This window comes from Canis lupus, chromosome 6 (genome assembly GCF_003254725.2).
Source record: "Canis lupus dingo isolate Sandy chromosome 6, ASM325472v2, whole genome shotgun sequence".
Lineage (NCBI taxonomy): Eukaryota > Metazoa > Chordata > Mammalia > Carnivora > Canidae > Canis > Canis lupus.
In genome coordinates, this window is record NC_064248.1 from 67,892,897 (window position 1) to 68,037,075 (window position 144,179).

The following is a 144,179-nucleotide window of genomic DNA, read 5'->3' on the forward strand; positions in this document are numbered from 1 at the left end:
ATTCTCTTCAAAGCGTAGCTTTCCTATTTTTTTTTTTTTTTTTTTTTTTTGTGAATGGCCCCAACCTTCCTCTACTCATACAACTTGAAAACCTTTACACTCCTTGTCTCAAACATAGCTCTCAACCTGAGCAAGTCAATCAGACATCAATTTGTCTTTAATCCTTTCTTGGACTCTGTCCCCCCTTTTCTTTTTCATCCAAGTACCCCTACCTTTGTTCAAACATGTGTAGTCTATTTCCTGAACTATTCTGGCTTCCCTGCCTTTGATGTCTCCTTAATATCCTTCATTCAGACTGCTGCCAGAGGTTTTTTCACTGAATCACTGTCTAGATTTTTTTTTAAGTAATCTTTAAAAGAAAACGAATTAACAACAGAATGAAATCCCAAACTTATTTTTCATGGCATTTAGGGTATTTAAATCCCCTTTAGGACTCCCTGAAGAGGAATAGCTGGGTAACTGGTGAGTCTTCACTTTTGACACCCTTCTGAGCATAGCATGGCTGAGAGCACTGGCTGGGGCAAAACAGATGGGTTTGAGCTCCGTGTTCTATCACTGGGACTTGGGTCCTTGGGACCAGACTCTCGGTCATTGCCCCACTGAGGGCCATGGCTTGCTGGTCTTCTCGAGTGCAGCCTCTCTGCAAAGCAGATTCTCAGTAGGTGTTTGCTGAATTAAACAGGATGCCCACGAAACAGAAAAAAAAGGTGTGCCCAGCTGTTTACAGGGGAAAGAACTTGTCTTGATGGCACAGACATCAGTCATTCCTCTTCTTTAAGTCAACTTTACTGACTTTATTCACACGCCATAAAATGCACCAATTCGATGAGTGTGGACAAAGGCGTGCTCTTCTGAAACTTGGCTTTCTTGTTAGCTTTGTTTCTCACTCGGTCCGGTGGAGCACAGACCGGCCCGCACCCCGCCCCCCCCACACCCAGGTGCGCTCCCAAAGCCCGAGGTCCCGCAAGGTGAGGCCCCGCCCTCTGCTGGGAGCCGGGGCGCAGCGCCTCGGGCCCCCGGGGTCCCCTGAAATGCGTCGGCAAGTAAAGGAGCGCCGAGTGCTGGAGTCGGGGCCCCAGGACGCCCCAGGACGCCCCAGGACGCGCAGGTGTGGGGGCCCCGGGGGCCTGCGGAGCGCGCCCGCCGCCAGGTCGAGGCTTCCCTCCCCCCGGGGTCCGCGACGGCCGGGGCGGGCGTGACCCGACGGCCCTGGCCCGCGCCCCGCGGCGGAGGCCGGAAGGGTCCGGAGGAAGCGGCGTCACCGGGACGAGCGGGGCCGGGCCGCCTGCCCGTCGGGCCCAGGCCGCCGCCGCCGCCGCCGCACTCGCGCCACCGCAGCCCCGCGGCCCCGCCAATGACACTCCTCCCGCTCCTAGGTGAGTCCCCGCGGGCCGCGCTCTTCGGGGCGGGGGCGGGGGCGGGGGGCAGGTGGGCTCCAGGTGGGCTCCAGGTGGGCTCCAGGACCTGGTGCTCCCGGGACTGCGGCGCTGCAGCTCGGCATTCAGGGCCAGGGACTGGAGTCCCGGAGTCCCGGAGTCCCGGAGTCCCCAAAGTATCCGGAGTCCCCAGAGTCCGCAGAGTCCCCAAAGTCCCCGGAGTCCCCGGAGTCCCCAAAGTATCCGGAGTCCCCAGAGTCCCGGAGTCCCCGGAGTCCCCGGAGTCCCCAGAGTCCCCAAAGTCCCCAGAGTCCCCAAAGTCCCCGGAGTCCCCAGAGTCCCCAGAGTCCCGGAGTCCCCAGAGTCCCGGAGTCCCCAGAGTCCCCAGAGTCCCGGAGTCCCCGGAGTCCCCAGAGTCCCAGAGTCCCCGGAGTCCCCAGAGTCCCCAAAGTCCCCGGAGTCCCCAGAGTCCCCAGAGTCCCGGAGTCCCCAGAGTCCCCAGAGTCCCGGAGTCCCCGGAGTCCCAAGAGTCCCCAAAGTCCCCGGAGTCCCCAGAGTCCCCAGAGTCCCGGAGTCCCCGGAGTCCCCAGAGTCCCCAAAGTCCCCGGAGTCCCCAGAGTCCCCAGAGTCCCGGAGTCCCCGGAGTCCCCAGAGTCCCGGAGTCCCCGGAGTCCCCAGAGTCCCCAAAGTCCCCGGAGTCCCCAGAGTCCCCAGAGTCCCGGAGTCCCCAGAGTCCCCAGAGTCCCGGAGTCCCCGGAGTCCCCAGAGTCCCCAAAGTCCCCGGAGTCCCCAGAGTCCCCAGAGTCCCGGAGTCCCCGGAGTCCCCAGAGTCCCCAAAGTCCCCGGAGTCCCCGGAGTCCCCAGAGTCCCCAGAGTCCCGGAGTCCCCAGAGTCCCCGGAGTCCCCGGAGTCCCCAGAGTCCCCAGAGTCCCGGAGTCCCCAGAGTCCCCAGAGTCCCGGAGTCCCCGGAGTCCCCAGAGTCTCCAGAGTCCCCAAAGTCCCCAGAGTCCCCGGAGTCCCCAGAGCCCCCGGAGTCCCCAGAATCCCCAAAGTCAGCAACGTCCCCAGAGTCCCCAAAGTCCCCAAAGTCCCCAGAGTCCCCAATGTCCCCAGAGCCCCCAGAGCCCCCAGAGTCCCCAAAGTCTGCAACGTCCCCAGAGTCCCCAAAGTCCCCGGAGTCCCCAAAGTCCCCAGAGTCCCCGGAGTCCCCAAAGTCCCCGGAGTCCCCAAAGTCCCCAGAGTCCCCAGAGCCCCCGGAGTCCCCAGAATCCCCAAAGTCAGCAACGTCCCCAGAGTCCCCAAAGTCCCCAAAGTCCCCAGAGTCCCCAATGTCCCCAGAGTCCCCAGAGTCCCGGAGTCCCCGGAGTCCCCAGAGTCCCGGAGTCCCCGGAGTCCCCATAGTCCCCAAAGTCCCCGGAGTCCCCAGAGTCCCCAGAGTCCCGGAGTCCCCAGAGTCCCCAGAGTCCCGGAGTCCCCGGAGTCCCCAGAGTCCCCAAAGTCCCCGGAGTCCCCAGAGTCCCCAGAGTCCCGGAGTCCCCGGAGTCCCCAGAGTCCCGGAGTCCCCGGAGTCCCCATAGTCCCCAAAGTCCCCGGAGTCCCCAGAGTCCCCAGAGTCCCGGAGTCCCCAGAGTCCCCAGAGTCCCGGAGTCCCCGGAGTCCCCAGAGTCCCCAAAGTCCCCGGAGTCCCCAGAGTCCCCAGAGTCCCGGAGTCCCCGGAGTCCCCAGAGTCCCCAAAGTCCCCGGAGTCCCCGGAGTCCCCAAAGTATCCGGAGTCCCCAGAGTCCCGGAGTCCCCAGAGTCCCCAGAGTCCCCGGAGTCCCCGGAGTCCCCAGAGTCCCCAGAGTCCCGGAGTCCCCAGAGTCCCCGGAGTCCCCGGAGTCCCCAGAGTCCCCAGAGTCCCGGAGTCCCCAGAGTCCCCAGAGTCCCGGAGTCCCCGGAGTCCCCAGAGTCCCCAGAGTCCCGGAGTCCCCGGAGTCCCCAGAGTCCCGGAGTCCCCGGAGTCCCCAGAGTCCCCAAAGTCCCCGGAGTCCCCAGAGTCCCCAGAGTCCCGGAGTCCCCAGAGTCCCCAGAGTCCCGGAGTCCCCGGAGTCCCCAGAGTCCCCAAAGTCCCCGGAGTCCCCGGAGTCCCCAGAGTCCCCAGAGTCCCGGAGTCCCCGGAGTCCCCAGAGTCCCCAAAGTCCCCGGAGTCCCCAGAGTCCCCAGAGTCCCGGAGTCCCCGGAGTCCCCAGAGTCCCCAAAGTCCCCGGAGTCCCCGGAGTCCCCAAAGTATCCGGAGTCCCCAGAGTCCCGGAGTCCCCAGAGTCCCCAGAGTCCCCGGAGTCCCCGGAGTCCCCAGAGTCCCCAGAGTCCCGGAGTCCCCAGAGTCCCCGGAGTCCCCGGAGTCCCCAGAGTCCCCAGAGTCCCGGAGTCCCCAGAGTCCCCAGAGTCCCGGAGTCCCCGGAGTCCCCAGAGTCCCCAGAGTCCCGGAGTCCCCGGAGTCCCCAGAGTCCCGGAGTCCCCGGAGTCCCCAGAGTCCCCAAAGTCCCCGGAGTCCCCAGAGTCCCCAGAGTCCCGGAGTCCCCAGAGTCCCCAGAGTCCCGGAGTCCCCGGAGTCCCCAGAGTCCCCAAAGTCCCCGGAGTCCCCAGAGTCCCCAGAGTCCCGGAGTCCCCGGAGTCCCCAGAGTCCCCAAAGTCCCCGGAGTCCCCGGAGTCCCCAGAGTCCCCAGAGTCCCGGAGTCCCCAGAGTCCCCGGAGTCCCCGGAGTCCCCAGAGTCCCCAGAGTCCCGGAGTCCCCAGAGTCCCCAGAGTCCCGGAGTCCCCGGAGTCCCCAGAGTCTCCAGAGTCCCCAAAGTCCCCAGAGTCCCCGGAGTCCCCAGAGCCCCCGGAGTCCCCAGAATCCCCAAAGTCAGCAACGTCCCCAGAGTCCCCAAAGTCCCCAAAGTCCCCAGAGTCCCCAATGTCCCCAGAGCCCCCAGAGCCCCCAGAGTCCCCAAAGTCTGCAACGTCCCCAGAGTCCCCAAAGTCCCCGGAGTCCCCAAAGTCCCCAGAGTCCCCGGAGTCCCCAAAGTCCCCGGAGTCCCCAAAGTCCCCAGAGTCCCCAGAGCCCCCGGAGTCCCCAGAATCCCCAAAGTCAGCAACGTCCCCAGAGTCCCCAAAGTCCCCAAAGTCCCCAGAGTCCCCAATGTCCCCAGAGTCCCCAGAGTCCCGGAGTCCCCGGAGTCCCCAGAGTCCCGGAGTCCCCGGAGTCCCCATAGTCCCCAAAGTCCCCGGAGTCCCCAGAGTCCCCAGAGTCCCGGAGTCCCCAGAGTCCCCAGAGTCCCGGAGTCCCCGGAGTCCCCAGAGTCCCCAAAGTCCCCGGAGTCCCCAGAGTCCCCAGAGTCCCGGAGTCCCCGGAGTCCCCAGAGTCCCGGAGTCCCCGGAGTCCCCATAGTCCCCAAAGTCCCCGGAGTCCCCAGAGTCCCCAGAGTCCCGGAGTCCCCAGAGTCCCCAGAGTCCCGGAGTCCCCGGAGTCCCCAGAGTCCCCAAAGTCCCCGGAGTCCCCAGAGTCCCCAGAGTCCCGGAGTCCCCGGAGTCCCCAGAGTCCCCAAAGTCCCCGGAGTCCCCGGAGTCCCCAAAGTATCCGGAGTCCCCAGAGTCCCGGAGTCCCCAGAGTCCCCAGAGTCCCCGGAGTCCCCGGAGTCCCCAGAGTCCCCAGAGTCCCGGAGTCCCCAGAGTCCCCGGAGTCCCCGGAGTCCCCAGAGTCCCCAGAGTCCCGGAGTCCCCAGAGTCCCCAGAGTCCCGGAGTCCCCGGAGTCCCCAGAGTCTCCAGAGTCCCCAAAGTCCCCAGAGTCCCCGGAGTCCCCAGAGCCCCCGGAGTCCCCAGAATCCCCAAAGTCAGCAACGTCCCCAGAGTCCCCAAAGTCCCCAAAGTCCCCAGAGTCCCCAATGTCCCCAGAGTCCCCAGAGCCCCCAGAGCCCCCAGAGTCCCCAAAGTCTGCAACGTCCCCAGAGTCCCCAAAGTCCCCGGAGTCCCCAAAGTCCCCAGAGTCCCCGGAGTCCCCAAAGTCTGCAACGTCCCCACAGTCCCCAAAGTCCCCAGAGTCCCCAATGTCCCCAGAGTCCCCAGAGCCCCCAGAGTCCCCAAAGTCTGCAACGTCCCCAGAGTCCCCAGAGTCCCCGGAGTCCCCAACATCCCCAGAGTCCCGGAGTCCCCGGAATCCCCAGAGTCCCCAAAGTCCCTGGAGTCCCCAGAGTCCCCAGAGTCCTCAGAGTCCCCAATGTCCCCAGAGTCCCCAAAGTCCTCAGAGTCCCCAATGTCTCCAGAGTCCCCAGAGTCCTCAGAGTCCCCAATGTCCCCAGAGTCCCCAGAGTCCTCAGAGTCCCCAATATCCCCAGAGTCCCCAAAGTCTGCAATGTCCCCAGAGTCCCCAAAGTCCCCAAAGTCCCCAGAGTCCCCAAAGTCCCCCGAGTCCCCAGAGTCCCAAAGTCCCCAAAGTCCCCGGAGTCCCCAACATCCCCGGAGTCCCCAAAGTCCCCAGAGTCCCGAAGTCCCCAAAATCCCCAGAGTCCCCAAAGTCCCCCGAGTCCCCAGAGTCCCAAAGTCCCCAAAGTCCCCAGAGTCCCCAAAATCCTCAGAGTCCCCAATGTCTCCAGAGTCCCCAGAGTTCCCAGAGTCCCCAATGTCCCCAGAGTCCCCAGAGTCCTGAAAGGCCCAGGAGTCCCCAAAGTCCCCGGAGTCCCCAGAGTCCCCAAAGCCCCCAAAGTCCCCAAAATCTCAGACGTGGACTTTTTGTTTGTTTGTTTGTTTTCTGATCTCCCTTCAAGAAATCTGGGAAACCCAAACCAGTGACACTTGCGGGAGGTTTCCTGGCATTCTAAGGGGACCGCCAGCCCAGACGGGGTGCCTTTCGGGTACCTTTTTGATGATGCTGTGCAGAAGGATAAATCCCTTCTGTGAAGCTGAATTAATTCTGGTTTCGACAGTCTACGCAGTCCTGTGTGACTCCGGGATCCCCAATGGAAGGGGTAGCAATGTCTGGTGACCAGATGAGGACAGTTTATGTGTCTTGAGTGTTCTGCGAACCATTAACTTGCAGGATTCCCGGCTGTCCTTCCTCGAGAAGACCCAAGACCAGGGACAACAGTAAAAAAGGATCGACCCACGCTTTTCCTTCTTTTCCTAACAGTCCAGCTTCGTTTCCAATGACTCTGAAACTCAGTGGGGTTCTCCCTTCTGCTTCATTGTGTTGGTCGCATCTGTGTGGGTGTTCATTTCCCAAAGATGGGTCTTTGACCAACACACTGAGTTTACCTTGAATTCCCCTAGTGAAAGAAAATGTAGCTTACATTTTATGATGGGAAATGCAGGATTTAAAAAGAACATTGGAATACAGAAAAAAATAATAGTAATGATTGCATTTTGTCCTCCTGGATGTGATGGTATGTTGCTCCTCATCTTAAAATTACACAGATTTGAATTTGAAAAGAGCCCACCAATCAATTCATCTTGATTTCTTCGCAGAATCATTCCCAGAGGAGGAAAATTGCCATATAACCATGCAGTTCCCTCTAAATATATCTCACCTCAGAGTGAAGAGGCCAGTGATCTAGGAATGCTGTTTTTCTAGAGCGCGGTTGTTTACTACATTATAGCTTTGTTGAGATTTATTTGATAAACACAGATTGAAGAAAATGCTAATCCTTTTGCCTACTTGCTCTGGTGCTGTTATTTAGCTAAATACTCCCTTGGGAAATTCTCATAATCCATTTATCTAGAAAGAAAGAAGGGTTCTTGTGTTATGTAGTCTAGCTCAACAATGGGAAGGGGAACTTTTTCTTTCTTTTTCCTTTTTCCTTTTTTTTTTTTTTTTTTTGAAAAGATATATTTCTCTGTTTTCCTTAGTGGGCTTTTCCATTTTGCTAAATTGTTCCTACGCTCAAAATTGCACCAAGACACCTTGCCTTCCGAATGCAAAATGTGAAGTACGGAATGGAGTTGAAGCCTGTTACTGTAACATGGGATTTTCAGGAAATGGTGTCACGATTTGTGAAGGTAAACACTCTTTATTGTTTTCCTCTTTTGGATTGTTTTGTAAGATTAAATTCTGATGTGATTGCTTTTTCCTTGTCCAGAAATTGTTTTGCATTAAACTATCTGATTTCAGGGTTTTGATTTAAAACAAATAGCTTAATTAACTCAACAATAAGCTTGAACTTCCCACTTGAACATTTATATTCTATGACTGATTTTTGAGGAGTCTGTGTATATCTTATTTTTGTGTAACTATTAAAGAATGTCCTTGAACTGAAGCTGGAAAACGGAGCTGCAGAGAGCAGAGTCAGTACCTTCTGGAACAAAAGAACAGAGAATTCATCAAGTCTAGGCTATACTGCTATGTTGCCTTCAGGGACCTTCTTTAGTACGACTTCCTAAATCTGAGGACAGTATTAAGAGATTCAAGGGTTTTGCCTATAGACCTGCATGATACCTTGGGGGGGGGGATTTTTAAAATATATTCTTTTCCAAAAAAGTAGATCTCATTTACAGAACTTGAGGCTACAGTCCAGAGCAAGAACAGTAGAAAAGGTCCTGGCAGGGTTCAGTTTAGCTCACTGATTTGATAAACAGAACGCTATCTGACAATCACGTCTCCGTGATTTCTTATCTGTGGTTTCCACTGCCACTCTTCCTCTTCCCTCAAGCCTCACTCTGTCCTTATTCTCTTTCATTTTTAGTAGAATCTCAGTTTTAACTGGGTCAATGGAAAAACATTCTGTGTAGCAGAGAGAGAAAGAAGGAAAAAAAAGAAAAAGAAAGAAAATAGTTCCAAGTCATATAAATTAGTTTTAAAATATAATTAAATGACAAGTTCAAATTAGAACTGTGTGGTTTTATACTCCTAAATGTATTTAAGATAACATGGACTTTTTCTAATTAAGCCAGGATATTGTACATTGTTAATATTGCATGTGTTTGCTTATAGCGTAAACAAGTTGTATCTCGTGATTCAATTTGATAGGCTCTTAAAAAAGATTAAATATGCAGTACATAGTAAGACTAAACCTCATCATAATTAGTTTAATGTTTAAAAAATGTAGAGCACAGCTACAGTTGCTTAATGGTGCATTAGATCAGGCGTTTCTGCTTGTACATACAGCTGGGATTTGTAATATACTATTCTACAAGCACTACAAAATTCTTTCTATAAATAATCTTAGATTTTTATTGTGTATTTAATTTAATGGCATTATGGCAAGTTGATCGTCGAGTGACCTTCAAAATATTGCATCAAACATATTAGTGTGCTTTTCCGCTAATCATTACAAATTGTACCATAATGCTCAAAAATGGTGTTGCCTTTTTGTTATTTAGATACTTTTCAACTGTCATGATTACCGTCATTAACATCAATAATTTTTCACAATTTGGACCTTCAGCAGCTAAATAGATTATAATCATCTTTTTAATGATTTTTTTAAACACATCTCCCATTATCCAGGGCACTTTTTTTTGTTTTGTTTTGTTTTTGTTTCCCCTGCTGTCTAAGTCAATAGTCAGCTGAAGGGCAGAAAATACTTTCTGTTGAAAAAAAAAAAAAAATACTTCAAGATCTTTTGGCCTGTGATTTCTTCTCACACAGAACACAATTTGTAACAGCATTTTTTTTTCTTTTCAAGTTCTTTTTAAGTCCCTTATTTAAAGAATGCTATAATTCACACTATATGATGTTTATAATGTCCCCTTTATTTTTTATTTTTCTTATAATGTCCCCTTTAAAACTGTTCAAACAGTGGTTCTCACCTTTGTCACCTTTCCTGAATCCACTGATAGATTTTTGACATTTTTTTCCATAAGCATATTTCATATGCTTTTTAGAATTAAAATATTGTGTTCTCAACTGCTGAATAGTCTAGGTTATGCATTTGGTGTAAAGAGTCTTGGCTTTCTTCATCTTTTCGTACCGTTCTTTAAAATTGGTATTAGGTCAATAATAACCAGACTGCACTTTTGTTACCCAGGATGCCTACTTCTTTTTTTTTTTTTTTTAAGATTTTATTTATCAATGAGAGACACAGAGAGAGAGAGAGAGAGAGAGAGAGGCAGAGACACAGGCAGAGGGAGAAGCAGGATCCATGCAGGGAGCCTGATGTGGGACTCGATCCCAGGACTCTAGGATCAAGCCCTGGACCAAAGGCAGACGCTAAACTGCTGAGCCACCCAGAGATCCCCAGGATGCCTACTTCTTGAGAAATAAAAGTTAGTTTCTTTTTGGTATCATTACCATCATCTTCCCCACCTCCATCAAATTTGGCTCCCTCAGAGACCTGCCAAGTAAATGCTATAGTAATAACCAGACCTCACTAAATGTACTCTGTTCCAAGAGCTAGTTTTGAATAAGTCATTTAGAATTTCAATAACCTGGTCCCAGAGAAACAAGTTTTAGTAATAGTGACTTTATTTCATTTAATTATCTTTTTATTGAACAAATATTTATTATTTTCATCATCATCATCATCATCATCATCATGACCATCACATCAAGGTAGCTAATATCCACCATGCACTAAGTCTAAGATATTAATTAGCACAGCTCCTTCATCTATTATTATTCTCACTTTATGTATAAAAAAATAAGAGTCTTAGAAAGGCAAAGTGAATATCACAAGTGATGCAACAGGTAAGTGGTAGAGCTAAGTTTTGAGCCTAAGTCTGTCTCCAGACCCTGTACTCTTCCTCACTATGCTTGACCATAAGGCCTCTGCCTAGCAGATACTACTATGTCTTTGGATTAAAATAATAAATAAGAAATCAGCCGTGTTTTCCAGGACATCTGGGGACAGTTACAGAACTACATGAAAGGCTTGATGCAATTGCATAAAATGTATAAATACAGGTAAATTTGACATGTGTAACCAACTGAAGGGGGACCTTTCCAAGTGGGGGTGATATTTAGGCTGAGAACTGAAGAATAAAAAGGATTGATTAAGATCGACAAAGTAACAAAGTCAGGCAAAAGGAATCAATAGTAACAAGGCCTAGGAGTTTAAAGTGTGCAGTGTGTTTGAAGGAGCCCCAACTATTGCATGCTGGATATATTTCACAGGGTATATTGGCTGAGGGGACAGTAGGAATTGAGTTGGGATGTCAAGATACAGACTTTATTCTCTTAACAAAGAAGAGCCATTGGCAAGTATCACATAGCTGACTTACATGACAAATTGGACATATGAGAAGATGACCCCACGAGGTAGCATAAGAATAAATTAACAAGGGTCAATCTAACTTATACAAACAGTAGTACTTTGTACAATTCACTATAGTTTATGTCACTTCTACCCAATATATTTTAATTTTCTTAAGCTTTTGGGATAAAAAGTACAGATACTGTCTTTTATTTACAAACACCATTTAGACTGGTTATCACTAGTTCTATTGAGCTCCACATCATAGCTTTTTGATGTGAGAGAAGCAGGACTCTGAAAGCTTGAGTTTCCCAGTGTCCCAAGACTATTGTGACAAAGCTAGGATTCAAACCCTAGGGATCTCAACCTTCTCTAGATTACCAAAAATGCCACCTGACGTAATTAGTGTATTATAGGCTTTTAAACCAAATTGGTAAAACAGTATCATTTTCACAGAAATGTAGTTATTATTTTCAACAACTTTACTGAGGTGTTAAGAGGAATTTATTTACACACTTATACAAGGCTATTTTAAGACACAAGACGGAGAAGTATTTGTGTAGAAATTTAGGGGTACGTTTAAAGGCTTTTGAAATTGTTGACAAGATTTTCCCCAAATTGAAGTTATTTTAGTCTTCCAAGCATATATTATTGTTGCTCTATCTTATGCTTCTCAGCACGGTGTTGGTGTTACTCTCTGGGGGACAGTTATAAATCTGAAAAGTGAGACATCCCATCTCCCCTGGGTAATTAGGAAAGTTTTATAAAGGGAAGGAAGGTTGGAAGAGTTGAAAGAATCTTTCTATACACACGAAACATAACATTGCCTGAGCTGAAGTAATCTGAGCTGGAAGTGGTGAGAAGCGAGAACTAGGGGGAGGGTGCGGTAGGATGCGGGTGTGGGTGTGTAGGGGGGAAGATAGACTCTCTACTCTACTCTCATACAAACTTATTAAGTGGTGCTGTGTTTTGGGAAGTTGGGTGGAGTTCAAGTGGGGAGGAGGAAAGCAGTTGACCCAGGCGAGGATAGGAAAGGTCAGGAAGGCTGTAACTGACAGCTTGTACGCATGCATACAAATCTTTCATAGTTTGGGACATGCCTAATACGAGCAACATCACAAGCTCTTTATAAGAAATAATGAAATCTCAGTGCCTGCACTCAGGGAGACATACTCTATGCTTAAAAAACAGTTTTTCATCATTATCTAATAACCATATATATGCTTGTAAAATTCAACTGGAAGGATATTGTAATAAACTAGAGAGCATTGTGACACTGGTAAATGTAGAGGGAACAGTGACCCGGTAGCTATCTAAGAGGTACCAAGAAGAAATGGTCTATGGGTTCAGAATATGGAAGAAATACTAATTAAAACAATCCTGCTCTCATGGTTCTGTCCAGGCTGCAGGATAAGCACTGAGGACATGTGATTCTTTCCACAGCAGTTTGTATTTAGTAATAGAGGACGCTCGTGAAAATGGGCAAACCGAACGTCATCAGAACAGATGCAAAGCACACAAAACGTGTGCATGTGTGTCATGTGTCATCAGTTAACACAGTCGGATGTACTATCTAAACTATGTCCTACAAAAAGCAACTGCAGTTTTAAAATTTTAACAAAATGACCATTAGTAATTTCTGTAATAGAAATGTGACCAGCAACACTTAAATGATTCAAGTCCTTTCTTCCTTCTCCTTTTAAAAATAGAATATTAGGGCATCTGGGTTTCTTAGTCAGTTAGGCTGTTGAGTGTCTGCCTTTGGCTCAGGTCATGGTCTCAGGGTCCTGGGATCAAGTCCCCCTTAGGGCTCCCTCCTGCTTCTCCCTCTCCCTCTGCTGCTCCCCTGCTTGTGCTCTTTCTCTCTCTGTCAAGAATATAAATAAAATCTTTAAAAAAATAAAAAATAAAAATAGAATATTAGCTTAAAGGAAGTTTTTATAAGTTTTTTATAATGGTTTCTTCTTTTATTTATCTCTTCCTATATGTTAAAGGAATTTGTCATCTTATGGAATGCATATTTTTGAGGAAATCCCACATAATTATTGTGGTAGAGTTTGTTCTCTCTATTGTGTAACCCCTCTTGTCAACAGACACAAGAGGTCACACTTCTAGTACAAGGAAAACGATTTCTGGAATTGGCAAAGGTATTTTATTTATTTAGAGGAAGTTCATGGAAATCATGCATCCTGGAATGTAAGCCTTGGGTTAATTTAGACTGTCACTTCTTAGATTGGTTACATTTTCCATTCAGTACAAGAAATCCCAAGGAAATACGTACCTCAGTTTAAACAAATCTGCTACTTGACTATCTAGAAGCACTTCAGAGTTTATCCTTTTTCAAGTTTGTATCAGTATTCATTTACCTAAAAAGATGATTTGGAGTGTGTAAGAATGCATTTGTTTTACAAAAAAAAAAAAAAAATTCCTCAAGAAATTTTTTAGTGTATCACATCTGAAGGAAGAATGAATCTGTAATGTTATGTACCTTTCTTCCAACTAGCACCTGCAGTTGTTCAAATATTCTTTAAATATTACTTAAAAATTACCTGAAAAGGAGGAGCCACCTCCTTCTGAGGATTGCAATAAGAAAGAGAAAGAGGGTGTGGAAGGGAAATGAAGGATGGTACAAATAAAAAGGAAAGTGCTGGTCCCACCTGCTACTTACGTCATTTGAGTTTTGCTGATGAGCTACACAGTTGTTTTGTTGTGGTTGTTGTTTTTAAGATTTTATTTATTCACATAGAGAGAGAAAGCAAAGCAGGCATGCAAGCAGGGGTTGGTGTGGTGGGCAGAGGGAGAGAGAGAAGCTCAAGCAGACTCCCCACTCAGTGCAGAGCCAGATGCGGGGCTTGACCTCCCAATCCTGAGATCAGGACCAGAGCAGAAACCAAGAGCCCAATTTCAATCGACTGAGCCACCCAGGTGCCCGAATCAACTGCACAGTCTTATAAGTAAACATTTACCTGATCTGACTTGACAATGTCATTTTTTGCAGACTGTTTCAGAAATCACTTTTTAAAATCCACCTGTCTCATATTTATCGCACAGGATAATTAGAATTAATGAGATAATAAAGTAAGAAATAGTCTGAAATCTTAAAGGACCATTCAATATGAACATAGATTTTGGGTTTTCCCAAGTAATGTGTAATGAAATATCATAAAAAGTTTTCTTCCTGTGAAAGTCTCATTTATTTTTAAGCATTTTTAGATCGGCATTATCTAGGTGGATTCATTGCATATTTAGAATCAGCATAGGGAATTAAAATAAATACATTGCCTCTGAGTTCTAATTTCAACAATCAAAAAGAATTGTTCAAAATTCTGTATTAAATCAATTCTAAATAAGATTTGCCATCTGATTTGACATTATATTACAGTGCTGATTTTTTTTTTTCAAAGTGAAGACTATCATTTTTGTTTTTTACCTCAGGTTAAAGATCAGTTCATAATGTGTGTGTGTGTACGTGTGTGTGTATAAATATGTTGTGTGTGTCTGTGTATATATATATATATATATACACACACCATATAATGTGTGCTGATGATAAGGCATTAATAAAAAATGGGTATTGTTTTTCTAGAATTAGTTTCCATTTTGCATGCAAAGTGAACATGGCAGCTGTGCCATCTTATACTTTCTGTTAGCCATATCTTTAGGAGATGCTAGGAAATTAAAATTAAATGGAAATTTTGCTCTAAATGTAGAATTTTCATACATTTTAATCCTCTCTCACTTTTCAAGAAAAATACTGGTAGAAATAAGAGCAAAGGGACGATAGACTTAGCACCTTCAATACCACAAAGTAAATCACCAAGTCCCAATTTTCTGCTTTGTTTACTCTAGCTCCGATCTTTCATCAATATTTTAAGTTTGGAAACTATGTGGCAAAATTGATGATATTTCCTTTGTCCTGGGATAGCTCCAGTTTTATAGGACATCAACATACTTCACAGCCAACCCCTGCTTATTTCTGAAGCAAAATGATCCAGTCTTCTCATTATCCATTTTTCTATTATTTCTCTTTTTCCTAATTTAAATAACTTTCATATTTATAGCTTATTTACCAAAAAGACTCATAATGTTGATGTTGACTTTAGTGCTTTCTGTAAGCTACACACTTTACATGATTTTTATAAATTTATGAATTTAATCCTCATAACAGCTCTCTGAAATAAGGGCTAGTATTATCCTCAATTTGTAGATTAAATCATTTTCCCATGAAAACACATTCCAACTATCGCTTTTTGCAGGTCTCAAACTTCTCTGTGAAGTAAGTCTGCAAACAAGGAAACTGAACCTCGCTGAGACAAAAATGAATTGTTTTCGTTCTAGCTCCCTACCTCGAATCTGCTTTTTTTCCCCACTACCCTCTCAAAACAATTGATAAAAAAGACAAAAAGCTTGAGGTGTGTATTTACCATTTAAAATACAGTAGGAATAAATGCAGGAAGTGAAAACAATTTTTAAGTTTCATTATCTTGATGAAACTCATAGATCAGATACAATTGTTGAACTCATGTACCTCCACCTCCTTAAAGCCCAGTGGACTGATAATAAAACCAGTGAAATGGAGGCCAGGAAGTTGGGCATGAGAAGTCTATAAATTAAGAGTGAACTTCTCCAAGCAGAATCCAGGGGCACGAAGCAGGCAGTCCAGTGTACACAGAGAAGGCTTCCATGAAAATGGCTCCATTTCCTTGTGGTGATAATCCTATCCTCTTCCTGGAAAGGGAGTGGCAATCTCGGTGACTGGTTTAGACATTATTTTCCAGAGGTTGAGCTGATTTGGCTTCTTATTCCCCATTGGTGTTTAATCCCAAGTAAAGCCAAGGAAAAAATACTCTCAAAGGAAACGTGGGCATCTGCCTGGAAGGAATGCATGAGAGTAAAAATTGATGTCTTACTTCCCAATCTATGCTACCTGGAAGAATGTTTGGAAATTGTTCTCTCCCCCTCATCCCCCCACCCCCCTATGGGGAATTCTGAACTCTCTTGCACTAAAGGGGTCGGAATGGCCGGCAGACAGAACTTGAGCCAAGCTACCTGTGATAATCAACATTGTTCTTTAATTAAAAACATGAAGGTCACGTAAGGATAAGCAGTCATTGGAGAAAAGCCAAAAATACGAACACAAAGATGAATAAATAGAACAATTGGCCTGGAAAAGGATACTTTTAGGAAGAAAAAAGTGGTTGAAGAGAAAAGTCTAGCTTAAATCTTCCAAGTGATTCTGGAAAGATTTGCATCCAACAAACAAAACAACTAAAATAGGCTTCTGTGTATGAAGGAACTATCATACCACAAAATACTTTCTTCTTCCATATATCTTAAAACCTTTTTGCTGCTCAATTCCTCGTACCCTTTTCCTCCTCTGTGCTTCTCATTTTGCAGCAAGGGGCACCAAGACAATAAGCCGGTAAGGTTGGCAGTAATGCAAACCAATGCTTACAAATCACCAGAAGATTGAGACTAAAGTCTTCATTCCTGGGTTTCCTCTCCTACCAGGATGATCACACATAGAACAGGAAAAGCTACAAATATAAAATGTATTAACCCATCAGTGCAAGATACGTCAGGACTCCATAAGTCAAGATATTCTGAGCTGATCAGCTCAGCACAATCACCCTTTTTTATAACACAATTTCCCCCTTGTGTGATCTTTTCCTTCATCAGTGCCAAGACCTCTCCCAAATTCTTTCCATGCTTTATCTCAAAAGTGAAACAGGGTAGCCCGTGTGACTTCCGATCCTAATTGTGTGATTTATCTGTGGTTTTCACATCATAATGTCATTAATATGCAGCCCATATACAGTCTCCCCATGTTGTCTGTTTTCCCAAGTGATTTCCTGAATTCACCGGCTAATACTTTTTGATGATTCCTGCCAGACACACCTAATGTATTTTTCTCCTCCAATAAAATGTTATTTATCATTTGATCAATATTATTCCCAAATCGAGTTGATAATATATAGCAGAAGGGCTGAGAAGTAATATCCAATGTATTGCAGAACTAAAAAGCTCAGATGAAAAATATGAGAACAAAACTAGGAAACAGGACCAGACACGCTGCGAACCTGATATCCATTTAATAGAAGTCTTATTGAAGAAAGGATCAGACAAGATTTAGCAGAGGAAATAATAAAAGATCTGACAATTTCACAGAGCTCAAGAAAGACATGAATCTTCAATTAAAAGAGCTTTCTAATTCCCTCCTATCTTCTACTAAATATGTTTGTGCCTTCACTTCTCAGCTTATGCTTGAGGAATGCCTATTGATTGATAACACTGCTATAAAAGAGGAGTATAGTTTACTTCATAACCTGTCACTTTTATTTATACATTCAAGTTGTTTATTAGCTTTATGCCCTTAAATAATAATGGAATATACTGACTGACTTATCAGCGGGCTGCTCAGTTCCTGGAGCCCAGGGTGAAAACCTGTGCAAATCATAGGGACGGAATGCGAGAAAGGACATTGGGGTGGCTGTTGCCATCAGGAGAGTGCGTGATGCCTAAAAACATAGATGCCCACTATAGGAAACATTTTTAGCAAAACTTTGAGCCTTATTTTTGCACTTATCCACTTTCATTTAACCTCTGCTTCATTTAATTCCTTTCTGAGACTAAGGAAGGGAAGGGGAGTGTATTTCAGAAATCCTGTGGTATTAATCATTATCTTAAAAATAAAGTAATTTTTAAACCAAAGTCTAAAAAAAATAGTAATAAACCAAAGTCTTTATTTTCAAGTTCCCATTAGTAGATCCATCCCTTATGCCCTTATATTCCAGTAGGTAAGACCAAGCCCTATAAATTGGAGTCTTCCTAGTATGTCATGCCCTAGTTACTAGATTCTCTGACATAAATATTGCTGTTCTAAGGTCTCCAAACTTGTTATAAATATTCTAGTCCTGTTCGACTGGAATTCTCATGATAAGTCACACAGTGCGTCTGAGCCTGTTTCTCTGTGAAATGAGCAGATTTCACTAGGACACTATCCTCTTCCAGTTTTAAATCTATTTGATTCTATTATTGGGAGGCATGTATTTGAACTGTAGTTAATTTTCACTTCAGTCAATTTTAGGGTAACTAGCCTGGATTTGGAGCTTTATTTGAAACCTCAAAGTGAAAGAGGTATAGATTTTACTCTCTCGCCTCTATACTCCGTATACTTTTCATTGCATGACTCTGCTTTTTAAAATTCTGATCTCTGGAACTGGCATGACCAATGCAAGCAATGCTTTCATCTACTCCTTCTGCTCCCTTCCTTCTTCCAACTCATGCTCATCACATCCTGATACTCTTTCCTCCTGAGCCAGAATGGGACCTCAAAGTTCTTCTCTAGGCAGGTGCTACGAATGAATAGAGACTGGCACATAGATGACACTTATTTTTTTTGTTTTCTCTAATGGCTTCCACCATTGGAAGAAATTCTGGACAAATCTTCAGTGAGCCCTCCTTTATGGCAGTGCTGAAGAGTTAGCTATTAAATATAATGTAATCAGCAAGATCAGTACTGTATTAGAGTCATTTGAACCATTAAAAACAAACAAGGCTATCAAATCTTGATTTCTATATTTGCTCTCCTTTTGGAGAGGTTTAGTTTCTGTCTTACACGATTGAGTGTACCCCCTTTGAGTAAGATGGTGTGCATATCCATTTTGTGGGGAAGTGGGTTGTGATTCATGGGCTTTTATGATCGCCATTTAACAAACATCTGGAACAAAATGCTACAAATGGAACTTGTCCTTGTGTTGCAATTCCGAAAGAACGCTGATAATCGTGTGTTTACGAATATGTGATGAGCCAGGGATGGTGAGAAGGGCATTGACCAGAGGTCCAGGTCTCTCCGCTGGAAACCTGGAGCCAAATCTCTCCCCTCTGAGGGTTACCTGTATTTACAGGCATCAATGTGGCTTTGTGTCAGGCTCAATAAATGGGACAGGATAATCAATTACGTGGTGTTCAGGGGAGAAACTGGGCACTTTCCATGTTATTGGTTATTATAAACCAAGACTCATTATGTAAGACACATGTTGTTGTCTTTGCAAGGTTTTGTCATTTCTATCTATTAAGAATAATTGTTTCTTTTTTTTCATGTTCTCTTTATAATTTCTTTTTATCTTTACATTTATACATAATGTTGGAGTAAGTTTGGATGGGGTCTACCTGCTTTTCTGTAGTCCCCGGAGGTATCTCAATAATGACGGCTGTTTGGGGACAGGAACTGGTTCTTATTCTTGATTGTATCCTTGGAAACTACCAAAATTTCTTGGATCAAATCTATAAAATATTATGGATTGTTTTTCAGTGGCTATTCTGACAGGTTGATACACACTATTTTTATTGTTCCTTGCCTGTGCCAAATGTATTAAGACATCACAGATAATATTTCCATTGATTGAATCCGCACTCAGATTTGGCTGAATTTTATACATTGTGAAAGGCTATCTTGGTCTTAGGATCATACATAAGATAATCTCACAAATATTTTGCTGTAAATAATGAGACTGTTATATCCAGATGGAAAATTTGCAGGGATGATCAGCGAGTATCTTCATATACTTTTTTCCGTACTATCTTTGTTTCCTACTTCATTTTGAGTGATCTTCTATACAAGAATGGATACTCATTAACTTACTTATTGCTCTTTTGTGCACTTTCACGAATTAGGAAGTAGCGTGTATTAAGGCAGGGCTTTTAAAAACACTAATTCTGGGATCCCTGGGTGGCGCAGCGGTTTGGCGCCTGCCTTTGGCCCAGGGCGCGATCCTGGAGACCCAGGATCGAATCCCACATCGGGCTCCCGGTGCATGGAGCCTGCTTCTCCCTCTGCCTGTGTCTCTGCCTCTCTCTCTCTCTCTGTGACTATCATAAATAAATAAAAATTTAAAAAAAAAAAAATAAAGACACTAATTCTTTGTGATGGTCCCCTAGTTTTGAGGCTCCCTGATCTTCATCTGTAGAGTCCCAGGAGTTATGTTGACTATGGTATTTCCTTTAGTGTCTTATGTATCAAAAATGGCTCTTTCACAAAAATCCTAGGAAGTGTGAAATTATTGGCACTTAAAAATGATATTTGTACTCTCAATCATACTAGTACTTTGATAGTTCTTTCTTTAATTGCAAAAAAGAATTTTAATCTCTGTGTTATTAAAAACTCCTGTCTCATATTTATTGCTTCTTCCAATGAGCTGACCTTTTAAAGTACAACTTTACATGAAATCATGTTTATTTTTTAGTTAAATATTTAATATGAAGTTTTACCTTCTTTGCATTAATGTGTACAAAGTGAAGGATTGTTGTTTCATTTTGCTTTTTTATCAAGCTCTAAATTTGATTAAAATAGAATAAATGATCACATGAAATGGGAAGAAATAAAATATTCTTATTTTCTATAACTCTAAATAATCTCATTAGACTTTTGATACTTCCGAAATATAAAGATTATAAAGAAAATGTTGTCTCCATCTACAAAAATGTTTTGATAAGAATAATTTATTTTAACCTTCCCAAGAGTTACTCACTTTCTTGCTCTAGAAAAGATTCTTTTCATTCCATTTAGCAGTGCTGAAATCACATAAAAAGATTACATGTTTAGGAGGCTGTGGGGAAAATGATTTGAACAACTCTAAATGTATTATCTCAGATAATTTTCTATTTCCTGTCTGCTTCAGATACAGTTTCATATGCTGTATGTTATCAATCATCAAACATCATCTTGGTCCCAAGGATCTGAATTTACAGTAGATTTGTATAATTTGTTAGTCAGCTGTAAGAGAAAATGCCACTGTGTAGTGGATACAGCCCTTATATAAATATCTCAGACATTCGCAGTATTAAAAAACCTAGAACACAGCATTCTCATCTGGCATGAAAATTGCAATTTTCTGAATATTAAAATATTGGGGCAAGACTATTGAAATGGTTCCTGTAACTATTTTGGTCTATTGCCACTGAATATAGATAAAAGGCACTAACACTTAAATTACTATAGTCTTATATGTAGTTGTGAGTAAGGTGAGAATGAGAATATTAGGAGAAAAAAAGATTCAGTTTAAGAAATTGGAATATAGAGAAAGAACTTCAACCCCTGAATTTAACAGATGTGGTGTTTTATATTCAAGTCAAAGCGTTTTCATTAAAAATGTGATTATCTTGAGTGTCATTGGTCAGACAAGCTCAATTCCTACAAAGTGCCTTTATGTGGATTAACTGCAAAGTACTGCTGTTTTCTATATTAACATGATTTTCCCCACAACTTTGTGTTTAGATCATTAATTTCTATTACCAAGAAGTCTGGTTAGTTTCAGAGATTCTCTTTATAATTGTTTAAAAACTCCCAGATAAATTGCCGGAATATAGAATGTGAGAACTGTTCAAACCTAGTACTTACTTGAAGGAGGAAATTAACACTGTGGTCCTTTATTTGCCATGGAAAGAGATAATGACGTTCTGTAGGAAGATTAGAATCTAACCAAACATTGTAGGCTATATATAGCATACAAAGCCTTGTGCCATTTGTGAAAATGCTATCAGGGAGAAAACCCAATGACTGAGTTTCTGTACTGTATTTTTTGGGTACACAGATTTAATTTAGAGATTATGGTTTGAAAATAAAATTTACTGTATGAGTGTTTTTGGCTGATAAGAAATTGATTTTGTGACCTTGCTACACATTAATTGAAATATCTGGCAATGTGTCTTGACTAGATTTAAGAAACCATACGTACGTGGAACCTATATTACTCTTTCGCATTGAACTGGCAAGTTAATCACTTTGTTACTCATATAAGGAAGAAACTACTTTTTTCTAGTTGGCTTACGATACTGAAGGTGGAGCGCTTTAAGTTATTTAAGAGTGATCTTATTTACGAATTAAATCCAATAATTTATACTTCCTAATATTTTAAAGTCTATATTTATAAAACCGAAAATAAGAAAGCATATGCGCATAAATAAAGGTTGTTATTGATATTATTCACAAATTTTAGAATGTAGTTTTTAAGATATTAAAATAGAATGAAGGTAGTTACATTATCAGTGCCTTTTATATGACTTAAATATCAGCTTACTTAACAAGTATTGACTCAGGTTGTGCTCGCACAGAAGAAATGCATTGCAGACAATACTTAAATTGTGCAATTTGGAAAATCTTCCCAAAAGAGTGCCCAGATATATAATCCCCATGAGATTCTTTAAACTAAACTAAGCAGATCACTTATCTATACAGAATTATCAGCAAAGGGGACATCTCTACTTTATTTCTCTTTTGTGGATATAACGTAAGAATCAAAATTTGGATCATGTTTATGGAGTATCTTCACACCGTTGGCCCTCTGCTTAACAAGAATACAACTTAAGTCTTAAATAATTTACTATTAAAAATATAATTGTGTTTTATATTTAGAATTTGAGGGAAGAAATGTGCTGGTCTTTGTGCATTTTTTGAGAATCGGAGTTAACATATACAGACAACTAAATCAATTTTGATGAGATTAAACAGAGGTGGAGGTGGTTCTAACACTTGTTTGACAGTTTTGTATTTAGGGCAATTTTGTGATATTTTGAAATAAAAGAATTGTATATCCTTTGTGTCAGAAAGGTTCTTATGCCACATTTCCTGGTGCCATATGGAGGATAAGTTCTGAAGATAATTCCTGGACCTGTATAAACACAGAAACCTATTGAGAATACTGAAAAAAAAAACTACAACAAATCTCTGCTGTATATGCAATGCAGGAAGGCAAGCAGATGCTTGATTATAGTGTTATGTTTGTTCAACTAATGTTATGTTCATTGCTGCAGTTTCATAATGGAATACCATGTGGAGAAGAATGGTTTTTTAAATGTGTTTTGGACTTTGAATTTCAGTTTATTAGTAGACAAATATGTCAGAAAATTTTCAGTAGAGGCATTAATTGTTGTTTTATAGTCAATGATCTCTTTATATTTATCCTTTGGAAAAAAAATCAGGTAGTCGCTTTAGGAATAAATAAGTATAGAGTTAATCTGACTTAATTTCATTGTTATGATAAGAAAACTTCAATCTTGTTCATTATTGGTGATACAGTTTTAATAAAAGATTATAGCGATTCATACATTGTGATCCAAGGACATGCTACTACTAATGCCTTAATATTTGTAGTTTTATTACTCTATTTATGGAAAATAAATTATCTTTATAACAACACTTAAAAGAAAATGAATGTTTGATACATTTAAAGAGTAGAATTTAGAATAAAATTTTGACATATGGTAAGTATTCAAAACTAGGATATCAAGTACAGATAATAAATATAGAAGAGAAAAGGAATGGCTATAATTTATTTTGAAGTTGGTTTCAGAAGATGAAACGTTATAATGGAGACCCACTTTCAAAATATGGGCCTCGACTTTTTAGATTCAGACACTGTTCACAATTTCAACCAAGATGGCTCAAAAGTAGAATTATAGCTTATGGAAAGCAGGGCCATGAAAGAAGCAGAGTCCTCTGAGGAAGCCATCCATTGGCTTAAATCCTGATTCTGTCATTTATCCACAATCAGATTTGGACCAGTTTCTACATCTTCACCATATAAATAGTTTTGTCAACATCAAAATATTTTTTGAGGATTATAGGAGGTGATACCAAAACAGCACTTAGTTATGGCACTGGCTGGGTGGAAAGACCCCCGTAAATGATAACTGTTATTAATCTAAAGCCATCCATCACTTTCTGCCAAACTGGTTTTGGTAGGTTCATTCTCTTTCTACTTTCCCAAACCATTCAGAAAGCCAGATTAAATCATCTAGGCAGCTAGGTTCTGTGCGGACACTACACGTATATAGCAAAACGCTCTTCTGCTTTTCTCCAACCCCATCAACAGCAACACATATGTGCACTTCAGCACGTATCTGCAATCAGGGCATGTTACTACCACTTGTTAACAGCTTATTAATCCTTAATTTATATTTTAGACTTGCTTTGTCTGAGGAAAAACTTACACACACACACACACACACACACACACACACACACACCAACAAGGTCTCTGCCTCTCTCATGAGTAAATAAAATCTTTTAAAAAAATTAAAAATAAAAATAAATGTTCAGCTTTGGAGACACAGAACCTAATAAAATATAGAAAGAAACATTTAAAAAGTATAAATTCTCAGTAAAGTTTATCTTGTATTCTATGACGGTTTATTGTTATTGATTAACAAATATGTTAATATTCCTCAGCCTTTTTATTGCTTGAAATAGGGCTTACATAAAAATGTGAACAAATCCTTTATCAAATTCTTTTTTTTAATTTATTTTTTATTGGTGTTCAATTTACTAACATACAGAATAACCCCCAGTGCCCGTCACCCATTCACTCCCACCCCCCGCCCTCCTCCCCTTCTATCACCCCTAGTTCATTTCCCAGAGTTAGCAGTCTTTACGTTCTGTCTCCCTTTCTGATATTTCCCACACATTTCTTCTCCCTTCCCTTCTATTCCCTTTCACTATTATTTATATTCCCCAAATGAATGAGAACATATAATGTTTGTCCTTCTCCGACTGACTTACTTCACTCAGCTTTATCAAATTCTACATATTTTTGTTTCATTTAACAAATCTCTAACTAAAATTAGCTATTTTTTTAAGGATTTTATTTATTTATTCATGAGAGACACAGAGAGAGGCAGAGACACAGGCAAAGGGAGAAGCAGGCTCCATGCAGGGACCCCTATATGGGACTTGATCCCGGGTCTCCAGGATCACACCCTGGGCTGAAGGCAGGCGCTAAACCACTGAGTCACCCAGGCTGCCCTAAAATTAGCTATTTTGAAGTATACAAAGATAAATAGACACAGAAAAATAGGTATTTCTATATATGTAGTTTTTTTTAAATAGTATTATGCAATTTTTAAAAAGACTTGCAGGATACTTTGTCATCAAGTTTAATAGAATAGAGAAGTATATATATAACATATATGTTTGCATACATATAAGATCACTATATATGTAATAAGGTTATTAAATATAATAAGATTTATTTTTCATTGAGTTAGATCATTCTGAGAAAAATATGAGGGAAAGTAATATTGCAGAGTAGAAGGATTCAATGTTTTGTACAATATTGTTTCAAAGATAAGAATTTGATGTCTTACTTTTTAATATAATCTCCAAGTAGATTCTTAAATTCTGAGGGAAATCACGGAACCATAGAGTAACCTCACAGGACAGTACTTACCAGGAATTTCAGTGCCTGGGGAAAGTGATGTGTGCTCACTGACAGAAACTGGTTGAGAGTAATGATTGGAATTCCTCTCTCATGATTCTGCTCTTCCATGGTTGTCCAAGCATTCATCAGTGTAATATATCTCATCCCGAATAAGGATAGATTTGAATGGAAATATGTCAAGACACCTTTATTTAGTTCAACAACATTTCTGATTACAGCTTAACTGTGTCAACCCAAGATGACCAAATACTTATTCATTGTATTTGAACTCTGTAATTTCTTGGAAAATTCTCCAATAAATGAAAAAGTAAGAAGACCAAATACAAATTCAATTGATTAAGAATGAAAAGGTATCCTTTTGAAACTAAATATCAACTAATTTTTTTTTTAATGTCAAAACAGACTTCTTAGCACTTGATCCATTAGGATCTCCTAAGACTGAATATACTCCTCTCATTTTTTTTAAACCTGTCATTTCAGAATTATTAACAAAGAGCTGAGGACCAATATAACTTTTTTAAAATGTCCTAAAATAGAGTGTTTAAACCCTTGATATGATTGCATTTGTTTGTTTTCCATTTTATAATTTGGCAAAAAAAAAAAAAAGGACTAGGTTATATCTTAAATTTCTTCACTTTTAAATTTGTTATTTTTAATTCTAATATATTTTGCAACTTTCATTCTAATTTGTCAATATTTCTGAATTATAGACATAAAAAAAAATACAGTTGCTGGGGCACTTGGGTGGCTCAGTGATTGAGCATCAGCTTTTGGCTCAGGGCGTGATCTTGGAGTCCCAGGATCGAGTCCCACATTGAGCTCCCTGCATGGAGCCTGCTTCTCCCTCTTCCTCTGTCTGTGTCTCTGCCTCTCTCTGTATGTCTCTCATGAATAAATAAATAAAAATCTTTAAAAAAAAAAAAAAGAATTGATTAGAGAAAAAAAATAGATGAAGGAAAAAAAGTAGAAGAGTAGGTTCAATTAAGACACAAACGGATGGAATCAAGCTCAGGAAAGGGACCCCAGGCTAAGTGCAGGGTACAGAGCAGAGGAAGATTCTGCGTTACATGTAGGCACAGACACAGGTTTGGCATCTAGAGCGTTCTAGCATGCTATTTCGAATTCTTCCGTGGTGGGGAAAAAATGTGGTTTGTCTAGGAAAATGAAAGGAGTCTTGCAGTATTGAAAAAGATAGCAACAAAGAAATTATCCCCATAAAATAACCAAGCAGTATTTGCCAGTGCCTAGAGCAACGTGCCAGATGATGGTTCCAGCTACGCCATGTTCCTTATGTTCTCCTGTAGATAATTATCATCATTTCTGTCTTAATCAGTCCAAACTGCTCTAACAAATATCATAGAGTGGATGGACTATAAACAACAAACATCTCTGTCACACAGCTCTAAGGAATGGGAAGTCCAAGATCAAGGTACCTGCAAACTAGGTGCCTGATGAGAACACTTGGCAGATGGCCATTTTCTCTCTGTACCTTCATAGGGCAGAGAGGGAATACTCTAGCCCCTTCATCATCTCAAAAGGACACCAATCTCATTCATTAGGTTTCTACCCTTATGACCCAATTACCCCTCAAAAGTTCTACCTTCAAATACCATCACAATGGGGAGTAGGGCTTTAACATATGCATTTTGTGGGGACACAATTATTTAATCCATAGTAGTACCCTAAACCAGCACTGATTGAACATTCCCTTAGAATTGTCTCAGAACAGTGTATTGTGCAATAACTACCAAATAATTAGAACTGCCAGGCAATCAATCCCATTTAGGTCAATGAGGGTGTTATTTTGGGGGGATCCTGCATTTATGCCATAAATTAGAATTTTGCAGACTGCACATCCAGTATATGTACATTTACTAATTATATTTACACTATATTATGAAAGATCCCAAAATGGAATCGTAAAAAGGAAAAGATATAAATAAATGAAGAAATATTAATATTTTTTCCTGTATTCCAGTGGATCATTTTGTACACACTTCGGGTTGCATTTCCCCCATGGTAATTTGGAAACGGCTGGTAGTGATGAGGTCTTCTTTGACAAGTGATGGCCAGCCTGTCACATGTCTACTGTCTAGCTGTCTCAAATCATACATGCAAAATATAATTATTGTGCTTTCTGTTTAGATATTGAGATGGACAGCTACTTTTAAGTTATGTTCTTGGTGATGAAAAAAAATAATCTGAAATTGAAAATTTACTATTGAAAATAGAACTGACAGCTCCTTCCAAAATATCATTTTTAAATGATACCATTGTGCCATAATTTATCTAATTTTGTTCCATGACACATGGATTGAGATTAAAGTGCCTTCAAAGCATCTTATTGCTACAGAACACCTCCCTTATGGTCATATTCATTTTTAGACTCTTGATCCAGTCTCTTTGCCAAGATATATTTTTTTTCTATTCTCGATAATCTTTTGAGGTGTTAACTTAGATTGTTTGCAGTCGTTTTGAATAGGACACCAGCTGCTTTTAGTTATGATGAGTCAACAACTTGGAAAATATTTGAATTTGAGTAGAAACAGTTTGCATTTGGATCTCAATCTTATTTTATTAGTTGCAACATATTATTTTATCTGTCAGCTTTTGAAAGTTTCAATGAGAGGAAAAAATAACATGTACTGCTTTTTAAAAAATTAACATTTTTGTTGTAGATTTCATTGCCAGAAAACAAAGTGATCATTAGTCTGCTGCATAAAAACTTAAATGTGAATCATATTTTTCATATATTGTTTAAATTTTGCCATTCATATCTTCCACAGTCTAAGAGGATGTTCGTCTTGTGTAATTTTTATCTTTTGTCTTCATTTAGTTGTGAAACGAGAGATTATATAATAGCTACCAATAAATTTGAAATTACCATTGCAGGAAGCATATTATGTTAGTTGTGCAAAACAATTAAAAGGTAAAAATTAAGGTACTGCCATTAAATTTATCAAATAAGGAATAAACTCTGTAGTTTGTTGTTTACAGTTGTTTAAAAAGATTATTTTAGAATAACATCTTTGCTTTTATGTGTGATATGTACTCACAATAAGAATTCTGAGCCATTTAAAAAGCGTGAAGGACAAAGCAAAATATCACTCAAATCTCTCTACCCTAGCTTTTATGTATTCAACGAACAGTATTCTGTGGATCTTTTATGGGTGCCTATAAAAGGATATTATAGATAAGGGAAATGATAGATAGATGATGATGATAGATAGATAGATAGATAGATAGATAGATAGATAGATAAATAGATTATTTTAGCAGTAAGATTATTATTTTACTAAAAGATGCCCACTCTCATTTTCCTGGAAGTTAACAGAAGAAAAAGAAACTGAAATGAAACTGAAAGAATTGCTGATTGCAGATTTCTATTTTTAGCCACAAGAGAAATAAACTTTAAAGGAACTTTAAATGTAAGGAAAAAAATGTAAAAATAGAATCAGAGTGCTGAGATCATTTTTTTAACCATTCATTTTAATTTCAGACAGTACTGATTTGCTCGTTGCTATAAAAGATGAATCTGTATCATAGTAACACTTCCTTCTCCCTTCCCTTTTCACCTGTTTTGGTTTTTTGTTTTGTTTTGTTTTTTGATTATACTATTTTTACTTTGTCAAAGCTTATGCTATTGATATTCTGTTCCACCGCAACTCCCCTGGAAGTTCTGTCTTGATTTTATGTTTAAAAGGTTTTAGTGCCTCCCTTGAGTAATTTTCACTATCGATTCTCCATTTCTGGAATTTAAAAATATCTCTAATTAGCTGAGTTTTATCATTGAAGATGTTTTTTCAAGAAGAGTTTCTGGCTACTGCATTTCCAGTGTTCCTGTACATTTGAAAATGTCCAACAGCTTCTTATATACTTGAAAATTTTGCATGAATATACTGTCTTGAAGTCAGACTGTCTTTTCATTAGACCTCTGTGCACCCCTTTCTGTGTCTCCTGGTGTTGGCTGTAGCACGCCAAAGATTCAGGCTGGCCTAACTTTTACCTCTCATAGAGGACACGCCTTTCCTGCCTAGATGGCTGCATTCAAAATTTATTCAGATGGTCCTAGCAGACATTTTCCTTTTCTGTGTCTTTTCTTTTAGTAGTGCCCTTAATTTTTAGCTTGTGTAATTAACTAAACAAGCCAAAGATACTTAGCATCTCTATGCCCCTCTCAAAAAATAAGAACTTAAATATTTCAACACCAATCAGCCATCTCTTGTCTGAATTGTTTTTATAGTCCAGTATTTTAGTTTGCTATTATTTTTGTTCCTTGTATTAGTCATTGTTATTTTTTAATAAAAGTGGTGATACTAAAAATAATAGGAGTTATTATAACATGCTTATATCCGTGCCCGGATCTGTTTTAGGGTCTTGGCTTATACTAACTCATGTAATCCTCATAACACCTGTCTTTCAGATGTGGAAGCTGATATATTATCAGCCAACTGACTAATGACTGAATGGAATTTAAGGCAGGGGCAGGCCAGCTCCATAAAACATGATCTAAACCACTAGTCTACTATCTTTTTGAGTGTACTATTTATGTAGTAATATTGTTTTAGATTTATCTGGTTATTTATCCATCTCCTTTTTAACCATTCCTTCCTGTCTACCATTCTTGACTTCTGGGGTCGATATTCTTTGCCCTAAGGTTTACTCTTGGTGGCAAATTTTATGTATATATTTAGCTGCAGATCTTTTTTCTTGTTCTCTAATTTATATAACATTCGGAGTTAGCAGATAATTTTCCCTAAGATCTTTGAAGGTATATGATATATTACTTTCTAGTAATCACTGTTTAAAGTCTGTTGTCATCCATCTTTGTAGGTTATCTATCTTTTCTGAATAGTAATCTATCTTTTCTGTATTAGTTCACTTGGGCTGTCAGAATAAAATACCATAGACCGGGTGGCTTAAACACAAGAATTTATTTTCTCATAGTGTTGGAGACTAAAAGTCTGAGGTCAGGGTGTCAGCAAGGTCAGGTTCTTGTGAAAACTGTTTTCCTGACTTGAAGACACTCACCTTGCTTTGCCCTTATATGGCAGAAAAAGGGAGAGAGAGGCAGCAAGCTCTATGATGTCTCTTCTTAGAGGCACTGATCCCATGAGACCAGAGTCCCACCCTCATGATCTCATCTAACTCTTAATAACTCCCAAGAGCCCCATCCCCAGTTTAGATTTAACTCTAAATCATCCCATTTAGAGATTAGGACTTCAACATATGAAATTTTGTGGATGCAAACATTTAGTCCATAACACTGTTCATAAGATCATCAGTTTGTAAGATTGTCTCTATAATTTCACTGTGATGTGTCCAGGCTTAAATTTTCTTTCATTTTTCTTGCTTGGAATTGTATTTGCCAAATTGAAACATTCTTGTCTTCGATTCTGTAAAATTTTTACCTACACCTCTCAAAATGATGACTCTCCCTCATTAATGCTCTGTGGAATTCCAGTGGAATATTCTAGCTCTGTCTTTCATGGATCAAACTCTGTTTCAATTTTCCATCTCTTTGTTTACATATGATCCACTTAGGTGATTTCTTCAGACATATCTTGTATATCAACATTTTCTTTACAAATATATCTATCTACACTGCTGTGTAACAGTCCACTGAGTTATTAAATTCAACTATTTTTTTATTTTAAAATTTCTATTTTGTTCTTCAAACTCTCTTAAATACTTCTTAATAGAGCCTTTTTTGTTGCTATCACATGTTTTGAATTCCATCTCTTTAATGTTTTAAACATAGTTATTTTATATTTTGCACCCAAGAATTCCATTTGTGAAATATCTTAAATTTGCTTCTTGCTGTTTTCTGCTGGTCCTCACTAATGGTGGGGGTTGTGTGTGTGTGTGTGTGTGTGTGTGTGTGTTCAGTATTAGTTGTATAATTTGTTTTCACCAGTCTCTATGTGTGGGAATCCTGCAGTGCCTGTGTCAAGGGTCTTTCTGTGAAGGAATAATATTCATTTGCTTTCTCCAGCTGCCATGCCCTCCTTAATACCACCTCAGAATCACTTTCAACTCATTTTTCAGCCGGTGGTTTCTGTAGCTACAGACATGTAGTCATGAATCCTGAAATGACCTTCTTCCTTCCACGTCGTATAAGCCAGGACATGCAGTTTTTTGTGTTACCTCTTTTTTTCTGGTGAAGACCTTTTTAAAGTCTATCCTATTGCTGAATTTGTGACCCTGAGAGTAAGCAATTATTTCAGTCCCGGCTCCATCTTGCACAGGTTCACTTCTATCTCCTCTGCCAGAGAAGCCGTTAAGGATCATCACTCCTAAAAAGTAGTTTGAGACTTGGTTTTACACCCTAGTTTGTGTCTTTCTCTTTATTTTTGTCCCCAGAGGATTTCTCTTACTTTGTAGTATGCTCAGTTGTAGCTTTAGCAGTAGGTTTGTTTTCGTTATCATATTGTATCTGACATTTCTAGGTATCTTCTTGGACAACGATATTGAAATTATCTAGTCTTACATAATTAGGATAAAAAAATCAAAATTTATTGTAAGTCATCTTAATGACCGTGAAGAAAGCTAGTGCAAGGAAAAAGCATCAATTTTGTGGATGACAGAGCAGAAGGAGGAAAGAACCTTGATGACATGGTTGTGCTACTAGATTAATCAACCCTGTAGTCACTCAACTGCAGCACTTTTTCTTTTTTGAGATAATTAATTGCCATATGGTTTAAGTCACTTGGAAATGGGTTTTCTGTTACTCAAAGCTAAAGCACCTACCATGATCTATAATCGGTTTGTTTGCTTTGATTTCTCAACTGTTCCCACCTGTGCCTTGACTGTAAGGCCAGGTTGGTGTGATTTGTTGCCCAGCCTTTCAAAGGAGAACATTAAAGCAAGGGATTATCTGGCTCTAACAAAAATGACAAATATTTTGGACTGGTGTTTACAAATATAGGGAAATATACATGAGATTTTCAATGGAAAATCTTAAGATTGTGAAATGAAGCAGAAAAAATTTCAAAAAAATAACAATTAATATATATGAAAACAAAAAATATGTAAAACTCAAAGAAAATTATAGCATCACATTTCTTAGGAGATCCTAAAGTTTGAACCCAAGGGGAAGTAAAATAGACAGGTGAGGCAGATTGCAAAAAAGACTGAAAAAGAAGTAAAAAGTGAAAGTGGAGAATTAATTAGAATATCTATGGAACATAAAGAAAAAATAGTAAGATGTTCCATAATCACATTGAGGAAAATGAAAGAACGATTATTTACAAATTTAAATGATTTCAGCTTGTATTTATTAAGTTTCGTTCTTTATCAGTATTATTTAAACTTAATTCATCCCACAGAAATAGATATTTTCATGATTCTTAGAAGCCATTTGTATAAAACCAAGGAAAACCAGGGTACCATATAGACTTATTTGTTTCTGTTAAGACCATATTTCTAGTCATTTCAGAGCTTCCTGAGAATTGCAATTATATAATATGACTCATATGTTTGAAAAGAGTAAGAGATCATCACTCCTCTGCAAACGCTACTACTTACAACAACTAACATTTACCAAGCACATCCTCGATGCAGTGACTTTTAATTCACTCATATTGTTATCAATCCTATTGATGGATAAGTGTTCTTATTGTAACCATTTTTTGGTTAAACATAGTTTCAATTTAATATCTATACCTAAATCAGCCGTGGGGTAAATTAACACAAAATAATTGGAAACATCATGAAGGGAATGGGAATACTAGAATCATGGCTTCATTACAAGCACTTTGTCTATATTAGTCACTCCATATTAATTAATCTATTTTACTTTCAACAGATGTTTTTTTATTCCATCCTCCTCGAAGTTTGCACGCTAATGTGACTGCTTTTGGAGGAAAGGCTTGTTGAGGGACAGGAGTGAAAATTAGAAGGCCGTTGTGGAGAGTCTGGTGCCTTCGGCAAGAATTGTGAGAGTTGTAGCAAAGATTAATACGATTTTGGAAAATGACTATTCAACCTGAGATAAAGGAAGTACTCAAGGGCTCCAGTAATGGAAGATACTGTTCAAGCTGCTGCTCACATGGTGGAGATTAACCTGCTATTCTCAGGCCTGAACAGCGATGGTACAAGAGGAAATAGGTTTAAACCCTAGGAATAGAAATTACATTACATTTTGGGAGAGATTTTTAAGGTGAAAGGTGTTAAATACTGGAATGAGTACAGAGAGAAGTTGTCATATCTACTTTTACAAATAGTATAGCTTTTTATTTCCCTGGGATGATTTAAACATGAGAGATGAACTCAGTGACCTTTCTGGTTGACTCCTCGCCTTGTAATTCTGTGAAGAAATAAAATATTTCTTCAGAACTGCTCATAAATTTCATTAGGCTGCAGTTAGTATTCTCAGTGGTAAACTAGTTACTAAAGATTTCTTCTAAGTTTTCTGACCTTACTATATAAATAAAGCTTTGACTCCTCAGTGGCTATAAAATTTTCGGTTTTAAGAATATTAAGTAAAATTCTTTTAGTTGTAGAAGTCAGCACAGTTTTTCAATGAAACACTCAAATGGACTTGGTTTATAGGTCTCTACTGAAAGCAGTGCTATATTGTAAGAAGCAGCGTTTTGTTTTTTTAAAGACTTTTTATTTATTCATTCGAGAGAGATACAGAGAGAGCACAAACAGGAGGAGAGGCAGAGGGAGAGGGAGAAGCAGACTCCCCACTGAGCTAGGAGTCTGATGTGGGGCTGGATCCCTGGATGCCGGGGTCATGACCTGATCCCAAGGCAGACGCTTAATAGGCTGAGCCACCCAGGTGCCCCTGTTTTGTTTTTTAACTGAATACTTATTGTGTCTGTTCTCAGCAGGAAAAGTATTAAGTGCTGGAAAGAAACAAAGATGTCTTTACTCTTCAGAAGAAAGATCAAATGAAAAAATCATACAGCAAATAAAAAAGATTCGAACTCAGGGTGAAGCACAGCAAGAAGACAGGTTGCGTATCAGAGAAGGGGGTGCCTTCCAGCCGAGTGCATGCACAGATGAGAAAGTAGGAAGCGTGCCCAAAAAGGATGAAATCTGAGCAATGTCCTAAAATATTAGTCTTTATTAAAATGAGGTTAAGAAGGAATACTATGTCAGAAGCAATATGGTTCTGAAAATGAGCATGAGTTCTTTGGAAATCTTCAAGTACTTCATAGATCTGAAATATTGGCCACATGGTGGGGTGAGAAGGGAGATACAGCCAAGCACTGGCTCCTGGAGGAACTTCAGCACCAAACTATGGGAAGTGAGCTTAAATAGCAAAGGATAAGATTTGAAGTTAATTTTGAAAACAAAGATTTTTTTTTTTTTTTTTACGTTGGGACAGGAAACGATATGTTTTGGGTCTGTATCTGTCATGACTGTGAACAGTGTTTATTATTTTTGAGGGGCAGGTGAACCATTTACCATTCCAAAATTATCAGGAAAGTTTGTTTTCACTTTCTTAGAAAAGCTATCCCCATTAGAGAGATCCTTATGCCGGGGCTAGAGAAGGCTGCGATGTTTTCTTGATTTAAGGCAGGCACATTTGCAGATGTGTTTTCATTAAACTTAACTCATAACTAGTTCTAAATATTCCTGCTTCTAGTAGTAAATGGTAGGTATTAAGAGTCCAAAAAGATTAAAATGTAGAACATCACGTTAGTTATCAATCTAATATCGATGCTATGCCAAACTAAACTATACTATAATAATACTATACTATGATAGAGATGCTAGGATAGAGAAGAAAAGGAGGATAAGATCTTGGGCATTAGATGAACTTGTATTTTAGTCCTGACTCTAAGCTTTCCAACTTAGTAAACATCGAAAAATCAACCTCTTTGACTCTAATTTTCTAACTGGTGAAATAGAACTAATAAAATCCAACCCACAGGAATTTTTGCAAGGATCAATTGAAACAACACATGTAAAGCACTTACAGATTTCAGCACTTGGAAAGTACTTGATAAATGTTAGTCTGGTCTTCTGCATATTTGTAAGATACAGTAAGGTTGCTGAGGAAGTCCTTCTCAAAGGCAAGTATATATCATAGATGTTGAAGAGTAGAGTTATGAGAAAAAAAATGATAATGAAAACAGAAATATCTGGCAACAATGGCCCAAAGAATGACATGAGAGGGGAATATAAACATTGGTTATTCCGGAAATTTTCTACTTAGAAAGTTGTAGCTTTTCATCTTCCATGTTCGTGTGGGCAAAAATAATACTGCCTCTCACTTTTGAGTGTCAGCTATAAGGCAGGCAGTATATTTTTAATACCCAAATAGTTGTATGGATAAAAGGATAAGTTATGCCAACACATGGTCTATCTAGATCCTCTGTCAAGAGCAAGAAAACCCACCAAGGGTCCCCAAGCTCCAGAAGTCTGGGACCTGACAATAGGCACAGAAATTAGAGCCAGAAATGTAGATTACAATGGGTACTCTTAAACTGAAAGAAAACCGGAATGCTGATGATTTGACACATGACTTCAGATTCAGGAGCCAAGTAGAAGTCCTGTTATTTTTGGATGCCAAAGAAGCTGAAGCCCAGACCTTTTACTACACGGCCAACGTACATGAAAAGACAGAGCAGAAAGTGGAGTGGTTATGAAAATTTACATGATTGCAAAATTTGGTGGGGAGAATACTTTTAAGTAAATTTTAAAATTTAATTATTTGCTGAATTTTAGTTTATTTAATGAATTGCTTTTCTGGCCTAGTGGCCTATACTTCTTTGCTAATATTTTCCACCACTAATACATAATGGGTTAGTCTTTGTTAATTAGTCCCAGGTGAAGTTCACACCTGCATAGACACTGTATTCATTAGCATAAATAGTCTATAGCTAGGTTCTAGTAGTGCCAGATAGAAAAAATAGGACTTATTCTCCAAACTACTCACCAATATACACACATACTAATACTACTATCATTACTACTGCTTCTACACACACACACAGATTTGCACATGGATCTGTTTCTGAGTTCTGTGTTCTATTTCACTGGTCCCTTTGTCTATCCTTGCGTCAGCACCACGTGGTCTTAAATACTGTCACTTTATATTGTCTTTACTGGTAGACTCATCCCACCTTATTTTCTTCTCTTCCAGAGTATCTTAAGAATATTCAACTATTAAAAAAAAAAAGAATATTCAACTATTTACATTTTTAATCAACCTTATTGTGGTATAATTTGCGTACAATGATATTCATCCATTTTAAATGTATCTGATGAGTTTTGATAAATTTATAAAGCCATGTAACCAATGTCACAGTCAATATATAGAACATTTCCACCACTCCAAATAATCCATCATAGTCAGTCGTGTCCCTAGCCCCAAGCCAGGTCTGAGGCAACTCCTGATCAAATTTCTGTCATCATAGACTATATTTATCTCAAATACATGCCATCTTTATTTTTTTTTATTTTATTTATTCATGAGAGACACAGAGACAGAGAGAGAGGCAGAGACACAGGCAGAGGGAGAAGCAGGCTCCATGCAGGGAGCCTGACATGGGACTCGATCTCCAGGATCAGGCCCTGGACTGAAGGCAGCGCTAAACCGCTGAGCCGCCCGGGCTGCCCACAGGCCATCTTTAGATATATACTTTTTGAATATGACTTCTTTTTCTCAGCATAATGATTTTGAGATTCAACCATGTTGTGAAATGCATCAGTAGTTTATTCCTTTTCTTCTGAGCAATATTCACAATTTACTGATTTTTTTTTACTGTTGATGGATATTTGGGTTGTTTATTGTTTGGGGCTGTTATGAACAAAACTGCTATGAAAATTCATATCCAAGTCTTAGTGTGGATAATTTCTCTTGAGTAAATGCATATAAATAGAATTGCTAGTTCATTTGGTAAGTGTGTGTTTAACTAAGAAACTGACAAAATATTTGGCAAAATGGTTGAACCACTTTGCTTTCCTATAGATAATGAATGAGAGACCTGGTTGCTCTAGGTCCTCATCATCATTTGGGCCATCAATTTAATTTTAGTTTTTCTATTAGATGTTTAATGGTATCTCATTGTGGCTTTAATTTCATTTCCCAAATTACTGATGATGTTGAGCATCTTTTCAAGTGCTTCTTTGCATTCCCTATCTTTGTTGCAGTGTCTGTTCAAATCTTTTGCCCAATATTATTGAGGTGTTTTCTTTCTAGTGAATTGTTAGTGTTTTTAAAAATATATTATGGATATGTCTTTAATGAGATACATGCTTTGCAAATATTTTCTCCCAGTCTGTGACTTTATATTTTTAAATTTTGATATAGTTTATCAATTTGATCTCTGCTTTTTGTGCTTTATCTAAGAAATATTTTTATAACATAAGTCACAGATTCATCCTATGTTTGGTTTTACATTGTGGTCTTTGAGTCATTTGAGTTAATATTTATACATTGTGTAAGATATGATTAAAGTATTTTTTAACATATGGCTATCCAAATATTTTATAATCATTGGCTAAAAAGAATATTCTTTCCAAATAGATGATTGTTGTCATCTGCCAATAAAGACAGCTTCAATTCTTTCTTTCCAGTACCTATGTTTTGGGTCCAGTACCTCTTATTCATTTGTCCTGCCTTATTTTGTGCTAAAACCTCCAGCACAATGTTGAACAGAAGTAATGACAGCAGATAACCTCATTTTGTTATTCATCCTAAAAAAAATCTTTCAGTCTTTGCCATTCAATATAATTTTAGATGATATTTTTGTTTCTTATGAGACTGAGAAAGTTTCCTTCCATTTCCAGTTTGCAGAAAGTTGTTTTATCAGAAATAGAAAAAATAAAAAAATTAAAAAAATAAAGAAATAGATGTTGCATTTTGTCAAAATACTTTTTCTGCATTGTTAGAGATAATCAGATTTGTTTTCTTTTTTAGTTGTTAATTATTTATATTGATTGATTTTTAGAAGTTAAAATTTGCTCACACTCCAGGGATAATCCCAAGTTGGCCATGGGTATACTCTACCTTGTATGTATAGTTGCAAGTAAATTTGTCTCAGTTGTGTTTAGAATTTTTCCATCTGTTCACAAAGGGATATTGGTCTGCAGTTTTCCTGTAATATTTTGTCTGATTTTGTTATCAGGGTAATGGTAGCCTAATAAAATGAATTGGAAAGGACGCCCTTCTCTTGGATTTCCTGGGAAAGTTTGTGTAAAATTGGTTTGGAAGAATTCACATTGAAGCCATTTGGGCCTGGAAGTTTTGTTTGTTTGTTTGTTTTCTGGAAACTTTTTAATTAAAAAGTTGACTACTTCAGTAGATATAGGGTTGTTTAGATGGTCTGTTTCTTCAGGTAATTTCAATAGTTTGTGTTTTACAAGGAATTTTTCTATTTCATCCAAGTCAAGGATTGGCAAATTTTGCCATAAAGACCCAGAAGGTAAATACAAACCATCCTTAGCTCACAGGCCATAAAAACAAAACTGAAATTAAAACAAAAACAGACATGGTGGATATTTTTCACATCAGACATTGAAGATTTTATCTCTGGATTTTTTTTTTTAATACTCCATGTCTATATGTAGTTTTTGAACATATGGGAGAAACTGCTGAAACTTGACCCTATTAAAACATTCTACCTAATGTCCTCTTTTCCATCTGGTCTGTGGGAACAGAAACTATTGCTGTGAGCAGGGGTACTGTGCTCTTAGACTTTTGGACGGTTTTTTCTTCACATGCAGCACTAGTCAGTTCTTAGCTGAATCCTCAAGGTGAACCTTTGCAGTCCTCTAGAACTTTGTCTTTCTGCAACTTCCCTACTTCCTACATTTCTTCCTTCCTTCCCTCCTTCCTTCCCTTTCTTTCCTTTCCTTTTCCTTTTCCTTTTCCTTTTCCTTTTCCTTTTCCTTTTTTTTCCTTTTCCTTTTCCTTTTCCTTTTCCTTTTCCTTTTCCTTTTCCTTCCTTCCTTCCTTCCTTCCTTCCTTCCTTCCTTCCTTCCTTCCTTCCTTTCTTACCTTCGTTCCTTCTTTTTTTCCTTCCTTCTCTCTTTCTTTCCTTTTTCCTGTCCTGTGAACCCAGATACCCTGGTCTTCTGACTATAAGCGCCATCTGCCCAACTCAGAGAATTCATTAGGCTCCATCTGGGTCACAGGCAAGAAATTCTCTCAAGACAGTAAGCTTACCTCTTTTTTTTTTTTTTTTTAAACTCATCTCACAGGGATTTCTGTCTTTTGATATCTGTTGCCCAATGTCTTTAAAATAACCATTGTTTCATATGTTTTTCTTGTTTTGTTGTCATTAATGTTGATTATTTCTGGTAAAAGAGTAAATCTGATATCTTTTATTCACTTTCATCCCTTTGTACTTTTATCTAAATTGAAAAAGATAGCATGAATTCTCCATAAAAGCTTGGTTCTTTTGGTTAGAATTTTGTTGCTAAATGCAAGGATTCTATCTATCAGTTTAAAATGGATATCTGGGGCAGCCCCAGTGGCTCAGCGGTTTAGCACCGCCTTCGGCCCAGGGCCTGCTCCTGGGGACCCGGAATCGAGTCCCACGTCAGGCTTCCTGCATGGAGCCTGCTTCTCCCTCTGCCTGTGTCTCTGCCTCTCTCTCTCTCTCTATGTCTCTCATGGAATAAATAAATAAAATCTTTAAAAAAATAAAATAAAATAAAATAAAATAAAATAAAATAAAATAAAATATAAAATAAAATAAATAAATAAAATAAAATAAAATAAAATAAAATAAAATAAAATAAAATAGATATCTGTTTAGTAAGGAAGTAACCAATCTGTGAACGTGGTATATGCCTGCTTTACAATAATTCAACATTTCTCACTTGATCTAAGCCAAAAGGCCGAGAAGCGATAACATTTCTCAATAGTACTTAATCATCTTTGTAGACAGCTTGCACAGTTTTTAAGTTATTTGTAGAAATCTGTGATTTTTTTTGGTATTTTAATTGATATTTTAATTTTATTGCTTCTTTTGTTAAAAAAGCTTATTGCTTTTATTGCTGATTGAAAGGAATGCAATTGATCTTTTTTCTTATTTTGACTATGTATCTAATGAGCTTGCTACATTTATTAGTATTTCTGATAATTTATCAAATCATCTACAATTTTATTTTTCTTTCCTTTTAATACTATCCCTCTTATTTCTTTTTGTTACTTCAGTGGACCTCTAGTACAATGATGAATAGAGGTAGTAAAACCAGACATTCTTATCTAATTTCTAATCTCAAAAAACCCACTTTGTTGTATCATTAAATATTGTTTGTTGTATTATCTCTTTTATTCCTAACTTTCAGAAATTTTCATCAGGGATAGCTGTTAAGTTTTATAAAGTCTTTGTTCTTTATCTATTAAGATGATGCCGTTTTTCTTATTCATACTAGTAGTGTGGTAAATTTAACTGATTTTCAATTGTTAAACAATCTTTATATTGCTGAAATAAATCAATGTATATACAAACATGTATTACCCATGTTTGTATTTTATTGGATTAGATTTGCTGCTATTTGCTTATATATTTTGCACCACTTTATGAATAAAGTTGAACTGTAATTTTTATTTTTCATAATGTTCTTGTCAGGCTTTTAAATTTTTAGATTTTTCTGGCTTCTTATAATTTGTTAGATAGAATTCCATCGTTTCTATTCTTTGAAAGAATTTTTGAAATGGCCTGTTTTTCTTTATATCATCCAGATGGTATACCATACAAGTCCTGGTGTTTTGTTTATGTGGAAATATTTAATTACAGATTCAATTTCTTTAATAGTTAATTTAATATTTCTATCCCATGCTTATTTTTATTTACAATAAGAGAAGGACTGCAAGCACTGGAGAAAGAATGGTCTTTTCAGCAAATGGTGATAAAATAATTACATACCCATGTAAAAAAGTGAAAAGTATGCCCCCTACTTACAACATATATAATAGCCTCAGTTGAATTGTACATCTTTATATGAAATTAAAATCAGAACAGCTTGTAAAAGAGTAGGAGGAGGTTAGGAAATGATTTCTTATACAGGAAAGAATAGTAGTAACCATAAAAGTAAATATAAATGAAACTAGATTAAATTTTTTTTATCATCAAATGACATCATTAATGAAAAGGCAAGCCATATAGTGGGAGAACATAAAGGCAACACATGTAATCTATCAATGACTTTTATATAGAATAGATAAAAAAAGAACTTCTGCAAAATAATAATAAGGTAAAGAGCCCAGTAGAAAATGGGCAACAGACTTGAGTAAGCATTCCATGAAAGAAGATATCCAAATGCCCAGAAAACATAAGAAAAAGTGCTCACACTTAATAATCACAGAGATTAAAAGTAAACTGCAGTGAATCAATACTGCATATTTACCTGGATAGGTAAAATTTTAAAAGATTGTCAACATCAAATGTCAATGAAATTTGGAGACAAATGGGTACTGCTAGTATGAGTATAGGTTGATATTACCACCTTGGAAACTAGTTTGGCATTATCTAGTATATTTGAAGATTAAGCATATCCTATAATCCATCAATTCTACTACATAGACTTCAAAAGACATAAAAATAGTTGTAGCAGGAATATTTCTAATATTCAAAAACGTAAACAGCTCAATTGACCATCATCAGGAGAATGTATAAATCAATTGGAGTCTAATCACATAATGGAATAATTATTAAATAGAACCATAAAAGTAAATAGGGCGAAGCTACACATAAAACCATATAAGAGAATCTCACAAATACAATTTTGACTAAAAATAGACAAACAAAAAAATCAGACCTTATAGGATGTATAGTGCATTATAAACTTCAGGACCTGGCAAATGCGTATAGTGTTTAGGAAACCACACTTGTGCAATGAAATTATAAAGACAAACAGTGATGTAATTTCATAAAGTCAAGATAGTTGCTACCTCTAGGAGTGAATTGGCATAATGATTAAGAGAAGGTACAGGGAGAGTCTTATGAGATGCTGCTAATGTTCTGGTTTTTGGCCTGATTGTTTATTACATAAAGATTTCCACTGACCTCTGCATCTTTATTTTGTCCACCTTTCTATATGTGTGCACAATAAAAGAATTTTTGCACCAAAAAAGTTTTAAAACCTTATATTTCTATAAACATATTCTTTTTTTTGCACTCAAACATCAGGTCGCTCTGACTCATTATCTACATCTAGGCTTCTCTCACTATCCATCTGGGTGACATAAGGCATATCAGATTTTTTATTTATAAAACGAGAATGTGTTATTAGTATAGGACTATCTTCTTCCTGTTCTGAAATTCGACAACTTTATTTGCTCACTGTTTCGTTCTTTTAACTATAGTTTCACCATCATTGTTTCTGTGTTACAATTGTCATATCGTTACTTTATCATGAGATATTTATTCTAAGCAATAATTAACATTCCCTCCAACAGAGTTACAACTGAGAAACCATTTCAGTTCTACCCCTCAGAGTCATATCCAGAAACAAATGGTGATCAAGACTGAGGATTGCTTGATAATGACATAAATTCTCAATTTTAATCTTGTGCTAGAAAAAAAATGAAATGGTTAATTAATGTATTTTTTCTCTTCGTGATTGTAATAGGATTTGAAAAACAAATGTTATCACCTTCCCACTGCAGTCTGTTTGCTAGTTTTGTTAGTGTTTCTTCACCATATGAAATAGGCGCTAGGCATAATAATGGCCCCCAAGGACACCAATGACCTAATTCTCAGAATCTGTGAATATGTCATTTTACATGACAAGAAGAAACGAAGTTTGTGACCTTAAAATAGGGCAGTTACCCTAGATTGTCTGAGTGGGTCCATGGTAATTTCTCAAGTTACATGAAAGGAAGGAAGAAGGAGGCAGAAATATTAGTTTTCCAGTGAAGAGATATGAAAAAAACTCAACTAGCCATTTCTGGCTTTGACAATGGAAGTGGGGCATAAGCCAAGGAATACTGGCTGTTTCTAGAAGCCAGAACGGCAAGAAAATACATTTTCCCCCAGAGCTTCATGGAGAAAACCCAATCCCACTGACACATTTTAACCCACATTTAGCCACATTTTAGGCCACTGAACCCATTTCAGTCTCCAAGCTCTAAAACCATAAAATAATAAATTTGTGTTGTTTATAGCCACCAAGTTTGTGGTAATTTGTTATAGCAGCAAAAGAATATTTATACAATAATACTGTTTCCTTGGGTATAATATTGTGAAAAGTGAAAGCATCATAGATGTATTTCCATTCTTATTATCATTATCATTATTATTATTATTGTTGTTGTTGTTGTTATTGTTATTGTTATCATTTTTACCTCCTAAAATCTTGGAGTCATATTTTTAAAAGAGACACCATAAAAAAATTTTAAAGCCAAATGGCATAACTGGGTTGCCAATAAATACCTGAGAAAGTAGAAGAAAATAGATCATGGTGCTAAAATTCACCCATATCCACAAGAAGAGGTTACACAGGGTTGTGATTTTTCCCCCAATTTTGTAGGTAATTGTTAAATAATAATTTAAAATCAGGGCAGCCCAGGTGGCTCAGCAGTTTAGCACCTGCCTCCAGCCTAGGGCATGATCCTGGAGACCCGGGATTGAGTCCCACGTCAGGCTGCCTGCATGGGGCCTGCTTCTCCCTTTGTCTGTGTCTCTGCCTCTCTCTTTCTCTCTCTCTCTCTCTCTGTGTCTCTCCTGAATAAATAAATAAAATATTTAAAATAAATAAATAAATAAATAAAATCAGAGTAGTCACTCCAAAGGTAGAAATCAAGTAGAAGACTTTTTAGGAAAGATGAACTGATATATAATAAAGATACCTGTGTGCATGTATATATTTGAGAGAATACTACGAAAAGTAGTCACAGGGAGCGGAGGTCTGTGGTTGTGCATGCTGGTAAGGGGTGCTTGAAAGAGAGGTGTGTGTGTGCAATATACCGATCAAAGATAAGAGAGTATATTTTTCTTTAAAGATTATTATCAATACAGTCTCAATAACTGAATAATGAAGTCAAAGTTAAAACTCATGAATACCCAAAGATTTTTGTCAGTTGCCCTAACCTTAATTTGTTTGTTAAATTAGTCAAAACTCTTCTTAGAGTTATTAAAAAGGAAAATTGTAGAGTACGAACATATGTGATAAAGCAACATGAAACAAAAACCCTTTTTTGCAGTAATGGAGATTATAAGCACAGTTTACAAGTGAAGGAGGAAAACAACCAGATTAATTTATCACAAAGATTTTAGGTGGCAAAACTCAGTGAAAAATGTGTTTTATATGTTTCAGTTAACATTGTATAACTAGACTTCCTTCTTATTTCTGTTGACTCTTAAGTGTTTTCATGTATGCCATATCCCCCATCACTTAGGAGAAATTGCTTTGTATTACATTTCATTCAAATTGTATCTTTTAAATATATTGTACTTGCTCATGAAATATCCCTTATTTGAAACTGTAAGTATAGCTGTATGAGTAACTTTTAAAATCATATATGTTTATGTGAAGGGTTTTTAAATAATATTTTTAATTATAAGCTGAACAGGAACTCAGAATCCTTCATTTCCTTATAAATGAAGGTATTCTCTACCTACAGCTTTTGTATAATGCTTATGCTAATATGAAAAGGAGTTCCTGGATATTTACTCCATTACATGGAGTCCAAATAAACTCATTTTAAAAAGATATAAGTCAGATGCTAAAAGGAGTTCTTGGTTTAACTCTTAAAATCTGAACTGAAACTAAGAACTTGTTTTTCACAAAGCTTTGGAACTAGCTTTCAAAGGGGGGTGGGGGGGTGGGGAGGTGGGGGGGTGGGGGGGTGGGGGGTGCGGTAGAGGAGACTAAATCTGGAGTAGAGTGAAGGAAACTTGATCTTTGAGAGAAAATGCAAATGCTAACAACCTAAGGGTGCCACCTGTCTGGCTTCCTTGAAAACCACAGAAATATGTGCTTTTGCAACTGAACTCAGGCTGATGTTCAGAGCTGCGAAGCCCCCCACACCTGTGAGAGCGGGGTCCACCAGCAAGCTTATTTCTCAACCAGACTTCCCACACTTTTGGTGCCGAATGGGCAAGACGGCAACAACAGATGGAATATTACTGCGGCACAAAAAAACATTTGAGGGAAAACATGTGCAGATGTATTTTGGCCATGAAACTATGTGAAAGGTCTTACAATTTGAGAAATTAATTAGAAAACAGAACTGTTGTGTAGAATTTGAGAAAGTTTTTGGCAGTAAGCAATTAACATTTATAAAACCAAATAGCCAACGCTTTTCTCCTCATCTTTCAAATAATACATTTTATTTCCAACATTTTCCCTTCCTAATTTAACAAACTCACAAACCCATATCAATGTACCAGTGGTGAATGGATACAGCCCTTAACTGATAAAGCTTTGCTATGGGAATGGAACTTTTTTTTTTTTTAATGTAAATTCCTCACATTTTGGATTTTATTCTTTTTGACATATTTCTGATTTCCATTTGTTCTAAATTTGCAAGGTGAGAAAACTTTTAGGTCAACCAGATTTATAGTGAAATCTATTCATTCTATTTGTAGAATTAGGCAGTAATCAATAAGTTTTTATTTACTGTCTCAATGAAGATTTGGCCCAGAGTATTAGACTTAAACATTCATACTGATAGAAAATTCAGACTTCTTCAGCATAAAAATGCAGTGTGGTGATAAATACATGCTTTACATAACAGAGGTAAGATTCTATAACCTAAGAGAGGGTTAAAATAATTGTATACCTTCCTACATATTTATTCAAAAGTTAGTATGCTTTATTATTCATATTTGTATAACATCTCCAGTGTGCCAAAAACTACCTGAGGATATTTAATGCTTTTTTCCCTTTGTTTTTATTTTTTAAAGCAATATTAGGTTTACACAGAATTGTCCATACACCCCCTAAGCCCACATTTATTACAATTGCTGAAACTATGTGGACACATTATCACCCAGAGTCCACAGTTTACATTAGGGTTGCTCTTGGTGGACATTCTACAGGTTTGGAAAAAAACTGCAAAATGAAATATATATACCATTATAGTATCCTACAGACCATTTTTACTGCCCTACAAATCCCCTTTTCTCTGTCCTCCTCGAAGGATTTTTAACCTTCACAATAACCCTACAGTGGACATCCTTAATTCCATTTTGCTGATGGGGCAATTAAAATCTGGACATGTCATATAAGATTCGAACTTTGTTCTATATGACTCTCCAGTCTGTGTTTTTCCCAATTTCACAGTGGCTGTTTTCAACCAGGATTCCAAATGACCACCTTTTGTTTTGTTTTATATTGTTTTATTTATTTTTGGTTTGTTTTGTCTTGTGCTGTCATCACTGTCAAACTGAAATAAACTTTCCGGCCTCATTGGAGAATAGTTCTTCTGGCACCACGTTCATTGGAGATAATAGAAGTCTTGCTTAATATTTTACAGTATCAGCTCAGCTGTCAGATTTAAAACCCAGTTCTGACACTCTGATGCTTCTCCTGCTGTGTGCTGCCTCATGCTCTATGCCTTCAGAGTTTTCATCCATAAAACAGGGGCAATATTATTTCAAATATTTAATATTTAAATGATTCAGTAAGGTAACTGCCTCACACATAATAAATGCTCAATCAATGTTAGCAATTACTTTCTTATTTTAAGAAAGAGATGGAAATGGGTTCAGTAGTTTTAATACTTATAATCTCTTGTTCTTTCCATCTGTTGGAGTAGGTTATTTAAAAGAGGATTCTAGTTACACTTGCTCTTGGTAAATCATTTTATTGTTTGTTACAAAATTGTTGGGATGTGAGACTAGGAAATGCTGTGTTTTTTCCTTTAAATTAACACTTTATTGTTTGGGTATCTCGGGGGGTACTATAAAAACTGTAATGTTGGCGTGTTGTTCTACATTATTTATATTTTTATGTTAGCCTGCAAGGTTTGCCTGCTATAAACAAGCAAGTAGAAGGAGTAAGTGCTCCAAAGGAGATATTCCTTTCCTAGCACAGTTAAAATTGAATCCGCAGTTAATTTTTCACTTTCATTTTATTCTTAGAACAAAGTATTATACAGATTATGGTTTTTTGAGTCATATTTAAGAATGATGATTATAAAGATTTTTAAAAATACAAAATTTTAGCTTTTATGTTAAAAATGGAATCTCCCCCAAAAAATGGAATCTCTCAAAATGTATACTTAGATTTTATCAGAACTCTGGACCAAGTAATCATAAGCATCAATTATATTTTTATATTATGACTTAGGTGAATTCCTATTTTTAAAGATTAAAATACGTAGGATTAAAATAGCTTCACAGTTTTACGTATTTAAGTCCATCTACATTCACTATCTCTTTTATTGCCAAAAACACTTCCCCAGAAATTTAGAAAATATAGTATTAACATCACCACTTTGTAGGTGAGAAAACAGAGATACAAAATAGAACTGAGTGACTTGTCTGAAATAACACAACCGGTTGTAAATAAATCCAGGACTGGGGCTTATCTCCCCTATTTAAAGTCTTTGTAAAATTTCTTAACACACCAATAAGCGGAATTCTATTCTGATTCCACGTCCTTCTGCTCCCAAAATATCTAGTATGAGTCGTGTAGCCCGGAACCAAGATGTTCCCATTTTCTAAATGTCTGCACAACCAAGTCATTAGGCATAACTAACTGCTATCACAGCCATCTGTAAATGAGCTTCAAAAGAAACAACTTTGATAGTGTAACAGAAAACATCACAGAGGCAGAGAACAGTATTTTATTTGATGAGTTTAACAATATCTCAACTAATAAATTGGCTGTCATCCCTGCCCAGTGTAGAGATAAGGGGATGAGGACATGTAGATGCCCTTTTTGGCTTGCCAATTTGTAATTATTCTATGACAAAACACAGTGTTACTATGATTGATGAAACATTTTAGGAAAAAAAAAAAAGGTGAGGGGAGACTTAAATGGAAAGATTTTATTAGGTTTTAAAATGACACTGCTAACAATAGTACTGGGGAAAAATAAACACAAAAACATTTTAAGTAGATAGCAAGAACGCAACCTAATCCAAACTGCCTAGAATGTCCTTGCTGTTCTCACTTACTTTTGCATCATATATGGGGATGCAAACAACTTAATTCTAAGGTTATTGTTGCAACCTTTTCTGCTTTGTACTTTGATCAGAAATAGTGTCTGAAATAAAAATGAGGTACCTCTAAGACTTCAGTGGCTTGTCATAAAAGGATGTTATTAAACATAAAAAAAAAAAATCCAGTAACTGCATACCCTGAGCTAGAAAAGCACTAGAGTGATAAGGAAATGTACATTATACAGTAATATTAAGATCACTCTGATCTTGAGCATTCATTTTTAAGTTGGACAAAGTTTTTGAATCAATCTCCCTTGCTCTTAAGTATTCGTATCTCAAGTTATATAATCAGTTTTACCGTCCCATATTGGGTCAGATCACTGGTCCAGAAAATAAGGCATCAGGTCTTTTCCCAGAGTCTGTGCTATTAGCTAAATCATCTTCACACTGCTCAGTGTACCTAACCAGTGGTATAAGGCTACAAAACTGATGGAGGAAAGCAATTTCTAACTGACCCTTAAGGCAATTATTTTAGAGCTGGAAGCGTGATATTTGATTACACCTAGTATCATTTTCAATTTAAATAGCTATAAATTACTCACATCTTTTTTTTGAATGGCAACAAGTTTTAAATCAGTGAACTCTTCTGAGAATTGAAGAAATGTCCATATGTTTATTATATGCCCCATAAAACAGGATTTCTTTACATGCTTTAATTATTTCTTGGGGCCATGATTTTATTATGTGTAAATTTATTTTTATTTTTATTATTTTTTTTTACTAAGAAATCCTACAAAATAGTCAAGTGACTAATGATTTGAGACCAGCCATACATAAATGATAAAATAATAGTTTTGTGACATGCTTCATGATAAAAACAGGTTTGTCTTAAAATATAAACAAACGTCATGTCTAATCCTGCTGGGATGAAAACTAAGAGTACAAGATTTATTTTTCACAGTCCCAAAGTAGATCTCAAATATCTAAATTCAATTAGAGGCCTTTGTCCTCTTAAAGAGGCTTTGGAAGGCAGAGGGAGTTAATCTTGGCAGCACTCTGGAAATGAACAAACCCCAAATAGCCTGGGTCAGAGGAGTTTGGGATCAGCACACAGGCAAGCAAAGGAGCAAAGTGGGGTCAGGGAAATACGGAGTATGAATTACCTACTGAATACCACAACCTCCATTGCAGTTTGAACACTAGTATGACTTAGACCTCTTACAAACCATATACCAAGTAATAAACAGTTTGTTGATAAAAGGTGTATGACATACTCATATCTGGGTGCAAACAAAAAGACTCAGTATTGTGATCACCTCATTGGACAACCATTTATTGTGCATGTACTATGTAGCATATATATATAAATGTCTGAAAATACAAATATCAATTATTTATGGTCTTTTTCCTTGATAACCTCACAGTTTAAAATCGAGGACATATTTATAGTGAGTTCATCAAGTTATAAAATATGGAAAACTTGTTTTAATAATAATGAAATATGAAAATATAAGCTTTTATATATATCATAGTTTGGCACATCAAGTCTACTTAAGAAAAAGTAAGCTTCCATGGCCATTTTTTCTCAAGCAGATTGGTGCCATGTTTTTTATTCATCAAAAGTTATTTGAGTAGCTTAGCCACAGATTTTTAAATGTGTTCTTACAATTATTGTACTTTATTTTGTACATGTTAAGACATCTGTCAGATTTGAAAGGATATGTCACCAAAAAGATCAAAAAATTATTGAAATTAAATTTCTGTATTTTTTCTTTCAATGATTAAAAACTATGTATACTTATACAGACATATATACATGTATATATATAATTATAAATACATAAATGACAGTCAAAATACATAAATGACATTTCACGATAATTTTTGATGAATGTCTGATATGACTTATGGCAAATATCTAAAGAAAAAGAGGTCATCCTGACATTGTCAAGATAAAGTTTATGTTTGGATGGAGAAGATGGAGAGAAAAGAATCAAAGGTGTCTTCAACACAGATCTGCACAAGGACTCATGAAATAATGATGTGGATAAAAAGAACTTGAGGCAAAATGGCTGTCATCTTTGAGGAGGAAGGTAATAAATTAAAAGTTCCCATAGTTAATTTAGGGAATTGTTGGAAGAGGTAAGTAGGAATATCTAGTAACTATTGAATTAAAATGCAGAGAGAGATCAAGGATGTAGAAAAACAAAACAAAACAAAAAATAAGCCTGTCCCCAATGGTAATAGTTGACTACAGAGAGTGACTGTGATCTCCAAGAAGGAGAAGGACAAAGGGCTGCTAATAGAGGCATATTAGGGATGCATTAAATGTTGATTGCAGATAGCCTGAAATGCTGCCCATGCTTTGCTTTCTGGGCCCTGCACTATAATTAAAGGATCTGAAAAAATGAGTGTTAGGCTTTTGCCCTACCAAAAATTAAAATTTAACATAGATTTGACCATTAAACAAATACTATTTTTTGATATTTAATGTTGATCAGTCTGATATCAAGATGCACCTATTGACTGATGGAGAAGTAAGTCGTGATTTTTGCCATTTCCTTCTCCGAAATTAACATAGTCTTGTCTCTAGGAATGGATCATAAAATGTGCAAGACTTAGGCTGGTACCATCAATGTAGGCATCAGGAAAGAATATCACTAGACATCAGACAAGCAAAATCCTAGTTTAACTAAAAGAAAAAAAAAAACAGACAAAACTTATAGTTTTTGCATTTCAATACCATCTCTCACACCTAGATGCAGTGAATATAGAGGTCAAAGTTATAATCGCAAATTATAGAAGGCAGCATATCATCATTATACTATGTACAGTTGGACCTCATGTAATATTAGAATGGAATGTCAAAGGATTAGAGTCAACTTCATGATACAGTTAAAAGAGTACTAGGTAGCTGTATGGATAAATGTTTAAACTTTTAGTAAGTATAGATTAGATACAGGGTTTTTTTCTAAAACATTTTATTACATTAATCAAGTGTCGTAAAATTTATGGCATCTTAAAATCAAGGAAACAAGTTCTTATTGATAGTTAAATCAGGCTGCGAGTGATGTAGGTATATACTTCGATAGTGTGTCATCTCCATTTTCGTGGTTCATGGATTTACTTTTAAATTTGCTTTAAACTTTACGTGCATTTATTATTAGCAAAATATAACTGAATTTCATCTGTAATCTGATCTAATAAAATGTGTCTTATAATGGGAAATATAGGTCTTTTGCATGTAGTGTAACAGTTGATAGATTTGATAGATATTTTTATTCTAGCAAAATTATTTCATGTTAGGTATTTTATTTTACCTATAGTTTCATTTTTTTCCCCTCTTAATTTTAACTTCGCAATTTACTATTCCTCCCTCTTTGTTTTTGTTTTTGTTTTTGTTTTTTGAAAATTCAGTTGTGAATTTTCAGTCCATTTCCTATCTAGGGGCCAAAGGCAGGACCCCCTAAGATGGGGCCACTTTAGCATGAAGGTTCTTTTCAGTTACAGAGGTTAGAAAAGAGACCTGCTCCAGGAAGAAAGCTATCACCAAAGATGACTATGTTATACTGCAAACCAGGTATGGTAGACACAGAAAAATCTAGCAAGGCCTGTTTGATCAAAGTCCTCTGTGACCCACTGATTCTGAGTGGTCCAACAAACATTTGTTTATCAAACTTGAAATCTAAAAATTAATTAATTAATTAACTCTTTTCAGCATCCTGTGAATTGCATTCCTTTGAAGTCCTGGACCCTAACCTCTTTCTCCTTAGTTCAGAATGACATAAATACTACATTTTTGCCTGACTGTCTTTGGCATTTCCACGTCTGAGTGGCTTCTCCCATCCATACACTATTAAATTTGATTTTCTTCTGTTCATCTGTCTCATGTCAATCCGATTCTTAATCCAGCTAGAAAGACCTTAAATGGGACAAGAAATTCTTGTTCCCCGACACCTATTCCTGGTGCTCATAATCAAATCCATATTTTTATCCTTTGCTAATAGTAAGTAACAACACCTCCTTTCTGCAGTGTGCTCTGCTTGCCCACTGTACCCTAAAGTAATATCAACTTGACCAAAGTAATATCAACTCTATGAACCTTACTATGTCCCTACTATTAGTTTTTCCTTTCAGAAAATATCAGAATCTTAAGCATCTCTTATTTTACACGTCCGTAATCCTACAGTCATTATCCATTTGAATTCATATATTGTAGAGTTGATCATCCACCATTAGTACACCTCAATCTAACCTTCCTCTGTGTTGAGCCCTGTCTACTAAATCCCATCCTTATTTGATTAAAACACTATCTTGAATGTTTATTTCACACAGAGCACATGGGTGGGTGATCTACTCTGAATCCATGCGTTTCTAAAAATGTTTATCACCCTACTGAGTGAAAGGTTTCTTTAGCTGGTTAGAGAACTATAGGATCAGTTATTTTATCCCAGTGACTTGCACATGCTAGCCCACTGCCACTCAGTTATGTTAGTGAGAATTTGATGCTATTCTAATCATTTTTCCTTTGTTAACCGGCAACTTTCTTTGGTGACTGAGAGCTTATAAGATTTTTCTCCCTATCACGGATTTTATTTTCTCCTTGAATATGTATTACTTTAATGATTAGAAACAAAAATCAATAAAACTAGTTTCTCAAAAACTATTTCATAACCATCACTTAAGTATCAGAAAGACTATAAGAGTGTTATTCATCTTTACTATTAAAGTTAATAGATACAACAGAATGAGAAAAAAATTAGAATCATTGATTCATAAATTGAAATAAATGTATGAGGATTTTTATCCTACCCTCTGCAGCCAATGAGCAAGAGAAGTGGCTTCCAGTGTCTAGAGAAATAAGATGGCTTGTTTTCTTTCTTTGCGTATTCTACTTATACTTGGTTTTGCTCATTTGCTCTAAAAGGTGTGTTTTAATAGTTCTGACAAAGAGAGGAGCAAAAAATGATCATAGCATAGAACGGGAACATTTTCTTAAGTGCTACATTTCCTTCAGAAAATAAATAAATGCAAAAACAGCAACAGAGACCATTCTATCCATGAAGGGGTGTTGTGGGGGGGGGGTATATCCTTGACAAAATCTGAACCATAATCAAAGGCACACTTTTCCTTTCAAAAAACTTGAGATAATATCTGTTGCTTCAGTTTAAAAAACACATTTTCATTGAAGAAATTCTTTAAAATAATGAATACCCAGTGGGAAAACTTGATTCTTATGTAATCTTATTTTCTTTACCATGATAATTCTAACATTTTGCATTTGATATATATGACTTTTCTTTACTAAATTGGATTTACTAAATCAATGGTCATAGAAACATGAGTTTATACCAAGTGTTCTATAATCAACAATGGAAAAGTGAGAAGTGTATCTTCAGTGCTGGATTTATTTATTTTTTATCTGTCTTCCTAATAATTCTGCAATGTGAGTCTGTGTATATGGAGGGTGGGTCATGTGTGTATCATATTCTGGCCTGCACTTAAAGATTGGGGTGCAGAAGAAATTCCTAGAGGGGAAGAAGAATATAACTCTGTCTTTCTTTCCCTTGTCTTATATAGAGGATGTAATGACATCATTTCGGTGTGGAAACAATAACTCCAGTTCTTTTCTTGGCTGGCTGAACCCATTCTAATTCCATTGTAGTTCTTTTATCTTTCCCTTCTCCTGACCTTTTCTTCCCTTTACCTGTATGTTTACTTTAATATTCCCAAGAAAAGTACAAACCGCAGAAAGTCCATAATTGAGGAGGCTAATAATGATGATTTTTCTAAGTTCATTAGAGCATTGGGGATGAGAAGAGAATTGCCAGTGCTACTGGAAACAAATGAGCCCAGCAGGCTGCCTTGGGGAGAAAAAGAAAAGGAAAAAAATAAAGCTTTGGCATTGCTCCACCTTTGACATAGAGGGCCTGTTTCGCAAGGAATCACATAATAGTTATAGTCATTTTAGTGTTCAAATTTACGGAGCAATACTGGCGATCATGTCCAGAGGGAAAATGTGTGTAAGAGCTATGCTGCTGTTAAGGTTCCGTGGCTTTCAAGTTGTTATAATCCATTTGAGCCCCACCAATATCTCAAGTGCTTGGAAAAGGGAGAATAATATTTTCTCTTTTTTAATTATTTTTCCCTGACTGAGGTCAATAGATTAACCAAAATGGAATACCAACTCAAATTGTGTTCAGCTTCTGGAATGCCAGTGTTTTATAAAACCACAAAAAATCCACAAAATTTTACTTTATTATACAGAAAGTAATATAGTATGATTTGTTGCCCAAAATGTGTCATTACTTGGATAGTCAATATCACCCTTAAATTTAGAGATTTAGATGCCCACTAATTGAACCTTAAGAGACAACTTTATGACAAAGTACACCTTACTCCATAATACAGAGATAGAAGGTAGAACCAGCTAGTCTTAGGTATAAAAAGCACATACAACAGATTTTTCTCTCTAAAATGCATGATTTATCCCATCGGAGATTTAGTTTTGTCATAAGTAAAAGAGAGATAATACTAATCATTGCATTGTTGTAACAATTAAATAAAATGAACCATCTAGCAGAATGCCTGAGAAATGTTTTCTATCTTCTTTCAGCTTATTAGGTATAAATCATACTGATCTAGTTTTTTATGTAAGCCCACAATAACAAATTGAGTAGCTAACCACCAACCGCAGGAACAAGTTGCCCAAAAATTTGTTGAGAGAGAATGTTTCTAGCATGTGCATCTGATTATTATTTACACCCCTGCGTGGTTTTCTGGTAAGCTGAACTGAACCACGTGGAACCCCAAAGATTTTTTCTGGCCAACACTGGTATCAAAAATAAGCTAATGGGCTTTCTTGGTCCTTGTTCTCGTCTCTCATATCCTAACCTCCAGACTGTTGGTAGGAAGAGCCAAACCCAAGTGAAAACATACTCAGTTGGTAGGAAGAGCCAAAATATACTCAGTTGGTAGGAAGAAAAATATACTCAGTTGGTAGGAAGAGCCAAACCCAAGTGAAAACATACAAAGAACAAGAACAAAAGGAAAAAAACAAAGAATGTAGTAATGCCACAGCAACGTCCATTAAACTACGGAGATCAAAGCAGATGGTGTCAGGAGAGAAGGTCCACCGAGAGATAAATGCAAAGAAAGACAGCAAGCTGGCTTGCTCCTTGCACTAGAGCTGAATGCCAGGCTCCTGATTCTGACACATCCTCTGGAAGAGGAGGGAGCCTTGAGTGTTACCTCATAATTAAATCGTGTATGGCTCTATGATTGACTATTCGATTGTTAATACTCCTGTCTTAATGTCCTAAATGCACCTCAATCTTTCCTTGTCCGAAAGCAAACTCCCTCCTTAGCCCCAAAGGGAAGCTCCTCTTCTGCTTTTCCCTGTCCTGGTAAGTGGATCAAGGTATCAGCCAAATTCTTCTAAGCGGGAACCTGGGAGTCATCCCTGCCTTCTCCCTCTCCAACTAACTCATATCCAGTTAGTCCCTGATCCCCACTAATATTTTTAAAATTCTTTTCCTCTGAAAAATCCAAACACACAAAATTAAAAAAAAATAATAATAATATAAAGATCCGCAGGTAGCCATTATCCAGCTAATACAATTATCAATTCACGCCGAATCTAGTTTAATCCTAACCACCTTCCTTTCTCTTCTCACATCATTGATTTTTAAGCCCTAAGTGTTTCTGAAATACAGCTCATCCCACTTTTTTCCCTGATTGTGCTTTGGTTAGTTCTTCATGTCTTGCAGCATTCTACTAGGTCTCCCTCTCTCTCTGGCAAATAAATAAATCTTAGCTAATTTTCCTTATATTTCAAAACTATTTTGAAATTCAAATCTAATCAGATTTCTCCACTACTGAAATCTGATAATGGCCTTTCTTTTTTACCCACTGAATATAGTCCCAAATCCTTAGCAAGTGTTTTCTGAGTTTAGACCATGCCCACTTGCACAGATTCTTGCCTCATGCCCAACAATACAGCTCTCCTGTAAATTATGCCGCTCGTTCAGGCCTCCAAGCAGTGGAGGTGAGCTCTCGCCTTTGAAAGGATTATTGGGAACCCCTTTAGTTTGTCTACATTCTTATACTTCAGTGCCTCGCTCCAGCATCCCCTCTTCTTCTTAGCCTTCCCTGCAAATAACCTTCACCCTTCTAGCGGAAAACTTGCCCAGGAAGCCATTCTCCTCTCTGAGTTACCTCTCTACTGCTAAATACCCCTTGTGTTCATTACACACACTGCATTCTAATAACTTGGGCTTTTATCCATCTTCTCCAGGAGTCTGGATCCTCTTCTATTACATGCCTTTGTTCTCACAGCGCTCAACTCATGATGTTAGACATGAACCATTAAAAACTTTTGCTGGAGTGTTTTAATGATTTTTGATAAATTAAAAAAAAATTTTGTCTCCAACTTAATGGTGTAGCAATGAATTTTTCGGGTGAGATTCTAATCTAAATATTTATTTTATAATCCCACAAGAAGGTTTAAATGGAAGGTTTAAATATAGCATTACAGAGAGCAGGAAACATAACTGGTAAATTGATGTGAACAATGAAAATGAGAGCACAAAAGGAGCAGGCTTCTATTTTCCTATATTATAGCCATCCAAAGAAACTTTCTCCTTGAAAATTAATTACTGTGAAGCTGGACACTGGAAAGTTTAAAGTTATTTAAATACTTCAAATTTATATATTGCTTCATGAAGATAATTTCTTGCCTATCTCCACTATCTTGGGGGAAGAGAGGAGGTTACTTTCAGATAAGTGCTATTTTATGAAACAAGATTTGACTCGGACCATTAGGGAGTTAGTCCTTATTGTATATCGAGTCCAGAAGATTGGGAGAGAGATAACAAAATACTTTTATTTCCCAATTCTTGATAAGAGAGCTAAGAGGTCAAGTGCTCAAAACCACACGGTAGAGAAAGACACAAAAATCATTGTTAATCTCTTCCTTCTGCCTATTAATAGTGTTACCCAAGACTTTTAAAAAATATGTTGGAGTCCAATAACTTATTGCCATATTAATTTATTTTTAAAAACGTAATCAGTTGATAATAAAGTGTCTCATTTTCTTGGACTCTGACCAATACCTCAAACCTAGTGAGTCCTTTTTCTCTGTATTTTTGCATATCATTTTTCAGCTGTAGACCACAAGGGATACAATCTTCCTCGTTCTCTATATTACCAATAACTGATCTGAGAGCACAATTTCTTTTAAAGTTAATATAAACTTCTCCCAGTATGCAGTAAAAGGAGTCAAATTTTGAGATAAAAATTGAAACTTTTATTTTAATAAGAACTCAATTATATGCTCCTGTGTTAACTTGCTTTAGAATGTGAACTCTGACAGCAGGGCACATATCCTGACTTTTTGATTAATTTTTACTTATTTCCCAGTGTAGACCATATTCACATTTGGGGACTAGGAAACTCCATAAATATTTGAGTAACTAAATGATTAAATCAAACCCAGGGTTAGGAAATATTTTTCTTTTACTCGATTTAGATGATTGTGTTCAATTTGTGAGCTACTCGCAGTTAATTTTAATAAACTAGTTTTGTGTATGCATACATAAACGTACATGCTCGCTCTGAGTATATATGTACATACTGTCATTAGAGTTGTAGAACTCATCTCTGTACACAGAATAAATTAATAAATACACACACGTTAATGAAGTATTACCTCTTAATAAAGTTTCAACTCCTTAGCACACTAAAGCTATTCAAAATTGATCTTACTTTATTATCAGACTTTCAGTGATTTTCCTCAATTCTTCCAGCCTTCATATGCTTTTGCTGAGGGTTGGCATATGTCTAGCCAATGGCTAAGCATGAACAAAGTGTTTTAAATATACTTTTTGAGGGGCAGCTGGGTGGCTCAATGGGTTAGTCATCTGCTTTCAGCTCAGGTCCCAATCCCAAGGTCCTGGGATTGAGCCCCGCCATCAGGTTCCCTGCTTAGCGGGAAGTCGGCTTTTCCCTCTCCCTCTGCCCTTCCTCCTGCTTGTGCTTGCTCTCTCCCTCTCTCTCTGGCAAATATATAAATCTTTAAATATAAGTAACAAATATGCTTTTTGAAATTTTTGAAACATATAACCCTTTAGGTCAGCTGTGTACTGCCCAGTATCACAAGCAATGCCACCTTCTGTTATCTGACACCTGATGGAGTCTCCCACCTGGCCCATTGGAGCTTTTGAGAGCTTTGTTCTTATATGTCTCCAAGTTGTTGGCTCCTCAGGGGAGTTCAAAACTCGTCTCTTCCTGTTCTGCCCTATTTATCTAAGAATAAATCAGGTTTTATGTTGCAGATTAGAGCTTTCAGTGAACAAGGGATTCAAAATCAAACCCCTCAGAGAGGTGCCTGTTAAGGTAAGGGGAAAGGCCTGGCGCAAAAACACAACAAAAATCTTAGGTGCAAGGCCTGATGTAGCTGTGCTCTTGATACTGGAAAACAAAAATGTTCTTACTTCTCACAGGCTGATTGGTTTTTCTCTTGAACTGATTTTTCCAAGCAACTGAAATGTTAGTGTGCCCATAGTAGACATTTGGGTGTGTGCTCAGAGCAAAAGACACACTGAGTACTTCTGGCTTGCTTTGTTTTAGGGACAGGCCTTCCTTAGGCCCAGGAAGGGAGTATAGCACAGTCCTACCAGTCTTACCATGAAATAGGTCTGAATTGTAGGACATCCTGCTAGTAGTGAAGATCTTATACTTGTTGAGTTTTGGACCTCACGGTTAACACTCAAGGCCAAGTCTCAAATATTTGAAAGTCTGTTTACAGAGATCTTTGGTAAACTAAATGGTATGTTTCCACATCATAAAATGAAATAACACCATTTTATTGATATTTTGGCTAACTCAAATAACATGGAATTCTTAGGGAAAATATGTTAATGTGATGGTCCTGCATAAAGTCATTATGCCAAAGTAGATATTTTACATCTGAATCATTAAAATGGAAGTGGCTCAGAGGATGAGTGGTTACCTTTGTGTAATGGCATTACAGATGATTTTTATTTTCTTTCTTTACAGCATTCTTCTGAAGAATTATACTGAGCAGCATTAAATTACTGGAATTTTAAATTTGAATTATGGGAAAACTAATTTTAAGATACTATGTTATAGAGTCTTTACGAGTATCTTTATTATCATATATATGTCAGGATAAGTGATTTAAACTAGCTCCCAGACTCCTGAAGTTCCTTTCCACATAGAAAGGGGATAACATTACATGCTAATGGCCAAGTAGCCTTAAGAATTTTAACCAAAGTGTAATAGGACAAGAATCCTAGAAATTTAAATAGCAATAGTAATATTTTTAAAATAATGAGATTAGCAGCTCGTATATAGGGCTTACTACATGCTAGGTACCACTTTAAGAATTATCTGAACATCAATTTCTTTAGTCTTCTTGACAATTATCTGAGGTAGTCACAAAGTATTTTCCATTTTCAGTAATCTTTCTATCACGGTGACTAGCACATAATAAACACTCAATAAATGGTAGTTATTACTACTATGAACTCTTATAATGCAGTATTTAAGAAAAATGAGATCACTTTGACATTCAGAATGCTCCAGGCCTGAGTCAGACTTTGCCACTTATTTGTTGAGTGCCTTTGGGCAAGGTAATCCAACTTTCTATATTTCTGTGTTATTTATACAAATAGAAATGATGTCTGTATAGGTAGGTTTATATGAGGATTAAAAATGAGTGTCAGATAATGTATATGAAGTGCTTAGTATGGTGCCTGGTTCATTGGGAGCCTTCAGTGAATGGGAGTCATCATATCAATCAGACAGCCGCATCTTAAAATGTGCTCCCCTGGAAGCTACAGGGTAGGAAGCTACCTTGCAGTCAGGTGGGAGGTGAAATGACATTAATTACATTATTTCCTTCTCGTGCCATAACATCTTTTAAGAGTTCCATAATATGTAAAATTATGTCCAAACAGAATTATATGAAAATGTAATCCATGAAAACCTCAACTTTTAAGACTCAATGAAATCTCTTCTGACCTCTTTTCCAGCTCTAGTAAAAAGAATGAGGCCATTATTCACCCTTGCAGTCTTCTTTCACCACATAAACACTTCCCTGTCCTCTGCTTACACCCCCCTCCCCATTCTTTTGTCAAGGTGCCTAGATTCTGAAGGGCAAAGGCAGGGCTGTGGTTCTTCTTTTATCCTCCAACAGAGATGCAATGTCAAAATATCAAAACAAATCAAGGGAAATGATTGGCCAATGGAAGAGTAAAAGCTATTAACCCAATGGATATCCCTAATTTAAATGATATTTATTAAGGAAATTACAATAACATCAAAAATATAATGTTATCTTCCCTTTTGTGTTCCAGTCAATTAATTTATGTAAGTTTACTATTAATATTTGGTAATTTTTTTTGGTATTCATATATGTCTGGTTTCATTATTCAAATGTCATTGTATTTATGAAAGAATAAATATGGCAGAGAGTTCTGACTATTCAGAATCTTTTCTTTATTTGTCCTGGCCTACCTCCTTCTTCTTCCTGCCTTAAGACTACCAGCCTTCCTTGCAGTCAGGTGTGGCCATTTAAATGACTTCCAGTGAACAGAATGTGGACCAAAGTAATGGATGACTCTTTTATGCTCTCAACTCCCTACCTGGACCGATACAGAGAAGCCCTATGGGGTGGTGGAGCCATTAGATGGAACAGTTGTGCTTGTGTCCTTGAACCATTGTGAAAGAATGACCAGAACCCTCACCTTGGTCTCTGACTAGAACAGTAAATTATCTTTTTATTGTACTGCGCTGTTACATGTTTGGATACATTGATAACACTTAGCCTATTATAATTACTATAATAAGTCAAATGATAAAGCATATAAATATTAAAATAAGAGTATGAAATAGAACTATATAGGTTGAATATCTTGAAAGGATAGTACTTGCAAATCTTACCTGACCTGTCCATAGTAGTCATTTTTGAAAAAAAAGAGAGGAATGCACCTCCAGGTGTCTACCATACAATAATGTCTATACATATATCCTTAGTGTTTGAAAATCAGTAAGTGGAAATAAAATTTGAGTCAAAAATAGAATGCAGGGGTACCTGAGGGGTTAAGCATCTGACTTAGGCTCAGGTCATGATCTCAAGATCCTGGGATCAAGCCCTGCTTGTGGGGAGCCTAATTGTCCCTGTCCTTCAGCCCCTCCCCCTGCTAGTGCTCTCTCTGCCATGCTCTCAAATAAATAAATAAAATCTTAAAAAAAAAATAGAATGCAAATATAAAGTTTCCACTTTCCTTCTGAAATCACTACCTCAGTGTCTTTCGATCTCTCAAAATAGACCATAATTCATTTGATAAATCCTTATTATACATTTTTGGCACTTTAAAATAATTCTCACAGAAGCAGCAGGATGCAACAGTTAAAAAAAAAAAAAAAAGGCTTTGGAACCAAACTACCTGGCTCTGCAACTAAATAGCTGTGTGATGTTGGCAAGTTACTTTTTCTCTCTATTCCTTATTTTCTTCAGCAATTAGAGGGGGTCACAATGGTACCTACTTCCTAGAGCTTAGGTAAGGATTCAGTGATTTCATATTTATAAAGCATTTGGAAAAATCCCCAACGCTCAGTTATCACTACATATCTGCAATAGCCTGTGTACAAATTAAATGTTACACAGCTTATTCTGAAAGAGAAATTAAACTTGGTTTGATAATAATGGAGGATAAAAATTAAAAATATTTATCAAACTTGTTTTTGCAATGATTCCCCTGTGATTTCTCTCTGTACTCCTCATTTGCTCCCCTCTACCTTCAGAAATATTTCAGTTGCCTTATGCTTCATCTTTGCCCAACATTCTGTCTTCCTTTTAGGGACCTGTCTGCTCCCTAACCAATACTTAGCCTACCCTGGATTGGCCAGTTGGGGTCTGTTTCAGACGGCTGCCTTGACAGACTAGCACAAACTAGGAGGCTCCAAACAACACAAACACAGCCTCTCCAGCTCTGGGGGCTAGAAGTCTGAAATCAAGTCTGTTGGAAGGGGCATGTTCCCTCCAAAGATTCTAGGGAACCCCAGAGTTTCTAGCTTCTAGTGGTTGCCCACTGTTCTATTCTTGACATCCTGTGACTTGCAGCTGCATCTCTTCAAGCTCTTCCTTTGTCCCCACATAGCTTTTTCTTCTGCGTCTTCATGTCCAAATTTCCCATATATTTATTATAAGGATACCAGTCACTGGATTAGGGCCCACCTAATTCGGTGTGACATCATCTTAGCTTAATTACATCTGCAAAGCTCCCATTTCTAAAGCCATGCTCACAAGACACAAGGTTAGGACTTGAACATCTTTTTGTGAGACATAATTCGACCCAAAAGACTTAATGTCACCTGAAAATATTCTCTTTCTCCTCCAGCCCATTATGGTCACTTCTGAAAGGCACTTATCTTCTGTTTTATTGACTTGATAGGTAATATAAATTTGCTTTCTAATTTTCACAAAGGGCTTATGAATCTATATATTTTCTGATAAACTATATTACAAGACTATAAGGTAAGGACGATGGACCATGATATAATTTTTTTATTTGTGTACTCTTCATAGGATGATAAAATGTACATGGTATTTAATGAATAAATGCATTAATAAGTAAAGAGATGTAGACCGGTAATGTAAAATCCTTCTAGGGAATAAGAAAAAAAATAAATGGTACATGATTAGAGCATGTCAATTTGTAATCTCTGATTTTTTTTAACTTACAGTATGCTTTTAACTAATTATAGAAAGGATTATAAATTTACAAATGAGTATATATATGCATTGACATTATTATAATGAAATTACATATACAACTTGGAACATGTTCCAATACAGTTTCAATAATTATGTTCAGTGTTTCAGAAGTAAGAGATTCTATTTTGCTTTGCAACTACAAAGAAAGTGTCACATTATAATAAAATTCAGACAACTGTGGAATGTACAATTGTGCTGTTAACTCTTCCTAAAAATTGACTTTGCCTTGATTTAAACTGTTTAACAGTCACAGTCCCCAAACATTGGTGGAAAATATTGAATTTCAATCATATAAAAATAGTGTTTTAAATGGACATGTCCACAGATGACAATGAGTGTGGAAATTTGACCCAGCCCTGTGGTGAAAATGCCAACTGCACTAACACGGAGGGAAGTTACTACTGTATGTGTGCACCTGGCTTCAGATCCAGCAGTCACCAGGACAGGTTCATCACTAATGATGGAACCATCTGCATAGGTAAGTTTGGCTGCCTAACTTAGATTTGTATAATCCTACAAATTCTAACAGGACTATTCCTAGTCATTCACTTCACATCAGATACAGCAACAGCCTTCTCATCAGTTACCCGTATCTGCTGAGATGTAAACTACAGCTGAATTATCTGATATATACATGCAAATGGAGCCTCCATATTATTTATTTGTTTATTCAAGCCTATGGGATGAGGATTATATTACAGCTCCTATGTATTCATAGAAACATGAAACATTGGAATTATTCTTCTATCTGTGACCATGGCCACGGCATTCATAGGTTACGTCCTCCCATGAGGACAAATATCTTTATAAGGAGCAACTGTTATCACAAATTTACTTTCAGCCATCCCTTAAATCAGAACTAACCTGGTAGAATGAATCCGAGGTGGTTTCCCAGTTGATAAAGCAATCCAAACATGATTCTTCACATTCCATTTTATCCTCCCATTCATTATCGCAGCCCTGGCTATAGTACATCTATTATTCTTACACGAATCAGGATCCTTCAGGGATTTCATCTGATTCAGACAAAATTCCATTTCACAATTAAAGATATCCTAGGAGCTTTATTCCTCATTCTAACATTAATATCACTAGTCCTATTTATACCTGACCTACTGGGAGAATCAGATAACTACATCCCTGCAAACCCAGTTAACCCCCCACCACACAAAAACCTGAGTGATATTTCCTATTTGCCTACGCTATCCTATGATCCATCCTTAAGAAACTAGGAGGAGTACTTGCTCTAGTATCCTCCATTTTAACCCTAGCAATTATCCCCTTACTCCACACATCCGAACAGTGTGGAGTAATATTTCGACTACTCAGTCAATGTCTATTCTGACTATTAACACCAGATTTACTCACACTAACATGAATCGGAGAACAACCAGTAGAACACCCCTTTATTATTATCGGTCAAATAGCATCAATCCTGTACTTCACAATCCTCCTAATTCTAATAACAATCATTAGTATTATTGAAAATAACCTTATAAAATGAAGAGTGTTCATTGTATAATTATTATTTTGGTTTTGTAAACCAAAGATAGAGAATAATCACTCTCCCTAATCACTCTCCCTAAGACTCAAAGAAGCATCAGCTCCACCATCAGCACCCAAAGCTGAAATTCTTTTTTAAACTATTCCCTGATAGACAAATCCCACCCAACAACTTTCCCAATTCATATATTGCTACAATTCTACTGTGCCATGTATGTCTAAAATATTTAACCGTAACTACCTATTCAACCAATACATAATTTTTTTTCAATTTTTGTCATGCATTAATGGTTTGCCCCATGCATATAAGCATGTACATGCTATTATTAATATTACATAAGGACATACATTCAAACACTTATCCATTCCAAAATAAAATGAATCATGCTCCTCACCCAGTCCAGAAGGGCTTAATCAATAAGCCTCAAGAAACCATCAATCCTTGCACAAAGTATCCCTCTTTTCACTCCAGGCCCATACTACATGGGGGTTTCTAGCCTGAAACTATACCTGGCATATGGTTCTTACTTCAGGACCACATAATTCTTTACTCCTATCCTTCAACCCTCTCAAATGGAACATCTCAATGTCCAATCAGCCCATGATCATACATAACTGTGGTGTCATGCATTTGGTATCTTTTAAGTTTTAGTGGGGGGGACAGATATCACTCAGCTATGACCATAAAGGTCTCAACGCAGTCAAATAACTTGTAGCTGGACTTAATTAATATCATATACCAGCATCACATAACCATAAAGTATAATTCAGTCAATGGTTACAGGACATATAAATTTATACACACGTACACATACACATACACGTACACAACCCTTGCAGTAACTATTCTAGGTTACATTCTGCCACTAGAATTAAACCTCACAACACAGGCCTCAAGTTCAACTATCCATCAAACTTCTTTAAATTCTCCAACCTACTAGGTTACTACCCTACCATTATACGCCACCTCACACCAACAATAAATCTATTAATAAGCCAAAAATCAGCATCAATACTTCCTAGACATAATCTGACTAGAAAACGTATTACCCAAATCAATCTCTCATTTTCAAATAGAATCTTCTAATCTAATCTAATCTAATCTTCTAATCTCAAACAAAAAGGTATAGTTAAATTGTATTTTCTCTCTTTTATAATTACCATAGCCCTTAGCCTACTAATACTTAATTACCACGAGTAACCTCCATAATTACCAAGACACCAGTTAGTAATGATCAACCAGTAACAATCACTAACCAAGTCCCATAATTATACAACGCCACAATTCCCATAGCCTCTTCACTGAAAAACCCCAAATATCCATATCATAAATTACTTAGTCACCTATTCCATTAAATTTAAGCACCACTTCAACCTCAGCATCCTTTAAAACATAACGAGCAGCCAACAATTCAGATAATAAACCAGTAATAAATGCAGCCAACACATCTTTATTAGAAACTCAAACCTCAGGATACTGTTCAGCCACCATAGCAGTAATATAACCAAAAACTACAAGCATTCCCCCTAAATAAATTTTAAAAACTATCAACCCCAAAAGGACCCTCCAAAATTTAACACAATAGCACAACCAATATCACCACTAATAATTAGCACAAGCCCACCATAAATAGGAGAAAGTTTTGTAGCAAAACCCACAAATTCATTACAAAGACAATCCTTAAAATAAAAACAATGTATGTTATCATTATTCCTACATGGAATCTAACCATGACTATCTCTTACTGCTTATTACTGCCAGAGATTAAAGCCTATGTGAACCAAATTCTACCTGTCGTTGAGTGTACCCTACTTGTGCAGTATTTTTAGAAACTTCATTCATGCCTTTAGTTCTCTAACGCTGTAAAATCAGTTACTATGGAATATTTATCTAAGGGCGCAAGGAAAATATTTGGGGGGAGAAAATCAAGCAGTTCACAAGAAAAAATCATCAAAGTTATGAGATCTAGCATGGCAACCAACAACAGAATAAATATTTACACTTTAATTTGTTGACTCAAGAAAATTATCATTTGCATGACAAGATACTGATACTGCTGCTTTCATAAATATGCACTCCAAGATGGGCTCCACATTTTCTCAGAAAATGTTCAGAAAGGCATTTGTTATAAAAGAATTGTTCTAGTGCATTTAGTATTGTCTGCTGAAGGTAGTGACACTTAAGATCTGCATTAAGTTTTTCTGAACATTAGAGTACTATTTAGAAAATCATTTCCAGTTCACTAAAATGTCCTCTGAAATGATAATAATTTTAATTAAATCCCTATGTGAAATATTATTCTGAATTGGAAGAGAGTATCTAGAAGTTTTTAAATGTCCTTCTGTTGTAATTTGGTCATGCATTTGATATACCAGACTATAGAATTCAGATTACAGTCTGAGAAAAAAAGACTTCTTAGGAAATTCAAAAAGATGAACTATTTTCAGAGGCAAATTCTCTGAAGCCAAAGGCTTAAGCTTCGAAAGTAAGTTATACATCATCTTAATCATGGTTTATACAAAAGTGTCCAACTTACCCACAACTAGCTTAATTAATTATGGCCGATACTAATCAGCAAAATTAATACATAAACTGAGGCCTGAGAGTGAAGCCATATGACCAGAAGAAAATGCTAGACTAGAACTCAAGACTTTATATGCAACATGGACAAGGGTAATGTGCTGCTTCTACTTTACATAGTTAGATAAAAGAGAGATATCCAAGTTAATCTAGATCACACTGAAGCCTTTGATTAGTTCCCTACTGAGATTCTCATCAGTAAGCTGAGGAGAAGTCTAATAATGTTATTATTAATACATGATAAGTTAGGAGACAGTGTTCAAAGAAACTTTATCAGTGAAATGTCTGTATCAAAGAACTTACCTTGTCTCACGTGCCTATGGTTCATAACAGTTACTCTGCTATATAAACAAAAAATTAATTTATTCTCCTCATTAGATAGCAAGGGATGTGCAGGCTACTCCAGAGTCACATGTTTAGGATAAAGGGAGGAGGATTAGAATCACGGCCTTGTATCTGGAAGGCCAAGGGAAGGCGGAAGTGGGTGGCCATCTAAATCTTACGCATTGTTTTGAATCATGCAAGTGCAATGGATCATGTTTTTGCAAGGGCATAAACAATTTAAAATATGAGAAAATAGGACTATTTTTGCTGAACAATAATTTTATCTTTAGTGTTTGCAACAAAAAAAATTTTTATTGGAACATAGCTTTACTGTATATTCAAGAAATAATCTACAAAGCTCTGCCCAGAAAACTTGGAGTACCTCACTATCTGTTCTCAAGCTCATTCTCTTGTTGCTGGTCTTCTTAGAATGTTACGCATGTGTCTATTTTACCGGTAGTAGTTAAGTTCTAATTATAGAGCTCTGTAAACTTTATTGGAAATGTTGCAGTTAGTGAAGAAATAGAACTTACAACAGCTTAATTACTGGAAATTAATACAATTTTAACTATGCTCTCCATCCTTCTTGTCTCTGGAAGACATCTGTCTTTTCATCTGATCATATTTACTTTTAGTATGCCTCAATTCACAAAAGGCTATGCTTCTCTGTTTGTGTTCCCTACAAGTTGAGAATTCCTGTATTAGAAAAAAATTGAATCACAGACACAGAGAAAATATACACACACACACACACAAGATGATTGAATGCCAACGTTTTATGGAGGTATAACATATTTGTAATTTCAGACTCTTTCTCCCAATACTCATTAATTATTGAGATATTGTGGAATGACCCTAAATTTTGGCTAACTCCCTTTTTAGCTATTTTACGTAATCAGTAAACATAAGAACTATATTAAAACCCAGCACCCAATATTGAGTCCTTCAGCTTCTACCTGTTTTGTTTGATGGATTATTCACTGAAGAACTCATTCTCTGGAAAATTGTTATTTCTCACCAATTTTGTTGTCCTTAAGGATTAAGCTTTTTTTGAGAAGCAGAACAGCTATATCTTTTTTTTCTCTTCTCTAGTCCTATAGTAATTTTCATTGTGCACTATGGTAGTCTTCAGGGATTTTGAACAGAGAACTATAATTCTGTTTCCTTTTACGATAGTTTATCACCTTGTACTGTATCACCTCTGACTTGAAAGTTTAGCTTATCCTTAAATTTGACATGTCTGGTAATTAGTCATTAAGAACCTCTATAAATAGATAATGAAAAACTCCAGTTCAGGGCAAGAAATGACGCAAGCAAAATTCTTTACCTTTAGTCTATATTCAAATACTACTGTCCACAGATAAGGAAATTTTGTTGTTGAAGGCTTTGAGGGAAATTTAGCATCCTGCACATTTATTTTCTCTTGGAATTACAGTAAAACAGAATTTCAGATCCCTAACGCCCAGACACCTGGTTCCAGACTCGCATTTCACAAATGGGAAAACCAAAGCATCCAATAAGAAAGTGAATTCTCCCAAGGCCATATGAGTGCAACTCAAGAACTCCTTCACATTTATCATGTGTTTACTGCTTCTAATTTTGTATGTCCTATTGCCTTGGGTATGCTGATAATTTCACTTTTTTTTTCTGGCTTTGAATAATATTAACATTCAATTTTGTCTTTGCAAATTACTTTCAGTAATTGAACGTGTTATCTTTTTTTCGCAGTCTGTGAGTTAAACATTAGACAATTCAGTTATTGATGAAAATGATAAAAATCAAAACAATCATAGGATCATGTTTTGAAAGAAGATTATGATAAAATACTGCCGGCTTGACTCATTGTAGACATGAAAAACAAGCACAGCCTTACTAATGAAAAAGTAGCAAGTGAATTTTTTGATGTGCAAAACAAGCAAATGATTATTATGATGTGCTCACATTTGGCAAAATCAAATTATTAGCATTAAGCCGAGTGTTAGGTTGGTGGCAGAAAAAGTGGCTCAGTTATTAAATATGGTATGTCAATTCTAGCCTGACTGAAATAATTACATAATAGCAATTTAACTTTTATTAAGATGAGGGGGGGATCTTTTCCTCTTTTACATCTCTGGGGAGTACTAAGACATGGCAATCTAATGAGACACTCATTATCAATCTGGTTTCTCCAACCCTACATATTCACAGTGCTCCTGCTATTAAGAAAACACACAATGTAAATAGAATCACTGGATCTGTTAGATCTTGGGCACGACTTCAAAACACCTTCACATACATTTCCTCATTATTACAAAAAAGAACTCTCTTGAGGTAAAAGGTATTTTTTATAGCTTTACCTGAAGTCACAAGGCTAATGAGTATGAAAGCTAGGATTTGAATTAAAATCTTCAACAGGGCCTTTACTTATAATAGGAAGGATACATCATGTTTTTATTAGATCTCAGCTAATGAGACCCTGCAAGAGAAGTGGGTGTGGATCTTGCTGCCAAATAACAGTCATGTTCATTTTGGTAAACCACCCACATCCCACTTGGGCATGGCATACTCTTTCAATATTTTATTATTCTCTCTATATTATTAGGTAGCAAGGGGCATAGAGTGATAACAACAGTAGAGGCTTTTTGACTACTCTGGCACTCTGTGATAGTTAGACACTCCATTAGCAGGTTAGATTCAATAAACTGTACTACTGAGGCACAGAGTGAGAAGGATATCAAATTCAGCAAACCTCACTTCCACATTTGGGTAAAAAATTATAAAATCAAAAAAGTATAAGCAAGACAAGTCCAAAACAATTTGGAAACCATTTCGTTGATGGGATGCATGATTAAGATTTGAAAACCACTACTTTGGTAGATAGTTAATATTCTTGTATAACATTTGGAGTCAGGATATAAAAATTTGCATAATCCCAATCTTGAATGCTGGTCTCCCAGGAGACTACCTCCTTGTTTTTTCTTACAAATTACCAGATCACCATTTTGTCACGTGGTGAATTTAGAGTTGAAAAACCCTACTCAGTCCAAGGCCGACAACCTGGGATTATAACTAGCTAAGTGAGTGGTGGTAGGAAGGTCTAAACTAGAGCAGAAACCCAACAAACCCACCACAGATGTGGAGGATGCACAGGGAAAACTGAAACATAGTCAGTTATAAGCACCAAGATTATATACCCCTGTGTCCAAAATATGAGAGAGAGAATGGAAATTGAGTTTCCCAAGATTTGTTGCTTAGAGATGAGTTTGGGACAAAGTTCCCAAGAAAATTTACAGCTTTAAATAATTTTATTTATTTTTTAAGGATTTTATTTATTTATTCATGAGAGACACAGAGAGAGAGAGGCAGAGACACAGGCAGAGGGAGAAGCAGGCTCCCTGCAGGGAGCCCAGTTGGGGACTTGATCCCAAGACCCCAGGATCATGCCCTGAACCGAAGGTAGATGCTCAACCACTGAGCCACCCAGGTGCCCCTAAATAATTTTAATTTTGAGAGAAATCAACACCTAATTTCTTATTAGCCATAAAAGACATCTGAAAATATGAAATGACATTCAGAAAACATACGTTTTTTATTCATGAAATAAATTATTCTATTTGATATCACATGAGTCTCTTCACATCTTCATTGGGATTTTATCCCCATTTGGGTGTATAATACATGGTACTTCTTCAGTTCTGCTCCAGAGAGGACTAGTCTTTTGTTTTCTTACATAATTTTTAATCACTTCATGGATTTCATGAAAGATAATAACCTGAGTCTGCACTTCCACTTGGCTTCTTTTTTTTTTACCCTAACCAGAGATGCTTTCCTTGATGATTCACTGTGTCTTAAGAGTCAACCTGCTGTTGCTCATCCCCCTTACTTTATTTTCTGTGTGTGTGTGTGTGTGTGTGTGTGTGTGGTGGCAGTCTCTAAACACACATTTATAGAAATGAGAGGAAGAGGATGAGGGTGCTAGGATAGTGTTCCTGTTTCTTTAAAAGTAGTGTTCTTGGATTTCTGGGGAGTACAGATTATGAATAGATAAGCTTAGCTGAAGGACAAGGAGTTTTCTACTCTTTTTTCAGGCTATGAATTGTTTTCTTAAATCTAGTACCATTGCCTTTCTAGCTAATGGAAATTTCTTCAAGAACTACCAAGAGGCTTACTATCAGTTCCAGTTTTTAGTAGTTTGAGTTTTATTATCATTCTGTGCCTTCGTTGAATTTTTGAAGTGAGAAATTAGGATCAATTACTTTTAAAATAACTGGCTAGACGTCTTAAGTTGGACTTTGATTACTCCACCTTTTCTATGGCAAACACTATTGTGGCACTCTATTAGTTTTTTTAAAAAATCAAATTTTATACTTAACATTACAGGTTTATTCATTAATATAACACAGAGTATCTCTAAGATGTCAGAGCCTGGCTGGGAACATAAAATCTTTGCATTAGTTGAGGGTAATGATCTGGACTCTTCCGTTCCTTGGAATCATTCCCTATTGGAACACTGCCTACTGGCAGAGTATTTATACTATATTTATAACTTTAAGACATATTTCACTGCAGTATGTAAAATTTTAAATTAAGAATATAAATTATGTGAGCTTAAAACCTAACACTTTTATTGTGACTTTGATATATAGCTACTAAAAATCTAAGACTTAATTCTATACAATTTGCTACTTTATCTATGATGACTTTGCATTCAGAATCATGGTAAAATATAACCTAGATAAAAGTAATAAGTTGTAAAATTTTAAGGGAGTTGAATCACACATTCTGCTAATTTTTAGGCTAACTTACATGCAAAAATGATGCTTTGTAAAGAACGTGGGCAACACTTTTTATACTCCAGATTAAACTGGGTTGTTACAATTGATTTAGTTTCATAGTAAAAAACAGAATTTTAGATGTATTTTAAAAATTGAGCCTTTATTAAATTAGGACTAAATGTTAAATTGCCAATTATGGAAATTATCCTAATGACTTTGTGGATGAGTCATTCTACTCAGAAGATTAATTCAAAAGTTTGGTCCATAAATGACATTTTTTAGCACACTTTCCGAATGGATTGGCCAAATCAGGGTTTGGAGAAATATATGCAGCTAAGTTTTTTTCTGTCATTTTCCAAATTATGGGATTTTCCTTGTTCTTGTAATATTTGATATGAAATCACTAACCATACATCATACTGTATCAGCAAGGTAGCAGTTGTATAAATAATAAATAAAAAATTAAAATTTTCAAATATTTCCAGATATAGATGAGTGCAGCGAATCCGCTGCCTGTGGTGACCATGCAGTGTGTGAAAATGTGGATGGTGGGTATAATTGCTCCTGCAGGGAAGGTTATAAGACATCCACGGGAAAATCACAGTTCATACCTAATGATGGCACTTACTGCCAAGGTAAGTTACATGATTAAATTTTATGTATAATTGAAGAACTATATAAAATATAATACTACACTGCAGTCAAGTATACAAAGGACTACATCTTCTGAAAAATGTGCCAGTATTATTTTATTGTCTATAAAATGATTTAAGGAAAGTTACTGTTTTATTTAATGGAAGAGTTTGACCATATGTTTTATGTAGTTAACATACTTTATTCCTTGGAGTAACTACGGTCTTCCTTTTTCCATAAAATATTGTGTATTTTAATGAATAAAAATAAATAACAAATAAAAATAAATAAGGAAAAATAAATGAATAAAATGAAAATAAATAAATAAATGTTAACAAATAAAAAATAAAATAAAACTCAAATGTTAAAAATATGTTTTTAATATTTAAGTAAGGGAGTAAAATTATTGGAATCAATATAATCATCTTAGGAAAAAATATTTTTAAAAACTTACTATATAATCTATTTTCTTTTTCTACAGAAAATGTGAGTGCAGACTGCCATCTGGATAATGCCTGTATTGCTGCAAATATTGATAGAACGCTAACAAAAGTAAGTTAGATTAAGAATTTATTGGGGGCTCCTGGGTGGCTCAGTGATTGAGCATCTGCCTTCAGCTTAGGTTGTGATTCCAGGGTCTGGGATCAAGTCCCACATTGAGCTCCTGGCAGGGAGCCTGATTCTCCCTCTGCCTATGTTTCTGCCTCTCCCTCTGTGTCTCTCATGAATAAATAAATAAAATCTTTTTTAAAAAAGAATTTATTATATTTTGACATATTGGTTTCCATTAAAATCCTTCCTAGGTCACATTTTAAGTAGAATTACAACCAGCTGATCCTCATGTAGAATTAAAACATATAGAGATTTAAGTAGTTTGTTTGAGTCACAAAAATGATTAATTTGAAAATCCCCAAAGTGTTGAAGAAGACTGAGATATTTAACATATATTACTTTTTCACTATTTAGTATACTGGAAATTTTGTTTTCAACATATAATGAAAATTAATGAATAAAATAGTAAAAACACACTTTGACCCCAGGCCCATTCCCACATTCTAAGAAAACATAATGAATGCAACTAGATTTTGTACTTCAAAGGAAATATTTTAAAGAATAAATAAAGTAGGATGTTCATAAAATTATCATCATGTGATTGGAAATGTGACCCTCAACATGACTAACAGTCAGCTAAAAGCAAATTACCAATATGTCACATTGTAAAGAATTTTCTCTGGTTGAGTAAAATCTAATTCAAAAAAAGTTATAGTATCTTATAACTCTTAAAAGCTAATTTTTAAAAGTTATTAATGCAAACGTGTTGTTTCTTTTCTAAAGTAACTTCTATGCTTTTTATTTGCTAAGCTTTTGTAAATAATTCCAAGTTTCAGTGCTACATGACATGGTTTAGGTATAATCTGATAATTTATTAATACATAGCACACGAAACCAAGCTTAGAATAAATTTAGCATACAACCTTTATTCCTGAAAAGATCCAGTAGTACTCTAAATTGGTTTCTTTTTTTCTGGGCTCATTTGTGTACAGATGAGACACATAAAAGAACCTGTGGCTTTGCTACAAGAAGTCTATAGAAATTCCGTGAAAGATCTTTCGCCGGTGGATATAATTACATACATAGAAATATTAGCTGAGTCATCCCCATTACTGGGTGACATGAATAGCACTAATTTAGCCAAGGACATCCTTTCTAATTCAACTCTTACTGTAAGTATGTTGAGCTAATTTAACTCAATATAACAGAGCTTTAAACTTTTCCTTACATCTGTGATTCATGGAAGTTTCCAATGTTTTTAAAAGACACGCTATTTTTTTTCAACAGGAATTTATAAAAACTGTGAATAATTTTGTCCAAAAGGACACATTTATAGCTTGGGACAAATTATCTATGAATCATAGAAGAACTCATCTCACAAAACTGATGCATGCTGCTGAACACACTACCTTAAGAATATCTCAGAACTTCCAAAAGACCACTCAGTTCGATACCAATTCAAGTGATATAGGTAAGAAGCCAAGGTCAATTTCAAAACAATACCATTTGCCAAAGAAGCCATTCTCAAAATAGAAAGTGCTTGAAATGCTGCTAATTCAATCATCAGCTGTTTCCTCAATGCAGAAATGAATGGCAATGCACATTACAAGAGTAATATGAATGAAAGATGAGTAAAAACGTTGAAACATAAGCATTGCCTCTTTCCTACCATCTTCACCTTGTATTCCTGAACCATCTAGCATTTAAATGCTTCAGAGTACATCACTCCTTTGTCATGAATTAGTCATCTCATGACTTGTTAGCATCTACCTTGACCAAAGATGTTCTAGACAGATTTTCTGGTATGAAGCAATCAACATGGCAAACTAGGATGTTTCCTGCTTCGTGCAATCTCATATTTAGAATATATAGAATCTTGAATCAAATTGAAAATGCCTATAAAGTTGCTCTGAGGAAGCAAAGTACATTGTTTGATGATCATTGCCTACATCTTAAATGCTTTATTGTGTGGGTGGCATCTTGCTATGCAGCAGTAAGTATGCATGAATCTCTGTCTTGTGTCATGATTTACCACTTACTCAAAATTAAAGTAGCAAGCATTATGACTAATATATTGAATACCTGCATTTCTGTGATATTCTTGAGTAAAAAAGGTGAACTACCCCAGGTAAGGAAATTATCACTCGAGAATTTAATTCAATCACTCTCCATATAGTAAATTTTATTATAGTTACCATCCTCTAAGATATTGTGGTTGCTTTTCTTTGACTTAGTAGTTATAATTTATAGCTCCCTCGTGCACATATGTGTTTTGTCCTTTATATAATCCAATGATTAAATTAAATCCCAAGTGTTATAGTCAAATCAAAAAAGTTCAACCTCGAATCAGATTTTCGAGATACAATGTTTAAGCATGTTCAGAATATGTTCATTCTACCTGCCAAAAAATGTTGAAATACAGTAATGATGGATAAAATAAAATAATGGTGGATAAAACATTGTCCCCAATTAAGCCAACACATTGATTAAACTAACTTCAGAGAATTTATGATTTTCATGGTTTCATTTCAGCACTCAAAACTTTCTTTTTTGATTCAAATCACATCAAACATACTCATCCCTATATGAATGTGGATGGAGATTACATAAGGATATTTCCAAAGAGAAAAGCTGCATATGATTCATATGGTAAGACTTTGATAGTCTTTATTCAATATGTTAGTAATTTGCAATAAATACTTTCATACTTTTGATTATATCATATGTACACATAATATGTGGTTTCCTATGGAAAATATTTGGTTGATATACAGAAATTCTGCATTTGTACTCAGGATTCTCAATCTGATGTTGATGAGAATTTTAGCAAACAATGTCTATATTCTTCTTGTCTTATGCTTCGTCTCTGAAGCTGTCTGATATTTTTGAGATTCTAATGAAAAATATAAAGGAGCTGTGATTCTATTCCTTCTTTTGCAGCAATCATAGGTGCTACAATTTGCATAGGATTCTTTTACTATATCTTCTTCATTAATCTTTCATATTCCTCACTGGGAAGCTGAATTTGTAATTGGGTGAGGAAGACAATGTTCCCAAAGACAGAAAGGTAGTGTTCAGGCTTGGATTTCTTTTCCACTTGCCATTTCTTAGTTCTTGTACAGTAAACTTCTCAAATAAACGCAGGGTTTCTTGGGAAATGGAATCTGAGAATGCCAGTACTAGGCAACTTGATGATTACCTACCCTAATTTCTTCATTTTATGGATAATGGAATGAAGACTCAATGAAATTGATGGATTTGTTTCCATGCACATCAACAAATGATACAGAGCCAATACTAGGAGGAAGTTGAAGAAATCAACCCTGACCAGCTTTTCCTTGTCACCTAATCAAAGGCAAGCAAGCAGCTATTTTAGCCATTTACCTGCTCTCTTAGTGCAGTGCACCTAGAAAAAAATTTCTGCCAACGGAAGAATTGTTATCATTCTCATATAGGTTAAAGTGTATTACCTAAGCGAAATATGAATTATAATAGCTTCTCAAAGAATATGTGAGTGGCCATAAATGGAAGCAAAAATATATATATAATAACACAGTATGGTCTCTTTTATGGATGTCATTTCATAAATGGATGTGTTGTCTTTTTTCAATATTCTGCACATTCATTCTCAGAAAAACATCCTTTAAAAAATTGTACAACACTAATGTGGGTTTTTCCCCAATCCATTGATATTATCTAATCTCTTCATTTTTTCTTGTCATTTTTATACAACAATAAGAAACAGATGGCCACAAAACAAAGAAAAAATAACTAAGCCATACTACCATTGAACCCAAGGATCTTACCCTACTATATCATAGTCTAACTAACCAAGCACACATATAATATTGAGGAACAAATCCAAAGACTGTGTTAAACTGTTGAAATTTCAAAGAGAATTTGAGTAGTATTTAGAAGTTGAGAATAAAGCCATTGAAAATACTTATACTGACAGATGATGAAATCATCCTGGAATTAATTTCTCAAAGAGATCCTCTCTGAATATATGATAGCCTTGTTACATTTGAAGATCATGCATGACACTTAAAAGAAACCATAAATATCAGCTCTTAAGAAAAACACAGGGAGAAAATTTTATTTCCTTAAGTTTGTATCTTAAAAATAAGGGCAATTCTAACAAACTGATAAAACCTGCTTTATAATGTCGACATGTGATTATTCATTTAGTGATAAAAATCCATTAATAAAACACAGGCTTCAAGTTAAAATCTGTATAGTGTCATTAGTAGGAAAATAAAGGAAGTCCATGGAGCAACAGGTGGATTTTAAATCTTTTTTTTTTTTAATAGGCTGAATTTTAGTCTCTGTCATTAATGAATAAACCCCTAATTTACTGAATGAAGGTACTACCAGAAAGAGAGTTAAAAGCTAGATCAGGCAGAGAAATCATGGGAATTAGAAGTTCAAATGATGAGAATAGACAAATACCGAAACAATACTCCAAATGAAGGTATGAAGGGATTTTGGAGCATTCTGTGAAGTACGAATCCCATTTTACCCAAAGTCAAAAATGTGATGTTAAATATTTTGAGAAAAGATAGGAATGATTAATAGATTTTAAAGGTTCATCTTATCTTTTGGGGGCTTCATTTGATTTTGGACCATCTCCTACAGCAACTTCTGAGAAGTCACTATGACATGAACTGGTTCATCCACTGGACTGAGTCAAAGATCTGTCCTTTCAGATCCTGCTGCAGGCCCTGGTCTGTCCACTGCAAAGGCCGGGCTAGTTGTCATTATGGGGAGTCCTCATAAAGTCTGTATAGACTAACTTCTCAACTTCCTTTCTTTTTCTGGTGTAAGTTTTCTTAAGCTGGCAGTTGAGAAAAACTCTCTTATATATGTAGATTTCAGGAACCTCTTTGGATGTTTCTTGTGATACCTTTTTAGATAAGATAGAAAATATGAATCATGTGGCAATTTCTAGTTCACATAACCATGGCAGTATCCAAAACTATTACTTATTAGTGTGACGTGGTGATGTAGAAGGACTCAGATTTGTCTCACACTTCTTTGTTTTGGATTTTTTTTCTTTTATTAACTTTGTTTCAAACTTTATTCCCAGACTTCTTCAGCTTAATTAGCTGCAAAGAACAAATTGTGTCAAAGCAAACACTGCAAAGAGTTGCAGTGTCCAAAGGGGCTTGAGCTTAAAAATATTACAGATCTAGATTTTATCTGATCCGTGAACAGAATTTTAAAAAGTCATCATAATACACAGTAGCAGCTCCCAGTAACTTCTTCCAAGTTTTATCTTCCTCCGAAGTTGACTTGATTCTGTTTGCTTCATCCTTGGAAGTTTCATCAAAATTCTCCCCACGTTCTGGAACTTCATCATCATCCTCTTCTCCAGTAGCAAGTGGTGCTTCTCCATCCACAGATTGTGTGGCCAGAGCTTCAACCGGTCTTCCTAAAACTAGTCAGACTGTCTGCACCAAGTTGCTTGAACATACTGGGTAGCATTTCTGTCAGCTGCTTTGTCTCAGCCTGGCCTGTGATGGCCAAAGTGTTTGTTTCCAGGGATGCCTGCCCTTCAAGGGGGCATCACTGTTCCTTAGTGTGTGAACGTACTTCTTCAATACTAGAGATACGGCTTACTCCCAACTTCTTTAAGGAGAACTGGAGTTTTTGTGTGGTCTGTTGCCGTTCTGGGGACCACTCTCTTCTCTTGACCAGCAGTTTATCTCCCACCAGTGCAGACTTGTGCAGTTTGCTGGGTTTCTCCTGGTTCATGGTAGTTTCCTTCACCTTGCTGGAGCCCAAGTGAGACTAGGGTTGGTGCTCACGGGGTCTGAGCAGACCAGCTATTAGGAGCACACACGCAGTAACACAAGATGGCCATTAGGGGGCACAGATTTGTGTTTTTTATGATACACTCAACATTTATATTTACCATTTTGATTAATTTATGCCCATCACATTTTTCTGGTGTGTGCCACAAATTTGAGGGAACAAATATAAAAGAGTTCTTTGTAAGTTGTCCCAATAACCTAAAGCAAGTGTCTACTACTAATAATAATGTGTCTACTTTAAAAATATGACAAGAATCATATTAATATAGCACCTTAAATTTTACAGAAGACTCATGTATTATTTGATTTGGTCTCCACCTCAGCCAAGTGAGTAGCTAGAGTGAGTATCACTATTATCATTTTATAAGTGAAGAAGCTGAAGTTCAAAGCACTTTGTCCATAGCCACACATGGAGGAGCAATGACTGAAGCTGCAACTTTCGATCCCAAGAGTAAATTCTGTATGCAAAGTTGTAAATTTTGTGTCCATAATTCTGTATAACAGAGAAGATGTATGATCTAAGTGGTGAGAAGAATTTCAAAAAGACAATAGATCTAGATTTTGAGTTGTTCACATACTTAACATCAGTAATAATAAGCTGCTTCCAAAACCAAGATGATTTGAGATCCATTAATACAGGTGTAATGTCTAGGCTAAGGGAAAAATAGTCACACGATAATCTGTATTGAACAGGTTGCATTTCTAGTATTGGGTTATTTGCTGATTTACTGCATTTGGAATGTCAGGGGCACAGATAAATAGCTGTCTTGGCAAGGCAATAAATTTCCTACCTGGAAACTGCATAACTATATATGTCATCAATATTAACTAGGAAACATTTCACTGCGCATGAGGTGGAACTCGGTGGCATCTGACAACTTGTTTAATTCTCAACTTCCTTAATAACTCCAAGGCCATGATAATTTTCTTCCAATATCTTTCTAATCCCTATATTTGCATAGCAAAGTAGTAACTCCAAATTTTTTTTCCTTTAAGTGAATATATTTCACAGCTTGGTTCTTAGGAGTTGGATATACACTTATCTAGGACTGTTTTTCTCCTAAGTATAGCTTGTGCGAAGGGGATGCTATCGTCCTTGATCATTGTCAGAGTCATGGGGGTCAGGGCATATGTCTTAATAGGATTTGATTATACAGACATGGACTTTTTATGATCCACATTTTAGTGTCTAGGTATTCGTATGATTACCTTAGAGAAAAAAATTTTGTCTGCTAAATGTTTACATTTCTTTTGAGAGTTTAAATATATTTTTGTTTTATAAGGATTTCATTAAATAGGGGCACCTGGGTGGCTCAGTGGTTAAGCATCTGCTTTTGGCTCAGGATGAGATCCCTGGGATCCTGGGATCAAGTCTCACATCGGACTCCCTGCAGGGAACCTGCTTCTCCCTCTGCCTATATGTCTCTGCCTCTCTCTCTCTCTCTCTCTCTCTCTGTGTCTCTCATGAATAAATAACATTTTTTAAAAAAGAATTTCACTAAATATACTTATTTGATTGATAGGCAATGTTGCAGTTGCGTTTTTATATTATAAAAGTATCGGTCCCTTATTTTCATCGTCTGACAAATCCGTATTGGAACCTCAAAGTGATGATCATTCTGAAGAAGAAGAAAGAGTCATTTCTTCAGTGATTTCAGTCTCAATTAGCTCGAACCCACCCACATTGTATGAACTTGAAAAAATAACATTTACATTAAGTCACATAAAGGTAAGCTGTTTTTCTGGTGACTCTATGTTATGAGTGTGAAACATTTGGTGAAGTGAACGTTTTTTTTATTGTGTCACTTTAATATGTGTGAATTCTTGAGTTTAAAATTTTTTTTTATTTTATTTTATTTATGATAGTCATACAGAGAGAGAGAGAGAGAGAGAGGCAGAGACATAGGCAGAGGGAGAAGCAGGCTCCATGCACCGGGAGCCTGACGCGGGATTCGATCCCGGGTCTCCAGGATTGCGCCCTGGGCCAAAGGCAGGCGCCAAACCGCTGCGCCACCCAGGGATCCCGTTGAGTTTAAAAATTAAAAGAGTAAAGTAATTTCAACTAATTTTTCTATAAGGATTTTTGTACTTTCAATGCTCTGTAATCTTTCTAATAAATATCAAGGAATTTTACACGTTTGATTTTCTGAAATTAAGCTATATTTTAATTTTACTTTTAATTACATTGTTCATTTTGGAAGTCTCCATACCTTTTAGGAATGAGTTATAAAAATGTATCAGAGCCAAAGAGATAGATGTCATTTGTGCAATGGCAGAGTTGTTTGATTAATAATTGCCATTTAAAATAATATTTGCAGGGATTTAAATGTTGATTAAAATAAAATTACAGAGAAGTTTACAATATTTCATAAAGAAATTAGCTGAGACCATTTTATTCCTTTATTATCATTCCAAACCTTTTTCAAGCTCATATGTAATTAAAACTTATCATAATCAACATTAGAAAGAACTAAGTATTCAGTTCATTCAGTTATGAGTGAAGAAACTAAAGATCATAAATTATTTGCTGGTTTGTTTTTTTTTTACAGTTGATGGTTTCTTGGATTTTCAATAGAATTTGAGTCCTGGTACATGATTAAAAGTACCTCTGATGCTCTATTTGGAGAGCCTTGAAGCTGGACAATTGGATTTGCATGTTTATGGGAGAAAGAGGGGACTAATATGCCTACACACAACACAAATGTGTCACTACAAATAAAGACATCTAATGTACAGAGAAACTAAATGTAGAGAAGATACAAGAAAATAGTAGCCCAAACCTAAACATCGGTAGGCATTATGTTCAGTGTAGGAGAGGGTGTGAAATGTTTTAAGAATGGAAACAAACGAAACCTAGATACTTTCAGATGCTAACTGCCCTTTTGATGCTAGAATCAAAACATTGTTCTTTCACATGCTCTGATGGTTTTTCTTCAGTTTTTACTAGTTTTCTTCAGTTTTTACTACTGTTTTGGCAGCTGAAGAGATGCCATGGACAACCCACTTCACCAATCTCTGACCCAATCACAAAACAAAACACAACACACGTTTAAGTAAAAATTCTTCACCAAAACTCATGGGAAAACTTGATTATCCTTAATCTTCCTTTCTGTTCCAATCTTTTTCCCATTCGAATTAATGACCACCATGAAATTTTATCACTTTATTTGATGACACACCTACCTAATTCATGGTTTCCCTCTCTCTGAGAACAAAATTTGGATCCCATTGTTTTCCTAAAAAAAAAAAAAAAAAAAAAAAGTTATCTCATATATACCACCTTCAGTTTCCTGATTCCCTGATAATTTATTTGCAGTTTCACCAATTAGTATATACTTCTCCATTACTTCAAAGTAATATTAAAAACAGTTGTCAGAATATTATGTTATGATTACTTAATATAAATATGTGATAAAGAGAACTCTACTTATTAAATAATCAACCTGTCGTCTACGTGATCAGACTCTATGTCTGATCTTGCCTACAATTTGCTATTTATCTCATTCACTGTACCCAAAATACACTGGTTTCCAGCGTTTCTGAAAGATTCTTATCTAGTCCTAACTCAACTTTTTCATTCCATCCCAAGTCTTAGGGTTTACTCTCTTTCTCTAACTTCCCTGGGGTATTTGCTTTAATATCATCTCCTAAGAAAGGCTTCCTCAGACCAACCACAACTACTTTCTTTCTTCTTTCCCTGGTTTATATTTCTTGTTTAATCATTTCTCATCTCATGGGAATCTAAAATCAACAGTACAAATATTTATTCTTTTTCTGTTTAGTATCGTATTTTTAGTACTTGGGTCAATGACTAATAATAAATGTTTATTAAAGAATGTGTGATAATTATGTGTCATGTACTATTTTAAATGATCTCATTTGATAAGAAATCATTCTCACAACTTTCGTGGCACAGGACTTGATAAAATATAGCATTGTTGCAATAACCAATTCTTCCACATAATGTCAGGATTCATTTATTAGCACTGATTTTATGCTTTACTTTCTAGGCATGGTTTTAATTATATTGCTATGCAAAATCATGTTTTAAATATGAGAGATGTGACACTATATGTATATTTTTTTTCTTTTTCTTCCATCAGTAAAATGTCTCTTTTTCAGGCCACAGATAAGTATAGGAGTCAATGTGCATTTTGGAACTATTCGCCTGACACCATGAATGGCAGCTGGTCTTTGGAAGGCTGTGAGCTGATATACTCAAATGAGACCCATACCTCATGCCGCTGTAACCACCTGACACATTTTGCAATTTTGATGTCTTCTGGTTCTTCCATTGTAAGCCAGTTTTCCATCATTTCATATTTATAAACCTGCTTATTTTCTTTTTTCTCTTGTTTACATCAGTCAAGAGAATTAATTTTTTATGTTTCTTTGGGTGCCAATATATTTAGTTAACTAATAAAACCCCAACATTATCTTTTTGGTGTTTCATTTCTTACTTGTCTTGTATGAAATATTTTGACTAGATTTTAGGTTATTGATTGTCTAGGACTTACCTAATCTATAATAGCTAGCAGGTTGTGCATTAAATATTACCCATTGACTCTTAATTTTTAATGTTGCTTTTAAAAAACCACTTATATTTTTTAATGTATCATGGTCTTTAAGGGCCTTTGCCTTTGTATTGAAAGCTTATTTTCAGCAATTATAAAGTAGTTAAAAATATTTGAAACCTTGTCTATAAGTATTAGCATATTTATAACTATTACTATGCTTTAGTAATGTAGAACCGTACAAGATTTTTAAACATGAACCATCTCTCTACAGCGGATAGGTCTAGGCTATGTATTTCCCATCAGTAATATCTTTCTTTTACACTCTACAGTTTCTTATTTTATATCTCTGTATCATAATATTCATTAAATTACAGGTTCATTTCCATGTCTACTGAGAATCCATCAAATATATAAAGTGGCCAAATAAATCTACCTAACCATAATGTCAGTCATAAAGATTTTTTTCCTGAATGTTAAGTAAGCAAAGAAGCCTCCACTCTCTATATAAGATATAAATATTCATCCGGTTAGAATAAAACCAACTTTTCCCATTTCAAAGTCTCTTAATTTTACTATTTTGATATTATATATATTCAGCATTTCTGATACCTTTCTTTAATGTGTTTTAGATGAATTGCTGCATAGAAATAGGACTTGTTATTGCCACTGATAAATCTGTTTTAATTAACCATTTTCACATTACAATAATGAATTGCCTTTTTAATATCATGAAACTGATGACGATAACATTGCTAAACCATATACTAATATATACTATGTCCAGAAAAAAAATCACTAATTATAGAACTTTTAAAGTGCTCCATGATTTATATCAGATTTCTCTGAATATTGAGCATTTGCAAAGGTACAAAATTTTTCTCATCTAAATGCACATTTGTATTTTTACATTTTATGAACATTTTGATTAATGTTTCACCAAAAAAGGAAGTTCATTATATGTTGTAGTTCCTTTGACAAGTTACTGAGTTATTCTCTTAACAGCTTTATTATTATTTTCCCTTAGGGTATTAAAGATTATAATATTCTTACAAGGATCACTCAACTAGGAATAATTATTTCACTGATTTGCCTTGCCATATGCATTTTTACCTTCTGGTTCTTCAGTGAAATTCAAAGCACCAGAACAACAATTCACAAAAATCTCTGCTGTAACCTATTCCTTGCTGAACTAGTTTTTCTTGTTGGGATCAATACAAATACTAATAAGGTATGTAGATCTCCCCTTACTGTCTATTTTTGTTTTCTAAATTTGTACTTTCCTAAATATATATGTGATAGAATCATGAATTATAATTAAGAGCTTAATGGGCAAATGTATGGTATACTTTGTTCCCAGGTCTTTTCTAAGTTTTCTAATGCTAATATATCTAAAACCTGCCTATCAATTCCATTAAGCATAATGTCCCTTGTTATAATGAATGAATCATTGGGACAAATGAAAACTTAGCAACAAACTGAAGAAATAACCTTTTTTTTTTTTTTTTGCTTTGTTTTTACATGGACATTAAACAGAAGCAGAAGGGATAAAGAGAGAATTGAAAATAAAAAGTTTATCTTAACACAGGGACTGACTATAAAAGCAGTGGGTTCATCGGTTGAAATATGACAAATTGGCTCCACCTACTCACTGCACTTTCCTACCTATTTCCCACCATTACTGATCGAGAGTCTTACAAAAGAATTTCTATACTGTGTGAGTCTGGGTCCTTCTAGAAGCAGACATTAAAATGGGATTACACTTGCAGTAAATTTATTAGCCAAAATGGCTGAGAGATAATGGGAAGAGAGACCTAGAGAGCTATCAGACCAAGATGTGGGGCTGACCCCAAGTAAAGGAGAGAAGGAAGAAAGGACAGGTAGTAGGTGGAAGCATTTTACACAGCAGTGTCATTCTCAGGGAAGTTCAATGTGGTTGTCAAGGAGTCCTTTGAGGAGACCCCGAGCCAGAGTCATGTGATAGAGGAATTCTGTGTAGCGGCAGCCTGTGGGGAAGATGAACGCAGCAATGGTTTTCCTGGTGTAACAGCTAGAGCTCTAGGTCAGTTGCCCTCCCTGCAGGTAGAGATTGGAGAAGCGTATGCGAAGGTCGCAAGACATTAAATTGCCTCCATATTTCCATCCCTGTTAGAAATCTTTCAAGTACTGACATTAATCCCCAGTTATCAGTGTTTTCCTCTGAAGTAGGTCTATTTTAAATAGTATCCCTAGACTATGGACTTCATATCTGGGTTTGTTTGTTTGTTTGTTTGTTTGTTTGTTTTGCAGTGGTACTCCTGACATGTGCCAATTTTACATACCACCCACCATCTTCCAATGCCCAGTTCCTCCTTCAGTTTCATCTCCTCATTATCCTTACCCCAAAACCATTCCTTAGAGTGTTTATTTTCAATTCTATTTCACCCATCAAGTTCTTCCCATCTGCAAGCCATATTTCAATCTCACTTCCTTACTAAAGTAGTTCTCAAATTTTGATCACCAGTAATCTCTCTGTTCCCAACCTTACATAGTACTCCCCAATTGGATGTTTAATATATAATCTCATCATGCTTGGATTATACTCTTTTATTAAGTACTATAATAGGTATGTAAGTGTGTATTGTGTTCTCTTTCCAGCAATAGATAGTTCTATTATTACGGGAGTGTGTAACTATACTTCTTTTACTGTTCTTATAAGCCTAACTCCAATTCTATGCAAGTAAATACTAATAAGTTATATTTAACCAAAATCCATCTCAAATTTACCTGATAGTCCTACAACTTAAAGTGATTCCATAATGGATATTTTTGTAAAATATATTATCATTTGTTTGTTTTATAATTTCAATGTTTGCCACAATAATCAAGATACTATTGTTAATCAAGGAAATCAGTTATTTTCACTCTCTGAGCATGAATAAAATTAAGGAAAGGAAAGGCATTTCCCAAACAAATCAACTTAAGTCATAACACAGTCACTAAGGTATCATGGTTTGCATGTGAGGAATCCACAACTTATCACATGATATAAATATATAAAAATGTAAGTCTCTGGACAAGAACAGTAAATTAGTTCTATGACAAGATTGCTTCACAACTGATGCTTCACACTGGTGAAGCTCAGCTGGAAGCAGTACGTCTTGAAAAACTGGCACTTGACGAGGATATTTTAATGTGATCAAGCATTACATGGAGTGGCATGATTTAAGGAGAAAGTCAGGATTTTATGTTATGCTAATGTTAAAGCAAACATTGCTTACAGTTTCTTTCTTTCTTTGACTTCTAGCTCTTCTGTTCAATCATTGCTGGGCTGCTGCATTATTTCTTTTTAGCTGCCTTCGCATGGATGTGCATTGAAGGCATACACCTCTATCTCATTGTTGTGGGCGTCATCTACAACAAAGGATTTCTGCACAAGAATTTTTATATCTTTGGCTATCTCAGCCCAGCTGTGGTAGTTGGATTTTCAGCATCACTAGGATATAGATATTATGGCACCACCAAAGTGTAAGTTAAGATGATCTCATAAGTATTTGAAATGCGATTCTGAATATGCTTCATATACATTGAAAATGTTGCTTTGTGAAGTACATACAAACATATTTATAGACTTATTATTTACTTTTCAGATGTTGGCTTAGCACAGAAAACAACTTTATTTGGAGTTTTATAGGACCAGCATGTCTAATCATTCTTGTACGTATATTTAACATTGGTTGAAAATCCAAAATGTGATGATTAAAATTCTCTGCAATAGGGCATTACTCAGGGAAAACAATAATTTTGAGAACTTTACAGTATGTTATTTATTAATATTTTACATGTATTCATCATGATTGAGAAAAATATATATATATACATCTTAAATTTAGAGGTATTATAATTCATCCGCCCCTCCCAGAGGAGGAGGATATATTTCTGCACCTCATATAGGAAAAGCATTTTTCACTTATCAGTAGTGTCTCAGCGTACTTCAATAGTGAGAGTTTGCCAAACAGCTGATAATCTGGCATTTCAGATGTTTGTGTTATTTAATCTTTTATCAATGAGCAGTGATCTTTGAAGATTAGACTGTCATCTTTATAGTTTTATCATCCTATGTACCCTGTCATCATGAAAGTGATTTTAAACTAAATTGCAACGTCAGAGACAAGAACCCACTATTTCTCATGAGCCGACAAGTCATATATTGATAGTCCCATTTCAGTGAGGAAGAGGGCCTTTTAATTCTTATTGGAAGTGGTTTCAAACCTACAAATTTGGCAGGTGTTATATGTTCCTTTCTAAATAAAGACATTTTTAGATGTCTCAAGAGCATTTCTAAGTGCTGTAACTTTTCAAAGCCATTCTGAATATAATAGTCTGTCAGTGAATCTGGGAGGTCTGACAAGGCTCTAGAATGGAATGAATTGTCAATGGAGGAGCTGTGACGATATTTTGGACAACTTTGTCCCATATGTTTTGACCATAAGCTAGCTATCTTTTTTGAATTGTTTCTTCTCTCACTCTTTCCCCTTGTGTTTTTATATTTGTAAGGAAGCTGCTAAATGGAGAAAGACTTGAAATGTCAAGCAGAGCATTTTCACCAATGGTTATTTTTTAATGCTATGGGTGAAATAAATTGCATTCAGAGGCTATATTTCCTAATCATCACAGAAAAATGCTTATAATTCTCCCAATGAATCTAGTAATATAAAAAGAAATCATTGGCTAGATTTCAGCTACAGCAATTTCAGAGTTAGTTCATTCCAATGCCAAAATCTTCAACCCCCATGAGAATACAGACTGAATGTTGTCCCTTTCACATACTTTCATGTATTGCCCTGACAGGAGTATTTTGTGTAAACACACTTTCTATATATTCTGATTTTACTGATTCCATCTCTACAGAATGGACCATCTCTTATTATTTTGTACAAGCCAAACATTCTTTGGATCAGTAATTTCTTATAATTAAGATGAAAAGTAGTAGGCTAGATATTATAGTGAAAACAAGAAAAATAGGAGTATTTTTCTCTTAAGTAAGAAATGGAAAGTGTTCCCTGAAATGGTTTTTTTTATTTTTGCTTATGTAAGGGAAAAATATAACTTTGGATTATCTTACAGTAAAGTCCACAGACTTTAGATGGGCTTATCTAAAAATGAGTCCTGCAAACTTTCTTAGAAGCCTAAATGAATAACGTCACACTGTCCTAGTCTGGAATTAATGAACCAATTTATCTTCCATAGTTTCAGTATGATAATCATTCCATTTAACCCGAGGGTCAGTCTACTTAAGAAATGGATGAGGCACCTCAGTTTTACTCTAAAACTGAATAATGTTTATCTTTTTTAGTATCTTTAAAGGCAGCAGAAATTCCTTAATTACTGAATTGAAGTGAATTCATTTATTCTAGTTATTCTTGGTTTTCTGGGCTAATAGTGGCTAATCACTATTATTGTTGCCATTGTGATTATTTGTTGTTGTTATTATTCAGCTCTATGTTGTTGTTCCATTGTTCTAATGTTACTATTTAGCTGTATGACACAGTGTTGAGACCCATCCTGTTGTCCCAGAATAGTATGCATCTTTAGTTCAGAAATAGTGGGTACCAAACATTTGAAAAAGATCTACTAACAGTTTGGGTCTGACACTTCCCACAGTGTGATAAAGAGACAGTAGGACCAGCTGTAGCCCAATAAGAGGACTGGAGATGGGTGCTCCAGGGATTGTGGTATAGAATTAGGAGTCCTTGACCTTTGGAGGAGTGCAAAAGCTTTTCTTTTTGCTGCCAGTGGGGGGAAAAAAAAAGGCAGATACTCCTCTATCTTTTTGAAGACAAGATGTGGACAAGTACTCTGAAGGTTTGTAGACAATGGGATCAGAAATATATAGAAAGAGTAAAATCTCATTCTGATTGCAGATCAAATGCCAGTCTGATTTGATTTTCTTGCCTCCTCAATATATAAGAGCTGAGTATAATGAGCCAATTTTTATGAGAGCTTGACATACGTCCCCTGACTTTTGGCCAAATCTGAATATAGAAACTAGACTTGTTTTTGTTTGGAGTTTCCCGCAAGCTGCATGCTTACTGGAGTATTTTTTGACAACAGGGAAGGAAAGGATTATTGTATAGCATGCCTAGGAATAAAATAATGAAGGAACATACAAGACTCCAGCTATTCTATAAACACAGGAAAGTTAGGGAAGTGGACATAAGTTGTAGGGTTGCCCAGAAGGTGGCCAGGTCAAAGGGAAATTATACACAACCGAAAGAATGGGTTGAATAAAGGAGAGGTTAAATGGTGACTTGACGGTCATTCTCTGAAGAATAAAAGGAGCCAAGATGGAAAGGAAATTCTATAAACACTAAGAAAATCATACATACCATCTAAGTGGAGGCCACCACATAAGCCAAGATTGCTACCAATAGTAAGAACCAAACCAAACCAAAGTGATATCAGGAAGCTCCATCAGCAAGAGGTAATCGGGTCCTTCCAGCCACCAACAGCAGAGGAGTTGAGCTTTATCAATGAAGGGACAGTACCTGAGAACCAACTATGCTGCCCACACTCATCTCCATCGATCTACTGAATTGAAAATGATTATCCCAGGGCACCTGAGGGGCTTAGTCAGTTAAGTGTCCAACTCTCAATTTCAGCACCAGTCAGGATCTCAGGGTCGTGAGATCGAGCACTATGTCGGGCTCCACACTGAACATGGAGCCTGCATGAGATTATCTTTCCCTCTGCCCCACCCCCCTTAAAAAAATCATTATTCTATGTTTGGGTATATTCTGATAGGTAAAGATGCCAAGCCATATAATTAAGTTTACTGTGTTAATTGGGTGGTATGAGCATGATGAGAGAACAAAAGAAATATAAGAATTATCCCCTGCCCATTATAGTATCAATGAGAATAAAGCAAGACAAAACAAGTCAAAAGAGTGATATATAATAAAATATAAGTGATGTTGATAAGATGTGGGAGATATCAATATGAGCTTGATAATCATTCCACAAGTCTTCATTGAAAGATGAACTTGTTTATAGATAGGGCAGGAGGTAAATTTGGTTTGACAGCAGATTCTTGATGTGAACTGAAGTGTCTGCCAAGGAGCCCCATAAACGTGACAGATTTCTTTTGAAGGTAAACAAAGGGCACAGACATAATGGTCACCATTGTCAATGGTGACAATGCCAGAAATAACAAAATTATCATCATGTATCTGTTATTAAGAATAGTAAAGCATCTGGGGCACCAAGGTGGCTCAGTCAGTTGAACATCTGATGCCTGATTTTGGCTCAGGTCATGATTTCAGGTCCTGGGATCCAGCCCCACAGATTGGGTACAGGTTCAGTGGGGAGTCTGCTTCTCTCCTTCTCTGTCTCCCTCTGCCCCCTCTCCCCTTGTGTGTGTGCTCTCTCTCTCAAATAAATGAGTAAGTAAATAAAAAATAATATTTAAAAAAAGAATAGTCAAGAATCATCATTTCATGGATTCATTACATCCTAGTTTGGATGCTATTAATTAAGTCCTCCATAAACTTACCCATTTCTTTTCTACTTTCAAGATCAAACTATTGCTATATCTTCCTCATATTCCAGTATTAATAATAGGAGTTCTTAAATGCATAAGTTGTTAATCAGCTACTGCTCACAGCTAATACTCAGTCTCCTTTAATCACCCACATTGCTATTATCTATTCATTTTATAGTTAACAAAAAATAGGATGCTATTCAAAATGTTAAGTGATTGGCTCAAGGCTCTAGGTCTACAAATAAATACTGATTCTAGAACTTGAGACTAGGAGCACATTTTCATTTTACTTTGCAGTTGCCTTAGGACTTATGTTTCTGCTGCCCTTCTTTCCAATTTTGTTTTAATCCATCCATAATAAGTGGAGAGAGAGAGAGAGAGAGAAGCAGACTCCCCATGGAGCAGGAGCCTGTTGTGGGACTTGGCAATGGCAACTATTAATAAAAAAATAACATTAATGTTTAACCCTATTGTATTCCTGACAATAATCTAAACATTCTCTGTGTGTTGGCACATTTAATCTAATCCTTCAAACAATCCAAAAATGGCTATGTATATGTGTGTGCGCGTGTGTGTGATTATTTTATTTTGAAGCTGGAAAACTTGAGGCATAAGGTTGATTACACAGCTTGATTAACAGCTTGTAAGTGACCTGAGCTGAAACCCATATTCGTGAAGTTGAATTTGTCAAGTTGAGTCCACACCTGCTTTCTTAATTCCAAGGCCGATACTCCACTTCACCTACAGGCCAAATTCTATGCGCTGGAATGTCAAGTTCTCAGTCACTTAGCTGAACCCCGCTTTTTTTTTTTTCAGCTTTCCCCACCCCCCCACACTGCCTAACCTCACAAAACAGCCTCTCCCAAAACTTCATCCTTGTTAGAATACTTGCTCTTCTTGAATATTTTCTTGGTCCTTTGCACTCAATAATCCTACCCCCTTGTGCACAGTTCTGACTACAATCTTATCATTAACTAATACAGGACTTGATGAAAACTTTTCCAGATTTTTAACCACTCTCTTCCTCTATTGTACTCCCATAGACTTTTTATTCAAACCTTCTACAGTGCTGTTAATGCTCTGTTTTTGTTGCACATGGTAATTTTCCTTGCGTGTCATGCTACCCATCCCCTATATCCAAACACCCAAAGAGAGGTATGAGTTTCTTCATTTACTGGCTATATCTTGCTCAATTATTAGTGTCATTTCTGGTACACAACCTTAAGGGCCTCCATTCAGTAAACTGCAGTTATTCTCTACAGAGCAACATTCACATTGCATTCTCTATGAACCCTGGACTATAAAACTGACTCCTTTTGGTCATCCCGGAATATAGAAATATTTAGCAAGTCCTTAATAATTATCTCTGTATTTTAATTAATCTGTTAATAAAGACCATAGTAACAAATGAGGCAAGAAGAAACACCGTGAGATCCTTCTTAAGCTATGCGACCACTCTGTGCCCTGGATTTCTAACAGATAAAATGAAGATATCAGGGCCAGCCCTACACAACAATGCTATAGTGAAAGCAAAAATAAATGCTTTAGGAAAAACATCCACTCTTCAAAATTAAAATAAGAGAATGCACAATAATTTGGAGGGCAATGTTTGGCTCCCTAATTTATACCTTTTGTATTAAAAAAATAAAGACTAATTGTAAAGCCATGGTTTGCACAGGCAAAAATTGTATGCAAGGGAATGTATTTTGGCCAATACAGTGTGTGTGTATACATATGTATATACATTTACATATATATATATATAAAATAAATTTAAGCATAGATCCTAATTTTTAAAATACTGGTGAAGATAAGACAGCATTTGTTTAATTATAGCAAGATACAATTATAATATACGTGCTTCTTACTTCCTGGAATTTGTTACAAATCTCTAATACAGTCTGCCAGAGAAAGCTTAACTGAAATTAAAGTGTAAAATATCTTAAGAAAAGCAATAAAAATTTAATAGAATAAAAAGATAGGATAAAGGTAAGTGAACCTTCAAATATAAATAGATGATTAGCGGTGATTTTGTTAGGCCAAGTCTTAAATGAGGATTAAGATTGGTTTTGGGACTTTCTCTAAACAAATCTGGGAAAACCAGTATGCCAGAGTAGACGTCTCTGTAGAACAATGGCAATACCTTTCATTCACACGTGGAATTCTTGCATTTCTTCTATAGACTGGAGACTAGGCCCTACAGATGATATTTGCTTGTTTTTATGAATGGAACTCTTGAGCTCATCTGGTTTGAGGTTATAATGTAAAATGCCTTTAAGACAATATGTAAATGAGTAAGAACTGAATGGGATCAGCACTGGTGGCTTTTTCTACCCCTAGGTATTTTGTTTCAAAGCAATGTTCACGCTTTTAATCTACTCCGATAAGTGTTAACAATTTAGGTCTTTGAGCAGCAACATTCCCCGCATTGATCAAATGAGAGTATTTCCTCAGGTGTTGACTCATTAATATTAAGGATCTCTTAGAATTCTGAAGTGTGAACCAGTGACCCCGCGGATTCTATCTAGGAATCACTAAATTTAAAACGTTAAGATTGTAACTATACATAAAAAGGCCTAGCCATGCTTTTGAAAGATTGAGCTGTACAAGAAAGAGGCTTCTAAAATCTTTGTAAAGCAAGCTGCAAACTGAAGATAATTTCCATAATTCATTTCTTTCTGCAATATTTTTAATCTTTAATGCTGAATCCTTTCAACTAAAACTGCACAAGCGATTAGATTCAAGTACACAAATATAAAAAAGAGTTGGTGAAAATAATTTGACTTTTAAGTAAGAAATTGAAGTTTCCCATAGACATGTTCAGTATTGAAGAATAGAATTTGCTTGATTGAGGCAAATACTAATTACACTATGTCCGAATAAGGCATTTTTCTTTTAAAAATGTGAGCTTTCATTTGAATTTAAATCACAACCCTTATAATTGAGTGTTTTCTATATTGCTACTCCTACCCCTTTCCTTTTAGGTTTGCCCAGAATTCCACTCAGTTCTTTATAGTGTCCTCCTCTAATTGTTCTATGTCTACAATCTCTTAATTCCCTTTCGCCAGGAAATGCCTATTAAAGCCTCCTTAAAAGTGAATTCCTGGGAAGCCTGGGTGGCTCAGCAGTTGAGCACCTGCCTGCAGCCCAGGGCTTGATCCCCAGGATCGAGTCCCACATTGGGCTCCCTGCATGGGGCCTTCTTCTCTCCCTGCCTGTCTTTGCCTCTCGCTCTCTCACTCTTTCTCTCTCTCTCTGTGTGTCTTTCATGAATAAATGAATAAAATATTTAAAAAAAAAAGTGAAGGTTATTCAGGGTTATTCCTCACATAACCCTTACACAACGGACAGTATGTATGTTTTTTATTACGTAAGCTATTCTTGTTACATTTTTTAGTTTCACCAATTGCACAAACTTGAAAGAAATGCAAATATTATGAGACTATATAGAGTAAAAAGTGGATATTTTATCCCACACTTATATTTTTTATTACAGTTCTTTTTCTTAGTATTTGTTCTGCATCCTTCAAGACCTTTGGTGTGTGCACACACACACACACTTATATAAGTTTAAGCAAAAAAATTGATTACAAATTCAAAAAACCTGAATCATTTATAACCTGAAATATATCATATTCATCCTTCTTTCTTATAATATACAATTCTACCAATTTTATCATTACATATTATCCATATTATGCTCTAATTTATTTTACCACTTCCTTATTGATGAACATCTAATTGGTTTCTAATATTTTCTTATTATAAATAATACTGCATGCACAGAGAATTCTTGTTCCAATATAGTTACATATATGATTATATAAAATTGTTAATAAATGCTTCTTAAAAGTAGAAATGCAGGTAGAGACAGATTTTTAAATTTACAAACTGCCTCCAAAACATTTACTTCAAGGATACTTATACAAACAATATTTAAGAATGTCTTTTCTGACATTTTTACCAATTCTAGATATTATTATCTACTATAGAGTCTAAATAGCTAAGCTGGAATTTATAAATCCAAGGGAAGAAAGGATACACCAGAGTCCTACAACCATGGCACCGTTGACACCTTGGACCAAATCTCTGTTGGAGGACCTGTCCTGTGCCTTATAAAGAACTTAGCAGCATCTTTGCCTTCTACTCACTAGATGCCAGTAGCACCACTACCACCACTGCCTAGACATGACAACCAAAGGAGTCCCGGTATAACCATACATCCCTTGGGGAATGATATCCTGGATTCTTTCCATTAGAAATCACTAGTCTATACTCAGATATTAAGCATCTTATATAGCTGCATTTTACAGCTTTCCTTGAACAGCAAAAATAAAAGAAAAAAGAATTAAAATCATAGTTTGGGCAATGTCCTCTGGATAACCCCATTGAAGCTATATTAGAAACACTAACCACTGCAAATTTTACATGTTGTGGATAACAGCATTAACATTTTAATTACATCTTTTAATTTAGTGGCACCATATTCTTTAGATTCATCATTTAGTGACCTCTGTGGTTCAAGGCATTTTAAAATTCTAACCATTTCTTCATGTTATATATCAATAAGCATTTCAGTACCTGTAACATTTTGTTACTTTTTTTGTGGTATTCCAACCTTCTTGAAACAATAGGTAGCTAGAATTTTTAAAAGAACAAGTTAAAAAAAACATAAATAATACATTTGTAGTTTTCAATATATTCTCATATATGGGAGTTATATTCTTACTGGAAATACCTTCATAGAAAATCTCCTTGGGATTTGTACTAAAAAAAATTCATAAAAATTGAATAACTTTATAAAAATTAGAGATCTGAAAAAATATATTGAAAACATCCCTTGGGTCTCTCAAGCCCAATTAGGAAAAACTGGCCAAGGTAAAGTTCGTCACTGATATTTTTTAATAAATATAGGTTTACAGTGAAGGATGTTACATCACGTTATGGTGAAGGTGAGTTGGTAGTGCAAGATATCGTTAGAATTAATATTCACATCATATTTGTATAGTCTTTTAATCTTTACAAAACCCTTTTTACACTTCAGTTAATCCTCACAAAAAGCTTAGGTAGTACAACACAATAAAAATAGTCCTAGCATTTAGTGAGAGATAATGTTTTACTAGATTTTCACTACATCTAGTAACTATAATCTTGACTCTATTTATAAATACGAAGCCCCTATGGGGCTTCTACTATTTGTAACTTTTTAAAGAAGTACATCAATTCCTTGAGAAGAACCTATTATACTGAATCAAATTATGTACATTCTTATGTAAGCAATGGGTAAATCAAGCTTCTACTCACTAAGAAGTCATAAAAATCCTTAAACTTGGTTAAAAGCTCGGTATGTATTCTGATTGTTGTGATACCTCTGATCTTCCTTTGAACATAAAACAATGTCCTAGCTGAAGCTGGTCTGCAACAGAAGCAAGCCCTTTGAATCAGTCCTTATTAGCATTTGCAGAGATCTTATTCTACACATGAGACAATATTTTATCTTCCCTCTAAGTATTTATTATATCCCTTGGTCTCCTTCAGTATTCTCTGCAAAATACAAAGACTCAGATTGAGAGAATGGATTATCTGTGGGGCTCTGTCTTGATTTCTGTCTCTCATATGAAAATGTTGTGTCATGTCTAGTTTCAGAGTTTCCCAAGAAAGGAACATTTAAAATTCCTTCTGATGAAAAAAAAAAAAAAATCTGATCAAAAAGAGAGCCCAAGGTGTTCACTGTTAGGACACAGGCTTTAATCAATAGAGCTTAATTCCCGTGTGTTAGGGTAAGAGCCACCATTTTGTCTGTATTTTCAAGAAGTGAAAACTAAGGCTTAGCGAATTTAAGTAATTTACTCAGAATCACCCACCTACCCAGTGGTAGAGACAAGCTCATGCTTTCCAGGGTCACATTGTACAGTTTCACTACTACATATCCTTTCCTTTTGAACGGAGCATATTTTGTTAGGCCCCTGAAGAACTTCTTCTTATCTTCTAGATTTCAAAAATGGTTTTAGGCTAAGTTATGAAAGACCTAGCAACTATAGACCTTCTAGAAATTATTTATAAAATTTCAATTTTTATTTTACTTAGTAAAGGTATTAAAATAAATTACTTTTCATCTTCTTGAAAATGAGGGAAATCCTGTCCACTATAAATATCTCTTCCCCCATTTTGTTTTGTTTTATCTAAATCTTGCCAAGATTATTCAACAACTGACCAAAATGCTCTACCTAAAATCATGACTATATAGACTATATAGATCAATATGTGGAAAACAGGTAGTCTGGAGGTTTACTATTCTATTAATTGATATTCATAAATAAGTAATTCTCAATGCCCTGTTTGACATCTAATTGCTTAAATTCCTTTTTTTTTTCCATTTTTCTCCTATTAAGAAAAAGCTGAGAGATGAGTATAGTGCTTCACCCATTTTTAATCACCCTTAATTTCATATTTCTATTTAGAAAATTTATTTTCTTAGAAAAAAAAGTCTTTTGTGTTCTTTTAAAAATCCATATTTTATTTAATTAATGTTTATCAACATAGGTAGTATGAAATCAAAATGAAAGTACAGATAGTATGAAAAAAAAAACCTAGGAAAAAAGGTACAATGCTTTGAATATTTCAGAATAGGCCAAAACTTTATCAAGTATTAAAGACACCCCCACCCAAAAAAAGACCCAAATAAGGATGTGCTAGAAACTAAGGGGAGAGACTTTGCTGGCAAAAAGTATTATCAGGGAGACATATGTAAACAAACAACCATAAGACAACACATTAGTATGCTTGAGGTAATATTTTGGAAAAACAAATCTGAACATTTCTTTACCGTTATTTACATCTGTCTTGGCTTCGTTGCTCTTGGGGCCAAATCTAAACTTTTTAACAAAGCCTACATACAATAGGGGTGACCATATTCATTTATCAGTCACCAAAATCTGGACCTTTTTAGGAATGAAAGTAGGTAATAAAAAACATTCAAATTGGTTTCATTTTATTGATGGACCTATAAAACAGCTCTATTCAAAAAAATCTGTCTTCAAAAGCAATTTCTTTGAATTAAAAAATGTCAGAGCACCGTGTGCTGGACAATATGGCCATTTTGAATCTTTCTCCCACTACCGTGGATCATGAAGAAGGTAGCTGTCCCTAAGCACTCATGCCGGAGCGTGAGCGGAAGGTGGTGCTTACACCATATCTGGGTAGGGTCTGGAAAGAGAGGTGGGATATTGCTGGCTGTCATACATATTTGAGCACATGTCAAAGTCAGCATGGTCACTACGCAGGTGACTCTCACACAGTGTCCTAAGAGACATGACAGGGTGGAAGTGGAGCTTACCAAATTTCCCCTGGCTTATTTTAATAAGGTGTCAGCAAAAAAAAACCTCAAATGCCAAACTGAACAGAACACTGGGCAACCAACCTTAAAAAGACTGTGACCAGCAAACAGGCATCAAGTGGATGCTTACTTAGGAGGCACTGCATGTTCTGGCACCTGTGTGCTGAGCAGCCTCGTCTCACATGACCCTTCCGTGGGCCTCTGTGTTTTAATCACATGGCTTTACAGTTTCTAGGAGGTTCTATGTACCTTCCCATCTCAGCACCTTGGCACTAAAACATTCCCTGTCACTTCCCTCCAGCTATCCCTTTGTCTAGGTAATTCCTGTTTGTCTTTCAGATCTATTCAAGCAACATTTTCTGAGGCAAGTCCTCCCCGACTCACTGATCTATAATGTATTTTGTTGTTGTTGTGAGATGCCTTCATAAAAAAAAAAAAAAAAAAAAAAAAAAAAAAAAAAAAAAAAAAAAAAAAAAAACTTCCCTCAATTTATAATTATACAGGTATTGGTGTGAATAATGGATTAGGAACTGATTCATATCTGTCTCCTCCAGGAGACTATAAGTTCTTTGAGAGTAAAGCTTTATGGATTTTCTCTCACTATATTATCCTTGAGGTTTATCAGGTAGTAATTACTCAGGTAATACTGCTGGGTAAATAAATAAATGATGTACCAAACACAGTATTTAGTCAAAAATGTTCACACCTTTCCCCCAAAGAACTTTAGAGAAATCATCACGATCATGGAAATGGAATTATTTTGAAAAGTCTTCTCAGAAGAGAAAATACATGAAGCTCGCATTATAGCACATCACTTTTCCTTCATTTCTTTTCTCCTTAAAAACAACTGCTGTATGTATCTATCTACATCAATCTATCTATTTATGGAACTCTTTCACTCAGAATTGTAAGATTGGCATTTTACATTTAACTGAATAAAATGAGGACCTGGCCAAATAATGTGAAAAGTTTTCAAAAGCAATCCAACTGGTAAAAAAAAGTATACACAATGAGTTCTTTCTGTGCCCTGGATTTCTAACATATGCACAAGGGTAATAATGCCAACCCTGTAGACAGTGCTATTAAAAATGAAATTAAAAGAATAAAAGCATCTTTCAAAAGTTCAAAAAGGAAAATTTGGGGGCAATCTTACGTCCCTTCTATTTTTACCTTTAAAATTACCTTTAAAACTTTAAATACCTCTTTGCATTTAATTGTGCAAGCTCTATTTTAAATGTGAAGTAACACTCAAATGACCTATATGTATGTGTACATATATATGTAAGTATTTATACACCTCTGTCCTCTCTTTCTATAGTAAGTATACACAAGGAACATATTTCCTTGCTTATATCTTAACAAAGGAGATTTAATCACCTCCTAATGAGGCAGTAGTCTGTCTACTTGTGATTAAGACATTTGTTGTGACCTACCTGTGTGCTAAAGATTGTATTTAAGAAATACATATCATAAAATCCATGCGTCTACAGTTTCTGTTAGATGCAAAATATTGTGTATACCCGAGGTATCCACCTATAAAATAAAGGAGGTATACCTTCATCCTTTCCCCTTATGCAAAATTGTTCCTAGAGGGTCAATACATTTTAATAATGTATAAATATCCCTCAGTTATTATTGCTGTATCTATGGATAGTAGATTCCTTTTTTTTTTTTAAAGATTTTATTTATTTATTCATGATAGTCACACAGAGAGAGAGAGGCAGAGACACAGGCAGAGGGAGAAGCAGGCTCCATGCACCGGGAGCCCGACGTGGGATTCGATCCCGGGTCTCCAGGATCGCGCCCTGGGCCAAAGGCAGGCGCCAAACCGCTGCGCCACCCAGGGATCCCTGGATAGTAGATTCCTAATAAGATATCATTTTGTCAAAATCTACAAGATATGAAAAAATTAAAAATAATTATTTTACTGTTTAATCAAATTAATGGTTGAATGCTCTTTTACATAGGTCATAAAGGATACCGGGGATTTAGGTATACCATCCTTCATCCTTTTATTCATTCAACCAATGTTTATTCAGCATCTTCCATACACCAGTGTTCGAGGCCTTGAGAATATGTCAATGAATAAAATAGAAAAAAAAAGTCCTAACTCTTATGTATCTTAAACTCTAGACCAAGAGTCGGCAATGGACACAGTCTGTTTTTATAGATAATTTTTTACAGGGAAACAGTCACATTCACTTGTTTGTGTATTGTCTATGGTTTCTTTAATGGTATGGCAAAGTTCAGTGGTTGAAAATAGAGACCATATGGATATGGCCCTCAAAACCTAAGCTATTTACAATCTGTCCCTTTACAGAAAAAAATTTCCTGACCTCTGTTCTACACGAGAGTGATTTAAGATAACTATCCTCTCCCATAAAATATCCCAGAATATCATATTGGATTCATGAAGATTATGTTTCTTATATTTAAGGTATCTGGATTGCCCTTCGGAATACTCCTACCTTTTCTATAAACTTCTTAAAGATATCCAGATTTTGACCTGGAAATTTCAGTTCGACCCTAGAGGAGTTTCAACAAAAAAATGAGAAACTGTATGAGCAATAAATGTTTGCCTTATTGTTGAATGATATTACATTATTGACTTATTGTTGAAGTGTTTATTTTGCTGACATTATTTTAAAGGAAAGTCCTGAAAGTAGGAGAAGATCCATCTGTTTTCTATTGAAATCATATTGTCCAAAATAAAGACTGAAAGATCTAAGTTCTGATATAAGGTGCTATTTATAGGTCCAATGAGATTACATCACAAAATCTTATCCAACTGTGGAGTGAATATTATATTTACCATTGGGCATGTCAAATACTGAGACAATTCGGAAGAACACATTTTCATATAAGCATAATAGCCATTAGTGGTAATAATTGATGTTTGTTGAGAACTTACATATTGAGCACTATTAGTACTTTATGTGAATTATTTAATACATACATCCTTATATGTTAAATGTTATCATTTCATTCGTATTTTACATAGAAGGAAAGCAAAATACAAAGAGTTAAATAAAACTGACCAGTCATGGGACGCCTGGGTGGCTGAGCAGTTAAGCATCTGCCTTCGGCAGCGTCTGTTTTCCAGTGGTACATTACTTTTTAAAACTCTCAGTAGAAAACTTTAAAAGAGACTGCTAAACCCGTATTACTGACTTTAGAGAAATGATATGTTGAATTGATTATGAATGACTTTAACTATGAATGAAAACTGTGGATCTGAATGCATACTGCAACTAGTCCTCTTAATAATTTGAATTTTTAAATAATATTTTATCAAATTAGATTAGATCTTCTAACTTGGTTCACTTACATGGACTTACAATTTAGCTAGCAAATAACTTACTCTCAGAGTAGGGAAAATATCAGTTCTGTCATTGTCTCACTTGATATATTTTTTATCAGGATGACTTTTAACCCACAGTGTACTTGGAAACATTTGGGTCTTAATTCTTTACTTAGTTAGTGTTACTTTATTAAAACTACATAATGTGATCTGAAAATCCACTTAACAGGCATACATACAATATGTTGCAGTAGGCCATAAGATCCCAAAAGGGGTGAACCTTTCTCCCTTTAGGAATAAATACTAATTCCATCGAATGGCTTCTATCTGACATGTGGCTCCATATGACATTGAAAAAGTGACAGCACCAGTATCATATGCATTTTAAAGAGTAAACCTTAATTTTTCCTTGGAAACATATCAATGGGAATTCTAATGTGTTCCTCCTGTACCCCAGAAGACTATTTTAAGACATTCTACTTGACCACTAACATGAACTCAGTGACCATATTTGAACTCTACAGGATAGAAAGCTCTGTTGTTCACCAGCACAGAAAGACTATGGCGTTCTTAGATCCTTTGACGGCAGGGAACAGTGAAGACAGTTAACCTCCACTGGGGGGGTCACTGGCATAACTCATGTTTACGAGGCCTTCACCGCTGGTGTCTTGACTAAGTTCAATGAGCACATTAAGGCCAAACAGCTAACTATATCACTACTCATTAATGTTTTACTCATACTTTTAACCATTTCTAAAACGACATAACTGTTACCAGTTAACATAATAAATGCCTAAGCAGTTAAGTTTGTGAAATTTTAGATGTCAATTTAACTTTTCTCCCTGGCCCTTCCTCTGTAGTCTAGTAGTTTTGTAATGTACTTAAGGGCATATCCTCTAGAACCTGTCTACTAGGTATGAATCTTTGCTCTGATAACTTCCCAACTGTGTCACCTTGGGCACATTATTTAACCTCTCTATGCCTCTGTTGCCATATACGTGAAATAATGATAATAAGAAGAATTACTCCATGAAGTTGGTGTAAGGATGAAATGAGTTAAAAATAAAGAACACTTAGAATAATGTCTAAAACACAGAAAACGCTCAATAAATATTATGTTTTTGTTACCGACTCAACATCTCAATGTTACTGTAGTTTGTAACTACCTGCAAATGCTAGTTTATGCCAGAACAGCGGTCCATCTAGTTGTACACCCCAGCAGTCAATACTTGGTGGGAGAGCACTGCTATCTTCTAAAGTATAAACCTCAAGGTATTAATATCATGAATGCTGTTAATAGCTCAGATACTCAATGAAGGATACTCTCCTCAGATAATATTTAGAACTATTTAGATATATCTATTATAGTTTCAGATTGTTTCAGTATGTTTCACATTATTCTTAATATAGTTTTCATAGAATTATAGACTGCACTCCTATGTCTCTCTGGACTCCTCTCTCCTGAGCCAAGTGTGAATAACCTGAGCCAAGGAGTACCTTTTAAGTCTGTAGATATTCCCAAGGCTGCTCAATCCTGAGCCTCGGGAATGTGATATAAGATAGGGCTCATGATGTTGGAGAGAGATGCTTCCTAGCAGCATCATGTAGGTATACGTAGGGGGAAAAGTCACTCCATTCCATGATTCTGACAACAAGTCAACAAATACTGTGGCACCATAATTTCTGTGAGTTTTCACTAAATTTATACTAATGTAATTTAAAATCTAAGCTTCGGAAATTTTATTTCTAGCCATTAGTTTATTAACAAAAGTTTTTTTTTGTTTGTTTGTTTGTTTTTTTTTTTGTTTGTTTGTTTTTTTTAACAGGTACTGGCCTAATCCATTGCTTCCCAGCACAGCTTCATGATGCACACTGAGGGGTTTCAGAGGGGAGGGAGTCCTACCTGGCCTGGGTGTATTCTTTACTAGGCTCAAACCTTTTATATGTGCTTTCATCCTCTACTTACATTAAGAAAATGTTATCAGGCTCTGCACATACACACATGTTCAGGTTACACAACAATTGCAGCATCTGAAAATTTTCCCCTTCTTCCTTTGAGATCTCTTTTCAAACTGTTGTATGTGAAGAGGGTAATGTCCTTAGGGTTTTCTACAATGAAGCCAGTGTCTTCAGATTACAAAAAGGATCAAATGTGAAAATAATTTTGAAGCTATGAAGTTATGGCTGCCAGACAAAACATAGGATGCCCAATTAATTTGAATTTCAGCTAAACAACAAATTAGTCTTTAAGTATGCCCCAAATATTGTATGGGAGATACTTATACTAAAAAATTATTTGTTGTATATCTGAAATTCAAATTTAACTGGCATTTTGTATTTTTATTTACTAATGAAGCAACCTTATGACAAGGGCCTATTAATGTGTGCATTATACAGAAGAAAATGTGACAGGTACTTGAAAGTACGAACTGTATTTATGAGTTACTGAAAAGGAAGTTTTCAGTAAGTTTAAGTAAATTATAATTTGTTGATCTTTTTGTTTTAAGAAACACAGATACAGAACCCACAAGTAAGTTTTGACATAATTAATTACTCACCAAATACCCGGAACATCTATAATAAATGAGTTATTGGTAAATGAGTATTTATTGTAAACTGGATTTTTTAAGTTCTTATTTAAAATATAGGAAACACTATAGGGCATTTCATATATATATATATATATATATATATATATATATATATATGTAACTTTTATTTTATATTTATAAGTCTTTTACTTTGCATTAGTTTTCTGTTGTTGTCACAGCAAATTACTGCAAATTTAGCGGCTTCAAACAACAAATCTATTATTTCACAGTTCTGGAGGTCAGAAGTCTGGGTACAGTGTGGCTCAGCTGTTTCTTCTGCTTAGAGCCTCACTAGGCTAAAACTAAGGCATCAGCCATTCTGGAGGCTCTGGGGGAGAATTTGTTTCCACTCCTAGTTAGGTTGTTGGCCAAATTCAGTTTCATGCGATTGATTTCCTTGCTGGCTGTGGAACAGGGGTCATCCTCCATTTGTAGGGGCCTCCCACGTTTCCTGCCTGACCTGAGGACCCCCCTTGTCTTCAGTTCTCTCTGACCTCCATTTCTGCCCCTCTTCTGTAGCTCCTGGCTGCTGAATCTCTTCTGTCTTCTTTCGTTTCTAAAGGCTCACATGCTCACATTGGGCCTAACAGGATAATCCAGAATAACATCTTTATCTTAAAGTCCATAACCGTATTCCAGCGGCACCATCCTTTTTGCTGTACTCACAAACTGCAGACATTAGTTGTGCCTGTTTTCTTGGAAGAGGGGACTTTTTTTTTTTTTTTTTGCTCACCACATACCCCACTTTTTCTGATACTCTCTGCGTTTAGCATTCTAAGGCATGTAAGGGTGTGATTCCAGTGGAGAAATAAAATCAGGATGAAGGCAAAACTCTCCTTGATTCCAATGTTGCTAGTAGATATTTTTCTTTAATTAAGAGAGGATATCCTTTGATTTGAAAAGCTTCCATTGAAAACTATTGAACCATCTATGCGGTGCTCTAGGGATGCAGAATGGGTCACTGTTTGGGGGAGGGGGGTTGTGTGGGTAGGTGGGTGGGTTTTGTTTTTGTTTTTAATGCCCTCTCCGTAGGTTAGTAGAAATCTACCCTCTGTCCATGGCAGAAGCACATTAACTAGGCCAGTTCGTCTAAAGGTAATAAAACTATTTGAAAGGACACAGTAGTTGTGATCATGACACATTCTTAAATGAACCAGACTCTATTTGATGTATGTGAAAAATTAAAGCATAGGTCTAAGAGTGCTGTAAGAGACATTTTCTCATTCTTTTGGTAAGATCTGACATCAGCATATAGATGGCTTCATCAATTATTGAGAAAAAGACTAAGAAAAGAAAAATGACTGATTGGGATGCTTCATTTTGAAGTCTGAATTTGAAGCCCTTGGGTCGAATGTACCTGTAGGTCTAAATCTTTCAGAATTAGCTCCTGCTCTCTCTCCAGCTTATCTGTTTAAGTTTCTTGTTTAAAAAAAATAAGGCACTTAAAAATTTTTAATGCACTCTGTCAAACATCAGAACATGTGTGCCAGACTTTGAAGCAACTGCATATATCAATGAAGGGAAGAAACAGATCTCCGTGTAGATAAATATTCCTTAAGATGAAGCCAGGAGAATGATTTTAAATTTAAAATACCAGTGTCTCTCAAGGGTTAAGTTTTCACAACTTGAATGATTTATTTTTTCTTCACAGCTGTATTCTCAAATGCAACAGTGAATTTCAGAGTTCTTACGTTTGCCACCTAACGGTCTTGTCTTGCTTATTCCTCGCCAAGTATTAAGGACTTGTAGTTGACAAGCTAAAACTGTTTTGTTTTGTTTTTTTTCAATTGAAACAAAAATGACAACAAACGACCTTGTTCATTTGCAAGTCATTCATTAGCCTCTGTGGCTTTTGTGGCACTAATATTTAGAGATAAATAATGAGGGAACCACAGCTGATAAAATCAGCACACATAGGTAAATATTAATGAGCAAAAGTGTGAATCATCTTAAAAGCACCATTCCCTTAATTATGGTTCATATTAACAATTTTTCTTGTGTTTGAAAGAATCGCGCAAGTATTCAAGTCAGTTATCGAGGTAGCCTTCCCTGTGAACACAATGCTAATAGTATCTTTCCAGTTATTTAGCCTAAAATGCCCATATTTATTTAGCCTCAAAGTCATTACTTCTGGAATAACTGCAAACCATTTACTATCAGAAATACTTTTTAATTCTATATAATCTTGTTTGGGGCTTTTGTTTTTATCTCACACTCTTCGTACTTACTTCATAAAACATCCCCTCGAGAAAATACTTTTCCATACCATATAAAATGTGGTGTTTCAACTTAATCTCCACCTCTAAGTGAATCAAGTCTTGTGCCTTTGGGTGATGCTGATTATTTATGGTTTTTCAGTCTATTTTAAAAAGGGTTTAAAGTAGCTTATATATTTACAGATAAAGAGGGAACACAGGCAGTGTAAAAGCCGCAAAAACAAATTTTTCCGGTTACCCCAAATTTGCTCAATATTATAATATGATGTTGCATTTGTCTCTGCGAGTTTCGTTAAAGAAAAAAAAAACCTACTCTGACACTTGTTAAAATGGTAAGGAAGACTTTTTCCAGGACTACTGTGATAGGTGTCAACACTATTGCGATGGGGAGAGAGATTCAGCTCAACTCTGAATACAATGAAGCCAGCTGGGATTTACAGGATCAGGTGGTGTGGTGGGGAGAGGGGAGTGCGTGCAAAATTGCTAAGAGTGGATGGCTGGGGTCGGGAGAATTCTTGCTAAATTTAATTTAACAGGACTCTTGCTGGAAGGTGGGCCAGTGTGATCAAACATCAAGGGTGGGAGATGAGGAATTTAATTAGATATTGAGAATGACCAGATACCAAGGGTGGTAGTAGGATTCTCTCTAAGCTGATTTAGCAGGATTCCTGCTAAAACTGAATTCTGCAGAGATGGACACCGAGGCGCATGGCTGAGGCTGACTAAAGTGTGGCCAAGGAGAATTTTTTTTTTCAGTGTCCTATTGACCAGGGCAAGGGAAGAACATGTTTGCATGCAGAACTTACACTGTCCAAAGCAGTGAAGGACACCATCATCATCTGTAGGTCCATGGAATTGAGCTCCAGGTCTGATTTAATCATTTGGGTTTCAGTTTTTTAATAAGCATACATTGGGAGGCGGTGTATGGATAAGGCGGCATTTAAACAGAGCTGGTGAGGGAATTTGCCTCGGGAATACCAGAGAGCCCAGTAAGTACAAGCACCCTAAGGCCTGCTGGTATGCTGGAGGAAGGATAGGGAATCCAATGTGAATTAGTGAAGTGATCAAAGGAGAGAGAAGTAGGGCTTGAGAGAAGAGGGATAGTGAGAACCAAATCATTTCAAATCTACAGCCCATTGTGAGGTCTTTAGGTTTAACTCTGAGTGCGAAGGGAAGCCATCGGAGGGTTCTGAAGAGAGACTTGGTCTGACTTACATTTTAAGGGGATCAATCTGCCTGCTGTAAAGAGAACAGATTGTAGGAGGGCAAGGATGGAAGCAGAGAGACCAATTAGGGGCTTTTGCAATAGCCCAGGTGAGGCACAATGTGGCCTCTCCCAGGATAGGCGCTGTGCAGACAGTAAATGGTAGTCACATTCGGAGTATGTTTTAAATGTAGAGGTGAAGGGTTTGCTGATGAATAAAGCTGACCTGCTTGAAGGATGAGATTAGTTTTTTTTTTTTTTTTTTTTTTTTTTTTTTTTTTTTTTAGGTAAGGAAGATTGAAGCAAAAATAGGTTCTTTGAGGGGAAGAACAGCAGCTTGGTTTTTGACATTTTCAACTCCTGATGCCTATTAGACATAGTGAAGCAATCAGATAGGATGTAAGGGTAACATTTTGAGCCATAAGATCCGATCACCTAAAAAATGAGTGAATGTGCAGAGATTGGTCCAATGAACTGCTATACTGAGCAATCACTTTCTCCGGGTTTCTCTCCTTTGGCTTTACTGGTCATTCAAGACTGGCTTAGAAATCCTAAAGTGTTAGGATGTTAGGGTGTCACTACCTGTGTTCTTTTGCTCTTCTTTGCAAACAAACACCGGGCACTTACTGAATAGTGTTTTACTTGCCTGTTGACTGGTTATCTCTTCCATTATACTCTAAGTTCCTTAAGGAAAAGGCTTAAATATGTAAGTGTTCTTGAGTGAAAGAATAAACTAAAACTCTTTGCATTTAAGGTAAAATCTAAGTAATATTCATCCCTGTGTACTTCACTCACCTCTTCTCATATTACCCTTCCCTTTGTTGACTTCACCCCAGCTGCCTTTGCTAATTCCTTCAAGACTTGCCATACCCTCAACTTTCTCAAGCTTCATGGATTCTTTGATCTGTTAATGTATCATAATTTAGTAGGTCTTGGTTTAAATACTAAGTCCTAAGAGAAGTACCTCCCGAACCTTTATCCTAATCCACCCTCATTTTGTCTCTCCTAGTAATCCAAATTTGTGACTTGATAGCATTTATCACTGTTTGTAGGTTTACAAGTATTTATGTCATTACTTACTATGTATCTTCTTAACACGTTTATGAGAACAAAAGACGATGCCTATTGTGTTCATTAATATGTACCCACTCCTAACCGCTATGCCGGAGGCTTGGGCCTTCTATAAAATATTTAGAATACATATAAAAAGCTTCCTATATTTGTATTAGTACCAATGAATATGGATAATAAAATCAATGTGTTTGTGACTTTTTTTTATTACATAAAATAGTAACATCTTTTGATAAAAATATATTAATCTGTTTCTCTTATAATTGGGAAAGCATGAGATCATGGAGTAAGAATTAGTCTCCTACTTGTCCAGAAGCACCTGGTTTTTATTATGTACGTAAACATTCTCCCTATTGTACAGAAAAATGTACTTTCCAGAACTGTATCACCCGTAGGGAATGTTATGCCCTTCGCTATTTTGGCTTATGATGTGGAACAGCATTTCAAATGTATATGGCCTTCTGAGAAGACACAGCAGTATGAGCAACTATTTTCAAACCTTTTTTATTGAAAAGAGTTTAAGAAACTTTGCTCAATATAACAATCAGTCACATGGAAAGATTATGCATCTAGAAAACAATTCTTTTGTTAAACTTACCTCATAACTCTTTGTTGAGATAACAGATTGAACATTCCATAAAAATTCAAACCAATACTATTCTAACCAATCATGGTTTGAAATATATCATTTATACTAACCAAATTTTAATACTTTGTATTATTTTAAAAATATATACCCATATTCACAAAATTAAATACAATTATTGTTTCCAAATTTATTTAAAGAAGCTATAGCTATAAAAACCTAGAAAATTCTATGTATCCTTCTTTTGCAAGTAAAGACTCCCCACAAAATTAAATATTATTAAATTATCATTTCAGTTAGTTATTTGAGCCTAAGACAGGGTGAAACTATCCATCCAATCACTTTTAATATGCTTTGTCTCTCCTCTACAATTGCTGAAGTCTTTTCTTTGTATGGAAGAATTACTGTAATTAGAATTAATTAATCATATAATTAGAAGTGATGGACATTTGGAAGCAGAAGGAAAGGAATAGACTCTTATTCCTTTAAGATTTTCTCTCAAGGGCCTCTCCATGGAGAAGTGACAACATGAAATTATCTGACCCATTCTTCCATACTGCTTTATATAATAGTAATTAGTAAACTTTGAGAAGCTATGTAAAACTTCTTAGAATATAGAAGAAAAATTTGTTTTCATAATTCTAAGCTTTTGAAATACTTCTGTAAGGATTAGGTAATAATATACAATAATATACTATATATACAATAATATATATTATTGCACTTTGCTATTATTACAAAATGGCTTTTGAAAAAATCTGTTTGGATTAATAAAATATATTCAATAAAGGATCAATATACAAATTATTTTTATAATCTAATATTTCTAATTGTTAGTATTTTCATATTAAAGTAGATACACATTTAAAATACACCCTTGATTTAGTCATCTGGCATCAGAAATAGGACTTTAAGTTTTCCAAAATGATAGGAAAAGAGGAAATTTCTCGTAATGCTCAGTTTAAAAGGAGTAAAAATTATATGTACTCTACTTAGCCCATAATAGGAAATATAAATAACAGAATGATAAATATTAGTAAAAAGTATATACCTTCGGATAAACATTCATTTCATTGATTAATATTTTGAAAGTTTCTGAAGTTAAATTTAGGGAAAGGATATCTGAACACAAACTTTAGGAGACATAGCTAGATGAACCATACAAAAGAGTACACCCAAGCATTTTCTAGCAAAAGAGAAATTGAAGGTGTTTTGTTGGGTTTTCTAATTCCTCTGAATATCTTTTTTCCAGTTTAGTTTTTTAAAGGTTGACGGAATTATCACTAACACTTCTCCTTGAAGCAGCATATCATTTAATGAACAAAAATTTGATTTCTCAAATATTCACAAAGTTTTTCAAACTAAAATGCAATTTAATATGTAGATGAATCCTATTATTGGCAGCAGATGATCCTCATCAATCTGTAGATGTGATCTTACATCTGAAGAAGTTCCTTGAACAGGGTGTTTAATACAACCTGCCACATTGTACCACCATTTGTACTAACAATTTTCAGTGATACCATAAAGATCAGCCACAGATTTGCTTCCTTAAATCTACCAGAGGGTTTGTACTTTGCAATATACATAAAAATGCCACAATTTTCTAGTTTCTATCTTATTTGAAATCTTTTATCTACTTCCTTCGTATGTATCTAATTGACTGTGAAAATCATCTCTTTTTGGAATTCACTTATTTTCTCAGGTTAATCTCTTGGCGTTTGGATTTATCATATACAAAGTTTTCCGTCACACTGCGGGGTTGAAACCAGAAGTTAGTTGCTATGAGAACATAAGGTAAATGTCTCTCAAACTCTATTTCTTTAGTAGCGAAAAGCTTTAGTGACTTGAGGCACAAATAATTCTTGGAAGGACTATTTTTTAAAGCATTATTTATACTTTTTTTCTGCCGTATCCAGAATACTTATTGTTAAATAGCAATTAATATGTCTAAAAAGACTGTAGTCTCGACAGATGAGATGGTAAGTGGTAAGTGAAGCATTCTTTTCCAACATACCCATTGAAAGAAAAGATGCTGGCTGTGTTTTAAGGCCAAAAGAGACCTTCGTGATTTTCTTTGGAAAACATTCCTCGGAGCTTAGTAACTGTGTTTCTTTCTTGTGATTCCTAGTTTGCATGCTGCCATGATTTTCCCTTCAACCCTCTCTTTAAAACTGATTTATTGAGACCTTGAAAATGGTTTGTTCAGGAAAAACTGAAGTGTACTATAGGGAATGTTAGAAACAACTAACGTTTGTGTTGCTTGGAAACACTCCTGGAGTTTCAATACCTCGCACAAGATTTATAGTTCGGATTTAGCAAACGTTTGATCGATTACTTTCTTTTACTCCTCACCATTCATAGCTTCATGTAGTGTGCTGGTTTTAATAAAGTTGAAAATGACTCATTTTCTGAGGGTATACCACTAAAACATCTTCTGCGGTACGGAATGATTGGACAAAGAATGAATAAGAAAATAATCATTAGTTGCCTCATTTTCAAAGCAGTGTCCTCAGTGAGCAGGATTGAATATTGCTTTCCCAAAGTCCTAGGCAATAGACTGAAAATATGTAAGAGTGTTTCATCTAATTTTTAAGAAATCAGTATTCTGACCTGAATTTATTTTGAGATAACTATATTGCAGCAGTGAAGAAAAAAAAAATCTAAATCTATTCCTATACTTTCTTTACTAAACCTGAGAGAAAAGCAGAAACTTCCTTTGACGTCACGCGCAGGTACTGACCCAAATCTACGCAGTCTACAAGGCTTCTAAGGGAAAATACTTCCTAACAGATATATGTCTTACCTTCAGGAATGATTGCAACATTTGATTTGAAATCAAAGCACACACACTGCAGTACACCAGATAAAAATATTTTAAGATTAAGGAAATTCCTTGAAAAATACTCTTTTAATCTTTTTGGAAGCACAGCCCTGCCGCGGGGCAGTAACACACCCTAAAGGCTGTCCCGTGAAGCTAGAATTAATAATTCATCAGTTTCAAAATAATCTTTTGGTCTCTGCAGATTTCTTAATTGCACCAAACACTCATTGCCCACATAATTTGAGGGGTTTAGGGGTGTGGGGGCTTTATATGTAGTTTTCTTAACTGAAACATTTCTAACATGTTATAGGTCTTGTGCCAGAGGAGCCCTTGCTCTCCTCTTCCTTCTTGGCACCACCTGGATCTTTGGGGTTCTCCATGTTGTGCACGCATCAGTGGTAACGGCTTACCTCTTCACGGTCAGCAATGCCTTCCAGGGGATGTTCATTTTCTTATTCCTGTGCATCCTGTCTAGAAAAGTAAGCAATTTTGTTTTATTTTTGTTTATTTGCTTTTTTAATTTTGGTGAACCCTATACCCTATTCATGTAGTATCAGTTACCAAATTGATCAAAATTCTTATTCTCATGGATTCATGTTGAGCCTTTATAGCCTAAATACAGGACATTTTCAGAGCAAAATCAGAACACCTAGCTGTTCATATGGAAATAGACCTTCAAAAAAAAAACTTGCTCTTAGGAATGTAAACATAGCTTGTATTCATTTGAGCATATTCTGATAGGCAATGAGAAAACAATACTTCTGAAAACCAAATATAACAATTTAATGTGATTTGAAAATAACTTAATGTGATTTGCAATTATGTTTAACATTTCCTTTTTTTTCTTTTTTTCTTTTTTTCTTTTTTTTTTTTTAGATCCAAGAAGAATATTATAGATTGTTCAAAAATGTCCCTTGTTGTTTTGGGTGTTTAAGATAAAAAATAGAGAACTATGGATAATTGTTACTACACATAAAAAAGCCAAGCTGTGGATGACCAATGTGTATAAATGACTTGAGCCAATTACCCAATTATTAATTACTAGCTAGTCTTTTAAATCAGTTTTTCTGTTTCCAGTGTAGGAACTGTAGGTAAGATATCTTAATTGTGTACCAGAGAGCTATAGTTTGCTTTCCTATGCGACATGGTTAGTTATGTCAAAACAGTATTGCAGATATGTGAAAAGTAATTGGTTTCTCAGGAGTGATATCACTGCGCCCAAGGAAAGGTTTTCTTTTTAACACAAGAAATATATGAATGTCCTGAAGGGAACCACTGGATTGATATTTTTGTGACTCATGTTGCCTTTGAAACTAGTCCCCTATCACCTTGGTAATGAGCTCTGTTACAGAAAGTGGAATATGAGAGGATGAAAGGGCAGAATGAAAAGCAGGAAAAAGGAAATGGTTATTATAACAATGAGATGTATTTTGAGTAAACTCGTTTTTTTGCAAACCAAATGAGAAATTATAGATAAAATAATTGAACAAACACATCTTGCCATTGCGTGGATTGCTCTGAACTTAAGTTTCTACTAAGACAACTTAGATTTATATTTGTTATATCCATCTTCCTTCCTAATGTTCTAAAAAAGACACAAAACTTACAGATGGAAATGACAAACAGTTATGTCCTGTTTGTTTTTTTTTAGGTGATGCCATAGTGGGGTATATACGGTTTCTGTACTCCTTTCATTGATCACAACTTCATATGCTTAATCAGTAATACATAAATGTGTCAAACTATAATATTGTTCAAGGCTGTAAATGTAAAAATAGTGTATATAAAGCTGAAGTATTCTATTCTATAACCTTTTCAGTTAGTGAAAAATATTATATCTCATTAGGCTAGTCTGTGTGAGTTCTTTATTTCTTTTAATTTTAGAGATGTTCTAGTTCACATCACAATTTTCCCTTTTAACTTACTATTCTTAAAAGGGCATTGTAAATATGAAAGTTATTCAGAAAGTGAATTGCTATTTTTTTCTGTTCAGAAAAGTACACATTTAAAAAATGTTATTTATAACAAAGAAATCCCTGAGAACTGTAGAAATGTTCACAGTGGATCTATTTTCTGACAGTTTCCTACTATCTATTAAAGCATATCTGCTTCAATGTATGGCTTCTATCTATCCTCAAATCTTCTCATTAAAATGTAGAAGCAGTGATTTTATTTCAAAAAACATGTAATTGCACCTACCTGTAGAAGTATGCCAGTACACTAAATGTTGTGATTTTAAATTAATTTCTCCAGCTGTTAAAATGAAGTCTGTCAAAACTTACTTTAACAAATAAAATGTTATCTAAATGAATACAGCTACTGCTTTGCTGAGTCGTTTGCTCAAGAAAGATGAGCTACTCGCCGATATGTCTTCTACATTTTTAGAGAATCCATGATACATTTTCATTATATCTTCTGATCTCTTATATGCTAAGCCTGTGACCCGTTATTAGAAATGTCATTATAGAACAGTGTTATAAAAATGTGATATTGAAAAACCAATCTGTTCAATCGACATATACAAATGATGTATGGTAGGCAGAGTAATGGCTCTCCCAACACTTGCATGCCATAATCTTCAGAATCTGTAAATACTACCATTAGGGCACATGGAGAAGAGGATTGCTAATCAGCTGACCTTGCCACGGGGAGAGTATCCTGGATTATCTGGGCAGGCTCAATGTCATCACAAGGGTCCTTATCAATGAAGGAGGGAGAGAGGGAGGGAGAAAAGGGAACATGGTAGAGCGATACAGTCTGAGACGTCTTGACCAGCCATTGCTGGCTTTGAAGACAGAAGCAGTCCACAAGCCAAGGAATGGCGGCAGCTTCTAGAAGCTGCAAAAGGCAAGGAAATGGCTTCTTCCCTGGAACCCATAGAAAGAAGTCAGCCATGCTGATACCTTTCTTTTAGCCTGGGATGACCCATTTTGGACTTCTAACTTCCACAACTGTAAGATAATAAGTGAATATTATCTTAAGCTGCCAAGTTTGTTGATAATTTGTCATAGGTTTATTGATAAATTTTTGATAATTACAGCAACCATAGGGAATATTATGGAAATATCTAATAGCATCTTTAGAGACAAGTGATTGTTCACACCATTGGGCAAACTTTTAACTCTGGATATTGTTTTTATCAACCCTCCTGTAGATATCATTGGATAAAGCTTGTACTCTGTAGCATGCTGGATTGAAACCTCCTTGGAGTGTCCTGGGTATATTCTGAAACCAGCCCCCCTGTATGGAGGGCAGGGAGAGATCGAAGAAGAGACAGGCCACTCTAGATTGGGAGGTGGTAGGTTTAATAAGCAAGAGAATTTGTCTTACAAGATTTGTCTTGAGTGGCCACAGATGCATACATCTCTGCACCCACTCACCAAATCTTAAAAGTTTATATGGAGGCTCTAACTGGATTCAGTCACATGTACCATCCAGAGAGTTACAACACCACATTCCTATCCCATGGCTGCAATGTTGGGGCAGTTTCGGGGAGCAGTGAAGACAAGCAGAATGCACATTCCAAGGACTGTGAAGCAGTGAGGAGCCTCCAACTGCCCCAAGGTCTAGCTTGCAGGTCAACCAGATGTCAAGTCTTCTTGATGACCTCCTCCAAAAATGAGATTTCAGGCTTTTTCATACCTACTTACCTCCCTAGTTTTCATTTTTTCCTACAAAAATTTCTTTAGTCACACCAAACTGTTTCTCTTTCCCAAAACTTGCCATGGTTTACCAAATCCCCAACCCTGGAAGTTTCCTCCTTATTACCATCATTACCCTGACAAACATTTAGTTACCCCCAATATGTCTTTATCTATGAAGCCTTCCTGGGCTCACTCAATGAATTAATCACTTCCACTTCTGTGTCACCACTTGGTGTAGCACTTAACCTATTTTAACATTCATCACATTTTATTGCAATTATTTAGGCCAAGTGCAGGACATTCACCATACTTAGCTGTGTTCTTCATTAATGGCAAGTACCTTTTCTCTTTTTTGCTTCCTGAATCAATGGTACTGCCTTCTTCTGCCTTATGAGTACGTAACTGATAGGAAGGTCCAGATCCTCTGAATAGCCTGGCTTTTGCTTTGGGTATTCCACACTGGAAACCCATTCGGTGAACTGGCTTTTTCAGGTAAAGCCTTCTGTGCTGGTCTCTAACCATCAGAGAGTTCAGTGGAAAAGATGGCCCAGCAATCTCAGTTTGGTGAAATATAACAGATAGAAGAATTAGGCCACCAATGTAGACTTGAGTTCAGACTATGGCTTCAACTCAATTTTTCCAGGGAAGACCTCTGGGGATTTGTAAGGAGCTTACAAAACTACTCATAAAGAGTGATTTATTTTCCATTTGACTGTTATTCCTCATGTACTACTCCCCTGTTTGGTAGTGAGACAAGTATTAGGATTTTAGACTCAATCTCCTCAACTCCTAAAACATCAAAAATTCTGTTAGATTAATTTATAAACTCTTCTTTTCTTGATAAATAAATGGGGATAAAAGGATATTATAGGATCTCAAGAGATCAAATCAAAGTATTCAATAGTTTAAAGTTGGCCTCCATGAGAAGAATGGACACCAAAGAAGTATAAGATAAATTCCCTGTGAAAACTTGCTAGTAACTACACATAATAATCCCCTAATTTAAAAAAATATATTGCTTGATTGATTACACTGTGTAAATATATTTACACACAATATATATAAACACATTTACACAGAATATACTAATTAGAAAAAGTATTTTAAACTGTATCGGCAAATACTCTACATCCGAATGCTAGGTGTAAGCAACAAACAGTACTTAGTAGTTTGATAACATCATTTCTTCAGTCCCTTTCAATTCAATGCCACTCTCCTAAAATTAGACGATAACTCAACGTTTCTTAATTTTCTACATAGTCAATTTAACTTATCATACCTATCTTCTATGTCTTACACAGTAGGTGTCTTTTCTAGGTACTAACATTATTCTCTAATTTCTCCAACACAAAATCTTTAAAGGAAGCATAAATTATGGATCCAGAAAGAGTACCCATTGTCCATGTTCTTCCTTTACCTGGAATGTCTTCTCCCCTGCAGATTCCACCCATCATCCAAGACTTCTCTTTATGAAGCCTCCTCTGATCCATTTGGTCCTTACTGATTTCCCCAATCTACTAGAGCTATAACAGAGAGAGTGGACAGGATAGCACAGCGCTTAGTGGGAGTTATTGTGAAATTGTCATGCAGCGTTCAAACTTAAGACTTCTAGGTTTTAGATTACAGATAATGAGAGAAATAACTTAGAGAAGACATTTAAAGCGGGGAAAAGATTTCTTCCCAGAAGTTGATACTGATTTTAATTATTACACCACATGATCTCATTTCATTCTCACAGTAACATGGAATTCTATCCTCATTTTTCTTTTTTTTTCTTTTTTTTTTAATTTTTATTTATTCATGATAGGCACACAGTGAGAGTGAGAGAGGCAGAGACACAGGCAGAGGGAGAAGCAGGCTCCATGCACCGGGAGCCCGACATGGGACTCTATCCCGGGTCTCCAGGATCACGCCCTGGGCCAAAGGCAGGCGCCAAACCGCTGCGCTACCCAGGGATCCCCTCTATCCTCATTTTTCAATGTGAAAAGTACTCAATGTCCCATAGCTAGAAAATTGCAAAGTTAGCATTCACAGTGAAAGCCCCAAGCTGCTTCTGCTCCCCCGTGGGAACTTAGGAATTGGCTCACTCTCTCAGAAAGTTCCAAGTGGCCATAAACTCATATAGTAGGAGGACAGTATTCCTGTTCATATTTATGTTCTCTTGGGGATGACATGCTTTTATAACATGGCATTTTGACAAGTCTTTTCTACATGCGTATGCAGTGTGAAATACCTGCATATCACATGTTTTAAGGTGCAGTACTTCTCTTTGCTTGGTTGCTTTTTCCTTGCACATTTAGTTCTCTTGTCCCCATTCACACCCTCAGCTAAGCAATTCACTTTAATTCCCTGTTATATAAACTTTCACTTGTTCTTCATGTTTATATCATCACATTCAAATCATTAATAGAAGATCACATTATAAATTCCTCTCTGCTACCTGTTTCTTTTTTTCTTTTTTCTTTTTTTTTTTTTTTTCTGACTTGGAAAGCTAAGAGGTATAGCTCTCTCATTCTTTTTGATGACTGAATAATATTCCATATTGAAGATGGACCATAAGTTGCACAGCTGTTATGCAATTTGGATTAATGCAGCAATACAGTAGACTTTGGTATCTTTCAGAAGGAATGTTCTCTATGCCATATAGCTCAGTTTTGTCGTCAGAAATACCAAATGCCTTCTTTTCTCCTATGTTCCTATGACAGATGTGGGCTCATGTTGAGATGACAAAACACTATGACCCTTTCTTTGACGTAGAGGTTCCTTGTTATTTCTTGTAAGTATTCAGTGAAATAGTGCCACAGATTTGAGATCCACAAATCTCCTTGAGCATTTTAAGTGAAAAAGATTTGAATTATTTACCCTAGACTGAAGGCTTGGGCAAGCATTAAGATCAGGAGGCAATCTGAGAGTACAGAGCATTTGACTTGGTCTTTCACTCAGGGGTTACACATCACAGGTTTGCGTGGTAGTTACCCTTCATATAAAATGAGAGGGTTGGTTTAGCTGCACTGGATCTCTTCCGGTGCCCACGGACCATGATTCTAATTCTGACCCCCACTGGGAGGTATGGTAAATAATACAATTTATAATGCATATTCCAATTTTATGCACTCAAAAATAAGGGGGGAAAATAATAGGTTTCTTTCGAAACTGCCCTTAAGTAATGTGGTTTCACTTCCCATTGGGCTGCAATTTGCCATATATCAGAAACTAAGGACCAGGCTGTTCAACCTGAAAATGATTATTTTCTTTCTTCCTTAATGTGTCGGAAGTGGATCTAAAAGAACCTCCAGTATGCAGGGGGGCTCATTATCCTGGCAGTCAGTTAAGCCTTGGAAGGTTTAGGTGATAAGCACAGAGCCCTAAAAAGGACTCCCTGCTACTGCTGCCTGCTGCGAAGAAAGAAACATGTGCCGCCATCCCTGCAAATATTGCTCAAATTACCCTAAAATTCTTCTGCTTTTGTGTGCATCCTGGCTCCTGAGCTAGCGAGGTCACTTCAGCCCGGCTCGGGGATCGTGCCCCCTCCGGCCTTCCCGCTCTCCTAGGCAGGAGGCGTTTCCGCAAGACCTTGTGTGACCCCAGCCGGCAAAGTAATCATTCAGAACAGGCCGTTTCGTGTGCAAGTGCCACCAGCCACTCGCAGAGCCAGCGCCCCGTGGCCCCAGCTGGCCTCCCTGTCTCCACAGGTGCGGGCCGCCCCGGGGCTTAGGGCTCCGACGCGGTTAGGGACGCGGGGCCGGGGCTGGGCGGGGCGGGGGCGGGGCCGGGCTTCTCCCCAGGACGCCGCGCACCTGCCCCACGGCCTCGCCTGGACGACTGACTCTTTTCTTTTTTTTTTAATTTATTTTTTTTTAAGATTTCATTTATTTGTTCATGAGAGACCCAGAGACAGAGGCAGAGACACAGGCAGAGGAAGAAGCAGGCTCCATGCAGGGAGCCCGACGGGGGACTCGATCCCGGGTCTCCAGGGTCACGCCCTGGGCTGAGGGGGCGCTAACCCGCGGAGCCACCCAGGATTGACATTTTCAAACCGCGGAAGAGGATTGATTCCCTCGCTGCTTGGCGGTGTTGAAGGATTGGCTTGGATTCTTAGAAGCCCGGGGGAGCAACTCTGGATTGAGCACCTCGTGGTGCCTGCAACCAGGAGAATTCCCTGGCCAAACCAAACTAAAATATATATATTTATATTTGTATTTGTATTTGTATTTAAATATATTTATATTTAAATATACTTATATGTTTATATTTAAATATATGTGTATATTTATATATGTTTATATTTAAATATATACTTAAATATATGTTTATATTTAAATATATGTTTATATTTATGTGTATGTTTATATTTATATATATTATATTTAAATATATATATATATATGACAGCTCGGGTGGCTCAGCGGTTTAGCACCACCCTCAGCCCAGGGCATGACCCTGGAGACCTTGGATGGAGTCCCACGACAGGCTCCCTGCATGGAGCCTGCTTCTCCCTCTGCCCGTGTCTCTGCTGCTCTCTCTCCCTGTGCCTCTCATGAATAAATAAATAAAATCTTTAAAAAATAGTAATAATAATAATTAATTAATTAAAATCTAAAAATAAAAAGGACCCTTTTCTCTTGTGCAGAGTGGGGGCTCCTATTTCTGAAATAGCAAGGAAGCAAGAAACACAAAAATCAGCAATGATGTCAGATTGTGGGTCTACTGTCTCCATTTTCTTTCCTTTCTTTTCTTTCTTTCTTTCTTTCTTTCTTCTTTCTTTCTTTCTTTCTTTCTTTCTTTCTTTCCACTTGTTTTTATTTAAGTTCCATTGGCCCACGTGTAGTCTAACACCCAGGGCCTCGGTGCCCCTCACCCCGCCGAGGGTTTCCTACCAGCACTAGATGGGCCTGGCCAGCCCCACCCCCCGCCCCTGGGGCAGCCCCTCACCTCCAAAGTCCCTGCCATGCACTGAGAGGCCGGGAGGATGGCAGAAAGAACCTCAAAAGCTTAACATCGTTGCCATGTGCTTTGAGGGAGAGGCCCCCACACTGCTCTGCACCCATTAAAATCTCGGCCTGGTGGGGCTGATGTCCTACAATTTGATGAAAATCGCTTTCCTGTGCCAAAGTACATCGATATATTTTTATCTAAATATAAACACTATTAGCATTTACAGGAACTTGAAAAATAGAATCTCTTCTTTAACCAGTGCACATAAGCAAAGATCGTTTGGTATTCTCAGCCTTCCATATATGCCTTTAAATGAGAGACATTTTTATTGGCATTATTTGGGGACTTCACGTTCTTTGTTCAGGACACTCTTGCAGTCATTTCATTTGCTCCTGCTGAATGCAAAACCATAGAAACCGTGCTCCTTAAAACACAGGCTTTGATTTCTTTAGAGGCAAAAGCAAATGAGCTATTTTAATACCTGAGGAAAAAAAGTACAGGAATCTTCAATAAGAAAGCAGAAATATTCTTTAATAAATGCCTATTACTCACAGGTAAAATGCATTTGGTTTTAGCTATCATTTATACTATTTCAATGTTCACCATTGTTTCCTGAGAGTCAGATGTTTTTGTTATTATATAAAGGTGATTTCTAGTTTCCATATTTAGTAAACTCGATATTGAAAAATTTTTGAGATAAATAAATTCGGAATTCTATTAGTTAGTAATTTAGAAATTCAGACATTTTATCTGTCACCCTCATCTGCATACCTCATCATTACGATGAAGAATGCCGTAGAGGTCAGAAACAGAGTTCTTTATTCTTCTATGTGCTAAAGTATAAGACATGTTTAGTGCTGTGATTTTTTTTTTTTACCAAGTAGATTTACATGCAGAGGCTTGAATAAGCTGAACACACAGCCAAACACTTTTTCTACTTGTAGAGACAAGTAGAATATGAGGCCTCTTTTGCTCACCAAATCTTGATTTCCTTGAGACTAAGAGTATAATGCTGTTTCTTAGCATGCCTCTATTTTCTTTATAAAATACAAAAAAAAAAAGGTAAGTGGATTAATATATATATTTTTCACTTGGACATGATGTGAATTTTATACACAACGAATTGTGTACATTTCAAACTTCTTGCAAAATGAACTTAAGGCACTTTATGAAGATGGATAAAATAGAAACTAGATGGTATAAATGCGAAGCACGTACTAGAGTCGTGTCAAAGGAAAAACAAGGTTACAGTCATAAAATGGAGGTAAAAACTTTAAACGTGAGTGCTTTATTCATTCAAGTTCTGTCCTATTACCCGTTGCCAGGGAACAACACCACTCCAAAGTGTGCCTTTAGAGAAATGGTTTATTCTTAGTTTCTCACATTTCTGGTGGTTGACTGGGTTCAAGGAGGTAGCTCCTGAAACTACAGTCTGATGCTCAATGGGGCCGCAGCTAGCTGACAGGGCTGGCCACTAAAATCTCAAAAGGGGCTGTTGGCCAAGCACTTGTCCATAGTCTTCTCCATGTCATCTGGGTTTCACACGACCTGGGTTCTGTGTCTGCGAGGGAGCATCCCGAAAGCAAGCATTCCATGAGACCCTCGTAGAGATGGCTTTTTACCACCTAACCTCTGAAGTCATACAGTTTACTTCTGCCAAAGCCATTGGTCGCCAAGCCCAACCCAGATTTAAGGGCTTGAAGAAATAGACCCACGTTTTAATGGAGGAGTGACAAGGTCACACAGCATAAGAGTACATGGAAATGGAAAATATTATTGAGGTCATTTTGGGAAAATACAATCTGTCCTAAGTTTTATGCTCTTGCTAATATCTATATATCATAATAATATCCTTACATTGGACAAAGCACTGAATTTCATAGGACTGTTTCCTCAAGTGTCCTTGAGGGTAAGCCAATGAAATCACACCAAAGAACAATTCAATAAAAGCAATAAAAGCCATAAAAGTTCCAAAGTATATGACCCAGGTAACTATTTTTTTGCTACTATATCTTAACCCAGAGGTAGATTTAAAAATCCATGTCTATATCAATATTTCTCGTACTGTATCCTAGTAGTCTGAACACCAGTATTCTGATTGATGGTAGTAGGGCCTTCCTGAAAATAAAAGATAAAAGCATTCCATAAGTAAATTTTTTTTAAATCTCCACGTAGATTACTCATATCATGACACAACTCCACCATTGACCCTGAATCAGCCTGTCAATTCTTTTAATGTAGAAAATGTTTGCAGAAATACTGTTGTTTAAGAAAAAAATACACACAAGCCAAAATGCTGATGATAGTCTAACATAGCTTTGTCATATTTTTTTTTTAAGATTCTATTTATTTATTCATGGGAGACAGAGAAAGGGGAGAGGTAGCTGGGATTCCTGGGTGGCTCAACGGTTAAACACCTGCCTTTGGCCCAGGGTGTGATCCAGGGGTCCTGGGATTGAGTCCCACATTGGGCTCCCTGCATGGAGCCTGCTTCTCCCTCTGCCTATGTCTCTGCCTGCCTCTCTCTCTCTCTCTATTTTTAAGATTTTTATTTATTTATTCATGAGAGACACAGAGACAGAGAGAGGCAGAGACATAGGAAGAGGGAGAAGCAGGCTTCCTCTGGGATGCCTGATGTGGGACTCGATCCCAGGACTCTGGGATCATGACCTGAGCCAAAGGCAGACCCCTTGAACCACCCAGGTGCCCCTTGCTGTGCCTTTTTAAACACAAGATACAGCAATTAAGAGCCAAGAGACCTCACAGAGCAGAGACAACAGTACGTGGATGTGGTACAGTACAGTTTTCACATCCTTCTACTCTGACTCATCCACAATTATGGACTCTATCACTTGAGCTCTTCAGAAATACTGAGTAGTACTCTATTTGAGAATATACTCTAAGTACCTATTATATATAAAATAATATCTCTTTCCATTCGATCAAATCAAGAATACAATTGGTGTTCTTTTGTGAAAACAACAACATAAAAGGACTCAGGGGCAAAAAGCAAGGGACTATGTCACCACAGACATAACAAATGATTGGGTGATGGTGAGTACAAAGTTCTGCCCCATATATGTGGCACAGTAAGAACAGTTTAGTTAAAATTCCTCACTGGTCAATATACAGCCAAGTAGAAAGCAAGATGAACTTTTACAAATAAAGCAATCCTAATACTTAACTCCAGGTTATAGTATAAAACGTAGTTAGGGTAAAAATCTACAAACTCCTTTCTTTCACTTACTTGACAACTTTCAAAACAGTCTCAAGTTCAGAACATGTTTGCAAGTATTTAGTTCTGAAGAACACTACAATCCTAAAATTTGGGTAAACTTATTTGCTTTGTATAAAATGGCATATAAGTGATCTTCGATAACTCTTTATTATTTTAAATCTAATCGTCGTAAGTCTAGTAACAATGTAATGTTTTCTAAATTAATGTGAATGAACTAATGTCAGTTGATCCTATGCCCTCAACAGTATATGCCATTTACAGAATAATATTTCTGACCAGAAATAAGGGAAGACAACTATGTAATAATACAAGAAAAATTAGAAAAGTTTATAAATACAAGAAGTCTATTTCAAAAGTTTGATATACTTAGCAAGACCAAACTTAAACTAGGTCATATGTTCTCATACCACAGCAACATGAGTCGGAAGGCTAGGACCTAAAACAGATTGTCCTCTAAGACAACATTTCATCTAGCCTAGATCTAGATGAGGAACATTTTCAAGACAGAATGATTCAAAAATGAAATGTGTGCTACCCATGAGATTAAAGAACTCTCAGGTCCCTGCTTCACTGTGACAGTGTACAAAAGGGAGAGGGAAATAATGAAGTTGTGCTTAATGGAAAATGAATTTATGAATTAGTGAGGAAATGAAAGAAGCTTTCAATGAGAGCAGTTTGCAGGGATGCCTCCCCTGAAGCTACACAAAATTGAAAAGGCATCTACCGAATCTTAAAACCGCATTCAGTGTTATCTTCTAGTCTACCCTTTTAATGGATGATTTGTATGCAACACTTCCAAGTGAGATGAGAGTATTACAGGCCTACTGAATCAGACATAATCACCCTATAGACCCAGCAGGGGCAGCCTGAGATAATAGGGGGAGAGTGAAAAATCCTAGTTCAGAAAGTAGTTTTCTCTGAAACCACCCAAGCAACACAGTCTGTGAACACCACACACATCATCGCGTGGTCTTCACTGTAGCTTATGCCTCTCATTGTTCAAGGGAAAATACCCGCCCTCCCCCAATTAGTCCGTTTTCCCTAAGCATTCTGTCTCTAATAAGCTAAATCTCGAAGGAGGTGGTGATTGCCTTTTGGTGGCACTACAGGCACCAATGTGCTTGAAATATGCTTGAAAGATACAGCTATTTTGGTTTTAGCTAAATTTGTTTTCAAGAGGTGACATTTCAAAAGTATTGTAAGCTAACAGAACCCAATGGAGAGAGCTTTGTGTAGTAACCCAATCACTGAAAACCAGACACACAAAACCCTTTATAAGCAAGGGATGATAAGCTAACTTTAAAGGATGGCGAGCCTGGATGGAAGAACACACCCATGAAGGAAAGACCATGTGTGGGGCTCTTCTCTTTCCTACAATGTTAGAGATAAACAGCTGCTTATAAAGAGGAGCATGTAACAATAGAGGAAGACTCCAACAACTGAAATGCCTAAATACAAAAATTGACCACTTTAAACATCTTTCTTATCAAAAAGTTTGCGTTACAAAATGCTTAGACATATTATAACTTATAATCTACTTAGAAAAGGAAAAAGTTAAGAGTTCTTTAAAAGTCTCAAAGTGTGCATTTTTTCAGCACTGGCAAATACCATCACTACCATGCATATTTAAATTCTGTTTCATGATATTTAAAATTCATGTATTTTTTTCTTATGTTATCTGATCTGTAATGAAGAACTAACATTGCCCAAAGAGAGGTCTGAGCTTTGCCTTCAGCTTCTGAAAGGTGATCTCCAGGTCTCCAGGTCCTGCCTGATTAAGAAAGCCTTTGTCAGCTCAGAGACTGGCCACCAGATGGCCTAACAGTGTGATTTATAATGGGAGCTTTGGGCCACACCATACTGGTTCTGTATCCCTGAGGAACTAGGGACTAATGGTATTAGCTCAGTCTCTACAACAGGCTGAGGCTAAAGCCCCAATAAAAACTCTGGACACCAAAAGCTTTGGTGAGCTTCCCTTGCTGTCAGTACTCTATGTGTATTGTCTCACACTGTGGCCAAAAGGAGTTAATGTTGACTACGATTCCATGGGGAGAGGACAACGAGGGGTTCCACATTTGGACCCCTCCTGGACTCCGTTCTGTGTATCTCTTGCTTTGGCTGATTTTTTAAAAGATTTTTTAGATTTCCTTATTTGAGAGAGAGTAGGTGAGAGGGTTAGATGAAGAGGGAGGAGACACTCCCCACTACACAGGGTGCCCAATACAGGGCTCAATCCCAGGACCCTGGGATCATGCCCTGAGCCAAAGGCAGATGCTCAACCAACTGAGGCAACCAGGCACCCCTCTTTGGCCGATTTTAATTTGTATTTTTTCACTGTAATAAAAACCTGAATCATAAGCATAGTCCATTTCTGACTTAGTTGTTCTAGGGAATTACCAAACCTGTGAGTGGTCATGGAGACCCCATGAATTTGTAACTGTATCATATATATTATAGCTGTATTATATATATGAACCTTGTTTCTCTTGGGAACCCTGACTGACCATTAAGAAAGAGAGGGAATTTTTTTTTATAAGAAATTGGCTCATAAAATTTCATAGTAGCTGGCAAGTCCAGAATTTGTAGGGCAGACTGGCAGTTTGGAAACTCGGGCAGGAGTTGATGTTGCAGTCTTGAGGCAGAATTTTTCTTCTCTGGGAAGCTTCAGTGTTTACTCTTAAGGACTTGAACTGATTGGATTAGACTCATCCACATTATAGAGGATAATTTCCTTTCCTTAAAGTAAATCGATTGCAGATGTCAACACTATATACAAAATATTCTCACAGCAACATCCATACTAGTGTTTGAGTAAACAACACATAAAACTAGTAATAACAGTAGCCAGCTGGTCTGAAGTGGGGGTAGTCCTAGGGATCCCTTGAACTTATGGCTGGTATCTGAAATGAGGACTGTGTCCTCTGACTGTATATTTGGCTAAATTCCAAAAATAGACCCATACAAATATAGTCAACTGATTTTTTACAAAGGCACAAAGGTAATTCAATAGAGAAAGAACAGTATTTTCAATAAATGGTGCTGGAACAATTGGGTTTCTGTATCAAAAGAAAAAAAAAACTAGAACTAGAAGTACACATTACATCTTTCACACACACACACACACACACACACAAATCACTGGAAGTGGATCATAAGCCTAAATATAAATTTTTAAACTATAACATTTTTGGAAGAAAACAGGGAGAAAAATCCCTATAGCCCTGAATTTGGTGATGAGCCTTTAGCTATAGCAAGAAAAGTACAACTATGAAGGAAAAAAATGATAAATTAGACTTTTTTTTTAATTAAACACTTCTGCTCTACAAAGAACTGTTGAGAGAATGAAAAGACAAGCTATATATACTGGGAGAAAATATTTGCAAATCACACATCTGATAAAGTATTTGTATCCAAAACATACTAAGAACTCTAAAACTCAACAATGAAAGCCAAACGCAATTTAAAAATGGGCAAAAGATCTGGACACTTCACCAAAGAAGTTATACATATGGCAAATGGGCCTAGGAAAAGCTACTCAACATCATTTGGCATTAAATAAATGCAAATGAAAGCAACAATGAGATAGCACTACACGCTGACTCGAATGGCTAACATCCAAAAAGCTGACAATATCCATCTCTGGCAAGAACACAGAGCAACAGGAACTCTCATTCATTGCTGGTAGGAATGCAATGCCACCACTTTGGAAGACGGTCTGGCAGTTTCTTAAAAGCTAAACATAGTTTACCATATGATCCAGTGATTGTGTGCCTAGATATTTACCCAATTCATTTGAAAATTAATGTCTACATAAACCTGCACATAAATATGAGAGAAGCTTTGTTCATAGTTACTAAAAAATGAAAATGACCAAATGTTCTTCAAATAGGTGAAAGAATAAACAAACTGTGGGATATTCATACAATGGAAAGCTATTTGGTGATTAAATATAATGTGCTGTGAAGCCATGCAAAAACATGGATGAACCTTGAATACATACTACTAAGCAAGAGAAGCCAGACTGAAAAGTCTATATATTGTATAATTCCATGTAATAATTATTACATTATAATAATTATAATTATTGTATAATTCCATGTAAATAATGTTCTGGAAAAGTCCAAATTTTAAAAATAATACACAAATCAGTGATTTCAGAAGTGCCTAGTGGGTCTCTGGATAGGGGAAAAAAGGGATTTTTCCTAGTGCAGCTAAACTGTTGTGTAGGATGCTGCAATGACACTCTGCAGTTGTCAAAATCCATTGAAATTTATAGCACAAATAATGCACTCTAATGCATGCATATTTTTATAAAATCATTTAGAAAGTTGGGGGATTCCATGATATAATGCAAAATGTGACAAGAGGGTATAATTCTATTACAAACGTATGATACATCCTCGCTGAAAGAGGGTGGGGGGAAAGAGCACCAAGTAAAGGAACTTCGGAAGTGAATGGTCTGTAAGACTAAAGGGGGGGGGAAAGAAATGTGTATAACACTGTGTTCTATAAAGTTGTTTTCTGTAGAGGTATGGGTTAACAATTCTGAAATTATCATATATGTGTACCAGAATTGAAAAATTAAGTAAAAATAAGATGGATGGTGATGGCCAAGTTTCTCATTTTTGGAGTAAGAAGTCACAGTTAAGCAATGGAAAAAAACTAGAATGATATATGTGGCAATGTATTATAGCTGGAGACATCAGTATGAACTGGCTAGCTTAATACAGGTACAGAGTTACACATAGAAGTGTGTGTGTGTGTGTTCATGTGTGTATGTGTGTATATGTTGGTTGATAGACACATCTATTTCACTGCTCTGCCATCTAAGAGGATCTTAAACAATGATAGCCCAATAACAATGTGCATATCTAATAGTTGGATCTTGGTTTCAAATTCCATTTTCCAATAAAAGGAACCAGAGCTCCTTGAAGACATGGCTGTACCAGGAGTGAGGCAGGAAATATACAAAATGAGCCTGGCGTACCTTGTAGTGCCAGAAAATAAGGAAGTTCTCAAAAAAAATATTTTTCTAATGATGGGAATATGTCAAAGGGGACACTTGAGCAATGGAAAGAGCTCACATTGGCCAAAGCTAGAACACATCTGGGATATTTGATGAAGGAGTAAGGGCAACGCATTGGAGAAAAGTCAGTCTTTTCAACAATTGTACGTCCACATGCAAGAAAAAAAGAAAAAGACTCTAAACACAGATTTTACAGCCCTCACAAAAATTAAACCAAAATGGAACATAGACCTAAATGTAAAGTGCTGAATTACAGAACTCCTAGAAAACAAAACAGAAAATCTAGGGGGCCCTGACTATAGCAATGACTTTTCAGACTCAATACAAAAGGCATGATCCATGAAAGAAATAACTGATAAGTTGAACTTCACTAAAATTTTAAAATTCCGTTCTGTGAAAGATACCATCAAGAGAATAAAAAGACAAGCTACAGATTGGGAGAAATTACTTGCAAAAGACATATCTAATAAAAGACTGTTATCAAAAGTACTGGATGAACTTGTACAATCCAACAATAAGGAAATGAACAAACTGATATAAAAATAGGCAGAAGGCCTAAACAGACACCTCACCAAAAAGATGATACGTGGGACACCTGGGTGGCTCAGCCGTTGGGCGTCTGCCTTGGGCTCAGGGCATGATCCCAGTCCTGGGATCAAGTCCCACATCAGGCTCCCTATGGGGAGCCAGCTTCTCCCTCTGCCTGTGTCTCTGCCATTCTCTGTGTGTGTGTGTGTGTGTGTGTGTGTGTGTGTGTGTGTGTCTCATGAATAAATAAATAAAATCTTAAAAAAAAAAGATGATACGTATGGCAGACAAGCATATGGAAAAAGTTCAACGGCATATATCATTAAGGAAATGCAAATTAAAATAAGAAATCACTATTAGAATGTCCAAAATCCTGAACACTGACACCAGCAAATACTGGCAAGGATGTGTAGCACTAACGGCCCTCCTTCATTGCTCTGAGAATGCAATATACTCGAACCACTTCATAAGACAGTTTGGCAGTTTCTTGCAAAACTAAACATACTCTTACCATATAGCCCAGCAATCAATCACACTCCCTCACTCAATCGTATTCACTCAAAGGAGCTGAAAACTTCTATCCGCCAAAAGGTTGCACACAGCTGTTTATAGTAGCTGTATTCATAATTGCTAAACAACCAAGATGTCCTTCAGGAGGTGAATGGATAAAGCGTAATACCATACGAACAATGAAGTATTATTCAGCACCAAAGAGAAGTGAGCCATCAATCTGTGAAAACACACAAAGAAAATTTAAATGCACTTTACTGAGTAAAAAAAGATAATCTAAAAAAAAAGATAATCTGCTGAGGCTACACAGTGTTTGATTCCAACTCTATGACTATCTGGAAATAGTAAAACTATGGAGGCAGGAAAAAGATCAGTGGTTGACAAGGGATTAGTAGGAGGGAGGGATGAATAAACAGGCAGCACACAGAGAACTTTTAGGTCAGTGGAACTATTCTGTACGATATCATAATGATGGATACATGTTCCAGTACAGTTACTAAAACTCCTAGAACGTACAACACCAAAAGTGAACACAACTGTGAAGTATGGACTTTGGGTGGCAACCATATGTCAATTTAGGTGCATTGACTGTAACATATCCCACCCTGGTGTGTGATGTTCATGGGCACGAGGCCGTACGTGTCCAAGGGCAGAGGGTGTATGGGAACTTTCTGCATCTTCCACTCAGTTTTGTTATGAACCTGAAACTTCGCTAAAAAAAATAATAAAGTTTATTAAATAAAATACTGAATTATAGCCCAAAGTAGAAGACAAATACCCATGAGTTCATATAGATGTAAAAAAAACAAAAAATTACATAAATGAATGCAGGAAAGTAAACAAATCTTCCATGCAATAGAATTTGAAGAAGTTTACGTAAATATGCCCCCAAAGGAGTTAGACCTTAACTCCCCACATATTAATTGTGGACTGTGCATACATACTTCCTTCCAAAGGTTACATTATGGGAAAAAAAAGAAAAAAGAATAGCTTTACACTGGAGAAACCTGATAAATACTACCTCACTCAGCTGCTCTACGTCAGCACCTACAGTGATAAGTCATGTTGTTAGACTGTAATCTTGATACAGTAAGAATAGTAATTTATCTCTGTGATCTGCTTCTTCAAAGCCCATAATCCCAGGCTAATAAAGAGAAAGACATAAACATATCCCAACTGAAGGACAATCTGCAAAAATCCTGACCGGTACTCCTTAAAGCTGTCAAAGTCATCAAAAACATGGAAAATCTGAGAAGTTATCACAATCAATAGAGCCTAAAAAGACCATGGCTAAATGTAGCATGGTATCCTCAACCATAGAACTCTGGAACAGAAAAAAGGACATTAGAGGACAATTAAGGAATCTGAATAAATTTTGGACTTCACCTAATAATAACATGTCAGTATTTGTTCACTGAATGTGACAAAGGTACTGGGTTTGGGGTCTATAGGAACTCTGTACTATCTGCCCAATTTTCCTGTAAATCTAGAATTTCCATTCTACAATAGAAAAAAATGATTTTCTAAAATGCAGGGGATTTTTTCCTTTAATTTCACCTTGAAGTGTAATTCAAATCCCATGCCAGAAATTGAAAAAATATTTGCAAGTGGAAAAGATAGCTTTTACATTTTTTATTTATAAACTGGACCCACCATCCCACCTCTGTTTACTTTCAGCTACACAGCACCACTTGGTAATGAGGAAATTCTGCTCTATCACTCAAATAACATATGGAAACAGCAGATAACCTCAATGTTTGACCTGAAATATAACTGACCACATTAATACCTACCTAACAGTAGATATAATTGCCATAGCTGACTAATCTCTTCAAGGTTTTGACCCTAACAACAGGAACCAAATTAAAATACTTGAGTAGAGCAAGGGTGGCCTGTGGCTCTGGGAGACGTGGAACAAAGAGATGATGGACATTCTCTAGGCTCAAAAGAAGGGTGAAGACCCAAGCTGGCAGAATGAATAATCCAAAGAAGACAGCAAGGTGGTAGAAGGACTTCGGAGGCAACAGGATTGCAAAAGGATAAGAGCAACTATAGTTGCAGCCTTTGGGATTCGGGATACAAAGTGGAGAGTTTATATCTGGTGTCTGTAGTGTCACCTGCACTCATAATTGCAGGGATCTGTCAATGATGCTGAGCATGTGCCAACTAGGACAAAAGCTTTTATATCCCTTAGCTCTTAGAAACTAAGCTTGAGACAGGAACAGGATTCTCTCATTCAGACTATTAGGTATAGGAATTTTGAGAGGATGCAGCTCATAATGAAGTACTAATACCGGAGAACACTCGCTGGGGTATCTAACCCCTTGGGGAGAAAGCCCCACACCAAGAGGACCAATGGAGAGAGAAAATGGGTCGTACCACTCTCTGACTCTTCTACTAATACCCAGTGATAGCGCCCTGACTTCCTTCGGTCTATCTAACTCTGTTTTCTGACCTTATTTGCTTCCCCGTTTCTTACCCTTGGGTACCCTATGCTTTGTTACCTCTGCACTGGTTTCTGACTCCTTGTCCTATAGAATGGGTCAAGTCTAACCCGACATCCAGTGGTGCCCCCAACCTTCAGTTTGGGCTGATTCACCCTTCCTGATAGCATCACATAGAATCCAGGACACTGACCTCGTCTATATACCCCTCAGAGGTTTGATCTCTATAAGGTACTCCTTTGCTATAACTGAAATATTCTAATTTATCTTCATGAGTCTTCCTAAAATAGTTTCATCTTAAGAACCTTATCTGCATGCCACTTGATAGTGGGCAAAAACATTTCACATCTATTTATCTGAGTCTGCCACAAAAATCAATGAAATAGTCCATTAATGGTTTCCCCACATTAAAACTAAGTTTTAAGAGTGTTACTTGTTCTATATCCCAGAGCAAGTGGAGGGATTTCAAAGTCCCAAACCAAAAAGTACACTACATCAAGTACAACATACTCTGCTGGTTTGGTCTGAAAACCATGATTGACAAGGCTGGCGTGAAAACCGAAGATCACAAATATGTCAAATGAAAACTGTTTCTGAAAACTGCATCTCTATACTAACCACTAACGCTTAAAATTCCCTCAAAATACACTTCCTTTCCCAGCTGCCCCTCACCATCAATTGTAGCCATGCTCCGGAATTATTATGGAGATTAGTCATCTAGAGGAAGCAAGAATTTACGATTAAACTCAAATTACAACCAGCCAGCCAATTATCCTATTTTCCTTCCACCATTTCTACATGTATTCAATGCCCTTCATATATTTTGCAGGCTCTCTTGTCACTGCATGTTGAGATTGTTACTGATGCTTCGTCTCCTACTCCTCACTCTGTCTTTTTAAACATGGTTACAACAATCTCTCTTATCGTATTTGGTGTATAACTTTCCTATAGAACACATTTTAACACCCTCCTATTCATCCTTATCTAAATTTAAACTTCTTAGCAGAGCATCCAGGACCCTAACACGTTGTCCTGTTATGAAATTCATCTCTACTCCCACCCATACATGCCAATCAAGCCAGCATCTCATTGTTCTCTCAAGTAGGTGCTGATCACTAATCACCCTAGCCTGGATTTTATTTAACATCTCCATCCATTAATTAATATCTCTCACTAAATTAAGATCACAAAATTAAGATTTCACTCTCTTAAAAGAATGTATCTGATTGTCTCTACTATTATCTGTAAATTCCTCTTTGATAATATTATTTTCAGAATACGTGCTTCTCATCTGGAGTAATTGTGTTTCAGATGTCAGGGGGGAAATACCTTCTCTGTCCTCTGCCAAAAGCCATGCTGGGCACTTAAAGCATGAAATATGCTCTTCTCATCTATTGCTTCAGAATAAGCCAATCAAAGCTAGTGCTATAAAACAACGGCCTTTCCATTAGGCTACTTTGGAGGGTTACAAATTCTACCAGGATCCAGGAGTGTCGCTTATCTTCCCCAGACTCTCCTCTGGAGTCTCAGCTGAGAGGGACACAAATGACCAGGACCTGAAAAGGCTGGGGCTGAAGGGTACACTTCCGAGACAGTTATTTCATTCGCATGGGTGGTGCTTGGGCTGGAATTGCTCAGACTTGGCTTAACTAGAACTGTCGATCAGAGCATGTACAAGTGGCCAAACCAAGTGGCTCGGGCTTCTCACAGTATGGATTCTGGATTCCAAGAGGGAACATCCTGAGCACAAGCTGCAAGACTTCTAACCTGGCTCCAGAAGCCAGGCAGCATCAGTACTGCCCCCGTTCTATTGCTGATGGTCCACGCTTAGGCAGCAGCTGGAAGGAGTTAGACCTTACCTCCTGACTGGGAGGTGGTAAGATCACACTGAAGAAAATAGGTGGGATAGAAAATGTGTTGTAGTCTTACAAAGTACCACAAGGCAAAAATAAATTTTGTTAGGATGGCATTCTATGTCAGGGTGCATCCTGCTTCCCTCATTGTTCCAAATTGGACAACGTAATCTCCACTATTCGGTCATAATTGTAGACATACGTTGAATGGCCAACATCACTTTTTTTTTTTTTTTTTTGAGAATTCTCCTTATAACTAACACACGTGATGTTATGGTGCTGTTACATGTGCTGCCCAGCACACCCTGGCCACTGGAAGTGAGGAGGGCTTAGGTGGGGAGGGACACACCAACACTGGACTAATCATAAAAGCCAGTGCCTCTGCAATTAGTTCTTAGGAACTTTGTGTCTTGCAGGACCAATCAGTCTTTTCTGAAGACAAAGGTTAGAGGGAGAATGTCTATTTCCTCTAGTGTTATTAAGCTGGAAACAGATAATTGTGCCCTCTGGTAGCCTCCTTAGCTAAGGACATGTGAAAAGCTCATCTCGAATATAAAAAATTCAAACTGATACACAGCAAGAAGCAGCATTGAGGGATGAAGAGAAAAGCCTGATAACATCATTAGACTCTTAGATCTTAATGTGCGTGAAACTAGATCCACCCCTGATTTCCAGCTTACACAAGCCAGTAAGTTCCCTTTTGTGCTCACAGTGATTTAGCTTGAATTGCCAGTACCTGTGCTGAAAAAGTCTTGATCTGAGTAATGTCCACCTAGTTCTGTCACCTATGCATAAGAATATCTGAAAGAAGATCTTTAATAACAGATGACATTCAATCAAAAGGGCTTATATGAGAAGGGATGTAAAGAATGACAAACTCTTATACAGTTGTCCCAGGCACAATTAATAAAGCAGCTTCGAGTACTGTAAGGTAAGTTATGATGTTAACTTGATCACTTTCGGAACTAATAAGAAACCTTAGCGAGGAAAACCAAAAGAAAATCTTTGAATCAGTTGGATCTAGATTACTTTCTACCTACTCACATCAGAGACCCACTGTAACTTCTCCGTATGTCCAATAGTAAGCTCACCCCATAGCGTTTAGCACTAGAATCAGGTCCCATATTTCAGTCAAGGGACTTACTTTCTAGTTTTTGTGCTTTAACAAGATCAAGACTTGCCTTTTTAGATGCATTGGTGAGGAAGGCAAAAATCCTCTTTCTTTAGTAAAAAGAATCACTCAGCAATGGGGATTCATACTGAAAATAACTTTCATGTTGACCAATGAACCTGATAGTTTCTGGGTAGTATTACTGATCATCACCCTTGTAGCAGTAATTTGGGCAATTTCCTCTTTAGCAATTGCTTATTTTGTTTCACATTGTCTATCCAATGGTTATTTGGGTGCTGACATGGTCTAGAACTGGACAGAGCACTATGCCATACTAGAACAGTAGCAAACAATCCAAATACTAAAAGAACCCAGTGGGAAGCCAATGCTGACACACAGAAGCCAACTAGAGAACAAAGTATTATGTGAAAAACATACCAAATAAAGAACATGAATAATGAGGCATAGATAATTAGATGGTACATAGAATGTCCGATAAGAATGAGAAAAGGGAGGCCCAACATGAGACAAAATTCTTGGAGACAGCTTCTTCCAATAAGCCCTGACAGGAAACACGGACAGGGAAAGACTCTGTTCTTTCATTGAAGAAGCCCTAGTAGCTCTTGTGGCTCCCTGGGCCTCTCACATTACAGCATGTTGTCCACTCCACGGTGTGTCCTAGTGATCAGACCGATGGCCGAGGGTGACTGCCGCACCACCCCTCAGTTACCTGGGCCAGAACAGGACTCCCAATCTCCCGGCTCCACCAACTGACAGCTTTATCCCAGGCCCATTCAAAGGAGTGGAATCTCCCATCTGCTTTATTGGCTGACACCATAAAACGTCCTGACCTCAAATGAATTTTATGTATTTCTACAAACGTAACATTTCTTGCCATTGTTTAATTTGAGATGTCTTGGGGATTTATTAATAGTTTCATAAAGATATTTTCTGTTTTAAAAAAAAAATGGACATTATGAAAGTGACACTTCAGGGCATCTTTATCAAGCAGCGCAGCTGAATCTTACTAAGGAAAAGAAAAGCAAAGGGAACCACTAGAAATATATGGAAGCAAGCTAGCTCTGGGAGCGGGAGGCCTACACACCGTGATAGTGGAAGTGAGCCCAGGGAAGAGAGACACGACCATGTGATCCTGAGAAAGGAAGCTCCAGAGGTCTGGGTTCCTGAGCTGAGCATCCTCAGAGTCGATTCCCTAATTGAATTCATAGATCATAGATAAATTCTTTATAGGGCAAATAAGTAATGCCTACGTCCACAACTTCAACAAAACAGAGAGTTAGAAAAAGAGAGAGAGAGTTTCCTTCTTTCTTTAATGTGAAGGACACTTTGGTTGAACCACCGAGCCACCCCACCGGCCCCCCTGCCGCCCCAGTCAGGCAATCAGGTTAACTTGGATAACTATGTCTACTTGACCCTGAGGAAAACTCTGGTTGGTTTATCAGTGGTCAAAGAATGACATTCTCAAAAGCTGAGTGTTTTTGAAAAAAAAATAATAATTAAGTCACAATGGACGATAAAAAAATAATGAAGCACATCACCCCACGGTAATATTTAGTTTCTAAACGCAGGCAACCACAGCACTGGCTTACACATCTGAAGCCTAGCTTGGGGGCCTGTGCTGTTCTATTTGCAGTTCCGAATTTCCAGATCCCTGCACCTCGTGGCGGCATGACCTACCATGCACATTCCCCCGTGACTCTGCGAAGCTGTAAAACCTGCTCAGTGCAGCTGGTTTTGTGCTCAGCACTGTTTCCAGGCAGCACTGGAGGAAAGAAAGCGTAAAAGGCAATCATTCCCAAGGTTTAGTGGGGGTAAGAGTCATTAGGAGCTGCGTTATAAAAACAGATTCCTGAGCTCTGTCCCTAGAGATTGGGCTTCAGTGGGTCTGGGGTGGGCCCAGGAATCTGCATTGCAAGAAGTGCTCCCAAGCTGACTCTGATACAGTCAGTCTGTGGGCCACACTTTGTGAGACTCCGATTTGTGAGAACCACCAGGTTAGTGCTCCATCCCGCATGTGCCCAGAGCAGGCCGTGCGCTCCCTGTTAGGCCAAGGAGCACATCGTATTAATGTGATTTGTTTATATTTTGTCCCACTAGAGTGTGAGCTTCTTGAGGGCATGTCTTGGTCAATTAATTTTATGTTCCCAGTGCCTGGAACAGCGAGTTTAATGAAAGATAATCTAAAGTCGATGCCACAAGAGCAAACAGAATGTTTCCCGATGACGAAAAGAGATAAAAGAGCATTACAAGTTAATTAGAATATAGTTTGCCAGGTTATTCCCCATAGTGGGGACCCAACTCTGACATCTCAGGGAACTATTCCTTCTCCTCCCACCTCATAAATGCTATTAAGCTGAATCACCACATTTTTTTTTAAGATTTTTTTTTTAATTTATTCATGAGAAACACAGAGAGAGGGAGAGGCAGAGACACAGGCAGAGGGAGAAGCAGGCTCCCTGCAGGGATCCTGATGCAAGACTTGTTTCTGGGACCCCGGGATCACCACCAGAGCTGAAGGCAGATGCTTAACCGCTGAGCCACCCAGGTGTCCCACCACAGTCTCATAGTAACTCACCTTTCTGTCTATAACGTACTTTTGTTTCTGTTTTCTGGGAAGTGGTCCACCACCAAATGTGAGCTCACTTTGCCACTTAGGTTCTTGATCATGGGATTTATTGGGAAATAGACACAAGCCTGAAGCAGGGTGGCTCGGTCATTCTGGGAGTTGTTGTTGTTAAGCAGAGCCAGCATGGTGGGGTTTTCCCTTTTTAAATAATCACTCTATTCATTCAGCAAAACCATATCACTTCTCTTCGAGTGCTGACAGATAACCTCAAGTCTCTTGGTGAACTGACCTTCTTCACTTCACTCTAACTTCCTCCTCACTCCACTCGGGCCACACTACTGACAACTCTCCAATCAAACTCCAGCCTCAGGGCCTTTGCCCCGGCTATATTTGCTGCTGGAAATGCTTCCCCACCTTACATCCACACCCATCTGGTTCACTCCCTCACATTGAAGTCTTTGTGCAGAATTAGCCACAGGCCTCCTCAACAGCATTCCCAATCTCCTGTTTCCCTGCTCTACTTCCTTCCCATTTCATAGAATCTATCCCCTTCAAACAAACTGAAAAATTTACTTGTATGATTATTGTTTTCTTCCCCCCGAAATCCCCATCTAAAGTGAATTGTGCAAAAAAGCAAGGATCCTTGATACATTCCAAACATCTAGAATGGTGTTTGGCACATAGTAGGCACACAATAATTCATTCAATTCATCCAACTAATATTTGAATGTTTCTATGTGTCAGGTAGTTAAGCAAACAGATCAAAACTGTTCTGAGTGAGAGGACGGATGAAACAAGTGATGGAGATAAAGGAGCACACTTGTTGTGATGAGCCCTGGGTGATGTATGGGATTGAATCACTCTACTGTACACCTGAAACTAATATAATACTGTATATTAACTATCCTGGAATTTAACATTTTTTTAATTTAAAAAAAGACTGTTCTTATTGAACTTAAGTGATAGTGGAGAACTCAGATAACAACCAACAGATACAATGGCCAACTACTGATAAAGTGCTTAGAAGAAAATAGAGCATAGGAAAAAAAAAAGATAGATAGTTCCAAGGGTATTATTTTAGATAGGGTGGTCAGGTCTTTGAGGAGCTAGTCCTGAAAATGAAAACATTAAGACACAGACTCTGAAGCTGCATTTCCCGGGCTTGAATCTGGCTATGCTACTGATCAGCTGTATGACATTGAGTAAAATACCTTTCTATGAATTCATTTCCTTCATCTGGATAGTGGAGATAAAATACAGTCTTTTTCAGAGATTTGATGTTGAATATTAAATGGATTAACTTATATATAAAGTACAGAGATCAGTACCTGAACATAATAAATACTCTTTAACTGAGCATTACTATTATTATCCTGGGATGGAGTATTCCAGTAGAAGACTTGCCATGGTAGCATGCTTGGCAGTCTCACAGGACACAAGGAAAGAGTAGGACTGGCTGGAAGAGCCAGGCTCAGAAATATCTATGGGCTGGTCAAATCATGGGCCAGTACTCGTGAAGGGGGCTGAGAAGTCCCAATATCATGTTCCCCGCTGAATGAAGGGAAATATTCATCTGTAAGAGAGGACAAATTTCACATGTAGATAGAAGCAGAGATGAGAGACCAACAGAAAAAAGCTTTGATGACACTTGAATTGCTGGGATCCACAGAAAGAGTTTCATGTCTCTCTTTTCCAAGAGTTCCTGATCCTCGTCCCATCTGGGAACCACCTCAAAGCCCTTCCAATAAGTCCACCTTTTCCTATTCAGCAGGATGAGAGGGTGGGTTTCTACCCTCTGCAACCAAGAGGGTCTGGTACAGTGTACCTTCTAGCAGCCCTATGAAATAGGTACTGCTATTATTGCTCTAATTTTTCAAAACAGAAAAAAAAGTGCAAAAAAATAAGATTTTTTCAAGGTTATGTATCTACTAAATGGACTAACAGAATTGAACTTCCTTTGATCTTACCTTTTCGTATTTCGCCTAAATATTTATTGGCACTGGGGTTAGACTGTGCCAGACTGCCTGGGTTCTTTTCTTACCTTTTTCACTCAAAATTCTGCTTTGTCACAAATCATTTCATCATTTACAAAAGTTGGCTAATAATAGTGCATGCTTTAGTGGACTGTTGCAATGTTTAGAAATATTAACAAATGTAAAGCCCTTAGAACAGTACTCCGCTCCTGTCACCTGTCAATAAAATGTTGTTGTTGCATTATTAATACTGAGCTGGCTGAGCCAGAGCTCCATATGTGTGTGTCCTAATTTTCCCTAGGTTTTTATTGCTGTGTGGCCTATGAGTCAATGTCACCAATTCTTCCAAAAAGAGCAGCACCAAGCTCACAGCAGATCTGTATCCATCCCACTTCTAGTTCTCCTCCTATAGAGCTGCCCACTACCTATTTGCCATTGACTCTGTCCCCTCCCCTTGTGTTCCTCCTGAAGACAATTTATAATTGTCCTGGGGTGACTTTTTAGTCCTCTCAATTTCACTTTACATTCCCCCTTGGAACAACCTCACCGGTCTCCCAACTATCGGGTCGCTTTAAATAAATCCCAAGTCTCCCATTACTGCTGTATCAGCTTCCTATTGCTGCTATAAGTTACCACAAACTTAGTGACTTAAAACAATAGAAAGTTATTATCTTGTGGCTCTGGAATCAGAAGTTTAAAATAGATGGACAGAGCTGCATTCCTTCTGTAGGCTCTGGGGGAGGATTTGTTTCCCTACCTTTTCCCCACCACAAGAGGCCACCTGCTATCCTTGGCTCACGACCACTTCCTCCACCTTGAAAGCTGACAATCTAGCATCTTCCACCCTTTCTCTGACTCTAAGGCCTCTGTTTGCTTCCATCATCATATCACCTTCTTCCTTCCTCTTAAAGAGTCCCTTGTGATTACTCTGAGCACATTCAGAAAATCCAGGATAATCTCCCATCTCAAGAGTTTTCTCTTAATCACACCTGCAGAATCCTTTGATGTACAAGATAGCATATTCACTGATGCTGAGGATTAAGATATGAACATCTTTGTGGGAGGGGGGCAGGCATTAATCTACTACGCGCTTTGACCTTTCCCTCAAGCATTATATAAAACTGCCCAATGTTTTGCTTCTAAAAGTTCCAACTCTTCCTAAAAATATTTTTACATATAATAATCCCTCAACACATATTCAAGGAACCTATTCCCTCTTCAACTAACGTTGCGCGTAACTGTTATCCCAGTTACCCTCCAGTTATCCGGACCAGAAAACATGATGAAAGGTAGCATGATATATAAAAATGTTGTCACTAGGGGAAAATTGCCTGGACTCATATCCCAGCTTGAGTATTTGGCTAAGAAATCATCAGCCAACCTCTCTTAACAGCTCTGTATCTTAGATCCTCACCGAAATACAGGGATAAAAATGGTGTCTACTTACTACATTCTTTCTGAGAACTAAATATGATCATTCATGTGTAGTACACATCACGTAGTAAGTGCTCCATAAATGTTAGCCAGTTCCCTCATCCTCAAGACTAGTCAACCTGAACTTTGCTACAGTAACAAATAAACCTAAAACCTCAGTGGTTGTAACAACACTGTCTTTTGGGTTTCTTTGTTTGTTTGCCTTATTTTGTTTTGTTTTTGTCATTCATAGAACATGCCTCTGATGGGTCAACAGGCTCTCTGCTCCTTATATCCACTCAAGAATGAGGCTGAAAGAGAACTCTCCTTCTCAGATATTGTAAGTCATGATATTAAGAAAGAGAGAGAGGGAGGGAGAGAGAGGAGAGAGAGAGAGAGAGAGAGATGGGGAAACATTGGTGATTAAATACTCAGGCAAGGAATAATGTACTTGACTCCCATGTATAGCTTACTGTTTCTAATTAACCAGGTGACTCCACCCAACCACAAAAAGACAGAAAATGCATTCCATGTGTCCAAAAAGGGAAAGAATTGGGATTATTTGCCCGAGAACATTAATGACAAGTGCATCCCCGAATTCAAACTATTTGAGTCCTTCTCAGATTACCTTTGACATTGCTTTCACGGCCAGGCTCTACTTTTCATTTCCACTGTCATTTCTATAGCTATGCCTTAAATGACATTTTGCTTGGACCATTGCAATAATCTTATTGGTTTCATTACTTCCACTGTATTTTCCAATGCAACCTTTAAACTGATGATGTGGTTCCAATCATATCCCTTCCTCCTCCAAAAGCTTTTGATAATAAAGCTGTTTAGTATAATAGTTTCGAGCCCTGCTCTGGAGTCAGGTCTGGATTCAGACAGATACGCGATTAGCCCGATAGGTGACTTTGGGAATATTACTTCAACTCTCTAAGCCTCAGCTTGGTTTTGAGGATTAAGTAAGATAATGTTTGTAAATTGCATATTTACCCACTCTAAAACTTGGTATTACCACAGTTCAATAAATACCCATGCTCATTTCCTCTACTGCCTCAAGTACAAAATTCCTAACATGACATTCCAGTCTTCATAACCTGAAATCAGTTTAATTTCATCTTGTTTTCTGTTTCAGTTTTCCCCCCATGAACCCCAAGTTGCAGCCCTTGCAGTCTGCCTTCCGTGGATAACATAAACTCTTACTGTTACATCTCTTCATAGACTGACCCCACCTCAAATGTACATTTTCTTTATCCTGTGGAAAGTTTCCTCATCATCCAAAGCCTATCTCAAACACTAAAGTGCTCCATGAAGACTTCAGTGATGATACAGTCAGAATGAATCCTTTTTTGGGGCCCCTGGGTGGTTCAGTGGATAAGCATCCACCTCTTGATTTGGGCTCAGGTCATGATCTCAGGGTTATAAGTTGGAGCCCCATGTCCAACCGTTCAGAGCCCCACTTGAAGGCTCTGTGCTAAGCATGGAGCCTGCTTAGAATTCTGTCTCTGTCTCCCTCTGCCCCTCCTGCTGCTTGTGTTCTCCTCTCTCTCTCTCTCTTTCTCTCTCTCAATAAAATCTTAAAAAAAAAAAAATTAATCCTTTTCTTGCTAGATTCTAAGGCCCTAATTCATCACATAAGAACTGAGGTGCTACTATGTACCCAGAACTGGGCAAAGGACTGTGGACATATTAATTAATAAAACAGATGTGAGTCCAGCCTTCTTGGGCTGTGCCTTTCCCACTGGGGTCCCTCACACATGAGTGTTGGGTGAATTGAATTATTTTCTTTACACAAGGCAGCCTTCTCTACATGAGGAATCTTTACATCATTCCTGCTCTCTCCCCTGGATTCTCTCCAGGTTCCGCATATCTGTTTAAATTTCTTTGGTCACTGCTAAACACAAGGCTCTTACCAAAGCTGTACAAATGCTAAGGCCTGTGAGGATTAGCTCATGTTTTCTATAGTTACACTCCTGTTTATACGTCCCAGAATCGAGCTTTGCTTCATGAACAGCAGGACTATACTGTGGCTGTGTTTTGCTATACATTAAAATATGTGTTGGGGAAGGACCAGATTCTCAGCCTGTACAACTATAAACATTTTCTCCAAATTGCCTACAATGTGATCCACCCCACAAAGAATATATACAAACACAAAGCTTTGAAGCAAGGTATTTTTCCAACTTGAAATGGAATAAAATATAAACTACCTAGCAACACTCCAACTCTTCTATTTTAAATTAGCTAATGAAATGTGCCAAGAGAACGTATTCCCCAGTCCTGAGAAATGCCTTCTCCGTGAAATCTTACCTGCTCACCTTGGCGTCTTCCTGGCAGAAGGTTTGACTTGATCCTTTCATTCCCAAGAGAAGGAACAACAAGGAAGATCTCAGTCTCAGAAGCCTGACAATCCTGGGTTCGAGTGATGTCTTTGTCCCTTGATAAGGAACACCTCGGCCGTGTACCGTAATCCCGCTAAGCCTTAATGGCCTCATTGGTAAAAATGGAGATAATGATATGTATTTCATAAGGCTGTTGGGAAGATTAGCAAGATGGGGTATATTAGATGCTTAGCAGGTATGTGTCATTCAGAATTACTAGGTTTATGGCTGTGATTAGGTCCTCTAGTTTCCTCTGTGTCGACCTGCCTTGCCAGACCATGAGTCCCCTGGGAACAGCGACAATTTTTGAGAATGGGGATTTTTTCAGTCACCGCCCCACTGCCTTCCACAGTACTCAGAAGACATTCGTCTAATAGATAATTGATAAGCTCTTGTTGTTTATGAATCTTTGACATCCGTTACCTACCCACCAGCAAGCCTTTGTGCTTTTACTGCCTGTCACTTCTCCTTGAATAGTGACCTGAAGCTGGAAGCTACTAAGTGCCCTGGTATTTGAATTGGTGTTAAGGATTAAGAATTTAAATATGGCAAATGAGATACAGATTGAGGATCCAGTGCTAAAGAAATTTTGTTATATTCCACTTGAAGTAATGACTTCAAATCAAAAAGTTGTAGCAATGACCTCAGA

At 37.1% G+C, this 144,179-nt stretch overlaps 1 protein-coding gene across 1 annotated transcript; it reads left to right on the forward strand.

Moving 5' to 3' along the window:
• The first annotated feature begins 1,286 nt into the window (after nt 1-1,286).
• ADGRL4 (adhesion G protein-coupled receptor L4) lies at nt 1,287-114,195 on the forward strand. The gene is made up of 16 exons (XM_025417884.3): nt 1,287-1,376; nt 7,237-7,386; nt 62,888-63,040; nt 72,210-72,359; nt 72,839-72,909; nt 73,902-74,081; nt 74,197-74,380; nt 75,442-75,558; nt 80,246-80,451; nt 82,845-83,018; nt 84,264-84,467; nt 86,523-86,743; nt 86,866-86,932; nt 110,766-110,857; nt 112,195-112,363; nt 112,761-114,195. The coding sequence occupies exons 1-16, from the start codon at nt 1,355-1,357 to the stop codon at nt 112,821-112,823; spliced, it is 2,223 nt and encodes a 740-aa protein (XP_025273669.1). The 5' UTR covers nt 1,287-1,354; the 3' UTR covers nt 112,824-114,195.
• Nucleotides 114,196-144,179: the final 29,984 nt, after the last annotated feature.

Excerpts from the sequence above, each read along its gene's own strand:
- ADGRL4 (XM_025417884.3), top strand. The coding sequence starts at position 1,355 with ATGACACTCCTCCCGCTCCTAG. Across the intron at positions 1,377-7,236 it reads GACACTCCTCCCGCTCCTAG|TGGGCTTTTCCATTTTGCTA; the intron begins GTGAGTCCCCGC and ends TGTTTTCCTTAG. Across the intron at positions 74,082-74,196 it reads TTTCTAATTCAACTCTTACT|GAATTTATAAAAACTGTGAA; the intron begins GTAAGTATGTTG and ends TTTTTTCAACAG.